The 120,755-nt window shown below is 41.2% G+C and overlaps 1 protein-coding gene across 1 annotated transcript; it reads right to left on the bottom strand.

Moving 5' to 3' along the window:
• Positions 1-57,747: 57,747 nt before the first annotated feature.
• Positions 57,748-120,400, bottom strand: LOC126234767 (ER membrane protein complex subunit 5). The gene is made up of 3 exons (XM_049943515.1): positions 120,222-120,400; positions 83,693-83,745; positions 57,748-58,783 (listed from the first exon to the last, which is right to left on the bottom strand). Exons 1-3 carry the CDS (start codon positions 120,298-120,300, stop codon positions 58,559-58,561), a joined length of 357 nt encoding a protein of 118 aa, XP_049799472.1. The 5' UTR covers positions 120,301-120,400; the 3' UTR covers positions 57,748-58,558.
• Between the last annotated feature and the right edge of the window lie 355 nt (positions 120,401-120,755).

The following is a 120,755-nucleotide window of genomic DNA, read 5'->3' as shown; positions in this document are numbered from 1 at the left end:
AATTCTGACATAGCATCTTAGAATACATTAGGTTGTCACCAATTTCATCCCATGGCTCATAAGTCAAGACCAGAAAGACCTTCGTCTTGTAATCTGTGAAGAGATTTCAGATTGCACAAATGAGAATGAGATGTTTGTTAAGAGAGACAGCCATGCTGGTAGTTGACTTTGAAGGATTAGTTCATCATGAATTTGTGCCACAGGCACAAACTGTTAATCTGTTGGGAAGTGTTGCACCGCCTGTGAGAAGGAGACAGTTCATGGCTCTTGCATTGTGATAATGCACCCGCACGTTCATCCCTGTTGGTGCATGACAGTTGAACAAAAAACTAAATCACTGTGTTGCCTCAACCTCGGTATGCTCCAGACCTGCCCCCTGCAGACTATCTTTTATTCCCAGTGTTGGAATCCCCATTGAAAGGATGAAGATTTGCAATGATAGACGAAATAAAAGAAAATTTGCAGATGGTGCTTCGCATGATCCAGCAAGAGGTGTACCAAAACTGCTTCCGGAAGGGGAAATGGCATTGGGAGTGGCATATCAATTCTAGAGGAGGGTATTTCAAAGGAGCCCATGCATAGTAAGTAATAGGTTAGTGTACAAAAATTTTGTGGACAAAGTTCCGGAATTTTTTGAACAGACCTTGTATTTATTTATTGAATTGAAGACAAAGCTTATTTTTTTCCGTGACACTAACTACTCACGTATGCAAACAAATGATTCAAGACATGTGCTGTCAAATGAACGAAAGCAAAACAACATCAGATCCATATAGTGGCAGTTGCCGAACTCTTGGACAGCAGTGGTGGAAGGTGCATGAGGCCAATATGTTACATGGTGTATTACTTTATTAACTGGCCAGTAAAGCGTTTGACAGGCCAGCATAGTAGTGGCAGCATGTGTGTGCAAGTTTTGGGTTGGTTGGTTGTTTCGGAGAAGGAGACCAGACAGCGAGGTCATCGGTCTCAGGAAGGACGGGGAAGGAAGTCGGCCGTGCCCTTTGAAAGGAACCATCCCGGCATTTGCCTGGAGTGATTTAGGGACATCACGGAAAACCTAAATCAGGATGGCCGGACGCGGGATTGAACCGTCGTCCTCCCGAATGCGAGTCCAGTGTCTAACCACTGCGCCACCTCGCTCGGTGTGCAAGTTTTCTTTGCCTCTGGAAATGGGGTTATAATCCAACCCTTATAACAGTAAATGCAAATGAAAAGCTTCTGATAAATGGCTGGTGAGATCTTTGTACAATGAGTACTGGATCTTAAAATTGCTTAAATTGAAATCACAATCCAGTTTATTTGATTTTCTGACATCCTTATTTCATGATTAGTTGGCTGTTTAACTCAATTACATTTCCGATGTTATGTTCTTCAACATGCCATAATGGTACGAAGTTCATGTACACCTACTTTTCAGAGGTGTGCTTTGCCTTTTTTGATGGAAATGAATTTTCAGGAAGCAATGGTTTCAACAGAGTTTTCTAATTTTTCTCACAGACTGCAGTATCATAGAATAGATTTAGTAATCCTCTTTGTCGTCTCTTTATTTCTCTTGATTTTGGTCTGCTAGCAAGCAGGTACTGCAGCCTATGTAACAACATGTGCATGAATTCACATGATTCACATTACCTAAGTTAGATTTAGCTTTAGTTAAATGAAGAAATGTTTCCATTACCACTCCAATTATGTATGAACAAGAAAACGCTTGTAGCAAACTTGTAGGTATTTATTGGTAAGAATGCTGAAATAAATCTACAGCAAGCATTTTTGATGAGAACAATAGAGGATGGGCACATGACAACAATGTCTTTATATGTGTACTAGGAAGTTGTTTTGGTCTTCAGCCCAGTGATGGTTTGATGCAGCTCTCCATGCTACTCTGTCCTGTGCAAGCATCTTCATCTCCAAATAAGTGCTGCGACCTACATGCTTCTGAATCTTCTTGCTGCATTCATCCTCCCCTCTGATTTTTACCCCCCCCCCCCCCTTCCCTGCACTTCCCTCTATACTAAATTGATGTTCCCCTTGATGTCTCAGAATGTGTCCTACCAATTGATCCCTTCTTACAGTCAGGTTCTGCCACAAATTTCTTTTCTCCCCAGTTCAATTCAGTACCTCTGCGTTAGTTATGTCATTTATCCATCTAATCTTCAACATTCTTCAGTAGCACTGCATTTCAAAGGCTTCTATTCTTTTCTTGTCTAGACTGTTTATTGTCCATGTTTCACTTCTGTACATGGCTACTCTCCTGACAAACACCTTCAGAGAAGACTTCCTAACACTTAAATCTATATTTGATTTTAACAAATTTTTCTTCTGCGGAAACGCTTTTGTTGTCATTGTCATAGCCAGTTTACATTTCATATCATCTCTACTTTGGCCAACATTATTTATTTTACTGCCTAAATAGCAAAACTCACCTACTACTGTACGTATCTCATTTCCTAATCTAGTTCCCTCAGCATCAGCTGATTTAATTTGACTACATTCCATTATCCATGTTTTGCATTTGTTGATGTTCATCTTATATGCTCCTTTCAAGACACTGTTCATTCCATTCTACTGCTCCTCCAAGCCCTTTGCTGGCTGACAGAATTACAATGTGATCGGCAAAACTGAAAAGTTTTTATTTATTCTCCCTGAACTTCGATTCCTTCTCCAGATTTTTCTTTGGTTTCCTCTACTGCTTACCCAATGCACAGATTGAATAATGTTTGGGATAAGCTACTCAGTCTCTTCTCAACCAGTGCTCCCCTTTCATGTCCTTCAATCTATATAACAGCTGTTGGTTTCTGAAGAAGTTGTAAATAGCCTTTCGCTCACTATATTTTACCCCTGCTACCTTCAGAATTCCAAAGGGAGCATTCTAGTAAACATTGTTGAAATCTTTCTCTAAGTCCGCAAATTCTATAAACATAGGTTTGCCTTTCCTGAACCTACCTTTAAGAGATGTAGTAGCGTCAGTATTGCCTTGCAAATTCCTGCATTTCTCCAGAATCCAAACTGATCTTCCCCGAGGTCAGCTTCTGCCACCTTTTCCATTTTATTATATGTAGAAAGTCGCAAACACCCACTAAAATGTGTCATCAGTCAGTTCTAAAGATTCTGATTAAAAAAAGACAGCTTTGAAGTAGGTGAGAGTGGATATTTGAAACATAACTGCCAAAGAAGAATGCATAAAATAATGGAAAGTCATCCACTTGCCCCTGTTGCAAACCGATGAATGGTGCATAGAAACACACAACAGAGAATGGTATTCACACTATCTTTTGAACTCTTGCTGTTTCTCTAGTAAAAGTACACCCAAAAAAATGCTTGCGTGATTGCATGTATTTATAGCCTCAGAATGTCTTACACGGTACGAGATGAAACATAAGGCTCTTAGGCCATGGCATGAAGTTCATAAAACCATGAATACTGGCCATGATAGTATGTAACGTAATTTCTTTATCTTTTGGGTAGTGAGGTTCTTTGCATATGACCAATATTTTCTGTAAACCTGAAGCAGGAGTTTGCAGGCTTTATATTATAAGATACTGCAACAGATTTGCTCCATATTGAGTCATAAGACAATGGATTTTTTTTTTCTCTATTTTGAACTGAAGTGCGTAAGTTTTATAGTGTTGGTCACAAAGCACTTGTTATACAGTGGAGCTACTGGACTTGGAAAACAACTGAAAACAGCTAGTGGCTGTGTGTAAACAGTGCCGACACAAATTCATTATACGTGCTCTTTCAGGTTTTCTCAGAGTGACTGATTAGTGCTGCTGTTAATGTGTTGTACATGTTTAGTTTCTCAAAACTAAAATTTTGTAATTATACATACCTATTGTAAAATTATGTATTCCCAAAATATTAATTTACTTTTGTTTTAAAATACAGGATGTCCTGGTTAAACATATATGGTATAAAATGTAATAACTAAAAACATAATTAAGAGATTTATTGATGGTTTTCTTCTACAAGTATGGTAATTCAAAATGTTTTGTGTTTTTGCTTGTGGCAGTTGTTATCATGTCTGAATGCGCATAACTGCTCTGTTCACATAAGCGTATGTCAGTAGACATGGACTCCACAGTGGAAGGTGTTCTGTGCCCTATTTAGTTACAATGGTATGTTGTCTTTTTCTGTGCGAGTATGAACAGCGGCCCACGGACGATGTTCCCACTCAACGTAACAATCAAAAAATGGAACAAGTGGCTTCGGAAAACTGGGAGTTTGCTTTTGATGTGGGACCACTGTGCCAGAGATTACTGTTGAATTAAACCATACGTCCTTCCAGTGGAGCCCTCATAAGTCAATCTGACAAGCAAGTAGGCAGTTATAGTTACCTTGTTTGGCAGTACATTATGTCTTACATTCTCCCATAAAAAGTTGTGTCTAAGAGAATATAACTGCAGCTTCATCACAAAATCAAACCTGAGGACAGGTTCTAATGGAAGGCATTTGAGAAGACAATTCTGGCAAAAATGGATGAAAACAGGTTTATCAAGAATCAAGTGTACCGGACACCTGTTTGTGATATGCCAGATCTGTACCTTCGCATTCAAGCAACTATCACAAATGTTACATCAGCGATGCTGCAAAACATGAGAGAAGTGGAATACAGTGCAGATGTCTATCGCAAAACAAATGGTGCACATATTGAGGTGTATGTAAGAAAAAACATTTTAAGTTACCATACTAGTAGAAATAGACTGTCAATAAATATCTCAATTACATTTTATATTATTATATTCTTAATCTGAATACCCTGTATTTTTCTGTTCTTTTGTGTCATATTTATTTTTGTATTGTGTGTGAGCCATGGTTTTGTTGAGACTCATGAAAGATAAATACATTACCAGAACAAAATTGTAGGCCTGGAAAAAACAACAACGATTTTAATCTGATGAAGACATACGTCACCTGGAGGATAGTAAATGGGCTGGTTCTGACATCATTCATTGACAGATAGCATACTGGCATAGCTACCATAACGCCATCTCTGTCTACCCTTTAATAGGGAATGCTCACAGCCAGAAGGCTTTTATGTGGTGCAAACGTGAAGTAAGCTGGCAACCATGACACAGAGATGCACTCTTGCTTCCTACAGCCAACTGAGCGAGTTTGAAAGGGATCAAATTGTGGCTTTCCGACTGGTGGGACTGCTCATTTGGAGAACTGCCACACAATTTGGATGTGCTGAATCAGTTGTGCAACAGTGCTGGTGTCAGTGGTCACGTGAACATTCTGACATCCGTAAATGAGGTTCTGGATGTCCAGCCAGCACAGACGCCTGCCAGGATCATAATGGCTGTAGTGGTAGATTGTACAGCAGCCACAGAAAAGGTAAGAGGGCCTGTGAGCTCAAACACGTCAGCATGAACTGTTGCAAACTGTTTATTAGCAGTTGAACTATGGACATGCATGGCTTAACTGGTCACTTGGAAGATGGAATGGTGCGGTGTGGTCTCCAGCGATGAAAGCAGTGTCTGTCTGCATGCAAGTGATGGTTGGTTGTGCGTACGACGTAGATCTGATGAACACTTTCTCATAGAATGCATTCATTCAAGACACAATGGCCCCACATCAGGCCTTCTGGTCTGGGATGCAATAACAAATGTTCACCTAAGGTGTTTCAGAAGTGGACACCAACTAGCAATTGGCACATGCAGAAGGTTGTTAGACCCATTCTTGTAACATAAAGGTTCACCCACACACTGCACATGAACCTCAATGTTCTCTGCAAGATGTGCAACAACTTCCCGAGGCAGCATTATCTCCGTACTTGTCTCCAGTTGAGTATGTGTGTGTGTGTGTGTGGGGGGGGGGGGGGGGGATGAGAAGTGACTCTTGTGAGTCATCAACCAACAACTCTTACAGAACTGGCATAATGTGTCCTAGGACAGCATTTGCAATCTGTACAGTTGGCTGGATGCCCCGAGTCAGCATCCGCATTGCCGCCCATGGAGGCTGTACTAATGTGTGTTTCAGCAGGGTTCGATACCTGGTACCTCACAACAGCTTGTGCTATTGATATGCAAAATGTAGTCATTTCATGTACTCTATATGCACCGTTGCAACAACAAATTCTCTAAAAGGGTGTACTAATTTTTTTCTGAAAGTGTATTATGTTGGTTCTGTGTGTCCTTTTATTTATTTATTTAAAGTTTTTGTACTAACATAGTTGTGGTTAAGAGTTGTTGCGAAGCCAACATATTTCAAGTGTCACAACAGACAGACATTCAAATGAAGCTGCATTTGTGAATTATCTTTCAAAGTGTGCATACAAAAATTCTTATCTTGTATGTGAAACTGGAACTGTATTTCAGATAATGAACTTCGTGGAGCAGATTAGCAATTTGATGCTGTGCATACTAAATTGGTGCACTAGGATCCATCTGTGAGGAGAAGGAGGAAACACTGCCAGGGTACTTTTCAAATAACCATCCTGGCATTTGCCCAACGCAGTTTAGAGAAACTACAGGAAACCTAAAACTGGATGATCAGACATGGATTTGAACCACCGTCATCCCAAATATGAGTTCAGCGTCGAAACCACTGTACCACTTCACTTCATTCCACACTTGCAAGTGTGGAAATGCGTCCAAAATGACTAGAACAGAAGACTGTATATGAGTAGTTTTCTCACACTCTGAAGATACGTACATTTTGCGTACTAGTTGATCCTCCAAATTATTGTGTAACAATGAGTATTTCTCACCAGTTTCAGCACTAATCCATATGGCTACTAACAAGATAGACAGTGTCTCATTCTCATTCTGTAAGACAAATACCTGAACGTTATTTTGATGTGTGAGTGAACAGCAGTATCTGGGTGTAGTGTCAAGATTTATGTGATGATCAGTACTGTGGAAATCATCCTGGAGACTTCTGCAACTTCAGTTTCTATGTTGGTATATCAATTACAAAAAGTTACTTGCACTTAGCAATACATGGTGTATATTATTCTTTCATTAATTGACACATTGTGTTCTGTAAACTAAATCAGGAAGAAAATCGTTGCAGATGTGGAATGAGTCAAGTTATATAGCAGCAGGTACTGTAAAAGTATCCACTGCTGGGAACTTCTCCAAAACTACTCTCATAGATTATTACGGAGATTAACACTTCTTACACTTAAATTCCTGTGCGTTAACTCCATAATGTATTTGCAGTTGATATTTAGAGTGAAATTCACAATCACAATACTAGAAGTAACAATAATTTCCTTATAGACTATGCATCCCTGTCTAGGGTTCAGAATAATTTAGGAGTAAAAGAGACCACTCACCAAATAGTGCAAGCATTGACTTGTCGACAGGCACACACAAAAGAAAGAAAAACTTGTTAGGTTTTTGAATAAATCCTTTCTTGAGTTAGAGTACAAACTCACACACAAACAGGTATGCCTGTGTGATTACATCCAGTTGGGTGCACAATGCAGGGATTGCAGTTCAGCAAGTGGACTGATCGAGTGGTGGTTGTTGTGTGGGTAGAGGGTGAGAGAGGTGGGAGGCAGGAAGAGGGGTTGGTAGTGAGTTGCTACTGGCTCCAAGGAAATCAGCTGATTTGCTGGCTACAAATATGTGAGGGAGATTTGGCAGGTGCATGGGCTAGGCGTGTGACGCATGGTGGGGAGTGGCACATCTACATCTACGTGATTACTCTGCTGTTCACAATAAAGTGCCTGGCAGAGGGTTCAATGAACCACCTTCAAGCTGTCTCTACCGTCCACTCTCGAACGGCACGTGGGAAAAACAAGCACTTAAATTTTTCTGTGCGAGCCCTAATTTCTCTTATTTTATCGTGATGATCATTTCTCCCTATGTAGGTGGGTGCCAACAGAATGTTTTCGCAATTGGAGGAGAAAACTGGTGATTGAAATTTCATGAGAAGATCCTGTCGCAAAGAAAAACACCTTTGTTTTGATGATTGCAACTCTAATTTACGTATCATGTCTATGACACTATCTCCCCTATTTCGCTAATACAAAACGAGGTGCCCTTCTTTGTACTTTTTCGATGTCATCCGTCAGTCCCACCTGATGCGGATCCCACACCACACAGCAATACTCCAAAATAGGGCGGACAAGCGTGATGTAAGCAGTCTCTTTAGGAGACCTGTTGCACCTTCTAAGTGTTCTGCCAATGAATCGCAGTTTTTGGTTTCTCTACCAACAATATTATCTATGTGATCATTCCAATTTAGGTTATCTGTAATTGTAATCCCTAAGTATTTAGCCGATTTCTTTTAGTACTCATTTGAATAACTTCACACTTTTCTTTATTCAGGGTCAATTGCCACTTTTTGCACCATACAGATATCTTATCTAAATCATTTTGCAAGTCTTTTTGATCATCTGATGACTTCACAAGACAGTAAATGACAGCATCTTCTGCAAACAATCTAAGACAGCTACTCAGATTGTCTCCTGTCATTAATATAGGTCAGGAACAATAGAGGGCCTATAACACTTCCTTGGGGAACGCTGGATATTTCTTATGTTTTACTCGATGACTTTCCGTCTATTACTATGAACTGTGACCTTTCTGACAGGAAATCACGAATCCAGTCACACAACTGAGGCGATACTCCGTAGGCACGCAGTTTGGTTAGAAGACGCTTGTGAGGAACGGTGTCGAAAGCCTTCTGGAAATCTAAAAATAAGGAATCAATTTGACATCCCCTGTCAATAACACTTATTACTTCATGAGTATAAAGAACTAGTTTTGTTTCACAAGAACATTATTTTCTGAATCCATGCTGACTATATGTCAATAAATCGTTTTCTTCAAGGTACTTCATAATGTTCGAATACAGTATATGTTCCAAAACTGCAAATTGACGTTAGTGATATAGGCCTGTAATTCATCACATTACTCCTACTTCCCTTTTTGAGTATTGGTGTGACTTGAGCAGTTTTCCAGTCTTTAGGTACGAATCTTTCTGTGAGTGAGTGGTGAAGAAGACACGAATTGGCAGGAGGTGACAAGATGGTGGAAGGGGAAACTGTTGGGTGGAAGGTGTGGGGACATTGTGTTACCAGAGGTTGGGACCAGGACAATTACAGGAGCAAATGATATGTTGCAAGGATAACTCCCCATGTGTGTAGTTCAGAGAAGCTGGCAATGGAGGGAAGGATCCGGATGACCCGGATTGTAAAGCAGTAATTGAAATTTAGCATTTCGTGCTTAGCTGCATGTTGTGCCACTTAATGGTCGAGTTTGTTCTTTTGTGGCAGGGGACAGAGAGTGGTAGTGGCATATGGATGGACTAGGATGTTGTGTAGGTTGGTGGGCAACAAAAGGTCATTTCAGGTAGTTGGAAGGACCTTGCATAGGACATCCCTTATTTAAGGGAATAGATCATCAAAGCCATGGCTAAGGACATAACTCAGTTGTTCCAGTCCATGAGTGGTATTGGGGGACAAGGGTGCACTACTTTGTAGCTGATTCTTGATGGTGGTGGAATGATTACAGCTTGTGAAGACATGGCGTGGGAAATACGATTGTGGACTAGGTTTGAAGGTAGTGCCTGTTTGTGAAGGCCCACATGCAGTCTTCTTCATACTGTGCAAGGGAATTTCTCATGACTGCAGTGCTGTCCGTTGGTGGCCAGGCTGTAGAGGAAGGATTTCTTCCTGTGGAAGGGATGACAGCTATTGAATGCAGGTACTGTTGGTGGTTACTGGGTTTAATGTGGACAGAGCCATCAGAGAGGTGGAGGGCAACATCCAGGAAGGTGGCACACTGGATTGAGGAGGGCCAGGTGGACTGGATGGAAGAAGAGGTGTTGAGGTTGTGGAAAAATGAAGATACGATATCTTGGCACAAAGTCCAGATCACGAAGACATCATCAATGAGAGCCCGAACCAGACAATGGGTTTGGGGTTTTGGGAGGTTAAGAAGGTTTCCTCTAGACAACTGATAAAAGGGTTGGCATAGCAAGGTGTGATGTGGGTGCCCATGGCTGTATTGCAGATTCGTTTGTATACCTTTCCCTTAAAGCAGAAGCAGTAATCTGTCAGGATATAGCTGGTAAAGACTATGGGGAATGAGCTAGTAGGTTTGGAGTCTGAAGGACATTGGGAGAGGTAGCGTTCAATAGTGGCAAGGCCATGGGCATTAGGGATTTTGGTGTATAGGGAAGTGGCATTAACATTGACAAGTTGGGATCCAAGGTGGTAAAGGGATGGAGAGTCAGTCAAGAAAGTGGTTAGTATCTTTGATGTGAGGGGCTAGGTTTTGGGCAGTTGGTTGGAGGCATTGGTCAACAAGAGTGGAAATTCTTACAGTAGGAGCCACAATAACCTGCTACAGGATTTGTGGGTCTTCGGGAACACATAGGTGGGTGTGTGGGTTGTAGGGGTGAAGATGGATATGGACTCAGGTGAGAGGTTCAGGGATGGGCCAAAGGATTTCAGCAGACATTGGAGGTTTTGCTGGACTTCTGCATTTTTGTATGTGTATTTGCACTCTAGCTCAAGAAAAGATTTATTCTGAAAGCTAGCATGTTTTCCTTCTCTTCTGTGAGTACCTGTCAAAACAACTCTTGTGTTTAGTGAGTGGTCTCCTCTATTCCTACATTATTTACATTCCATCAGAACTTCCCTACTATATTTAGGGTTCAGAATAGATTTTTATATTCTGTTGCCAAAATCTCTAATAAGATGCCAGCAGAAATTATGAAGGTAACTAGAAATCTCCAGATATTCAAAGATAATAGAGTACCTTACTAGCCACTCCTGTAGTTTATTACGAATTTCAACTCTATAAATTCAGGTCAACACTAATGATCATACTACATGTTTTTAACTTTTCTAATGTATAAATTGCTGTATAAATCAGTTTAATTACATAAATGCTTCGGATGAAGTAATAAATAAAAACAGTACCATCACAACCAGAGAATATTTTTGTGATTTCATTTGGATTGGTGTAATTGGTACATACTGATCTAATAGACCTTTTCTCCCTTTCTTGTTTTTCGTTTTCAGCTACTATTAAGAAGAGTCCATTGACTATACTGGCTGATGATTTACATTTAATATAATCTATTTCATTATGGATTTTAATACAGCTTACTTTATGAAGTTTTCTCTTGCAATTTTGAATCTTTCTTCACATTTTTTGATTAGTGAAAAATTGTGTGTTATTGTTTGTAATGGACCTTTAAATCTTGATTAGACCTAACCATCTACATTAAGTGCAACTCAAATGTTACTAAATTGTGCAGATACATGTGTATGTCAAAATTTTAGCAGGCTTGTACAATATGGACTTTCATGGAATTTCCAGCTTGGTGATTTTAGTTGAAAGCCCACGTGACTAAAGTCACCAGGAAAATTTAGTATTTATAATATCTCTTAAAAAGTTGAGAAAATCGCACTGCGTAAAATTCTGCTATCTAAGATTGCAGCCAGACCTTTACAGCATCTTTCTTTGTTGGAGTCAAAGCACTGTGAGCCATGACTCATTTTCATGTGCTTGATGTGGAAATCTCTTGGACCAAGTCTATGGTGTAGGGTGGAGGTTCGAAAATGTTTGATTTGCTCTAAAGAAACAATTCATGTGTTTGCGGCTGAGCATTCTAGCACAAAAACACAACACTGTTAACCAAGAAACCACACTGCTCATTTTGAAGGCCTCTTGCCAGTTTTCATAATATGCCACTGTAGGCTTCATAACTGATTGTTCTTCCATATTGCAAAAATATTGCTAAGTAAAATTCCTTTAGTGCCCCAAAAATTGGTCGCTGTGACCTTTCTGGCTGGCTGCAAATTTAAATAATCACACCCCATTAACTTCTATGTTGTCTCCATGTTAATAAAGGAACCAATGTCTCACCACTGATTAAGACTCTATTCAGTAGGATTTGTTCATCCATATTGTAATGAAAAACAAAGCTCAGAGAAGCACTTATCCATTGAGCTCTGTTGTTCTTAGAAAGGAGTTTTGAACTGATCCAACATACAACTTTTGGTACCCTAATTATCTGGTCATGATCTCCTGCAAAACAAATCTGCAGATAGTTGTCCTGACAGTTGAAATGTGAGAGAACGCCAGATCACATGAACTTTTTTGTCAAATATGCTGCACCACTTTGTCGATGACTAGGCAGATGGCAACTTCTGTCATTATCAATATTCATCCTCCACTGTCAAATCGAACCATACCATTGACACTCAACACATTCAGTCTGTGCACAGGAACAATTTTTCAATAAATGTCAACAGCTTTCAGGTTTTATGCATATAAATACAGTATTACAGGATAAAATTTTGCATTTGGCATGATTTTCATTTGAAATCGCTATTATAGGCATATGAGAGGTGATGCGTGTTTATCACTATAACAGCTCTAAACACACTAATCTACTGAATAAAGTGAGTGTAGTGACTGTTCCATTCCTGTAACTACTTACCATGATATGTGAAAACAGAGGTTGGTGTGGTGTAACATATTACTTTAGTAAAGTGACTGACCAATGATAGCAACAGTCAAAAGTATTTTTAATTAGTTAAGTAGTTTAGAAATGCAAACAGAAAGTTTTCTTAATCTTTGCTCCAGATGGTTGCTGTGCATCTGCAAGGTGGGATGACGATACATTTTCTACATGTTGTGATACCTGCAGGCTTGGCAGTTATTCCAGGCTGTGACATCCCAGTTTGCAGAGGTGTGGCATGCCAATATATGAAAGGGTGTCCCAAGACAATGGTGCTGACATTGTGGAAGGCATATGATGCTTATTTATCTGTCATAACAACAAAAACAATCAATTATGAAAAAAAAATATATTTAATTGGATAGATAAAAAATCTACTCACCAAGCAGCAGCAAAACACACACATAAAAGATGGCTGTAATTGGCAGGCTTTCAGGGCCAGTGGTTCTGGGTTGAAGGGGAAGGAAGAGTGGTGAAGGGAAAGGACTAGAGAGATCTAGGAAAAGGGATAGATTTCGGGAAAGTCATCCAGGACTGCAGGTCAGGGGAGATTTACCACACAGGGTGAGAAGGAAAGACCGATTGTTAGGGATTGCATCGCATGAGATTTGAAAACCTGAGACCTTAAAGGTGGAAGCCAAGGTAATATACAGACAGAGATTACTGCTTAAACATCATGCATGAGTTAATAAGACTGAAAAGCTAAGTGCATTGTACGTAACAGAGGTGGGCAGTGAAAAATAGATGCGAAAGACAATGAAAGATGCAGAAAACTAAAATGGAGTGAAGCAAATTATAGGTAACAATGAAGAAATGCTGAGACTAAAGAAATTAACGTAAATTAAGGCCAGGTGTATGGTGAGAACCAAGGACATGTTGTAGTGCTAGTTCCCACCTGCGGAGTTCTCAGAAACTGCTGCCTGGGGGAAGAATCCAGATGACGCATGTGGCGAAACAGGTGCTGAGGCCATGGATGTCATGTTGTAGAGCATGCTCTGCAACAGGATATTGTGAGTTGCCAGTATACGCCCTCTGCCTATGCCCATTTATCCTAACTGATAATTTGGTGGTATTCATGCCAATGTAGAAGGCCAAACAATGTTTACATAACACCTGGTATATGACGTGTCGTATGCTAGCTGTTATGTAAACACTGTTTGGCCTTTTACATTGACATGACTACCACTAAATTATCAATTAATGTGAATCGGCATAGGCAGAGAGTGTATAATGGCAACTCGCAATATCCTGTTGCAGAGCATGCTCTAAAACATGACATCCATGACCTCAATGCCTGTTTCACCACATGTGCCATCTGGATTCTTCCCCCAGACACCAGTTTCTCAGAACTCCGCAGGTGGGAACTAACGCTACATGTCCTTGGTTCTCACCATCCACCTGGCCTTAATTTATGTTAATTTCTTCCGTCTCAGCATTTCTTCACTGTAACTACTCTTTGCTTCACTCCATTTTAGTTTTCTACAGCTTTCATTATCTTTCGCATCTATTTTTTACCGCCCACACCTCCCATCTCTGTTACATAAAATGCACTTAGCTTTTCACTCTTATTAACTCATGCAAGATGTTTAAGCAGTAATTTCTGTTTGATATTACCCTGGCTACCACTTTTAAGGTCTCAGGTTTTCAAATCTTGTCCAATGCAGTTCCCAACAATCAGTCTTTCCTGCTCACCCCGTATGGTAAGTATCCCCTGACTCATCAGTTCTGGGTGACTTTCCCGGAATCTACCCCTTTTCATAGACCTCTTCAGTCATTTTCCTTCACCCTTCTTCCTTCCAAAAAATGGCTCTGAGCACTATGGGACTTAACATCTATGGTCATCAGTCCCCTAGAACTTAGAACTACTTAAACCTAACTAACCTAAGGACAGCACACAACACCCAGCCATCACGAGGCAGAGAAAATCCCTGACCCCGCCGGGAATCGAACCCGGGAACCCGGGCGTGGGAAGCGAGAACGCTACCGCACGACCACGAGATGCGGGCTCCTTCTTCCTTCCCCTTCAACCCTTCTGCCTGAAGAATACTCTACTGGTTCCAAAAGCTTGCCAATTACAACAGTCTTTTAAATGTGTGTTCTTCTTTCGCTTGATGAGTATATTTTTTATCTATCCAATTAAATAATTATTTATCTGTCGAATTCATATAGAGCTGTCATTCCTAACTGTCAGACACAGTGCACATAATGTCACATCTAATGTATTTTGAATTATTGATTCATATATGTTACCAGCATTGTGTGAAATCCCAGTATTGTATAAAATGTTTGATGGTTTTAGACAAACTATGAAATGTAAGTTTTTTGTGAAAATGTTACATACTCTTCCTAGACTTTCTATACAATTCCTTGGCATTATACAGAATGACCAGTTCCATTTATGAAGTGTGTTTAAAGGGCACAAGATGAGAAGCCTCTATTAATTAATGCTCATTTGAAACTGAAAGAACGAAACTATGAAATAAAGCATAGGATATTCTTATCGGAAAACAGTGAAAGCAGAACTGAGATTGAAATACTTGTTACAATAAGTTCTCCCTTTTCTTCTTCATGATGATTTTGGCAATTTGATCTTTTACATACATTTCATGACTTAAAGAAGAATGCGAACAGAATATCGTTAGCAGTAAAACACAAAGAAAGCCTGGCATGATGTACTTGTTGCAGCAGGGAGGCTACACTGACATTTGAATTGAATTTGCTTTTCCACACAAAGGGACCTCATATTTTGGCATTTTGTGTTGCATTGCACATATCCTTGGGCGCTTCCTGTGGACTGAGAAGTAGCTGCAGACCGGAGACGTATTTCACCGTCATGAATGTCTTCATTTCTTAAGTTCTTTGGACATATGGTGAATTCTGATCTTGTGTACGGCAACTTCAACATTCCTTCTGCAGTTCCAAGTCAGTAAAAGCCAATTTCCATCACATTCATAACAACTGCCACCAGATTGCTTGAGTCACCCCACCTTTGTCGACATCGGGACTCGCACAGTGGCAGCCAAAGGCACAGGAGGATTTTTTTTTCCCCCAGAACCAATTTTCTTTTTTGGCCTGAATCTCAAGGTTCAATTTTAATTCTGTTTTACTTTGGATAGCTTTTCTCGATATTGAAGCATACACTGCACAAAATGCTAACTCCATACCTTCTACTTCATTGCTGTCATTGTCTTTGGGAGAATGCCCACATGTAGCATGAACTTTTTGACCACACTTGTGACATGTAAGAGTACCAATGCTTTCTTTTAAGCAGACACAATAGATATCACAAAAAGGATTTTCAGTAACCATATAAATGGAAGGCTCTTCAATAACCATGGCTTTCTCTTGTTTTGATTTCCTCCATCATGGATTGCATTCTCATCTATATCTTCTGCAGAGAGCTGTGCCTCTTACATTGATTCATCTCATCTTTCTTTCTGCTAATGTGTTGTTTGTACACTCTCCATTATTTTTTCCAGCTCTTCCTCAGTCTCTACGTCTTGTAAATTGCCATCAGGTAGGGACACATGAAAAAAACCTCCTCTAGCTTTGCTGCCAAACAGATCTTTGTGTGATGACCTGTAAATCCCAGAAGGAAAAGCTCTGTTTTTCATAAGTGGATGAACTACAGTTTGTCACTCAAGCAGCCAGTTTTTTCATCTTGCAGCCAAGCACACAGCATATTTTCAATGTCCTGATTTGCTCTTTCAACAGTTTCCTGACTTTGTGAGTGCCGTGGCTCACCAAAGATGATCTTCAAGGTGGGCCAATACTCCCTTTAGGCTGTTTACCCCATTGTTTGCAAATTCCCTGCTGCTATCAGACTGTAGAATTGGTGGAGCACCAAGCAAAGTATGTTGATGAGTTTGTAGGCTACTTTGTATGCTCTCTTTGATTTCAGAGCCCTAAGAACTACAGACTTAGTGAGATGATATTGGCAGACAATTATAAACTAGTACTCTCTATGAGGATGGGACCAAAAATCGAACAGATCGACCTGACAGTGGGAGCTGCATTCTGAAAGAAATGCTAACTTGATCACACCTTCTTTTTTAAAACCTTTTCGCTTCCTCTGCCAAAGCTTGCAAAGGTGAATGTACACCTGATTATCATGATGTGTAATGTTCTTACACTTGAGTGAAAGTTTTTTGAACATCCTGTCCTGTCCCCCAGGAATAGTAGGCAAATGGGCCTTACGGAGTATGTCAAATAACTCAGAGTCTGCAACATAAAATTGTATAGCGCTCATACTTTATTTAACAGCATAGATTAACTTAGTCTTATTCTCAACCACCATTACATCATAGTGTTTCAGCAGCCAACAGTCCCTTGGTTCGTTCTTCATGGTCATCTTAGTCTTTTTCACATCATTGACTAACTATTGGTAATTGGGTTTGGTTAGGAAAACACAGTTCTTAGCAGCATTGGCTCTTACTTCAGATAATTCATGGCAGAACCATCATTGTATGTCAGCATGGCCTGATTCCTTTGTTGGAACTACACTCCCTTCCAAAATGGTGATACAAGAACAATGAGAAAGATGACAGGAGAACGTCTGTGGAATTTCAACTGGATGTTGTGCACTGGAGTACTATTATGGCAATATCCATGGTATGATAGTTGAACACTGTACAACAATAGGCTGTCTTTGCAACTACTGAACGGACCCAAATGCCACTAGTAGTGGTGGGAAAAAAAAAATGGCAGAATTGGGTGTATTATATTCTATGCAAGCAGACAATTCGGCAAAGTGTACCATGCCTAGGTAATGTATAAAACATCATACTTCAAAGTTCAATTTTAGGTATTCTATACATTAACTAGAGACATTTGTGACAGTCTTCCTTCCCCCCCCCCCCCCCCCCCCCCTATCTGTGACTCAGCATTTCCACTATATGGTGAGCAGCAACTTTCCTTTTCATAATATTGTTACATTCCATCCTGGATAGACCATTGTTTGATTTTTACCTACACATTCTAGAGAATGCCACATTTCACACATTGCCAGTAACATACGAAGTGTGTTCAACATGTATGGAGATTTTATATTTTTGAGAATAAATATTTATTTATTCATCAATATTCATGTTGTCCCCTTCAAAGTAATGCCCCTAAGATACAATAGACTTGTGCCAACATTTCTTCCAATCCTCAAAGCAGTTCTCATAAGCAATTTTTGGTATAGCCTAGAGTACTTCCAGCAATGCAGTTTTTGTTTCCTCAGTCATTGAAAATCTTCATCCTTTCATTGGTCTCTTCAGTTCTGGGAACAGGGAAAGTCGCAGGGAGCCAAATCCAGTGAATGTGGTGGCTGAGACATGATTGTCGTGTTTTTTTTTTTTTGGCCAAAAAATCTCTCACAAGCAATGTTGAATGAGCAACTGCATTGTCGTGATGCAAAACCCATGAATTGATTTTTCACAATTATGGATGTCTTTTGCATATTGCTTTGCACAAACAGCACGTAAAGTAAAGGTAATATCCTTATTGACTGTACGACCTTGAGGCAAAAAAACACTTGACCGAACTTGGCATGCTTTTTTCGCTCTTGGCTCTCCGGGATGCATGCATTGGGATGATTGGGCTTTGGTTTCAACATAATAACCGTAAACCCATGTTTCGTCACCAGTTATGACCCTTTTGAGCAAATCAGGATCACCATTGATGTCATTCAAGACCTCCTGAGTGATGCTCATGCGACAGTTCTTCTGATCAAAATTGAGAAGTTTTGGAACAAACTTTACTGACACATGTCATGCCCAAAACATCCAAAAAAATTGCATGACACGAACCGACCAATATGCCAACATCCTCAGCAACTTCTCTTATGGTAATTTGATGATTTTCCAAAACAATTTTCTTCACAGCTTCAACATTATCATCTGTTGTTGGTGTGCTGGGGTGTCCAGAGTGAGGCTCAACATTGGCACATTCTCAGCCATCGTGGAAGAGCACCTTCTCAGCCATCTTGGAAGAGCTTGTACCACTTGTAAACATTTTTTTTTTACTTACAGCAGACACACCGAATGCCACTGTCAACATTTCAAGTGTTATGGAGGACTTGATTCCATTTCTCATGCAAAATGTGATTTAAATTCTTGGCTCCATTTTTTATAATAATTGAAAATCACCGAGCACACTAAAACACGTCTAACCTTTCTATCTGTCAAAAACAAAGTATGCTGTACACTTGAAACTGTGAACATATGTTTGGGACATGTGTACCAACATAACAAACAAACAAAAAAGATTGATAATTGTATATACGTTGCCCGCGCAGTTTGAAAAGTCATCTTACTTTTTGAGCAGCCCTCGTATACACCCATTGCAACAGAAAGTGCACTATGACTTCAGAAGTGCTTTCTATTATTTTGTAGAAAGTTGAAAATTTATCAAAGTTCCAGGATAGGAATGGCTTCAGCGGTGAATTGTCCATTTTAATGCAATCTGCATGGTTTGTCTGAACATTATTTCAAAATACAACAATGCATATTTAAATATAACAGCACTTGCAATCTGAATACACACATTTCTCAGACTAGCATGTAATGCTTCAATCTGGCGCCCTAGTGCAGCACCCAGAATTAATTCTGTGCTGAGAATCAATGGAATTTGGACAAAAAGTATGCATTCAATGCAAATCCAGAAGAAATTAACAATTCTAAAAAGAAAATTTACAATAAATATTGCTGTTGTCGCTGGCAACGAAGCAACAAAAGAGATTTCACAGTGACATAAATAAGCATTTATATCTAAGAAGATGAAAAAATAAATTGTAAATAAAAAGCCATTGTATAAACTGACAATAACTACATCACAAAAGACTTTTAAAGACTACGAGTCTGGAGGTTGGTGGCCAAAGCTACATAAGGCTACAACAGTTTCATCTGTTCCACAACTATTCCACAGCATCACACAGCAACAGGGTTAGCCATGCACCAACTAAAAGTAACTCAGTTCCCTGAGTGGAATCCAGTTGACATCAGCACTGTTCCCACCATGCTACACAGTCACTTTCAGTGGGCTGTGTTTAATCCAAGAATCTTATTTTTGGTTTGTTTCTGTTGGTGGTTGTGTGTGTGTGTGTGTGTGTGTGTGTGTGTGTGTGTGCACGCGCGCGCCTGCGATAGAAGAGGTTTTTTTTTTTTTTTTTTTTTTTTTTTTTTTTTTTTTTTTTTTTTTACAATAGTGGATAGCAGGAAAAGACTAGTTGCAAACTTGTTATTCCTTTTGCTGTATTCCAATACTTACATGCTAGATGGAGGAGGTGTTGAAGGCTGTTGCTTATTTACATGCTGAACTAGATATGTCGAGTGCTAGGTGCAAATAAGGATGAATTAGAAACAGATGTAAAACATTTCAATACTGACTTAAACGCTCAAGGTGTTGGATTAGATACCACTAAAGAAGTATCGAGCCTCAAGATGTTCAATTCAAAAAATCTCTTGCAAAAACAATGGAACATGAAGGATTTAAAACATATTAAAGATTTCACTGACCAGGAATTTACTGAGGTTCACAAACAAATCTCAGACAAGACAATCAAATTAAACATATTAGAGCAAAATTAAGATTTTGACAGAACTGCAGACTTGGAGGAGTTTGTTAGTGACTTAATTGAATAAAAAGTACAGGAAAAATATGGAATCTCCTGCCAGTACACATAATGCAGCAGTTGAAACAGATAAAACCCAGGGTGAATTACAAAAGCTTTAGGATGAATTAACCAAGAAAAAGGGGGAGCTAATAAACTGGGACTTACTTAAAGAGTTAAAAGGAATTCCATCCAGGAAGTGGACAAAATTGTCCAAGCAAGTAGGTAATTTAAACCAACTACTTATTTTTTTAGCTTGTTTTTCTAAATATCAGCCTAAACATTGGGATGATACCAACAAAATTGACTTTGTCCTTATCCATTTGGAAGTGGAAGCTGCTGAATGGGGAACTGCCCATTTGGAAGAATTCTCTTCTTGAAATGATTTGCAAGACGAGTTTACAAGAAAGTATTGTCTGTCTCAATACATAGGAGAAGTAAGCACTTGAATTACTAGATATTACAATAATAGATGTTTTATTAGAGTACAAGCAATGAACAATGATTCTTGACTATTGTGCCTATGAAACAACAGTCTAAGTGGATTTGGGTTGATGGAACAGCTAAAACAATTAGCAATGTTAAGCAAGCTGTTTCACACACCAATGCATCAAGCCTTTAAGTTAGCCACAGGTACATTGGGATATGGCTTATGTTGAGATTGTTTAAAGGAGAATGATATCCTGAAAAAGGATGTAACACCATTAGGATGTAAGTAGGTCATGATATGTAATTATGTGTATTTAACTATGAAGTGACTGTTCTGTACTAGTTAAGATCTTTGAATTGTCAGTGGAAAAGTGGAAGTTTATGATGTATTTATTATAAATATTTAATAATGTTTAAAAATAATGAAACTTCATAAAATATGTATGCTCGTAAAAGAGAACTGTACTTTGAATACTGGTTCATACTTAGAGAAGTTGAATTATATAAAGGAAAATACGTAGGGAACCCCCTCCACTATGGAAGGCGCTTGGCGCGCAATAAAAGGTGGATCTGTCAGTTAATCTGGGAAGTAAGAGACAGAGCACATTACGCAGTCAGTGGCCAGCAGTTGTACAGTCAATACCTTAGGTGCCAAGTGAGGTATTCGGAAGCCGATTTATGTTGAAATTACCTCAGATGTGGTTTAGGCTGTAATATGGTGCTCTTGTATTATGGAATGGCTCTAAAATTATTAATATGTCGCCAAGAAGAAATTTGAAAAGAGCCTTAAACTGCAAGAGGTGAGACCAGATAGCCGCCACGTGCTTGCCACCATTATTGCGCCACTGCTCCGCCAACTTCAGGAAATCAGGTATGTATTTTAGTATGGACCAGTATGTTTGTGTATGTGTTATTTCAATAATAATTAAAGTGATATTTGATATTGAAGTGATTTTGGATATATTTTTCCCACGTGGAATGTTTCCCTCTATCACATTAGATTCATAAAATATATATATATATATATATATATATATATATATATATATATATATATATATATATTCCTGGAAATTGAAATAAGAACACCGTGAATTCATTGTCCCAGGAAGGGAAAACTTTATTGACACATTCCTGGGGTCAGATACATCACATGATCACACTGACAGAACCACAGGCACATAGACACAGGCAACAGAGCATGCACAATGTCGGCATTAGTACAGTGTATATCCACCTTTCGCAGCAATGCAGGCTGCTATTCTCCCATGGAGACGATCGTAGAGATGCTTGATGTAGTCCTGTGGAACGGCTTGCCATGCCATTTCCACCTGGCGCCTCAGTTGGACCAGCGTTCGTGCTGGACGTGCAGACCGCGTGAGACGACGCTTCATCCAGTCCCAAACATGCTCAATGGGGGACAGATCCGGAGATCTTGCTGGCCAGGGTAGTTGACTTACACCTTCTAGAGCACGTTGGGTGGCACGGGATACATGCGGACGTGCATTGTCCTGTTGGAACAGCAAGTTCCCTTGCCGGTGTAGGAATGGTAGAACGATGGGTTCGATGACGGTTTGGATGTACGGTGCACTATTCAGTGTCCCCTCGACGATCACCAGTGGTGTACGGCCAGTGTAGGAGATCGCTCCCCAAACCATGATGCCGGGTGTTGGCCCTGTGTGCCTCGGTCGTATGCAGTCCTGATGGTGGCGCTCACCTGCACGGCGCCAAACACGCATACGACCATCATTGGCACCAAGGCAGAAGCAACTCTCATCGCTGAAGACGACACGTCTCCATTCGTCCCTCCATTCACGCCTGTCGCGACACCACTGGAGGCGGGCTGCACGATGTTGGGGCGTGAGCGGAAGACGGCCTAACGGTGTGCGGAACCGTAGCCCAGCTTCATGGAGACGGTTGCGAATGGTCCTCGCCGATACCCCAGGAGCAACAGTGTCCCTAATTTGCTGGGAAGTGGCGGTGCGGTCCCCTACGGCACTGCGTAGGATCCTACGGTCTTGGTGTGCATCCGTGCGTCGCTGCGGTCCGGTCCCAGGTCGACGGGCACGTGCACCTTCCGCCGACCACTGGCGACAACATCGATGTACTGTGGAGACCTCACGCCCCACGTGTTGAGCAATTTGGCGGTACGTCCACCCGGCCTCCCGCATGCCCACTATACTCCCTCGCTCAAAGTCCGTCAACTGCACATACGGTTCACGTCCACGCTGTCGCGGCATGCTACCAGTGTTAAAGACTGCGATGGAGCTCCGTATGCCACGGCAAACTGGCTGACACTGACGGCGGCGGTGCACAAATGCTGCGCAGCCAGCGCCATTCGGCGGCCAACACCGCGGGTCCTGGTGGGTCCGCTGTGCCGTGCGTGTGATCATTGCTTGTACAGCCCTCTCGCAGTGTCCGGAGCAAGTATGGTGGGTCTGACACACCGGTGTCAATGTGGTCTTTTTTCCATTTCCAGGAGTGTATATATATATATATATATTACACACACAATTTATCATTCAATTACATAATACTGAAGAACCTGCTTCAATCAAAAGAAATATATCACAAGTCTCCTGTAATACTTGTATGGGTAAATTACAATCTAGAATGTCCACTTTATAATTGATTAACCTGATTATTTATTTATACCAATTTTATGCTGCATGAATTCTCTAATCGTGTAAAAACTATTTTTTAATAAATATTCTTTAAGGAATGCTTTAAATTTAGCATAGTTCCTTTATGCTTTTGATTTCTTTTGGCAATTTATTGTATATCTTGACACCTTGGTAAAACATAGTGATTCGGGTTTTCGTTTTATTCATTCTGTCTAGGTGCAAGCAGTTACTGTTTCTGGTTTGGTGATCATGTATGCAGCTGCTTGCTAAGTATTGCTCAATATTTTTGTGAATAAAAACTGTAGTTTGCAAGATATATTCACTTGGGATAGTCAGAATTAAATTCTTTGAGCTTAATGTTCCTACATTATTGTGCCTAATTAGGCTGGCGACCGTTTATCATTTCATTCACAAAAACTTTCACTACTTTCATGATTTCCTAAATCAAATTCTTTCAGCTTTATATTAATTGGCATAGTAACGAAATTTATGTTCAATACCTTCTGTCCATTAGGTTAACACATCAAAATTCCTTCCGGAGGGTAACACTTGTTAAAGTCGTATTTGGCATAACATACATATACGTATAGGTGTTATAAGAAGAACATACAACTGTTGCTTTTTCCAGTAAAAGCCACAGTAAACATGACATAAACTATATAAAAATACCACACACACACACACACACACACACACACACACACACACACACACACAATTCACATGTCTAGGTTCACACCTCCACAGTCTCTTCGCTACAACTACTACTGAAACAGTCTAAATCGACTGATGTATTAACTCTCCTGGGTGATATTTACCTCTTCTTTCTTGAAGAAAGAGATGTGCCATCTATCTCCATAATAAAGACTGTAGTATACTACAATCATAAGTGATGTCACCATTATATCAGAAGATTGCAGGCTATGGCATATCTAGGTATCATTTTCAGGATGATCAATTTAGAAATGGAAAACACCGCCTCCCTTTCCAGAAGATACATTGTATAAACTTGTACACAAATGTATATACCGGTATATTCTTCTCTGACATGTAAGCAATACATCCACTTAGAATCATGGACATGAAGAGACAGTTAGCTAAAGAGTGAAAAATTTGATATTGGCTTAAGGAAGCCTTAGGATACAGATACATGTTCATCTTTCTTTTTGTACAAATATCTTTTCGATGTGGGCTTGTTTATATTGCATGTTTGCCCCACAGTGTTCCGATACTTATTAAATGACATACTTTATGGCTAAACCAAAATAAGATCTATCACAGCTTCAGATTTTACACAATACCCGAATAAATCCTCTGGCAGACATTAGCTATATATAAAAAGTTCTTCACCAATGTATTTGAAATATTTTCACAAGGTTTTAATGTACTTTCAGACAGATGTTGGCTGTATATTTTTAGATATATATAATACATATTTAATGTATATAGGGGAAAGAAACATGCAGCCTGTGTCTATCCCAAAGTACATTAGAGTATCACGTAAAAATCTGGACTAAATCTGTCAAGAACTTAATATAAAAAAAGAGGAAATGACGTTAGGAAAAATCTCGGAAAGTGCTGGACTGTTTTACTATAAAGTGTTATATGATACTCTACTAGCATTCAGATGGACATATGTGCTGTGTGTGTTTACAATTTTAAACAAAAATTATATACCCAACAGTATGCTGTTTTGTTTTCTTCATTGCAGTAAGCTTGCAGTGGAAAGGAAAATGTTGTATTTACGGCTTATTTACTTCTAAATAGAATACTACTATGGTGTCTGAATCATCTGAAACTTCACAATCCTACCTGCTCACAGATTAAAACTCTGAGAAATTCTGTCACTGAAGCTACTATCCTCACAGATCCAGCAGCTGGAGAGGTCTCTCCCTTATATTAATGATACCAAATGATTTATCCACTCATTTTAAGTGACTTCATTTCCCAATCAAGATTTTGTTTCCAGTAACAATGAACCAGGCTCTAGGTTGGAGTGTGAGCAGAAGAGATCATGAACAGAGAGGGGGAGAAAATGGACAGATATGTATATTTTTTTTGGGGGGGGGGAATGGACGGAAAGAGGAGGGAGCAATTGCAAATCCTTGCCATGTTCACTAGTTTTCTGTAATCTGGCATTTTCTAAAATTCCAAACTGTAATCTGGGATTGGAAGATTATAATATGTACATCATCAAGCATTGGCATTCTTGCTGGAGAGTAAGCTACTACACAGTACAATAATGTGATGGTTCTCCTTCTACAGGAATTTAAGATAGAGATATAATATAAGTTCACTTAACACAGTGCCAGGCACTCATTTAGAATTAAGTAAGAGAACTAATTAAAAGTATAGAAGGAATATTGAAAGCCGACAAATATTTTGGAAACAATATCAAATCCTATGAGCAAGTAACAATAAAGAAGACAGATAAGAAGTGGTTTTCAAATGAAGATACTTTGTTTTGGAGAGTAAATGACAGTTCTTACCAGTAGAAGCTATTTCTTTCTCATCTGGGACAGAAGATCTAATATAGTTTTTGCATAAAGGTTGAACATTTCACTATACAGAAATGTATTAATTAATAATTTAAGTAGAGAAGTGAGGAAAGTTTTTAGAACACATGAATTACGTTAAAAGGTTAAAGACGGTAGTAGTTACTGGACTTATAAAATGTATCGAGTAATATCAAAAGCTCAAAATGGTTTAATAGCAGCAGATTTATTTGGATCTTTACAGAGTATTCTGTAGTTGTTGGCAAGCCAGACACATTGGTTACTGATAACTGAACACAGTTTGTAAGGAATAGTTTTCTATTAATTACCTCAAAACTTGTAAATGTTTAATGAGCAGGGAAAAGGCACGTTACTCAAATACGAATTTTTTTCCCTACAAATTTAATCATATTTTAATTATACAAATACTGGAAGTTAAAATCATCATGTCAAAGTGGATATGGGAAAAAGGGTGAAAAGTATCCTTACATAGTAGTTGAATGAGGGGCTAACAGCCTCGTGAGATTTGAAGGATTTTTAAGTGCCTAGCAGCACAATGTGTTCCAATAATAATAATAATAATAATAATAATAATAATACTCCATAGTTACAAAACAGAGGAACCTACCTCAGTTGTAGTAGTGCAGTCCAAAATGTTTATCCCAAGATAACTCAGATTAAACTGTTTTGCTGAGAAATATTATCCAGAGATAATTTGGATTCCCAAATTTTGCAAGCCCCTGCACCTGCAACCTGGTTGTGATCATGTTATTTCCTCCCGCTGTCACTACTTAGCACCATCATCCCAATTATAATCATTGTAGTTCCTTCTGCTGCTGTTAGTTATCATTTTTTGTGGCTTCACATTTGTTTCAGTTTGTAGCTGCTGGCTTGTGCTTATAAAGTCTTTACGACACTTGGAGTTGAGGGATATATTTCCAACATTAAGAACTGTATCAGTAGAGTTTCCTTAGTCACTGTAACATAACAGTGTACTTTACAAGCATTTTGATGCAGTTTTATAAAATGAATAGTGATCCTTCCAGGAAGCAAGAGCGGTGGGAAGATATCTCTGTTTCGGAATCAGGTGATGGTTCTTTTGAACTTCCACCAAGAGAGGAAGACAGACGTATAGATTGGCCTCAGGTGAGAGTATGACTTCTTATTGATCCAAATACTAATTGTGCTCCCCCAAAACTTCTGTTTACTGCTAATCTTGGCTGTACAATTCATTTTGCCAATGATTAACTCGATATATTTGAACATTTTTGATAGAGATTTGCTGGAAATGACAAATATGTAAACAGCTAAATATATCAGTCAATGTGTTTCAATCACTGGCTGTAATTTTTTTGGACCTGTCATGTGAAAAACTTCAAATTTTCTTTGCTCTAACCATTCTGAAATGTGTTGTTCAGGAGCCTGAACTGCGGATGTACTGGTCATGGCAGGCAAGCATATCAACTCCATTTTTCAATGATGCAATGTCTTACAAGAGGTTTTGCCAAATTAAAAAGTATTTTCATTTTTCTAATAATGAAGTTTATGATGATGCTCCAAATCATTGAAATCCTAAAGTGAACAAAATCTGGCCAGTTTCCCAGTACCTTGAAAATAAATTTAAGGCTTCTTATGTTCTTGAGTGGGACCGTGATGTATGGTCAGTCCTCGACATTCCGCTCCATGCAGATGATGCAGCTGCTACTTCCACTGCTGGGCCCTGAACCCCTGCCCTTCAGCAAAGTTCCTGCTCAGGAAGCCATGATCCACCCTGTGACCAACAGAGTGGAAAAGATGAGGAGTTTCTAGTCCTCCCCACCACCGCCTGCCATGGTGAAAGGCCTTTCCGTGATGGAGAAGTAGCAGCTGCTGTGAGTGCCTGGTCAGTAGCTGGGGGGGGGGGGGGGGGGGTCAATGCACCAAGCCTAGTGAAATCATGGGCTATCTACTGTATATGTTGTTAATACAGTAGCATTTCAGCTCATCAAGACCTTCCTCAATTGTCATCCCCTCCCCTTCTACAAAGCCAAAGCTGAGTGGAGTGAGCCAATCTGAGAATGGTTTCATATCCAATACCCAAAAAGCAAGTGAAACCTGAAGCATTGCAAGAAAATCTTGTTTCATTTGCTGGAAATTTGTGTGTGGAATTTGTTAATTTTGTAAGGCAAATCTAGAGGGGGAAAGAGGACTCACTGGAATTTATGTTGACTCTCTCAGAAAAATTAATGGAGAAGCACAAAGGGATTGTCATTCCTCCTAATCCAGGCAGACCAGGACAAATGCCCCATCCTTTTTGGTTGACAGAAAGACATTTCTCAAAATTCATCAAGCCAACAGAGTAGAAGAGCAATCTGACATGAGTTTGCCCCAAGGAGCTAGATGTGCGTGATAAGCATGACTGGAGAGAAACATGATACTTCTGCCCAGAGAGAGGTTCCCTTGTGTGTCACACCACACTTTATAATGTGTCATACACAAATAGATTTCTAATATCATTCTAGTGTGTGATTCTCATACACATATCTTATCCACCATTTTATTTGTGTACGTATATCAACAGTCTTCATCTTTGTAATAAATAATATGTTTTAAGAAATATTTGCAGAGATTTTTGTTAGCCCGAGTTATCTTAGGACACCACCTTTTGTCCACTCCCACCTAAAATATCTCGTTGTTGTTGTTGTTGTTTTGTCTTCAGTCCTGAGACTGGTTTGATGCAGCTCTGCATGCTACTCTATCCTGTGCAAGCTTCTTCATCTCCCAGTACCTACTGCAGCCTACATCCTTCTGAATCTGCTTAGTGTATTCATCTCTTGGTCTCCCTCTATGATTTTTACCCTCCACGCTGCCCTCCAGTACTAAATTGGTGATCCCTTGATGCCTCAGAACATGTCCTACCAACCGATCCCTTCTTCTAGTCAAGTTGTGCCACAAACTCCTCTTCTCCCCAATTCTATTCAATACCTCCTCATTAGTTATGTGATCTACCCATCTAATCTTCAGCATTCTTCTGTAGCACCACATTTCGAAAGCTTCTATTCTCTTCTTGTCTAAACTGTTTATCATCCATGTGTCACTTCCATACATGGCTACACTCCATACAAATACTTTCAGAAACGACTTCCTGACACTTAAATCAATACTCGATGTTAACAAATTTCTCTTCTTCGGAAACGCTTTTCTTACCATTGCCAGTCTACATTTCATATCCTCTCTACTTCAAAAATCATCAGTTATTTTGGTCCCCAAATAGCAAAACTCCTTTACTACTTTAAGTGTCTCATTTCCTAATCTAATTCCCTCAGCATCACCCGACTTAATTCGACTACATTCCATTATCCTGGTTTTTTGTTGATGTTCATCTTATACCCTCCTTTGAAGACACTGTCCATTCCGTTCAGCTGCTCTTCCAGGTCCTTTGCTGTCTCTGACAGAATTACAATGTCATCGGCGAACCTCAAAGTTTTTATTTCTTCTCCATGGATTTTAATACATACTCCGAACTTTTCTTTTGTTTCCTTTACTGCTTGCTCAATATACAGATTGAATAGCATTGGGGAGAGGCTACAACCCTGTCTCACTCCCTTCCCAACCACTGCTTCCCTTTCACGTCCCTCAACTCGTATAACTGCCATCTGGTTTCTGTACAAATTGTAAATAGCCTTTCGCTCCCTGTATTTTACCCCTGCTACTTTCAGAATTTGAAAGAGATTATTCTAGTTAACATCGTCAAAAGCTTTCTCTAAGTCTACAAATGCTAGAAATGTAGGTTTGCCTTTCCTTAATCTTTCTTCTAAGATAAGTCATAGGGTCAAAGAGAAAACGATTTTTTTTTTTTTTTTAAGAATCTTAATTTATTCATCAACATCAACTCTATCCATTCAAAGCAAATCACCCTCAGATATAATACACTTGTGCCAGCACTTTTTCCAACCATGAAGCATTTGCAGAACTCACTTTTCATTACAGTGTTCAGCTCCTTCAAATATTTGATCAATGGTAGCAAAACGACATCCTTTCAAGGTACTCTCCAACCCCAGGAATAGAAAGAAGTCACAGGGAGCCATATCCGATGAATACAGTGGCTGGGGCAACGTAACAATTTTGTTTTTTGCTTAAAAATCATGAACAATCATGGAGATGTGAGCAGGAGTATTATTGTGGTGCAGTTTCAATGAGTGGTTCCGCCACAATTCTGGTCATTTTCTTTAGATTGCCTCCAGCAAATGGCACATAACTTCCAGGTACCATTCTTTATTGATCATACGATCATACAGCAGGAACTCGTCATGTAGTTCCCACTGTAATCAAAGAAAACAGTGAGAAGAATCTTGATATGTGATCAAACATGGCAAAAATTTTCGGTCTTGGCTGTTCAGGCAGTATCCATTGGGACAATTGGACCTCGGTTACAATGTCATACTCGTGTAACCATGTTTCGTCACCTGTTATAACCTTCTTTAAAAGTTCTGGATCGTTGGCAGCTTTATTCAGCAATTCCTGAGCGATGTCTACACAACACTGTTTTTGTCAAAATTCAACAATTTCAGAACAAACTTTGCAGCTACACATTTCATGCCCAAAACATCAAATTGCTTGGCGTGAGCCAAAGAATATGCCGACATCATCAGCAACCTCTCTGAAGGTGATTGACAATTTTCCAGAATCATATTCTTTACTTCTTGCAGATTGTCATCAGTAATTGATGTTGTAGGGCATCTAGTGTAGCTGCTGTTTTCAGTATCTTCTTGACCTTCTTTGAAACATTCATAACACTCATAAACACGTGTCTTACTCAGATAGTAGATTCACCAAAAGCTACAGTCAATATTTTGAATGCGGTGCTGCACTTTCTTCCCATTTTTCAAGCAAAATTTAATGCACATTCTTTGATCCCTCTTTTTTTAAAAATAAATAAATAAATAAAAGTTTGCTGAGCACTCAAAAACATGTACAATCTTTTTGACTGTCAACAGTAAACTAAATATCCAAAACAACTGAGAATGCTAAAATTCCAAGTACTTTTTGATCACACCTTGTAAACCTAAAAATGAATTTCTGAGGCAATACATTTTCAAAATTAATATACTTGTTTAATAAATGAATAATAAGAATATGAGTGCCTGAGTTTTAGTAGTGTTTATATTGTAGGTAATAATAAGTAAGGGAATATAGTATGCAATGCTACAAAAGATTACTATTTGCACTAACATTGTAACTCCTCTTGCTGATGACAGTGACACAATCAATAAATATATGCTTTGGTAAAACATATGATGTCTATTGAGGAATACAATCAAACATAATAACGATTGTATACATTCAATGAATCATCATGTATGTATATTTTGCAAAAAAAAAAAAAAAAAAAAAAAAATGGTTCAAATGGCTCTGAGCACTATGGGACTTAACATATGTGGTCATCAGTCCCCTAGAACTTAGAACTACTTAAACCTAACTAACCTAAGGACATCACACACACCCATGCCCGAGGCAGGATTCGAACCTGCGACCGTAGCAGTCGCGCGGCTCCGGACTGAGTGCCTAGAACCGCGAGACCACCGCGGCCGGCGTATATTTTGCAAGTATACATCAGTAAATATGTACGGATTCAGTATATTTAATTTATGCTCTGGCAATGTCTGCTGAGGGTTTGTGTTGTTTTCTTATGGGTGATGTTAACAGTAATTGCCAAGTGTTTGTTACATCAGAATTTGTACTGTTTGAATTCCAGTGAATGCTATGGCTGGGTTTGCATAATTTTTGTATGGAAATGTTAGCTTAAATCAGTACAAGTAACAAAGTTAATTGCTTACCCTGACATGCCAAAAGGTTTTAGGATTCAGCATTTCTTCAGCCTCGGCATTTCTTCACAGTAACTATTCTTTTCTTCACTCCCTTTTAGTTGTCTAAATGTTTCATTTTCTGGCCCTGCCTACCTCTTCTCGCATACAACGTACTTAGCTTTCCACTCTTATTAATTGGTGCAGGAAGTCTTGACAGTAATCTCTGTCTTACATATTACCCTGTCTTCCACCTTTAAACTCTCAGGTTTTTAAATCTCTTCCGATGCAATCCCCAACAACCAATATTTCCTTCTCATCCCATCCAGTAAGTCTCCACTGACATATAGTTCTGGGAAACTTTTCAGAACTCTCTCCATCTCCTAAATCTTGCCAGTCCTTGTCCTTCATCTCTCTCCCTTCCTCCACAGTCATTCTGTCAGAAGTAGTCTCTGGCTCCAAAAGCTTGCAAATTTAAATAACTTTATATGCGTGTTCTCCTGCTGCCGCTTGGTGAGTGGATTCTTTATCTATCCAATTGCATTATATGTTCACAGAGTTTAGAATTTGAAAACATAAAAGGATCTAGTTTCTCTATATTTCAGCTTTCTCTTTGTAATAATAATCAGATTACATACTTACAGTATTATCCATATATATTTTATAATAGTGGCAACATCATTCAGCTACGGGTGGGGATACATGATGTTACATACCACTCTGGTAAAGTGATGATGATGTAACAGTTAAAAGTATTTTTATTAGTTAAGTAGTTTACAATCACAAACTATTTGGAAGTTTTGTTATTGTTTGTGCATGTGAACTGATACAAATGGTTGTTACAAGTCGGCAAGATGGGACAACGATAGTTCACTATGCACAGTGTTACCTGCCAGATCAGCAATTATTTAATGAGGCTTCTCAGCTTGGAGAAGCAAGGCACCCCACTGAATAAAAAGGTGTGCCATGTCAAAGTGTTGCCTTATACAAGGCACCACAGTAGCAATGTTCCATATCCAGGAAACATGAGCTCTAAAGTTAACACCTTAAGAGCTAGGAGCTTGTTTAGTAGAAGAGCTCTGTTTCACTGCAGCGAAGATGAATAAGTGCTCATAGCTCTTAAGGTAAAGTGTAAGTTCGATTTTACATTCTTTGATTTTGTTTCCCATGATTCTACACTATGAATTCATAGTCCCTGTGGAAAATCCATAAAATCAATGCAAAAAAATCCCCAATTTTACATTTCTTCCTAGTAAGATTTACTTGATTCTATGTTCTTATTCGATGTCTTGCTCGACTTCATCACATTTTCTTCTTATTGAGATTTGATGTGACAAAGATTTATAAGTGCCACAAAAGAAGACGGATCACACCGTTGGTGCTGGCAGAGTTCATGGAATATTTTGGGCCATTGCAGAGAGGGGAGTTGTGAGTGGCAATGCTGTCGTAACCCACAATCAGTATTGCCAACACAACTTGCAATGTTTAGCTTCACCGTGCAATGTTCTGGGTTGAGTTCATTTCACACTACTTTTTGCAGGAAGGAACTGATGTAATTGTGATGTGGTGCAACCAGGAATGAGGCTATATACACTCCTGGAAATGGAAAAAAGAACACATTGACACCGGTGTGTCAGACCCACCATACTTGCTCCGGACACTGCGAGAGGGCTGTACAAGCAATGATCACACGCACGGCACAGCGGACACACCAGGAACCGCGGTGTTGGCCGTCGAATGGCGCTAGCTGCGCAGCATTTGTGCACCGCCGCCGTCAGTGTCAGCCAGTTTGCTGTGGCATACGGAGCTCCATCGCAGTCTTTAACACTGGTAGCATGCCGCGACAGCGTGGACGTGAACCGTATGTGCAGTTGATGGACTTTGAGCGAGGGCGTATAGTGGGCATGCGGGAGGCCGGGTGGACGTACCGCCGAATTGCTCAACACGTGGGGCGTGAGGTCTCCACAGTACATCGATGTTGTCGCCAGTGGTCGGCGGAAGGTGCACGTGCCCGTCGACCTGGGACCGGACCGCAGCGACGCACGGATGCACGCCAAGACCGTCGCTAGACCATCTTCTTCAGGGTGTGCGGTCTTCACCCTGGTTGGTAGAGTCCCTGCAGGATGTCCCTGCACTGCCTCCATTCATCTCTTTGACGATATGTTGGTAATTCTTCTCTTTTTTTCGTGTCTTCTCGTTGGCCCTTTTCAGGATATATATTGGCTTCTGGGTTGCCCGCGTGTGCGGGCAACGGTGCTTGTCCGTGGACAGGCCGTCTTCAGTGCTCCCGGCGCGGACGGCGTTGGGAGCGTCTTATTTCGACGGCTGTTGAACAGCCGCCGGTGAGGCCATCATCACTGTTTCAGCCACTCTCTGCAGCGTGTCGGCAAGGTGAGTTACCTTGTCGATTGCCGCAGAGAGTGCTGAAATTGCTGCGGCCAGCCCTCCTTCCAGCGCTGCTGTTGTGGCGCCTTGGCTGGCTGCTGCTGTGTGGCGTGGGGCGACAGGCGCGTTGCCGCGCCTTTCGCCTCCCGCCGTTGCGTTGTCTTCTTTGCGCACCTTCCCTTGGATTTGGAAGGCACGCTGGTCGTCAGGTGTGCGTTCGCGCGCACGTTTTCTGACGCGGGTGCGCCAGCTTCGGTTGCCCCCTTCAGTGGAGGCGGAGATAGCAGCGTTGGCTGCCGGCGTCGGCCTTGCGTGTGCCGGCCGCCTCGCCGGTTTTGCGCCTGGGCGCGGACGGCGGAGGGAGCGGTCGGCAGTCGTCGCCTGCTGCCCCTTCTGGCGAGCTATTGCGGCTTTGAAGACTTCGCAGCCGCGGTAGCTCGCTACGTGTGGGCCGCTGCAGTTTGCACACTTGGGAGCGTGCGACCTCGGTAGCGGACACAGTCTGCTGGCATGGGCCCCGGCACACTTCACGCACTTCTCGGGGAAGGAGCAGTGGCGAGCCACATGCCCCATCCCCTGGCAGCGGAAGCATTGCACCAGGCCCCTCTTCTGCTTTAGGTTTTCGACGGTGACCTTGGTATTGGCCACCCTCGTCACCTGGTAGAGCCGCCTGTTTTCTGGTGTATCGGTGGCGATAACCAGAAGTGACGGCGACTCCTTGTGGCTGACGTGCGACTTCACGCGTGTCACGTTGCGCACGCTGAAGTCGAGGTCTGTCAGCTCCTCTCGTAGCAGCTCCGGTTGAGCTGCCATCGGTAGTCCCTTGAAGACTATCTTCAATAGTCGCTCGGGGACGGCGGCGTGTGTGAACCAGTGGAGGCCCTGGTTTGACGCCTCGCTCGTCACCCGGATGTAGTCTTCGGTGTTGGCGACTTGTAGCCGCACGAGGTTCCCTGCCGCAGCTCGCAAGGTGAAGTCGGCAGTCGTCCACTGCCTCACGAGCTGCAGGAACCCTTTATAGTCTTCTGCCACCTCGAAGACTATGGGCGGCGGCCTCCGGTGCGACCGTCCGGTGGTGGGGGCGGCTTCTTCATCATCTTCATCGTTCAGGCGGCCTGCTTGGGCAGCGGCCGTGGGCGCCGACTGCTCGGGGGTAGCCTGCTCGGTCTTCTCTTCGACCGCAAGTGCCTTAAAACGGTTTGCGGTCGATGTGGGCGGCGGTGAGGGCGTCGTCCGTGGTCTGGCCGCACGTCTCGACGTGACGGTCGTCCATGTCGATCCAGCACCGCTATCGTCTGGTAGGGCGCGCCGTCTGCCCCCGTTAGTTGAGACAGCAAGCTGCCTCCTCTTCTTTGGCGTCTTTTTGGCGCCGGTTGCTGCGGTGGTGTAGGACCGCTTGCGCCGCTCGCCCGCCGGGCGTTGCTGCGCGCTGGCCTTTGTTCTCCGCGCCCTCTCGTCGGCCGGTAGTGCGCCGTGCACTACGATATCGTCTTCGCCGGATTCGTCATCCATGTGGTAGTCCGTGGACGGTGGCCGGGTCATCCTAGGCGGCGGGTCAGACGGGGCCGCCGGGGGAGCACGCTCCTCCGGACGGCGGTCTGCCACACCAACATCTCCAGTCGTCTTATTTGGGGGGCCGGATGGGGCCGTCGACCGAGCGGGCTCGGCCGGACGGCGATCCGCCACACCCATAGCTCTGCTCAACGATCCTCGGAACTCCGGGCGTGCCCACGACATCTCTGCGCGCTGCCGGAGCGACGACTGACGGTGCGCGGTGCCACGCCAAGACCGTAGGATCCTACGCAGTGCCGTAGGGGACCGCACCGCCACTTCCCAGCAAATTAGGGACACTGTTGCTCCTGGGGTATCGGCGAGGACCATTCGCAACCGTCTCCATGAAGCTGGGCTACGGTCCCGCACACCGTTAGGCCGTCTTCCGCTCACGCCCCAACATCGTGCAGCCCGCCTCCAGTGGTGTCGCGACAGGCGTGAATGGAGGGACGAATGGAGACGTGTCGTCTTCAGCGATGAGAGTCGCTTCTGCCTTGGTGCCAATGATGGTCGTATGCGTTTTTGGCGCCGTGCAGGTGAGCGCCACAATCAGGACTGCATACGACCGAGGCACACAGGGCCAACACCCGGCATCATGGTGTGGGGAGCGACCTCCTACACTGGCCGTACACCACTGGTGATCGTCGAGGGGACACTGAATAGTGCACCGTACATCCAAACCGTCATCGAACCCATCGTTCTACCATTCCTACACCGGCAAGGGAACTTGCTGTTCCAACAGGACAATGCACGTCCGCATGTATCCCGTGCCACCCAACGTGCTCTAGAAGGTGTAAGTCAACTACCCTGGCCAGCAAGATCTCCGGATCTGTCCCCCATTGAGCATGTTTGGGACTGGATGAAGCGTCGTCTCACGCGGTCTGCACGTCCAGCACGAACGCTGGTCCAACTGAGGCGCCAGGTGGAAATGACATGGCAAGCCGTTCCACAGGACTACATCCAGCATCTCTACGATCGTCTCCATGGGAGAATAGCAGCCTGCATTGCTGCGAAAGGTGGATATACACTATACTAGTGCCGACATTGTGCATGCTCTGTTGCCTGTGTCTATGTGCCTGTGGTTCTGTCAGTGTGATCATGTGATGTATCTGACCCCAGGAATGTGTCAATAAAGTTTCCCCTTCCTGGGACTATGAATTCACGGTGTTCTTATTTCAATTTCCAGGAGTGTATTTGTCAATTGCTATAGCACCAAGTTGATGTTTCCAGATGTGTTAGTGACAGAAGAATCTCGGTTCTAGAAAGAACTCTTCAGGGGTAATGTGTTTGTGGTTGTGCAGCGAGCGAAATATTTGTGACAAGGAAGAATATGTATGCTACTGCTCACTGTTTCACTTGCAGCAATTTAAGCTTTTCTCTTAGGTTCCTGCTTAATCAGACACCCCGGAAATTGTCACATATTCAGAAATAAACAGCGAAGTACTTGTGACAATGAACAATACGATTGCTGCTTGTTTCAATCACAGGAATTAAGCTGTCCTCTTAGGTTTCTGCCTAACCACACACTTGGAAATCACCACACATTTGAAAGTAAACAAGCAAATATTTATTTCATCGTTTGTTCTCTAATCAGACAGAAATGTTAAATAACATCAAATATTGCAGAACACATTGTACTAAATGGCTCTGAGCACTATGGGACTCAACTGCTGTGGTCATAAGTCCCCTAGAACTTAGAACTACTTAAACCTAACTAACCTAAGGACAGCACACAACACCCAGCCATCACGAGGCAGAGAAAATCCCTGACCCCGCCGGGAATCGAACCCGGGAACCCGGGCGTGGGAAGCGAGAACGCTACCGCACGACCACGAGATGCGGGCAACACATTGTACTACAATCATAACAAACTTCCAGAACGTGATGACAGTACTAAACTGAAAAAAATATTAGCATGCAGCGAGTTGCGAACCTATAACCTCTAACTCAGCTAACCATGACATTATCCATTATGTTACGGCTTACTCATCTGCATTTCATACTGTGCATTAGTTGTCATAAAATCTCTTGAAGCTTTACATCACTGATGCTTTATTGATATTTAATGATGAGTATGACATATCTGCGATACACTTTCAATGCACCATTGCTTTGAAACAGCATACCGTGGACATAAATTACACACTACAAAGGAACTGAATGATTGAAATACACACAGTTCACACAGGGGCATTCCTTAGCACTTGCAAAAGTTGATGGTCGAAAGCCCACTAGTGACATCACCATTGCAAAGCGTAGTGTGCAGTCTACTCAACCCAATTAAACTGCCCCCACGTTACATCCTGATGCCTTTCATAGTCCTTCATAGTTTCTGGTTTAATTCACCATATTCATCAATTTTTGCTTTTTCTGGGTAAGCACAAAGGAAAGGTGTCACAAAAATGCATGTTTTGACATACAATTTGTGATCGTAGCTTGGCAGATAGCACGATTACCTTGTACCCAGATATCAATTTCAATTTTTTGATGTGTCTTTACTTGGTGTTACACATCTGTGATTTTTTAAGAACTTATGAAATTCATTGCCATAAATTATTGTATAAACTTTGTACTGTAAATTTCCTTCACTTATACAGATTTTATACAATGTATTGGTGACAATTACAATTTTTAATCATATATGCCAATTCCGTATGTTCTTGTGCGTATTTTGGGTATTTTGATGTTTTCTTAATTCTGCATTTTCCTCAATTTTGCATTTTTTGAAAGAAAAGTCTGGACCATATGAAAATGTAAAATAGGGGTTTCACTTTAGAGCTCATACTTACTAGACTTTGAATGACCGCTCCTAACATATCCATGAATATTGACCATTCCTCCTGTACACACCAACTGTAACATAAGGTGCAATATAACTGTGTTCACAAGAAGTGCTCTCTATTATTTAGTAGAAAGCTGAAAATTTATCAAAGCTTCAAGATTCCAGCATAGGAACAGCTGCAATGGTGACACTAATGCGATCTACATGGTCTGTCTGAATATTATTTCAAGATCATAACTTAAGAATAGCAGAACTTGCATAACTACAAGAAAAATAATTGGCAACTACTGAGATGTAAAAATATTTTGACAATAAACTGAATAATTATGGTATCACGTATCGATATCACCCCATGGACATCAAAGTTGGTAACGGAACTGCAAGTTTCCATCAGACGCTTGTAGTGGTCGTGAGGGATACGATGGAACCAATGGAGCATGCCGCTGGACCTTGGCTTCAGTGGCTCAGTACCATGAGTGTCCTCTGCCACTGCAATACCTGATGGCTGGCAGCAGCCAAATAGCCCACCTGCCCTTGGAGCCACTTCACTACATGACACTATGCAGTTGCTGACTGGTTGCGGCTCCAACACCACTGTTAGTGCACAATTCAGACAGCTTCACCTTCAGTGACATTGAACTTTATTTCTTGCTGCAGTATTAGTAAAGAATTTTCATTCACTTGGAGAAATACAAGTTAAGTAAATCTCCTGTTTACTGTGTTAACTTATTTGCTAATCATTTCTGCTCCTGTCCAACTTTCTTATGACGACAGTTGCCGCAGCACTCTGTAGCCCACCTCTCCTTACCATTGTCTACAAAGTCGTACGCAACAATAATGTCCTGAAGAATTCAATGAAAACACAGCCAAAGTAAGTCATCATATTTGTTGGTACATACAGGGTGAATCACATAAAAGATGCACTGCAAATATTGCAGAAATGGACCACTGCAAATACTGCAGAAATGGACAGTGCTATTGGTGCGCAGTTTTCACAGAATGGACTGGAAGTCAGGAGCTCGCACTGTTATCCAATAAACAGACTGTAATAATAATATTATGAAAAGGGAAGTTGCTACTAACCATACAGCGGAGATGCTGAGTCACAGATAGGCACAACAAAAAGGTAGTCACAAATAAGCTTTCAACCAAGAAGGCCTTTGTCGCACAATACAGAATAGCTGGCATTGGTGGGAAGGATCCATATGGCACAGGCTGTAAACCAGTCACTGAAATGAAGGATATCATGTTTGGTAGTGTGTTCAGCAAAAGAGTGGTCCACTTGTTTCTTGGCCCAGTTTGTCAGTGGCCATTCATGCGGACACACAGCTTGTTGGTTGTCATGCACACACAGAATGCAGCACAGTGGTTGCAGATTAGCTTGTAGATCACATGACTGGTTTCACAGGTAGGCCTGCCTTTGATGGGATAGGTGATGTTTGTGACTAGACTGGAGAAGGTGGTGGTGAGAGAATATATGGGACAGGTCTTGCATCTAGGTCTATTACAGGGATATGAGCCATAAGGTAAGGAGTTGGCAGCAGGGGTTGTATAGGGATGGACGAGTATATTGTGTAAGTTTGGTGGACCGTGGAATACCACTGTGGGAGGGATGGGAAGGATAGTTGGCAGGACATTTCTCATTTCAGGACATAATTATAGGTAGTCACGACCCTGGCAGAGAAGGTAATTCAGTTGCTCCAGTCCTGGGTGGTACCGAGTTATGAGGGGAATGCTCCTCTATGGCCAGTGAGACTTTGGGAAGTGGCGGGGGACTGGAAAGATAAGGCACGGGAGATTTGATTTTGCACATTGTTGGGAGGATAGTTATGGTCTGTGAAGGATTCAGTGAGACCCTCGTTATATTTCGAGAGGTACCACTCGTCACTGCAGATGCAACAACCATGGGTGGCTACGTTGTATGAAAGGGTCTTCTTGGTACGGAACATGTGGCAGCTGTCAAAGTGGAGGTATTGCTAGTGATTATTAGGTTTGATATGGACAGAGATGTTGATGTAGCCATTTTTGAGGTGGAGGTCAACATCTAGGAGGGTGGCTTGTTGGGTTGAGTAGGACCAGGTGAAGCAAATGGGGAGAAGCTGTTGAGGTTCAGGAGAAATGTGGACAGGATGTCCTCACCTTTGATCCAGATCCCAATGATGTCATTAATGAATCTCAACCAAGTGAGGGAGTTAAAATTCTGGGTGTATAGGAAGGATTCCTCTAAATGTCTGTGAATAGGTTGGAGTAGGGTGGTGTCATGCGGGTGCTTATAGCCATACCCCGGATCTGTTTGTAGATAGTGCCTTCAAAGGAGAAGTAATTTGTGGGTGAAGATAAAATTGGTCATGGCGAGTAAGGATGAGGTTTTGCTTTGGAATCCATCGGCCGTTGGAAAAGGTAGTGTTCAATAGCGGTAAGGCCATGGATAGAAGCATCTGTTTTTCGCAAAGCGCGAAATTTTACACATTTTGCTGAAAACGTGAAACTATTTACTTTTAAGCCAAATCACAAAATAATTGATGAAACTTTGCAAAATCTTGTCATTTGAACTTAACTGCGGAAATTCGATTGGATTTATGGTAATACAATCCGGATATTGATTGTACACCATTTCGATATATATAATATATCGAGTATTCTTCCCATAAGAAGAACAAAGAGAAGGCGCTAACAACTACTGGTATAAAAAGGCAAGCTGCACTCACAGAAGTCACTGCAGCGGCAAAATGAGTGAAAATGATAAAGAAGAATTCATTTTATCGACTACTCGAGCTTTCATTGAGGCTAACATTCCGATGGAAAAAGTTGATCATCTGAAGCTGAGAGAATGGATGAACAAATACATACCAGGTTTGTGTAGTAATTAATTTACCGTCTGCTAATCGCAGCAAAGATTAGGTAATCTCGAGAGCCAATAATTTTTGTTGGTCAGAATAGGCCTACATTAAAAATAATTTTTCCTCGAGCACCCTCTTAAAAAAGTCTTATAATTGGGTAATGTGGTGATTTAATTTGTTATATAGCAGTTCTATTGACATTTTTAAGGTGCTGGAGACTTACTCTCAGCTGGAAGACTACGGGAAGGTTACATACCTCGAATCATCAAAGAAGAAGAGGAAAGATTAAAAGGAGCCGCGAAAAACGAAAGAGTTTCAATTCTTTGTGATGAAACCACAGACAGGAAAGGGCAGTGTGTGTTCGAGATTCTGATAAAAGTACTTAGTTGTGGCGATGGTGCAGTTCAGAAATTATTTGTCGGGGGAGTGAAAGTTATTGCAAATGCAAATGCTACAGAATGTGCGCAAGCAATTATGAGTGTAATACAGAAACTTGAAATTCAGTACAGAAATGTAGTTTCTATAACTTCAGATTCAGCCCATTATATGGACAAGTGTATAAATGCAGTTAGGGTTTTACGAGGGCAGTTCAATAAGTAATGCAACACATTTTTTTTCTCGGCCACTTTTGGTTGAAAAAACCGGAAATTTCTTGTGGAATATTTTCAAACATTCCCGCTTCGTCTCGTATAGTTTCATTGACTTCCGACACGTGGCAGCCCTGTACGGAGCTGTTAAAATGGCGCCTGTAACGGATGTGCGTTGCAAACAACGGGCAGTGATCGAGTTTCTTTTGGCGGAAAACCAGGGCATCTCAGATATTCATAGGTGCTTGCAGAATGTCTACGGTGATCTGGCAGTGGACAAAAGCACGGTGAGTTGTTGGGCAAAGCGTGTGTCATCATCGCCGCAAGGTCAAGCAAGACTGTCTGATCTCCCACGTGCGGGCCGGCCGTGCACAGCTGTGACTCCTGCAATGGCGGAGCGTGCGAACACACTCGTTCGAGATGATCAACGGATCACCATCAAACAACTCAGTGCTCAACTTGACATCTCTGTTGGTAGTGCTGTCACAATTGTTCACCAGTTGGGATATTCAAAGGTTTGTTCCCGCTGGGTCCCTCGTTGTCTAACCGAACACCATAAAGAGCAAAGGAGAACCATCTGTGCGGAATTACTTGCTCGTCATGTGGCTGAGGATGACAATTTCTTGTCAAAGATTGTTACAGGCGATGAAACATGGGTTCATCACTTCGAACCTGAAACAAAACGGCAATCAATGGAGTGGCGCCACACCCACTCCCCTACCAAGAAAAAGTTTAAAGCCATACCCTCAGCCGGTAAAGTCCTGGTAACAGTCTTCTGGGATGCTGAAGGGGTTATTCTGTTTGATGTCCTTCCCCATGGTCAAACGATCAACTCTGAAGTGTATTGTGCTACTCTTCAGAAATTGAAGAAACGACTTCAGCGTGTTCGTAGGCACAAAAATCAGAACAAACTTCTCCTTCTTCATGACAACGCAAGACCTCACACAAGTGTTCGCACCCGAGAGGAGCTCACAAAACTTCAGTGGACTGTTCTTCCTCATGCACCCTACAGCCCCGATCTCGCACCGTCGGATTTCCATATGTTTGGCCCAATGAAGGACGCAATCCATGGGACGTACTACGCGGATGATGAAGAAGTTATTGATGCAGTACGATGTTGGCTCCGACATCGACCAGTGGAATGGTACCGTGCAGGCATACAGGCCCTCATTTCAAGGTGGCGTAAGGCCGTAGCATTGAATGGAGATTACGTTGAAAAATAGTGTTGTGTAGCTAAAAGATTGGGGAATAACCTGGTGTATTTCAATGCTGAATAAAACAACCCCTGTTTCAGAAAAAAAATGTGTTGCATTACTTATTGAACTGCCCTCGTAGTTCTGGAGGTTAGTACACACACAATGCTGGGCTCATAAATTAAATTTGGTTGGCGATGTGTGCGCTGCGGTACTTTGTGATTTGAACCATTGTGTCTTGCAGACAAAACACATCTTCCTTAATACTCGAAAGAGAAAGCATACAAACATTCAGTTCTTAGCTCAGAAATATGTAGGTGTACCCACAAAAGCTAAACTTTTCCCTATTCCTGTCATCACCAGGTGGAACTCGTGGTTTGAAAGTGTCGAGTACCTTGGAGCAGATCTCTGTGATATAGTAGAATTTGTTGCAACTGTTGAAGATGAGCGAGTACCTGTCAATTATTTTAAAGCTTTTACTTCTGCTGAAGCAAAAAAAATTCAATGCCTAGCTATTTTTCTTGTTGAGCACTGCTCAAAATGTTACAATTTGCTGCTGACATTAGAGGGCTCCAAGATACCGTTGATTCATCTTCTGTAGTCTAAGCTTTGTGACCTTCCCAAGAGCTTAAAAAGGACAGGTATACACTCGCGCACACACACACACATATCCATCCGCATATATACAGACACAAGCAGACATTTGAAAAGGCAAAGAGTTTGGGCAGAAATGTCAGTCGAGGCGGAAGTACAGAGGCAAAGATGTTGTTGAATGACAGGTGAGGTATAAGCGGCGGCAACTTGAAATTAGCGGAGGTTGAGGCCTGGTGAGTAACAAGAAGAGAGGATATACTGAAGGGCAAGTTCCCATCTCCGGAGTTCTGACAGGTTGGTGTTACTGGGAAGTATCCAGACAACCCGGAAGGTATAACACTGTGCCAAGATGTGCTGGCCGTGCACCAAGGCATGTTTAGCCACAGGGTGATCCTCATTACCAACAAACACTGTCTGCCTGTGTCTATTCATGCAAATGGACAGTTTGGTGCTGGTCATTCCCATGTAGAAAGCTTCACAGTGTAGGCAGGTCAGTTGGTAAATCACGTGGGTGCTTTCACACGTGGCTCTGCCTTTGATCGTGTACACCTTCCGAATTACAGGACTGGAGTAGGTGGTGGTGGGAGGGTGCATGGGACAGGTTTTACACCAGTGGCAGTTACAAGGGTAGGAGCCAGAGGGTAGGGAAGGTGGTTTGGGGATTTCATAGGGATGAACCAAGAGGTTACGAAGGTTAGGTGGGCGGAAAGACACTCTTGGTGGAGTGGGGAGGATTTCATGAAGGATGGATCTCATTTCAGGGCAGGATTTGAGGAAGTTGTATCCCTGCTGGAGAGCCACATTCAGAGTCTGATCCAGTCCCGGAAAGTATCCTGTCACAAGTGGGGCACTTTTGGGGTTCTTCTGTGGGAGGTTCTGTGTTTGAGGGGATGAGGAAGTGGCTCTGGTAATTTGCTTCTGTACCAGGTCGGGAGGGTAGTTGCGGGATGCGAAAGCTGTTTTCAGGTTGTTGGTGTAATGGTTCAGCGATTCCGGACTGGAGCAGATTCGTTTGCCACGAAGACCTAGGCTGCAGGGAAGGGACCGTTTGATGTGGAATGGGTGGCAGCTGTCATAATGGAGGTACTGTTGCTTGTTGGTGGGTTTGATGTGGACGGATGTGTGAAGCTGGCCATTGGACAGATGGAGGTCAACGTCAAGGAAAGTGGCATGGGATTTGGAGTAGGACCAGGTGAATCTGATGGAACCAAAGGAGTTGAGGTTGGAGAGGAAATTGTGGATTTCTTCTTCACTGTGAGTCCAGTTCACGAAGATGTCATCAATAAATCTGTACCAAACTTTGGGTTGGCAGGCCTGGGTAACCAAGAAGGCTTCCTCTAAGCGACCCATAAATAGGTTGGCGTACGAGGGGGCCATCCTGGTACCCACGGGTGTTCCCTTTAATTGTTGGTATGTCTGGCTTTCGAAAGTGAAGAAGTTGTGAGTCAGGATGAAGCTGGCTAAGGTAATGAGGAAAGAGGTTTTTGGTAGGGTGGCAGGTGATCGGCGTGAAAGGAAGTGCTCCATCGCAGCGAGGCCCTGGACGTGCGGAATATTTGTGTATAAGGAAGTGGCATCAATGGTTACAAGGATGGTTTCCGGGGGTAACAAATTGGGTAAGGATTCTAGGCGTTCGAGAAAGTGGTTGGTGTCTTTGATGAAGGATGGGAGACAGCACGTAATGGGCTGAAGGTGTTGATCTACGTAGTCAGAGATACGTTCTGTGGGGGCTTGGTAACCAGCTACAATGGGGCGGCCGGGATGATTGGGTTTGTAAATTTTAGGAAGTAGGTAGAAGGTAGGGGTGCGGGGTGTCGGTGGGGTCAGGAGGTTGATGGAGTCAGGTGAAAGGTTTTGTAGGGGGCCTAAGGTTCTGAGGATTCCTTGAAGCTCTGCCTGGACATCAGGAATAGGATTACCTTGGCAAACTTTGTATGTAGTGTTATCTGAAAGCTGACGCAGTCCCTCAGCCACATACTCCCAACGATGAAGTACCACAGTCGTGGAACCCTTGTCCGCCAGAAGAATGACGATGGATCGGTCAGCCTTCAGATCATGGGTAGCCTGGGCTTCAGCATTGGTGATGTTGGGAGTAGGATTAAGGTTTTTTAAGAAGGATTGAGAGGCAAGGCTGGAAGTGAGAAATTCCTGGAAGGTTTGGAGAGGGTGATTTTGAGGAAGAGGAGATGGGTCCCACAGTGACGGAGGATGGAACTGTTCCATGCAGGGTTCAATTTGGATAGTGTCTTGGGGAGATGGATCATTAGGAATAGGATTAGGATTATTTTTCTTCGTGGCAAAGTGATATTTCCATCAGAGTGTACGAGTGTAGGACAGTAAATCTTTGACGAGAGCTGTTTGGTTGAATCTGGGAGTAGGGCTGAAGGTGAGGCCTTTGGATAGGACAGAGGTTTCGGATTGGGAGAGAGGTTTGGAGGAAAGGTTAACTACTGAATTAGGGTGTTGTGGTTCCAGACTGTGTTGATTAGAATTTTGAGGTTTTGGGGGGAGTGGAGCTGGAAGTGGAAGTGGGAGATTGAGTAGATGGGAGAGACTGGGTCTGTGTGCAATAAGAGGAGGTTGAGGTTTGCTGGAGAGGTTGTGGAGGGTGAGTGAGTTGCCTTTCCGGAGGTGGAAAACCAGGAGATTGGATAGTTTTTTGAGGTGGAGGGTGGCATGCTGTTCTAATTTGCGGTTGGCCTGTAGGAGGCTGCTCTGATCAGCCGGTGTGGATGTGGGAGAGGAAAGATTGAGGACTTTTCGGGCAGTTTGGTTAGAAAATTTAAAACGGGAAATGGATAGGTTAAAGTTAGATATAACAGGACTTAGTGAAGTTCCGTGGCAGGAGGAACAAGACTTCTGGTCAGGTGACTACAGGGTTATAAACACAAAATCAAATAGGGGTAATGCAGGAGTAGGTTTAATAATGAATAGGAAAAGAGGAATGCGAGTAAGCTACTACAAACAGCATAGTGAACGCATTATTGTGGCCAACATAGATACGAAGCCCACGCCTACTACAGTAGTACAAGTTTATATGCCAACTAGCTCTGCAGATGACGAAGAAATTGAAGAAATGTATGATGAAATAAAAGAAATTATTCAGATAGTGAAGGGTGACGAAAATTTAATAGTCATGGGTGACTGGAATTCGGTAGTAGGAAAAGGGAGAGAAGGAAACATAGTAGGTGACTATGGATTGGGGCTAAGAAATGAAAGAGGAAGCCCCCTGGTAGAATTTTGCACAGAGCACAACTTAATCATAGCTAACACTTGGTTCAAGAATCATAAAAGAAGGCTGTATACATGGAAGAAGCCTGTAGATACTGACAGGTTTCAGATAGATTATATAATGGTAAGACAGAGATTTAGGAACCAGGTTTTAAATTGTAAGACATTTCCAGGGGCAGATGTGGACTCTGACCACAATCTATTGGTTATGACCTGTAGATTAAAACTGAAGAAACTGCAAAAAGGTGGGAATTTAAGGAGATGGGAGCTGGATAAACTGACTAAACCAGAGACTGTACAGAGTTTCACAGAGAGCATAAGGGAACAATTGACAGAAATGGGGGAAAGAAATACAGTAGAAGAAGATTGGGTACCTTTGAGGGATGAAGTAGTGAAGGCAGCAGACTATCAAGTAGGTAAAAAGACGAGGGCTAGTAGAAATCCTTGGGTAACAGAAGATATATTGAATTTAATTGATGAAAGGAGAAAATATAAAAATGCAGTAAATGAAGCAGGCAAAAAGGAATACAAACGTCTCAAAAATGAGATCGACAAGAAGTGCAAAGTGGCTAAGCAGGGATGGCTAGAAGACAAATGTAAGGATGTAGAGGCTTATCTCACTAGGGGTAAGATAGATACTGCCTACAGGAAAATTAAAGAGACCTCTGGAGATAAGAGAACCACTTGCATGAACATCAAGAGCTCAGATGGAAACCCAGTTCTAAGTAAAGAAGGGAAAGCATAAAGGTGGAGGGAGTATATAGGGGGTCTATACTTGAGGACAATATTATGGAAATGGAAGAGGATGTAAATGAAGATGAAATGGGAGATACAATACTGCGGGAAGAGTTTGACAGAGCACTGAAAGACCTGAGTCGAAACAAGGCCCCCGGAGTAGACAACATTCCATTAGAACTACTGACGGCCTTGGGAGAGCCAGTCCTGACAAAACTCTACCATCTGGTGAGCAAGATGTATGAAACAGGCGAAATACCCTCAGACTTCAAGAAGAATATAATAATTCCAATACCAAAGAAAGCAGGTGTTGACAGATGTGAAAATTACCGAACTATCAGTTTAATAAATCACAGCTGCAAAATACTAACGCGAATTCTATACAGACGAATGGAAAAACTAATATAAGCCGACCTCGGGGAAGATCAGTTTGGATTCTGTAGAAATGTTGGAACACGTGAGGCAATACTGACCCTACATTTCTAGCATTTGTAGACTTAGAGAAAACTTTTGACAATGTTGACTGGAATACTCTCTTTCAAATTCTGAAGGTGGCAGGGGTAAAATACAGGGAGCGAAAGGCTATTTACAATTTGTACAGAAACCAGATGGCAGTTATAAGAGTCAAGGGACGTGAAAGGGAAGCAGTGGTTGGAAGGGAGTGAGACAGGGCTGTAGTCTCTCCCCGATGTTATTCAATCTGTATATTGAGCAAGCAGTGAAGGAAACAAAACAAAAATTCGGAGTAGGTATTAAAATCCATGGAGAAGAAATAAAAACTTTGAGGTTCGCCGATGACATTGTAATTCTGTCAGAGACAGCCAAGGACTTGGAAGAGCAGTTGAACGGAATGGATAGTGTCTTGAAAGAAGGATATAAGATGAACATCAACAAAAGCAAAACGAGGATAATGGAATGTAGTCGAATTAAGTCGGGTGATGCTGAGGGATTTAGATTAGGAAATGAGACGCTTAAAGTAGTAAAGGAGTTTTGCTATTTGGGGAGCAAAATAACTGATGATGGTCGAAGTAGAGAGGATATAAAATGTAGACTGGCAATGGCAATGAAAGTGTTTCTGAAGAAGAGAAATTTGTTAACATCGAGTACAGATTTAAGTGTCAGGAAGTCATTTCTGAAAGTATTTGTATGGAGTGTAGCCATGTATGGAAGTGAAACATGGACGATATATAGTTTGGACAAGGAGAGAATAGAAGCATTTGAAATGTGGTGCTACAGAAGAATGCTGAAGATTAGGTGGGTATATCACATAACTAATGAGAAAGTACTGAATAGGATTGGGGAGAAGAGAAGTTTGTGGCACAACTTGACTAGAACAAGGGATCGGTTGGTAGGACATGTTCTGAGGCATCAAGGGATCACCAATTTAGTACTGGAGGGCATCGTGGAGGGTAAAAATCGTAGGGGGGAGACCAAGAGATGAATACACTAAGCAGATTCAGAAGGATGTAGGTTGCGGTAGGTACTGGGAGATGAAGAAGCTTGCACAGGATAGAGTAGCATGGAGAGCTGCATCAAACCAGTCTCAGGACTGAAGACCACAACAACAACAACAACAACAACAGGAGTTGACGGGTGTGTTCATTGGCTGAGTTGATGTGTAGGTGAAGGATTAGGTGGGCGAGGGCAATGGATTGTTCAGTTTGGAACTGGTATAGGGACTGATGGAAAGAAGGGTTACAGCCAGAGATGGGAACTTTAAGTGTGAGGCCTTTGGGGGTAATGCCAAATGTCAGACAAGCCTCAGTAAATAAAACATGACAGCGTAATTTGGCTAGGGCGAAGGCATGTTTGCGGAGGTAATGTAAATAAAAGTTAATGGGGTTGTTGTGGGGGTGACATGATATTAGAAGGTGGAAATTGTAACAAGAGGCTGAAATGAAAATGAAAATATATGGGGAGATATAAAGATGAACTAGAAAGCAACTGGAGATCTTGTGTGAAAAAAGTCGAAAAAGTGTTGGTTAAAGCTAAGATTTATTGACATCTTTATGATCTGGACTCACAGTGAAGAAGAACTCCAGAATTTCCTCTCCAACCTCAACTCCTTTGGTTCCATCAGATTCACCTGGTCCTACTCCAAATCCCATGCCACTTTCCTTGACGTTGACCTCCACCTGTCCAATGGCCAGCTTCCCACATCCATCCACATCAAACCCACCAACAAGCAACAGTACCTCCATTATGACAGCTGCCACCCATTCCACATCAAACGGTCCCTTCCCTGCAGCCTAGGTCTTCGTGGCAAACGAATCTGCTCCAGTCCGGAATCGCTGAACCATTACACCAACAACCTGAAAACAGCTTTCGCATCCCGCAACTACCCTCCCGACCTGGTACAGAAGCAAATTACCAGAGCCACTTCCTCATCCCCTCAAACACAGAACCTCCCACAGAAGAACCCCAAAAGTGCCCCACTTGTGACAGGATACTTTCCGGGACTGGATCAGACTCTGAATGTGGCTCTCCAGCAGGGATACAACTTCCTCAAATCCTGCCCTGAAATAAGATCCATCCTTCATGAAATCCTCCCCACTCCACCAAGAGTGTCTTTCCGCCCACCTAACCTTCGTAACCTCTTGGTTCATCCCTATGAAATCCCCAAACCACCTTCCCTACCCTCTGGCTCCTACCCTTGTAACTGCCACTGGTGTAAAACCTGTCCCATGCACCCTCCCACCACCACCTACTCCAGTCCTGTAATTCGGAAGGTGTACACGATCAAAGGCAGAGCCACGTGTGAAAGCACCCACGTGATTTACCAACTGACCTGCCTACACTGTGAAGCTTTCTACATGGGAATGACCAGCACCAAACTGTCCATTTGCATGAATAGACACAGGCAGACAGTGTTTGTTGGTAATGAGGATCACCCTGTGGCTAAACATGCCTTGGTGCACGGCCAGCACATCTTGGCACAGTGTTACACCGTCCGCGTTATCTGGATACTTCCCACTAACACCAACCTGTCAGAACTCCGGAGATGGGAACTTGCCCTTCACTATATCCTCTTTTCCCGTTACCCACCAGGCCTCAACCTCCGCTAATTTCAAGTTGCCGCCACTCATACCTCACCTGTCATTCAACAACATCTTTACCTCTGTACTTCTGCCTCGACTGATATTTCTGCCCAAACTCTTTGCCTTTACAAATGTCTGCTTGTGTCTGTATATGTGTGGATGGATATGTGTGTGTGTGTGTGTGTGTGTGTGTGTGTGTGTGTGTGTGTGTGTGTGCACGCGAGTGTATACCTGTCCTTTTTTCCCCCTAAGGTAAGTCTTTCCGCTCCCAGGATTGGAATGACTCCTTACCCTCTCCCTTAAAACCCACATCCTTTCGTCTTTCCCTCTCCTTCCTTCTTTCCTGATGACAAAGATGGTGTGACTTATCATACGAAAGCGCTGGCAGGTCGATAGACACACAAACAAACACAATCATACACACAAAATTCTAGCTTTCGCAACCAACGGTTTCTTCATCAGGAAAGAGGGAAGGAGAGGGAAAGACGAAAGGATGTGGGTTTTAAGGGAGAGGGTAAGGAGTCATTCCAATCCCGGGAGCGGAAAGACTTACCTTGGGGAAAAAAGGACAGGTATACACTCGCACACACACCCATATCCAACCACACATACACAGACACGAGCAGAATTTTGTGTGTATGATTGTGTTTGTTTGTGTGTCTATCGACCTGCCAGCGCTTTCGTATGGTAAGTCGCACCATCTTTGTTTTTAGATATATTTTTCCTGCATGGAATGTTTCCCTCTATATATATATATATATATATATATATATATATATATATATTCCCCCCCCCCCCCCTCCGAGACAGCCTCAGAAAAACTTCTTAAACTACCAGAGCATATGCAAGTACAATTAACATCACTCTTTCAGTCTGTAGGTAGAGCAAGTCTTGAACCATTTGATGGAGTGTGATACAGGAAAAATTGTCATTTCTTCTATAGGTAAATTGTTTGATTCGAGAAACATAATAAAAGGCAATTTAGACAGTGCTGAAATCTCTCAGCTGATAAAGAAAATTCCCATTATACAAGAACTTCCAACGTCAGAATTTCTTGTACCATACACATTGTTTAGGGATTTAGTAACTAGTTCCTGTAGAGAAGGTAAAGATGTTGATGTGATTGGTATTCTTCTTTCCCTGAAAGCAGAGTATGGACTTGTGGAAGCTGCAGTGAAGGCTTTGTGGATCCCAGTCAGTGATGTTGATAGTGAGAGATCATTTTCTAGAAACTGCAATATAATGTCTGACAGAACAGCTCTGAATCCCAGTAATATGGAAGTCATGGTATTCTTGTCTTTCTCAGACTGACTTGTGTGTTGTGTACATAGACTAGGACAAGATAAATGTTTTCCAAACTTCCATGATTTGGTATTTGTGTTTTAATAAGATTTATAATTTTTATGCTTTTTCAATTTATCTAAAATAAAAGATTTTTCACTGCAAATGTGCCATAAATGTATTTCCTTTACCTTTTACTGCTGAAAAGTGGAAATAAAATTTAGCAAAATTATTGACGAAATGGAAAAAAAACTAGCGAAAAATATACCGAAATAACTTTTTAAAAATGACGAAATCGGGCAAAAATTTTCACCACAAACAGGTGCCTCTAGCCATGGACATTAGGGATGTTAGTGTAAATGGAGGTGGCACCAACAGTGACAAACAGAGCACCGTGTAGTAAAGGGACAGGAACTTTGGAGAGTGGGTGCAGGAAATGGTTGGTATCTCTTATATAGGAGGGTGGGTTCCGGGTAATAGGTTGAAGGTGTTAGCGTACGAGAGCAGAGATTCTCTCAGTGGGGGCACAGTAACCAGCTGTAATGGGATGTCCAGCGTGGTTGGGTTGATGGACTTATGAATCATGTAGAAGGTAGGAGTGTAGGGAGTGGTAGGGGTGAGCAGAGAGATGGGCCCCAGGGAGAGGTTCTGGGATGGGCCTAAGGATCTGAGGAGTGACTGGAGATCCTGCTGGATTTCTGGAATGGGGTCACTGTGCCAAGGTTTGTAGGTGGAAGTATCTGACAGCTGGTGGAGTTCTTCTGCCAGGTAATCCTTGCAGTTCAAAACAACAGTGGTGGAGCCTTTGTCTGCAGGTAGTATTATAAGGTCGGGATCAGTTTTTAGGTGGTGGACTGTGGTTCTTCTAGAGATGTAAGGTTAGTTTACATGTTGAGAGATTTGGGGAATGATAGTGAGGCAAGGTAAGAAGTTAGGAAATTCTAGAAAGCTAACAGGGGGTGATATGATTGGATGGAGGAGTGAAATGAGTCAGGCAGAGTTCAACATTCGTCTTTGTTTGAGTCTGCGTAGCAACTTTCCTTTTCATAATATTGTTACATACCATCCTGAATTTTCGATTTTTGCCTGATGGTTTTTCTTCAATCAATGTATGCAGCAAGATATCGCAACAGATGTTAACCATCTCAGTAATTATTTATCAAACTCTTTGAACAGGTACATGAAGGTGGTAGTGTAACATCTAGACAACATAACAGAAGGAAACAAGTGATGACAGAAAAGGGGCAAATTAATGTTCTTACTGCTGTTGCAGTTGATCCACACATTAGGTCCCGCACAATCCCATGAGGAAATGGCATGAGTCGGGCAAGTGTCTTACACATTCTCCATTGACATGGGTTCCATCCCTATCACATCTCTCTTCATCAACAGCTCCATTGAAACTATCATGAGAATCATGTTAACATCTGCACATGGGCATTAAAACAGGATACTCCAGATATATCATGTTTCTTATTTAGTAATGAAGCCACAATTACCAATCATGACCAGATAAACTGCCGAAACATGCACTATCAGTCTGTTGACAATTCCCGTTGGCCTTATCAAGTGGAACGTCAGTGTCCATGGAGTATAAACATGTAGTGTGGGACAGTGAACCACCAGCTCATAGGCCCATTTTTCATAGACATTACACTGAATGTGCACCAGTATCACAGCCTCCTAACAGACCATCCTTCCATAGATGCTAGAAGACTTTCCTCAGCAGACTCGGAGGAACCTGTGGTACCAACATGATGGCTGTCCAGCCTTTAGTGCACAAAGTTCGTTTCCAAATCATTGGATTGGATGCAGAGGAGCTGTACCTTGGCCATCCCAATCCCTGAATTTGAGGCCTGTAAACTTTTTTCTGTGGGGGAATCTGAAAGAGGCTATTTACAAGGATATACCTACTACACCCAATGATATGCCATAATGAATTACTACAGCCTGCTCAGACATCTCCACTGAAATGCTAGCATGTAAGCAGCAGTTGTTCCATAACAGACTGGAAGTGTGAATTGCCACTGTCGGTGGTCATTTTGAACACAATTGAATAGGGTCAATTGTCTCATTACTGAACAGAATCCACATAACTAGTGTATGCACCTGGGTTGTTCTTCAGAGGGTACTATCACAGGTATTGTATAAGTTTGGGTGTGGGGAATTTTCCAAATATGATATCTCGTAAACAACTGGCATTAGAATCCTGCAACAAACACCACTGACATTCTAATTTACCCCACTTTTAGTCTGTTAATGTCAACAGGCATTGTTCTACTTAAAAAAGTGTACATCTGCACAAAAAATACACTTTCTAAGTAATATTGCAATCTGTTTATTGGCTAACATTATGAGACCCTTACTCCAATCCATTCTGTGAAAACTGAACATCAATAGCACTTTCCTTTCTGCAGTACTTTTGGTGCAAGTTTTAGGTGATTCAGCACATATACAGGGTGATTCAGAAAAATGTTTACAGACTGACACGGCACATCAGGCATACGGCAGGGATCAGTAATCACATAGGAACCAGGAGTAACAAATACCACTAGAGGGCATTATGGTCATGTATGGGCTGGCGTCATTGGAGACTGTTTAACTGGGCCATTTATTCTCTCGGACCAACTTGATAGCCATACATATCTCGTATTCCTGCAAGAGTTCTGCCAGACATGCTGAATGATATTCTCATGTCCATTCATTGTTGCATTTGATTTCAGCATGATGGAACCCCTGCGCATTTCAGCAGACAAGTGAGGGCACATCTGCAGGCAACCTTTCCTGGCCACATTGGACCAGTTGCATGGCCACTACAATCACCCGATCTGTCTCCATTCGATTTTTTTCTTCGGGGGTATCTGAAGGTCCTTGTGTATGAGACACCAGTTATATCACCAGAGGACCTAATGGGCAGCAGGATGTGTTTGAAATATACCAGTTATCTCTGAGAGGGTGCATTGTTCAATGCAGTATCAATGTCAAGTGTTTCTCCATGCATCTGGATAGAACTTTGAGCATCTCCGGTAATGGGCATTCATTTGTAGCATGTGACTAAATAACTGCGATGCCATTTAGTAGACCCAGATGACCTTTGAGATCCCCGGTTCCTATGTGATTGCTGATCCTTGTTGTAAGCTCAATGAGCCATGTCAGTTTGTAAACATTTTTCTCTTTAGAGTAATAGCTGACACTGGATTAGCACAGAACACAAAAAACATTATAAAGGAATCACTCACACACACAGAATCAGAAGAACAGATATTAACTGGAAATTTAAAATAGACACAGATGTACAGTCATGGGTTGGTCTGTCCCTATTACTACTCAACTATGTTCCTGAAAATTGTTTTAGAGATTAGAAAAGAGCAGTTGCATCAACACACCAACTGCAACTTAAACTCCAAGGTGTTGAATTAGACTGTCTAGCTTTTGCAGATGACACAGCATTAACTGCCAAAGACATCACTGATATACATATTTAAAAAATTGTTAAATACTGCAGTAAGAAGTAGATAAACTTCGAGTATGAATTTAATTCAGGGGGAATCTCATGACTGATATAAAAACAGCACCAGGTTAGCACCAAGCGATGACGATGAGGTTCCATACTCCGAGGAGCATAGGGGACAATGCAGGAGACCCGCACTGCTGTACCAGGCAAGGTCCTAGTGTAGGTGGTTTGCCATTGCCTTCCTCCAACCGTAATGCGGATGAATGATGATGATGAAGACGACACAACAACACCCAGTCATCTCGAGGCAGGAAGACCCCACCAGGAATCGGACCCAGGATCCCATGCAAGGGGAAACAAGAACGCTACCGCAAGACCAGAGCACCAAGTATTCCATGTCAAACAGTTTAAACACTTACGTGAATGGATTGCTGTAAATTATAACAAAAAGAAGGCCACAGAATCCTTACTTCACAAAATAGGAACTACATTTCAATTAACAAAAGTACTTTCTTTATAAGTGTAAAATCCGCCATTATACAACAATGACAAAATCAGGAGCACTCTAGGCATCAGACACACACTCTCTAGTACAAATATTAAAACAACAATAATTATAAGTAAAAGAATGTAAAATTATGAAAAAGAAATAAGAGAGGAAATATACCTACCAAAGACAACATAGAAATCTATAGGAACATCCTTAAAAATCACAGTCACAATGTGTACACAATGAATCCAAAATGTGGAGCACACAGAAGGAATAAACCGATACAAGCTAATCCATCAAATTCACACATTCTCAAAAAATAAAAGTAATAGACTCAACTGGTACAAACGAACAGTAAAAGATATTAAGGAACTTTAATCACCAAATTTAAAGGACCAAACAGAAGACATGGATGGAGCACCAGAAACACACACAATCTTTCTGCATGGCAGAATACTGGGATAAATGCAAGGCCATCAAGTGTTTTGCATTGTCTTGTGCGACCCATTTACAATAAAAGAAGAATAATGTTCCTTGTCATAAAACACATCCGTGTCCAAACCTGTATACCACAAAAAAGAGAAATGGAATGAGCCGAGGTACACATTAACATGAGATAAAAACTTAATCTATGTACTGTATCAACAATAAACTATCATTATACCATTTAATAATTCCATGCTTATGCCACTTTAATTTAATCAAGTAAACTGGTAAGAATGATGCTACCTTAAAAAAAGCTGCTGCCTTCTCAGATTTATTATATAGCTGCAGTTTATCTGCTGTTAGTAGCTTAATACTTACTTGATTACAATGGTATCTTTCAAATAAACGATTTTCACATCTATAAATACTGAGTCCCATTTATAGCTTTTTAACAAACACTGCAACTTGTCATGTAATTAACAGATCTTTTGAATCTCTGAATCTAAATATTCATATAATTTATACGAAAAGTGACTAATAAGATAAGTCTTTAATTTTCTTTTGAATAGGTAAATTTCCCAATTTCTTTCTTTATGTTAGACAAGAGCTTGCTGAATATCTTACTACCAGAGCAGAAAACTCCATTCTGAACCCTGGACAAGGAGGCAAAGTTTAGAATGAAAAGTATTTTTGTTTGACTATGTGACTATGTATATCACAGTTCTGTCGAAACGAAAACCATTAAGGATTAAAAATATTCAGAAGTGAGTGTAAGGATTCCACGGTCCTTGAAAAGGTTTCTGAAAGGTAATGTAATGTTTAAAACCTATGATAAATAACCCTTTCATGAAAAGCACATTAGGAAAGTCCACAGAAATTAGTTACCCGGTATCCCATTGCATACATATAACAGTATCTATGAATTGTAACAAACTGGTTTTCAGTGTTTCTGAATTACTGAAGACTAGACAGTTTGCTCACTAACAAAAGGAGAGAGGAGCCAGTTATTAAGAAACAAAAGTTGTGATCAGTACCATATGTTTGCACATGTGCGTGTGTTTTTAGGAGAGCTAGTTTTACATTTATTAACTTCAGTTATTTTGCATTACTGTTGCTTATGAATAAAACAAAACTTGAACATAGCAACCAGACTGTCTTGAAAGATTAATTCAGTTGTGATGGTACTGCCAGTGGAATATTAATTGTAAGAAACTCAGACTTTTACATTAAAGACTACAGAGTTATTCACAAGTACCTCCAAGTAGAAGACTGTGTGAAAACTACAAGACATAGACAAAATAAACACACTTCTCTGGATGCAACACGTCTCCTAGTTTTTAACTCAAATTACAGCTGTTCAGTATGGGCACAATTTATGATGTGGCATAAATCAATGGCATAAGAGCACTTGCATGTAATTCACTCAATTCACTGCTACCTACTTGGTGCTACTTAGTGGTCGATATGCAAGCACAACTAATTCAATATGACAATATGCAGCAGATGACTTGTCTACATGGTATTATATCCCTGCTCCCTGGTGGTGCACTCTGCAACAACACCACAGCTTGTATTATGAATTGAAACTTGGAAAGGTGTACCATTCAATTGCTGGTCAATACTTCCATTCAATAGATGCCCCCGGAAGATAAGATGTGGTTAGGAGTTTTGAATCAAAGTCAGAGATTGTTACGGAATAAAGAAATACTGTATCTTAGTTACAATCAGTTCAGCTGTTGCATACAGATGTATTCAAATCAATAACAATACACATTTTGAATAGTTTCTTTAGGGAAAGAAGGAAAATAATTTTTTGTTTTTACTAGTCTCTTTGTCATATAATACAACATTTTAATTCCAACAGATAAGTAAAATGTTCATAAAACATTATCTCACAGCTCAAATAAGACATCAGCAAACCTCACTGATGTTTGACCTTTTGATAACTATTTGTAGATTCACAATTTTTCTGTGACGCACTTCTTGCCTGGCATATTTTGCTTTATTTCATACAGAGTTTGCTTGTGGAGATGGTGATGACATGAGGTGTGTGTGTGTTTTCCCATTCCTAAACACCTCTCCTAGCATTAAGTAACTCTGAACGCAATCATTTTCATTGCACCATTGCTGCTGTTCCTAAAATGCCTGCTTTCATACTTATTATGAATGCAGGAATACAGATAATGAATAATCTTTTACAACACTATCTTTTCTTTCACTTCCAAAAAGTTTATTTGCAGCATGTTGGTTTCTCTCTGCCTGCAGCAAGATTGCCAGGATTCAAAATCTTATGCTACACACAACTCAATATATGAGAATAACTAATAAAGTATAAACTTCAAAGGTCTACTACATTCATTATAGCAACTCAATAAATGCTATTCAACACTGCAAATTGATGTGCGCTCCTCAATTCAACTTTCTTGAACGTGATGTTAAAATACTCTGAAATCAAATGTTAACTGAATAGTATTGCGAACATATTTAATAAAAAGTTTGTCAGACATTATTCTGCAGATGAAAAAGGAATGGATAATGATTAGTTACTGAAATAGTGAAAGACAAACGTGCAAAACACATATTTTCCTTCACTTTTGAAATATATCCATTTCTAAAATCATGACTGTGGCTCTTCAAGTGCAGATTTTTGTATTGGTGGCACATAATTTGGTGACAAAGCTTTTCCTCTGTGACTAAACACATAAAATGAAGGTATATTTCTCAGAGTTTCCCAAGATTTATTCTCCAGATCAACTGTGGCTCTTATTTCCTTGAAGTCTCCAGCTATATGTAAGACACCATATAATGTCACAAAGAGACTCACAATTCCTTGTATCATTATCTGAAAAAGGACGGAAAAAGTCTGCTGTAATTTAAAATTGTCTACACTTTACATATGTAAATGGAATATAAGGGATTAACATTATATAAGTACACTATAAAATGTCCTATATACAGAGTTTTTTTTACAAGACACCATACTATGATAACAAAACATGGAGAGTTCCTTGCAAAAAAGGCAGCCAAGTTTAATATGAAGTTTAACACAGAATAAAGAATCCAACTGCAATACGAATCTAAAGTTGAAAATTACATCAGAACTAAAATTTATGGAAGTACTTGAAGCATGTTCATTTGTTTATATTATTACTCCAAATCAAATATATATTTCCCAACAGAGGTTTCAAAGTGAAAACTTTGATATCTCCTGAAAAAAATCAGTTAACTTCAGCACCCCTTTGTGGACAAGCATGCAGAGGTGAGGTTTTTAACACTCTTAATAAATCCAATACAAATGTTGTTAAATTATATTTAATACATAAATTAAAACATAGCTAAAAATCACACTCACTCTCTTCTATAAGGGGCATTCAAAAAGAAACGAGCCGGAGGCATAACTACAGAAACCAATACCTGTATGTTAGAAGTATTGACCCTGGCTGTTGAGACACCTGTCCCATTGTGACATAAGGCAGTGAAAGGCTGTCTCATAAAATTCCCGTGGCTGCGATGTTAACCAGTTCTGCACTTACAGCAGGACATTGTTATCCAAGGTGAATCGTTTGCCCCTCAGAGCCTTTTTAAGGGGACTACAAATGGCATAATCACAGGGAGAGAGGCCCGGATTGTATGGAGGTTGGCCGAGAACCTCCCATTTGAATTTTTGCAGGAGTGCCGCAACTGTGTTGGCCCTATGACGCTTGGCATTGTCGTGGAGCAGAATGACCCCATGGGTGAGACTGTCTGGTCATTTTGATTTGATTGCTTGGCAAAGGGTAGTCAAGGTTTGTGAGTAACGCTGGCTATTCACTGTTGTCCCGTGCTGCAGGAAGTGAATCAGAAGGGGGGCATTTTGGTCAAAGAAGAACCTCAGCAAAAGGGACAAACAATTCACTTCGGACAACGTCCAGCTATACGTGCGGAACTGATTAACATCGCAGCCCTGGGAATTTTATGAGACAGCCATTCACTGTCTTGTGTCACAGTGGGACAAGTGTCTCAACAGCCAGGGTCAATACTTCTAACATACACGTACTGGTTTCTGTAATTATGCCTGTGGCTCGTTTCTTTTCGAAAGCCCCTTATATCTTTACTCTCTTACACCAGAATTAAACTGTTTTCCTTGTGGGTCCTGAAGTCCAAGGAGAGAAGGTGGCTAGGGAGTTTAACTGTATGATCAGTGAGAGTCTCATGCTCTAATGCCTCTTGTAGTGGTAAGTTCATAGAGCACACCCTTATCCTTAGTGGCACATAAATGTTTACAGTCACTGTTTTAGACTCTCATACCAAGGGACGGCTGAGAAATAGTATGTGACATTAAAAAACATAATTGTCCCTGTTATGTCTGCGTAAGCAGAAGAAACTAACGAACAAAGTCTGAAAACAATTTATTGGACTGTTCAATTAACCAAAACAAATTCTCCAAGTATAACACCAACACAAAACAGCGATCCGTCTTCAAATCGCAACTACATACAAGAATAATATAGAAAACAACTGAAATAATTTCCTACTAGTCTCCGCCAGAGATTTCTCCGATATACCAAGCCTAATCCAGAGATCAGCGAGAAGATCCAAGCCAGGCTGCCGGGGCGGCAGCTATCCACGTCTGCTGGCAGTCGATGAACTGCCGATGTGCGGGCGAGCTCCGGCCTTTATAGCACTTCGGCGGATGAGTACCTCGGAACTATTTTCCATCACGTGGTTTGACATGTGAAAATAGTTCCGGGATCTGCAGCGACCTCTTCCTTATGTTTATGTGGGCCGGTAGTCGCCCCTGGTGTCTTTGCTGTGGTGTTGTTGTTGTGGCCATTCATCAATATTGCCTGTCGGTTGTATAGTGCTTCCGTGTGCCTGCGAAGCGGGCAACCCGCGGCTGCAGGCTGTCAGTTTGGTTGCTGATACTCTAGGTGCCTTGATGTCTGGTGGAGAAAGCCACAGCAATCCCACACTTGGCATTGTTCTGACATAGTCATAGTCAGCGGAGGGTATAACTCCTTAGTGCGAGAGCATAAGTTTACAAACTGAGTCCTCCAAACACAATCACAGAGGTCTTTGTTGTCCACAAGCCATCTTCACAATGCATTACACCTATAGGGTACTGTATCCCATGATACGGAAAAATAAAAATTTCTTCAGGCAAATCAAAAATTTATTTCTCAACATATTCTTCACTGTTTAATACATTTGTTCCAACACGATTTCCTTTTTTTTCTCTCTCTCTCTTACAATGGAAATTTATTTTGAACTCTGCATAATCTTTCCTTGCAGCAAAGATAATCTCTTCACTAAGTGAAAATCTCATCCTTCTAAGCAATTTTATGAGATTCGGAAAAACTGAATTTATGTGGAGCCAAAACTGGGTAAAAGACTGGGTAGGGAACAGTTCAGTTCTAGATGGTATACAGGTCAAATTGAAGCAGTTGGTTGTGGGTCCACAACTGATTATATTGAGATAGGTAAGAAGTGGTCGAAAATGCATATTTAATTGTGTTAGAGACATACACAGCAACCACCGCATAACAGCAATGTAGCTCATAGTAACTGTTCAAAGTGACGAACGGCAGGCTTGATGTACGCATGGCAATGATGCATGAAGTTCTGCCACACTCTCTCAAATCCCTGGTGTCTGTTGTACAAGGAGACAGGCAGCTTGGACCCTAGCAAGCAGGTCTTCATCCTTTTTTACTGGTGTTTCATGCACCAACATCTTGATGTAACCCCAGAGGAAAAAGTCCAGAGTTGTGAGATTCATTGACTGCCTTGGTCATGAGACAAGATCTCCCCTTCCAATCCAGCGATGAGGGTACATGTCATTTAGGTGCTCGTGGACATAAACACCGAAACTGGCCGATGCACCTTCATGCTGGAAGCACATCCTTTAGTGAACAACAAGGAATACAGTCTCCAAGAACTGTGGCAGCACATCCAACAGAAACACCAAGTAATGTGGATTAGTCAAACAGGGAGGCAGCAAATAAGGTCCTATTAGGTGATCTTGGACAATGTCCGTCCAGGTGAATGACACCTCGCCTGTGAACAATACAAACTGTTACGAAGTTCAGCACTATAGCAGTACAGTGGATAATCCATTGACAGACATGAACGTGTGGTTCAAAATCCCTTGATCCCAGTGCTTGCACATGTTCTTTATGATAGGGGTGTTCCAACAGTACTGTCCATACTATAGCCTTCATGGGTAGCTTGATGGCTGCTTATTTCTGGGTGGCTGAAAACACGATTCAACAACATTTCCTCAAAATCTGGTGTTCTCACATTTTCTTGGCGGGATCCTTGACGGTTCTATGTGGTTGAATGACTCCTCTTGTAAGTTGGTATCCATGGAGATAAATGTCTTCCAATTAGGACAATGTCTGTTTGGAAAACATTCTCTGTGCATTTGTGCCACTTTGTGGCCACCACATCTTGCTGCACCGTACTTCCCAAATGAATGCCTGCCACCTCATGTGACAAGTAACATTGTACTGTACACACCAACACACCATGGACACATCACAAGCTGTCTGATGAGATGGACGGCTGACACTAGGGATAGTGTTGTGCATGCAACAGAGGTTAAAGCACTGGTGTGATGCATGTGGTTATCACATGATGCGTGTGCTGTGATCTAAATTGTGTACAGTATGTCTGTTTCCTGGTCAGGGCTGTACATTGTTTTATAACCCGCTGACTTTTGCAGTATACAACAGACACCCAGAATCTTTGTGAGCGTGCAGTGGAACTGCAAGCACTGTTGCAGTACATCTGCAGACTGGTGGTCGTTGCTTTGAACAATTACTATGTGCTACCTTGTTTCTTGCAGTGTACACTGTTTACATCCATAACACAATAAATACGCATTTCTGACCACTGGTCTCTATCTCAATATAATCGTTTGTGGTCTCACTACCTGCTGTTTTGATTTGACCCAAAAGGTTTGAGACACATGTATTTTTGTCACTGAACCAAAACGCAAGATGTGAGAAAGCAGTGAAAGAACAGTTTTTTGTGCACATGTATTGGAAACTTCTGCTTCAATTCCTATGCCAACAGTTCAATTATTTTGGATAATGAGAGACAGTCACTTTTGTACACTTGCCTATGCAGTCAATCACAATGATATACTTTGAGAAAGAAAGAGAGTTAGTCAACACTTCATTTCATATCAACACAACTGCATTTGCCATTTTTGCTGAAGTTTCATATACATAAATGCATAGTTTTGACTTTAATTGTGTCTCCAAAGTGTAATGGTGGATTCACATTTTTTCTACTGACCCATAAGAATATCAGGGGACTTTGCATTATACTTAAGATCTACATCATGTTTACAAACTCAAAGATGAAAAGTTCTTCCATGTGCATCTGTGATGTCAATCAACAAATATGCCATCCATCACAACCTCAGCTTCTTCATTCAGAATACTGCGTGCATTATTGTGTGATATGCATACTTCCTCAAACATCCACAAGTCTAGATTTGATGATGTTCAAGAGACGTTCCAATCAGAAGTCCAGGTTATGTTTAATCTCTCTCTCTCTCTCTCTCTCTCTCTCTCTCTCTCTCTCTCTCTCTCTCTCTCTCTCTCTCTCTCCCCCCCCCCCCCCCCGCCCCCCTATGTCCCTCTTCTGTTATGCTTCCCAAACATGAGGGACACCATACTGTGGCTGGTTCCTGCACTCTTACTGAAAGAATCTATATCCTACATTTTAAAACCATTACCTGAAGACCATCTATCTAAAAAACTTGAACTACTTTCCTGCACCAGCTCTACACACTTCCTGTACCTTTATTATATAGCAATCATCTTTTTGTTGTTAATGGCAACTTTCTCCGCACCAGCTAAATGTAATACCTGTGGTCCTGCTAGCAGTGAAAACTACTTCACCCAGTGACTGACTGATTCCAACTGTTGCCACTTCCTTCCTACTAATCAAGAGTGAACTACACCCAAAAACTCACTATCCTGGGAACACAAACACCTATTTCAAAATCTTCATAGGTCATCTACAAAACTCTTCTTCATTAACTATAAACTTAAAACTGGTCCAGATTCAGTAATGAAATATTTATGATCTGCATTTAAGTCACACACATCCCACTTCCCCTCCTTATTCTTCCAGAATGTCAACACACTCTCTCCCAGAAAATTCACCGGGTCCTCATCATGCCATCTTCCTGGATGTTGACTTCCAACTTCATAAGAATCTCTGTTCACACGAAAGCCACTAATCCTAACAATGTCATCATTTCAACAGTTCCACACACAAACATCTCTCTCATACAGCCTGACCGCCTATGGCTGCCACATCTTCAGTCATGAGTAGCACTCTTCCAGTATCCCAAAGATCTTGCACAGTCCTGTGCAGGTCAACATTACCTCCCCATATAGTCGAGAAACCCATCTTCCTAGCCTAACACCCCCCCTCCAACTTCATTTTACAGCAGCACTTATGCCCAATATTCTCCATTGTTTGTCAGATATATTCCAGAGTCTGTCTTCTCCTACATTGTTTACCCCCCCCCCCCCCCGCCCCTCCCAATTGCTCCCTCTAAAACTATACCAGTTATTCCATCATGTCTTAGTACATGGAGTCCATAATTACAGATCCAGTTTCAAAATGCTGTAGAAAGAGAATCGCTGCTGAGAATGACATTTAATTTGAACAGCATATTATTGAGTTGTGTGGTTGTTAACTCCACCTGTGGACTGTATAAGTAGCTGGCTCCTTCGAGCTGACCTAAGTTGAGGGATTGCCTCTTCAGTCGTTCTGGGTTTCGGTAACATCTCTGTGGTATTTTGGTTCGATTTGGCCGCATTGAGTTGTGGGCCTTAGTTTCTGCCTGTTCTCTTTGAACCCCTGGAAGCCTGACTTTTCCAAATTGACTGTGGTTTTACAGGCTCACTGTGCTGTTTCGCACTGGACTTTTATTTATCTCCTGTGTGTGTTTACTGAAACTACTTCTCAACCAGTGGTATGGAACCGGCCATTAACACATGCCTTATTGTGTTCTAGTCTAGCTGATGTGAGGGCCACATCTTGTAGAAGACGCCACTGATCTGATGGGGTGGAAGGACACCCACACCTGCGACAACTGAGGGATGGTGGCTCAGCAGTTGGCTCACTGAATCAAGAGTTAAGTGAAGCATTATATGTAGTTAAAGGCTTGCCTTGATGTACCTTGGCCAGGGCTCTCAAATTTGTTCTCCTGCTTTTCTCAAATCATTAAGATTTTAATCATTTTCTTCTTGTTTAACTGAAATTTGTAAGATTTTATTAAGTATGGTGGCAATCATACATGCGAGGGGCATTTGTAAAGTCCATGCAAATATAATAACTACTTACATGTTTGGGGTAAATCTTTTTTATTTTTCGACATTGTCTGCTTTTAGGCTCATACACTTTGTCCAACGCTGTTCTAATTTGTTGATCCCTTCCGAATAATAGGAACTGTCCAAGTCTGCAAAATAGCTATTAGTTGCTGCAATCACCTCCTCGTTTGAATAAAATCTTTGTCCTGCCAGTCATTTCTACAAATTGGGGAACAAATAGAAGTCTGGAAAATTGGGGGGGGGGGGGGATTTGAAAAAGAGTTGGAATCCTATTTCCAATAATTTTGCGACCACAACTGCTGAGGTGTGTGCTGGTGCATTGTCGTGATGGAAAAGGACTGTTTTGCGGTCCAATAGCCAGCATTTTTCTTGCAGCTCGGTTTTCAGACGGTGCAATAATGATGAATAATATGCACCTGTAATAGTTTTATCCCTTCCCAGATGAGGATTATTCCTTGCAAATCCCAAGACAGTCACCATAATCTTTCCGGCTGAAGGAATGGTCTTCACCTTTTTTAGTGCAGATTCTCCCTTGGCAACCCAACCCCTTGTTTAGATTGCTGTTTGGTCTCAGAGTATCGTAATGTATCCATGTTTCATCCACAGTGACGAAACGACACTAAGTCCTGCAGATTCTTCCTGAACAGCCACAAACCATCCTTGCAACACTTCACACGACTCCGTTTTTGGTCAAGCATAAGCAATCGCGGAACCCATCTTGTGGATAGTTTTCTCATGTCCGAATGTTTATGCAAAATATTAGGTACCCATTCATTCGAGATGCCCACAGCACTAGCAATCTCTCGCACCTTAACTCTTCTGTCATCCATCACCATATCATGGCTTTTATCAGTGATTTCTGGAGTCATAACCTCCACAGGGCGTCCAGAACGTTCAGCATCACTTGTGCCCATATGGCCACTCCGAAAATGTTGAAACCACTTATAAACTGTTCTAATCGAAGGTGCTGAGTCACCGTAATGTTTATCACGCTTCTCTTTAGTCTTCTGAGGCGTTTTTCCTTTCATAAAGTAATGTTTAATCACTACACGAAATCCTTTTTCGTCCATTTTTTGACAATCACTCGACTTCCTTGATTTACACAAATGCCAAACACAAAGAAATAGAGCAATATGGCTGAAACATGGTGTGCGTTCTTTCCAAAGATGCTATTAACTAAACATGACCTTGATACACGCCAGTGGTGCCATCTCTCAGACTTTGCATGGACTTTTCAAACGCCCCTTGTAACTGAAGTTTGCTCTGAATGTAAATGTGACCAGTCCCTAAAATAATTGTTTTCTCTTAAATGCTTGGAACCCTTTTAGAAAAAGTGGTTGGTTTAAATTGCTGAAAAGGTGTAAGCTTGATGGTTAACTTTCTCGCAAGAATTGGCTAATTTCATTAAGATTTTAACAGCTTTCTTGTTGTGTTTTTTCCTCTTAAATGCTTGAAACATTTCTTTTTCTTTCTTTCTTTTTTGTTTGAAAAAAAAAACAGGTTGTTGCTTTAAATTATATTTCTTAAAACCCCAGGGAAATTTTTAATTCAACAATCTTGGCATGTTTAAATAAAGTGTTTTACTAAAAGGCAAAAGATATTTTCCCTGAAATTTTCTAGCTGTTCCATGTTCCATTGGCCTTGCTTTTTTTAAAATTGCTACTGTATTCATTTGGCCATGTCAATTGGCAGCAATGTGTGGTTTTTATTGCAGGGGAGGAAGGAGGTGGGAAGGGGAGTGGGGAGAGGCAAACATTTAAGTATCTTTCACCTTGATTGTTTATATAGTGATGTAATAGTTAAGGTAAACTATTGTTACTGGTACATTTGTGACTTTCAGGCCACAGTTCACTATGGAGGTGTAGCATTGCCTAGGGCTCAACTTGTTAAAGAAACTTATGAATCTAACATTAGCTCTCAAATTGTGGAGGGAAGCGTTACCGATCTTGTTGCGCGGGTGAGGGTGGCATTGGATAAGCCACTCATCGTTACCGCAGAAACTGTTGGTGAGGTATGTGATGCCCTGGCACAGTACACTGCTGTGTTGGCCAGTTTAGAGCCGAGCACTGATTTTATTGACAGTGCTCCTCCCATTCGTTAGCAATTCGCTTGCCTTCAGGCACAGCTTCTCCATTGGGAAATTGGGTTAGTGATCTTGGCCGTCTTAAGGCGGATGACGAACAAGTCCAAGTTATCTGACAACAGCAGGGTCAAGCGGCCAAATTTTAAGACGTTGTAAATCAGTTTGCCTTAGAGGATGTAACAAATTCGAGTGGGGACCAGGTTTCTGATACCCAAGTTTGAATAATCCTGTTCGAGCACTTACTTCGCCTCAGTGTTTTGGTATGAGGAATTTCTGTAAATTACCACACCCTATGGGAATTTTATTGAGGGAAATTGATAAATTATCCATTGAGTCCAGGAGTAACATTGAGGAAGTTTTATGGCTTTTGGTTAAATTTGAACATCACACGGATGTGTTAATTTTGCCTCATAATCAGGATCTTTAGTTACTGTACCCGTTAACGAGTGGGACATCGAGTCAAATGTTTGTTGATATTTTGTGCGAGGGAAAAGAGTTGAGGTAGTTACATCAACAGGTGATCAGTTTAAAGCTGTCACTCCATTTGAGCAACAATTTGCAGTCTAACTATTACTGGCGGGTGCAATCAAGTAGTAATGAGACCTTGAGTAAATATATAGAGTGGAACCGAATTGCTGTTTTGACCTTAGAACTACAAGTTCCCGAGGGTCAAATTGTCGATAACATATTGGAAAGGATGGTGCCAGAGAGGATCAATCTCGCATCACCTTTGCTAGTAAACCTACTATCTTTGATCAATTAAGTGCTTCGGATTCAGCATTAGGCACTTAGTTACGCTGATAATCAGTGGATTCAGTCATCTTTTGGTTGCTTGGCAGCCAGTGGCTGTTCCGTGCAATCCAAATTCCACAGTGACCCATAACAGCAATCTAAGGACTGTTTTTGTTACCAGCAAGTAGGAGATTTTGTTCTTGAGTTTCCAGTTCAGTGAAAGTGGGAGAGAGAGAGAGCTCACAGTGTTGGAAGTTGGGAAAGGAACCTATACATTCCTTTCCCAGGTATTGTCATCAGACCGGGGGCGTTGTGCACGAGCCCTTACCCTTTGTGTTTGCTCACTGGAATCATGAGCCAGTCTGCATCCCTGTTGATTCTGGATGCTCAGGATCGCTGTTGGACTATCATTGGTGCCTGGAGTATTGGTCTTTATGTAAGTTTTCTCCTTTATGAGCTTCTTCTTGGAAATGTCAACCTGCTAGCGGCCGTCAGCTGCTTTTAGTGGGTGAGTTTGTGGTTAGTTTGAGTATTGAGAACTTTTCCTGGCCAGTTAAGCTGTTAGTAGTTAAGAATTTGTCTGTTAATTTTGTCCTGGATAACAAATTGGTTTAAGCTCACATAGAATCTCATTGCTGATATGTTCTGTTTTGCCTACTAAGGTGTTATGAATGGAGTCATTTGGAGCCACAACAAAGGGATCACTTGTTATGAGTGTCAATACGTTTCTGAAAGTGCTCACCAATAGGCTTGGCATGACTAATAAAATCCTGTACAAAATCAGGGTGATTGATGATGTTCCAGTTCCGCAATCTCCTGACAGTTTATCAAGTGACCCCCCCCCCCCCCCCCCCTGTCCCCCCTTTTCACCCTCCTCGAGATGAAGAGCCTGTGTGCCCTCATAGATGGTATGTTGTGTGCAGGTGTTATAAGACCCTCTACTTCCTCCTACACATCACCTATGTTCTTGGTACCCAAGGGTAGTAAGGGAGAGTTCTGGCTGGTAGTTGATTAGAGGTTGGTGAAAGAAAAGGTTATACTGGAATCTATACCTTTACGTGATATCATTCTGTAAATGAACAGGTGTTTTCCAGTTTCAATGGGATGGCCAACTATTTCCACAAATATGCAACTAACTTAGCATAATTGAACATCTTGTTTAGGCACTTGTAAACTGCATGTACGAATTTTACAAAATGTGTAACACTGTGCTGTCTGTGATAATGTTATTTATTCTGCTACTGGTTTTGGCCTTAAAACATCACCAACAGCAGCTGTACAACGTACAAAAGTAACTTTGACTTTTGTACATGGTAGAGGTGCTGTCAATGATAGTTTAAGATCGAAACTGGTAGTAGAATAAATAATATTGTCACAGACAGCACAGCTTTGTGCATTTTTAAATTTGCACAACTGGTCACCCCTATTAAAGAATTACACAGGAAAGGAGTTAATTTCTGTTGGAACCAAACTCACCAGGCATCCTTCGAAGCTATTAGGCATGTTGCCAGTAACCCACCCGTCCTGGCTATACCAAAATTCGAGTTTCCCTTTGTGGTCCAAACTGATGCCTCTACTTGTGAAGTAATGGCAGTCCCCCTACGGGAACAGGAAAGGGATCATAGACCAGCGGCCTATGCATCTAAAAGGTTATCTGGCAGCACTTAAGTAGTATGTCTAAGAATGGGAGGTGCTAGTGGTGCTTTTCGCTTTAGAAAAGTTTAGCTTTTATCTTGAGCACCGCAAATTCTTGCTTGAAACTAACAATCAAGCCCTCAGTTGGGTGCTGGCACACCCACGTAAGACAGGTCGTATAGCTTGCTGGGCAGTCTGAATATCAGCTTTCCAATTCAAGGTGCAGCATATCCATGGCACCTACAATCAGGTTGCCGATGTCTTGAGTCAGATGTCTGAGTTTAGGGTTCAGCAGTCTGAAAGTATTCAGTCCAGGGGATTGTGTAGGCAGGATATTATCCGAAGTTCCAGAACTTTTCAGGGACCTCAGGCAAAGACGGACAGTGATCCTAGGATTACAGCCATTAAGGGTAAGCTATTGAATGGTGAACAGGTGGCTGGTCATCTCATCCATAAAGGCCTAGTTTGTCGTGGTTGAGCAAAGTCAGGTGGTTTTAGGATCTGTTTGCCCTATCAGCTCGTCCACCCTGTGTTACGGTACTTTCATCATATGGTGTTTGGGGGTATCTAGGCGTCCACAAAACTATCACTAATATTAGGTGCCATGTGGTTTGGTCTTCCTTATACAAGGATGTTGAGCGGATGGTGAATGACTATGGAGTCTTCAAAAGAGCAAAGCCTAATTCTAGCCCTGCTAAAAGTCTTCTCCAATCCACTAGGAAAACTTATCCCAGCACTCCTGCTTGTGTTGGCGAATAAGGCAGCAGGCCCGCGCACGCAGCCGTTTAAAGGTGATGAGGTGTTCTATTGAGGGATGTCGCTTGTGACGCTGGAGTGCCCACCGACGATCTTTAATCGCCTCGGCGATCGCAGGCGACCACCACGGCACAGTCCTCCGCCGAGGGGACCCAGAAGAACGGGGAATGGCGGATTCTGCGGCAGTAACGATGCTGGTGGTGACTGAGTGAACCACCGCTTTCAATGGCTTCATTAGAAAGAGGCGCAATAGCAGCCATGGAGGAGAACAAGTCCCAGTCAGCCTTATTCATAGCCCATCTGCAAGGGCGCCCAGAAGAGTGATGCTGTGGCAGTGACAGAAAGATCAGAAAGTGGTCACTACCACATAGGTCGTCATGCACACTCCATTGGACAGACAGTAAGAGGCTAGGGCTGCAGATCGAAAGGTCGATGGCTGAGTACGTGCCATGTGCCACACTGAAATACGTGAAGGCACCATCATTTAAAATGGAAAGGTCGAGCTATGTCAATACATGATCAATGGTGGCACCTCGACCCATTGCCACTGACCCACCCCATAGAGGGTTATGGGTGTTGAAGTTGCCGAGTAACAGGAAAGGTGGCTGCAATTGGGCTATCGGCGCAGCCAGGACATGCTGTGGGGCATCACCGTCCGGTGGAAGATAGAGACTGCAGACAGTAACAGCCTGTGCGTCCACACCCGAACAGCGACAGCCTCTAAAGGTGTTTGTAGAGAGACAGACTTGCTGTGAAGAGAGTGAAGGACATAGATGCAGACACCACTAGATATCCTTTCATAAGCTACCCGGTTCTTATAATAACCCCAATAGCCACGGAGGGCGGGGGTTCGCATCGCTGGAAACCAAGTTTCTTGAAGAGCCAATGCAGAAGAAAGGGTGAAGGCTGAGAAGTTGTCGGAGCTCAGCAAGATGGTGGAAGAAACGGCTGCAGTTCCACTGGAGGGTGACATTATCCATGGCTGAGAAAGGTGTGAAGGGACTGGGGAGGCAGACTACGCCGCTGGGTCACTTGTTGCCACCGGTTCAGTACCCGCGCGAGTGACATCCATTGTGTCCGAGGGTCCGGTGAGATCCAGGTCTTCAGCAGACGCCAGAATCTCGATCTCATCCTCAGACACTGAGATTGTAGGAAGCGGTGGGACGGGTGCCATTGCAATGTCGGGATTCTTGGGAACCTTTTTCTTTTTCTGCTTCTCGCGTTGTGCCTTCGGTGGTTCTGGCTGGGAGGGCTTCACTGGGTCAGTCTCAGGGACGGACGACAACCGTGAAGCCAAACAACCAGTGAACGGTGGTTGTTTCAGCCACTTACAGGTGTCTGCTTTTCCGCTGGTCGGAACTTGCGAAGGGAGGTCCCCAAGGGACCCCGTCCTGGCGAGAGGAGCTGAAGAAGTCTTACGCTTCTCTGGCTGGGAAGTGGGAACTGATGTCCCCGATGGTTGGGGGGGGGGGGGGGTGTTGCTCCTGAAGTAGATGGAGCAGGAGCAACAGGGAGTGAAGTGCCCCCCACAATCAAGGGGGCCGGCGGATTCTGACGGAACGTAGAGCCAACCGTATGTCACGACACAGGAGATGGGAGAACCGTTGTTGCAGCAGCGGCGTAGGGTGACGTCATTGGCACAGTATGTAGCCTTTCATATTTTTGCTTGGCCTCAGTGTAGGTCAGGCGGTCCAGGGTCTTATATTCCATGATCCGTCCTTTCTGGAATACCCGGCAGTCCAGCGAGCAGGGGGAATGGTGTTCTCCGCAGTTAACACAGATGGGAGGCGGGGCACATGGAGTATTGGGATGCGAAGGACGTCCACAATCTCGACACGTGATGCCGGAAGTACATCAGGATGACATATGCCCAAACTTCCAGCATTTAAAACACCGCATCGGAGGAGGGATATATGGCTTCACATCACAGCGGTAAACCATCACCTTGACCTTTTTGGGTAAGACATCATCCTCCAAGGCCAAGATGAAGGCACCGGTGGCTACCTGATTATCCCTCGGACCCCGATGGACGCGCCGGACGAAGTGAACACCTCGTTGTTCTAGGTTGGCACATAGTTCATCATCTGACTGCAGAAGAAGATCCCTGTGGAATATAATACCCTGGACCATGTTTAGACTCTTATGGGGCGTGATGGTAACTGAAACATCCCCCAACTTGTCACAAGCGAGCAACCTCCGTGACTGGAGAGAGGATGCTGTTTTGATTAGAACTGAACCAGAGCGCATTTTGGACAAGCCCTCCACCTCCCCAAACTTGTCCTCTATATGCTCCACAAAAAGCTGAGGCTTCGTCGGCATAAATGATTCACCATAAACTCGCATACAGATGAGGAACCAGGGTGAATAATCTGCACTGCCGTCTTTAGCCATGCGTACCCCCCATGGAGTGGCCAGGGAGGAAAATGATCTCGGATCATATTTCTTGCCATTGAGGTTAGACCTCAATCGCTTAGAGACTGCTGGTGGAGGCCCACCAGCGAGAGATGATGTACCACACTTCATAGCGGGTCATCCGCCCTGATGCCACCCACTCCGACCAGGGGCTCTTCCCATGGGCGCCACCCATCCACAACAAAGATCACCTGGCAGGATGGCCTTTGCTGGGAGTCCTGATGCCCCAGAGGGATACCTCGGCATACGTGGGGAGGTAGCAGCTCAGGCATCAGCAGTGCAATCCCTTTGTGGTCAGGTGGCTACCACCAAGAGGGTACATGACGACCCCACCACAACAGACTGGCTACCGTGCTAGATGTCGGGTGTCGAATATCCAGTTATATCACAAGGGCAAAGATGGAAGTGCACAATGGAGGGAATGTATGCTACCCAGAACACATTGCAGCTGATGTGGCCGGAAGCTCGGTGTAAGTCCAACTCCATGACAATATCGTGTGTGCCAGATCTTAGGCAAAATGGATATAGAATGTACCACGTAAGGCGTCCTTCCGCAAATGGTACGCACTAACGAAAAATTTTGAAATGGAGTGGTCAAACCCCTTAGTGGACTATCACATTAAAGGCCAAAACAGTTGAGACTCCTTTTAGTCGCCTCTTACGATAGGCAGGAATACCGCGGGCCTATTCTTACCCCCGAACCCACAGGGGGGTCATATGTTTCAGCTGGAGTCCAGACTCTACATCCATCTTTGTCATTGACATACCCAACAAGATGACCAAAACAGCCTTATCATCAAACTTTGAACAAAAATGTTTGTTTATGTGAACATGGCAACCTGTACAAAAAATTCTGAGGTGATCAAGTTTTCTGGAATACTGAAGAATGGGATACAAATTGCTGGCTGTGACCAATGAGGTCACAAGTTACCAAATATGATGTATTGCACAGATATAATGACATAGATGAACCATGGACCTCGCCATTGGTGGGGAAGCTTGCATGCCTCAGCGATACAGATGGCCGTCTACGTCTACTTCTAGTGTACAGGGATAGTGAGGAAGGTGAGGTATATACAGATTTTCCAAAGTCTTTATTAGCAATTTCTCCAATGTGGTAGGTGCGGAAGTCTGCGGCTGGCGCGCTGCCACGATTGCGTAAGCCAGCATCGAGCGATAGGGTCAAAGGTCAAACTGATAAGAACTTTAACATGGCACATGCTGTTACATACTCTATGGCCGACAGGTTCTAGATGTACGCGCCCCGGTTCTCAGCTACGCTACAGAATACAGGGCTACGCTAGCAATAACTTTATTTATGGAAATATACAGTACAGTCTCCCACAAACTTTATATATTCACAACATCCTTTACCCTTAATCCAAATATATACAGATTCATTAACAGAAACCTTACGTCTACTTCTAGTGTACAGGGATAGTGAGGAAGGTGAGGTATATACAGATTTTCCAAAGTCTTTATTAGCAATTTCTCCAATGTGGTAGGTGCGGAAGGCGATGACATCACGATCGACGAAACTCTCCAGGCCACCAACTGCAGGAACACCAGATCCACCTCTTACGATAGCTACTGTTAGCCATCCATTGCCATGCGAAAATGTATCATTCAAGTCAATACTAAAATTGAGTCTGCAACCACGAAACATACAGGGTCCTTCGACGAGTTCACTGGCAGAAATGTTCTTCAACTTGTTACTCTTCTTGTCAGCAGCCGACGTTGTCATTTCAATGTTCTCGATAGTTTTGTAGACTGTTTGACGGGAACGATCCCTGTACACTAGAAGTAGACGTAAGGTTTCTGTTAATGAATCTGTATATATTTGGATATATTTGGATTCCCGTCAAACAGTCTACAAAACTATCGAGAACATTGAAATGACAACGTCTGCTGCTGACAAGAAGAGTAACAAGTTGAAGAACATTTCTGCCAGTGAACTCGTCGAAGGACCCTGTATGTTTCGTGGTTGCAGACTCAATTTTAGTATTGACTTGAATGATACATTTTCGCATGGCAATGGATGGCTAACAGTAGCTATCGTAAGAGGTGGATCTGGTGTTCCTGCAGTTGGTGGCCTGGAGAGTTTCGTCGATCGTGATGTCATCGCCTTCCGCACCTACCACATTGGAGAAATTGCTAATAAAGACTTTGGAAAATCTGTATATACCTCACCTTCCTCACTATCCCTGTACACTAGAAGTAGACGTAAGGTTTCTGTTAATGAATCTGTATATATTTGGATTAAGGGTAAAGGATGTTGTGAATATATAAAGTTTGTGGGAGACTGTACTGTATATTTCCATAAATAAAGTTATTGCTAGCGTAGCCCTGTATTCTGTAGCGTAGCTGAGAACCGGGGCGCGTACATCTAGAACCTGTCGGCCATAGAGTATGTAACAGCATGTGCCATGTTAAAGTTCTTATCAGTTTGACCTTTGACCCTATCGCTCGATGGTGGCTTACGCAATCGTGGCAGCGCGCCAGCCGCAGACTCCACGCTCTAAGGATACCGTCGACGTTCCCGTCAAACAGTCTACAAAACTATCGAGAACATTGAAATGACAACGTCTGCTGCTGACAAGAAGAGTAACAAGTTGAAGAACATTTCTGCCAGTGAACTCGTCGAAGGACCCTGTATGTTTCGTGGTTGCAGACTCAATTTTAGTATTGACTTGAATGATACATTTTCGCATGGCAATGGATGGCTAACAGTAGCTATCGTAAGAGGTGGATCTGGTGTTCCTGCAGTTGGTGGCCTGGAGAGTTTCGTCGATCGTGATGTCATCGCCTTCCGCACCTACCACATTGGAGAAATTGCTAATAAAGACTTTGGAAAATCTGTATATACCTCACCTTCCTCACCTTCCTAGTGTGACTAGTACGCCCGTCCGGGATAATGCCAAAAATCGAAATTTGGAAAATGCAAATTCTGACAACGCCAATCTGTTGAAATACACTACAATAACATGTCTACCAAATATTATACATATTGACCAAGAATTACCAAACTTATTGAACAACAAAAATTTCAGAGACTAAGTCCCATAGGGAACTCAATGTATAAGAACTTTAACTTTCGTCACTTAATCGCAACGCAACTTTTCTAAGTCCAACATGCAGAAAAATAATGCCTTACAGAAGATACCGTCGACGTTCCCGTCAAACAGTCTACAAAACTATCGAGAACATTGAAATGACAACGTCTGCTGCTGACAAGAAGAGTAACAAGTTGAAGAACATTTCTGCCAGTGAACTCGTCGAAGGACCCTGTATGTTTCGTGGTTGCAGACTCAATTTTAGTATTGACTTGAATGATACATTTTCGCATGCAACCACAATGGAGGGGTATCTGTTGAGAGGCCAGACAAACTTGTGGTTCCTGAAGAGGGGCAGCAGCCTTTTCAGTAGTTGCAGGGGCAACAGTCTGGATGATTGACTGATCTGGCCTTGTAACACTAAACAAAACGGCCTTGCTGTGCTGGTACTGCGAATGGCTGAAAGCAAGGGGAAACTACAGCTGTAATTTTTCCCGAGGGCATGCAGTTTTACTGTATGGTTAAATAATGATGGCATCCTCTTGGGTAAAATATTACGGAGGTAAAATAGTCCCCCATTCGGATCTCTGGGCATGGACTACTCAGGAGGACACTGTTATGAGGAGAAAGAAAACCGGCGTTCTACGGATCGGAGTGTGGAATGTCAGATCCCTTAATCGGGCAGGCAGGTTAGAAAATTTAAAAAGGGAAATGGATAGGTTAACGTTAGATATAGTGGGTATTAGTGAAGTTTGGTGGCAGTAGGAACAAGACTTTTGGTCAGGTGAATACAGGGTTATAAATACAAAATCAAATAGGGGTAAATGCAGGAGTAGGTTTAATAATGAATAAAAAAATAGGAGTGCGGGTAAGCTACTACAAACAGCATAGTGAACGCATTACTGTGGCCAAGATAGATACAAAGCCCATGCCTACCACAGTAGTTCAAGTTTATGTGCCAACTAGCTCTGCAGATCATGAAGAAATTGATGAAATGTATGATGAGATAAAAGAAATTATTCAGGTAGTGAAGGGAGACGAAAATTTAATAGTCATGGGTGCCTGGAATTTGAGAGTGGGAAAAGGGAGAGAAGGAAACATAGTAGTTAAATATGGATTGGGGGTAAGCAATGAAAGAGGAAGCGGTCTGGTAGAATTTTTCACAGAGCATAGCGTATTTACTCGAACCTAAGCCACACTTTTTTTCTGGTTTTTGTAATCCAAAAAAACGCGGCTTAGAATCGACTGCAAAGTAAGCGGAAGTTCTGAAAAATGTTGGTAGGTGCCACCACAACTAACTTCTGCTGTCAAATATATGTAGCACTACACAGGAATGCTTTGCACGCATAAAGATAAATACTGGCGCCAAAACCTCTGCGTCAGTAAACAATTAAAAAAAATGTGGAAGACGAGCTTTTTTCTCCGCCCCGACCATTGCATTTTCATACATTCTCCAACGAAGTAAATACAAATTCTGTATTGTTCATCTTCGAATATCGCAGCATTTCAATGTACTATGAAAAAACGACTGGCAAGACTGGGATGTTTGTCAATATGGCCAACTCTACGTTCTGAATTTTTTCCTACCTGTGAGAAGAGATGGTTGCTAATAGGAACTTTTATTAATTGTGAATCACATGCAGTATTCTCTTCACCATAAGAATAATACGAATACAAACATTTTGCCATGTATTCTTTCGTGTTTGCTGCTATCTCATTTAAATCCTGTCTGCCTAATAAACTACGAAACTAGAGTGAGACAACTGCAAAGGCGGAAAAATATACATATCATATCATGTTTATATTTGTATTATTCTTATGCCTAATAGTGATACAGTCAGAAATGAAGCACGGTAATTGACTAGATTTTTAAATCTAAGATGACTCTAATTTCTGCGCAGAATGTAATGTACTAAAGAGGCGTCTGCAAAGATTTTTAAACAGAGAAAAATTTTCGCTAAACTCTCGTTCAGAACATCATCTATCAAAACGCAGTCTATTATTTGGTTCTTGTCGACTATTATCAAAGAAAGCAGCAGTGTAAGTAACAACAAATAGCAGTCTCTTGCCATTGTTTCGCTAATGAGACGATTCCTCTCTTTAAAAAAAAAAAATTGTAAGCTGCGGTAACGCGCACAAAAGCAAGCCACGTCACGAGCGGCGAGACAGGCTTAACAATGCATGACACACTACAGTAATGCATTTTCAGCTTAGAGTCACTTAAATACCTATAAGAAGGAGAACGGCATTTATGAGATCAAAGAAAAATAAGCAATCAATTCAAACCAGGTGAAGCACGTGAAAAAGGAAGGGTACCCGTATAAATACGGACGGAGCGCCTGACGCATAGCAATGGCTACCTGGTAAAGCTTAACTGTTAAGCTTACGACTCGAACCACACTACTGTAGCTGTATCGTCATTCATTCGACCTAAATTGTGTCTCATATTACAATGGACCAACTGTGTTTCAATTTGGAGATGTGGCCTAAAACTTTTCCCTCCCCTTGAATTTCGAGTCTCAAATTTCAGGTGCGGCTTAGATTCAGGAAAATTTTTTTCCTTGATTTCGAGTCTCATTTTTCAGTTTCAGCTTTAATTCGAGTAAGGCTTGGATTCGAGTAAATACTGTAAATTAATCATCGCTAACACTTGGTTCAAGAATCATGAAAGAAGGTTGCATACATGGAAGAACCCTGGACATACTAAAAGGTATCAGACAGATCATATAATGGTAAGACAGATTTAGGAACCAGGTTTTAAATTGTAAGACATTTCCGGGGGCAGATGTGGACTCCGACCACAATCTATTGGTTATGAACTGTAGATTAAAATTGAAGAAACTGCAAAAAGGTGGGAATTTAAGGAGATGGGACCTTGCTAAACTGACTAAACCAGAAGTTGTAGAGAGTTTCAGGGAGAGCATAAGGGAACAATTGACAGGACTGGGGGAAAGATATACAGTAGAAGAAGAATGGGTAGCTCTGAGGGATGAAGTAGAAAGGCAGCAGACGATCAAGTAGGTAAAACGTTGAGGGCTGGTAGAAATCCTTGCGTAACAGAAGAAATATTGAATGTAACTGATGAAAGTAGAAAATATAAAAATGCAGTAAATGAAGCAGGCAAAAAGGAATACAAACGTCTCAAAAATGAGATCAACAAGAAGTGCAAAATGGCTAAGCAGGGATGTAGAGGCTTATCTCACTAGGGGTAAGATATACTGCCTACAGGAAAATTAAAGAGACCTTTGGAGAAAAGAGAACCACTTGTATGAACATCAAGAGCTCAGATGGAAACCCAGTCCTAAGCAAAGAAGGGAAAGCAGAAAGGTGGAAGGAGTATATAGAGGGTCTATACAAGGGCGATGTACTTGAGGACAATATTATGGAAATGGAAGAGGATGTAAATGAAGATGAAATGGGAGATACAATACTGCAGGAAGAGTTTGACAGAGCACTGAAAGACCTGAGTCGAAACAAGGCCCCCGGAGTAGACAACATTCCATTAGAACTACTGACGGCCTTGGGAGAGCCAGTCCTGACAAAACTCTACCATCTGGTGAGCAAGATGTATGAAACAGGCGAAATACCCTCAGACTTCAAGAAGAATATAATAATTCCAATACCAAAGAAAGCAGGTGTTGACAGATGTGAAAATTACCGAACTATCAGTTTAATAAGTCACAGCTGCAAAATACTAACGCAAATTCTTTACAGACGAATGGAAAAACTAATATAAGCCGACCTCGGGGAAGATCAGTTTGGATTCCGTAGAAATGTTGGAACACGTGAGGCAATACTGACCTTACGCCTTATCTTAGAAGAAAGATTAAGGAAAGACAAACCTAAGTTTCTAGCATTTGTAGACTTAGAGAAAGCTTTTGACAATGTGGACTGGAATACTCTCTTTCAAATTCTAAAGGAAGCAAGGGTAAAATACACGGAGCGAAAGACTATTTACAATTTGTAAAGAAACCAGATGGCAGTTATAAGAGTCGAGGGGCATGAAAGGGAAGCAGTGGTTGGGAAGGGAGAGAGACAGGGTTGTAGCCTCTCCCCAATGTTATTCAATCTGAATATTGAGCAAGCAGTAAAGGAAACAAAAGAAAAATTCAGAGTAGGTGTTAAAATCCATGGAGAAGAAATAAAAACTTTGAGGTTCGCCGATGACATTGTAATTCTGTCAGAGACAGCAAAGGACTTAGAAGAGCATTTGAATGGAATGGACAGTGTCTTGAAAGGAGGATATAAGATGAACATCAACAAAAGCAAAACGAGGATAATGGAATGTAGTCGAATTAAGTTGGGTGATGCTGAGGGAATTAGATTAGGAAATGAGACGCTTAAAGTAGTAAATGAGTTTTGCTATTTGGGGCGCAAAATAACTGATGGTTGAAGTAGAGAGGATATAAAATGTAGACTGGCAATGGCAAGGAAAGCGTTTCTGAAGAAGAGGAATTTGTTAACATTGAGTATAGATTTAAGTGTCAGGAAGTCGTTTCTGAAAGTATTTGTATGGAGTGTAGCCATGTATGGAAGTGAAACATGGACAATAAATAGTTTGGACAGGAAGAGAATAGAAGCTTTCGAAATGTGATGCTACAGAAGAATTCTGAAGATTAGATGGGTAGATCACGTAACTAATGAGGAGGTATTGAATAGAATAGGGGAGAAGAGGAGTTTGTGGCACAACTTGACAAGAAGAAGGGACCGGTTGGTAGGTCATGTTTTCAGGCATCAAGGGATTACAAATTTAGCATTGGAGGGCAGCATGGAGGTTAAAAATCGTAGAGGGAGACCAAGAGATGAATACATTAAGCAGATTCAGAAGGATTTAGGTTGCAGTAAGTACTGGGAGATGAAGAAGCTTGCACAGGATAGAGTAGCACGGAGAGCTGCATCAAACCAGTCTCAGGACTGAAGACCACAACAACAACAACACCACAAATGAATGTTCAGAAACAAAGGAATGCAGGACAGAGAACACAGATGGTGGACATACATCACATACATCCAAATTTTAAATACAATTTTAGATACACCTCTTTTTTGAATCCTAGTATCCTATTCTTCAGTTGACCTATGTAGTTCAACTGAAGAATAGGATACTTACTAGTGCTAGTGCCAATGCAAAAACCAATAAATGTAACACTGATGTCCTGTGTCTCAGTTGAACTACAAATGTAATACCCCAAGCAGGACATAATTTGTTTCACCTTCATTAGCACTAGTATCCTATTCTTCAGTTGACTGACGTGGATCAGCTGAAGATTTTACAACTGTCGCTTTTTTTGCCTCTACTAAATTATGACAAGTGATATAAAACTGTACACAATTTCTAGCCCCATCTTCCAAAAAACACAGTCATGAAATTTGTCTGGAACCAAAGACCTTCCAGTTCGATTTAAAATATAGACTGCTGTATTGCAAGCTTCTGCCCATAATCCTCTTTGAAGTTTGCTTGTGTTCAGCATTGAACATGCAGCTTCAACAGTTCTATTTTCACTTTCAGTCAAACAACTTTGTTCAGGAGTATAGGGTGGAGGAATCAGTAATTCTGTTCCCTTATCTATGAGCAATTCCTTAACTCTGTTGCTAGTATATTCTTTACCTCTATCACATCAGAACTGTTTTACAGCATGGCCTTTGGATTCACGAGCTTCTTTTCAAAATTGTTAAGCACACTGTATACTTCGTTTTTGTGCTTCAAAAAGAAAATTCAGTGAAATTTACTGAAATTGTCTGTAAAACTTATATAATATCAAGCACCTCCAAATGATTCTATACTCTTTGATCCATTGATATCTACATGGATTAATTCACCAGCAGCTGTGGAGTGATTTGCTCATTGTCTGAATGGTAGTCTACGTCTATGAATCTTTCCTAATGCACAACCATCACAAAATTCATCCTTACAACCTTCTGCAATTATGTTAAGTTTCTTCGAGATGTTCTTGATGTCTTGTTTATTCTGATGACCAACTCTTTCATGGTACATTTGTAATGTTTCAGATGATGTCACTAAGTTCACTCGATTACCTTTTCCTGGCCAAACAACACACTTCCAACACATACAGCTCATTTTTCACATAGTCTGTCATGACGATGCTGTCAATGGCTCTTTCCTGAATCCTAACACTTTTGCTGCCAAATGTTATATTGTAGCTGTTACAAGCAGCTGCTCTGGCTGAGAAGAAATGAGCACTTGCATCTGGGACATATGAAACATTTTCCATTCTAGCATTGTACCATTTATTTTTTTGTCTCATTTCGATAAAGACTGTGCCTTGATCACATGCACACATTTTACCTTGCTTTCCTAACAAAACCACTTCAGGAACATCAAATTCACTGCACAAAATGAAGTACTGATTATTCCAAGTGATATGCTTCATAGCACTGCTATCAAAATACCATTTATTTACGTCAATGCAATTTCTACTACGCAAACCCATGGCGCATGAAATAAATACAGTGTTACAACTCACCTTCTGTTCTCACTGCATGCATCAAGAGCATCCAGTGGACACCCCGCCACCCACCCCTCTGCCCAGTGACCTAGTAGTTCACATTAACTGCATGGAAATTTTTGTTCTGTTCGCTCTTCCATCATCTTCTTCCGTGTGTTAGAAATGAACAAATGCAATTATGCCTGTTGCATTTTGTTCATGCAATTCAATGATACAAAGTTTTTTGATAAGTAAGTAGAAACTCTGATTTTCCGCTGGCATTGTCTCCCAGAGATGTTTAAAATTATCATATTCCTTTCCGAGCATAAATAAAATTCAACCATTTAATATTCTTTTAGACAATTTGTTCTCTTCATGTTTCATTAAATCATTTAGATCTACAAATAAATTCTGCAGCTTAGTTACATGTGTGCTTCTCTTTCATTGCGTTTGATCCAAAAACAGTTTTCAATTAACATGTTCAAACATTGAATGCTGCTATGTTAAAATCGGGCATATAGTTTATTCCATATTTCTTTAGCATTTTTGTACATCTACACCAGTTCACCAACTGGTTTGCTTAGCACACTTGCCACAAGACTTGCTGCTTTCGCATCATTCTTTTGCCGTTCTGCATATGCTGCCTTCTGTTCAATAGTAGAATCCTGAGGCAACACAACAGGTTTGCACATACCAGTAACACTCTGAGTCCATATGAATGGAGCACCATAGACATGTGCCACTTACATTTTGCCCATTTGCTTCAAGTTTATCAATATTCACTTTATCACCTCCAATTGTAGCCATGTTCTTACTGAACAAATAGTTTTAACAAAAAATTCTTCTGTCAGCACACACTGGATTGAATCAGTTTTTTTTTCTAAAAAGAACTATTTTGTTCTTTAGACGTGGTCTGGGCCCATAACCTGTTGTAAATTATAAGGTCTGAACAACACAGTTTTAGTTATGAATGGCACGTTTTTTTTTCTTTTCTTTTTTTTCTTCTTCTTTAGGATAGAGCTTTACTTTGTAACTGCAATGAACATTATATAAAAACAAAAATATTTCATAACATATCTAGGAATAACACTTCACAGTGAATGCTAAAACTTTTTCCTTTCATCACAACATTAATAAATGTGTACATGTCACTTTCAATTTATCCAGTAAAACATGCTGTTTAGACTTAACCTTAGTGTTTCTAAAATCACAAAAAACAATGTGTTAACATACTGACACTCAGGAGGAATCTTTAAAGTACTTGTATTTGCTAATTAAGTTCGATTACATAAAACTTACATCAAATGGCAAGGTGACAAACTCCTGCTCAGTGATTCGAAGGTATGAACGATCTGAAACAAAGTGCAAAGAATACTTATCATTACAAGGTTTTTTTTTTTTATTTCATATACTACAGCTTATCAGAAGCAATACAGAATATTAAACAGAGATATCATATTTCTTATAATAAATATCTAATTATAAATTCTAATGCATTACATTCTCTCCTTCACGACAACACCACTGCATCCTTCTTGTTCTATAATACAAAGAGAAAAAAAAGAAGAACATTAAGTATAGTTCACGATACCACACGAAAACAGATGATTACACACACAGCCATCCACTTAACAACAGGATGTTTACCTGTAGTGCTACAAGTAGTGATAATATGTCATGGAGTGCACTCTGCAAAGCTATGTCATAATACATAGTGACAGCTAGCATCCGTAAAGTCTAATTAGAAATTTTCAAGATAGTTACATTACTGAAGATGTGCTAATTTGGAGACATACCACGCACATATACACAATAAAGTTCTGATAGAATGTAAATACACTCCTGGAAATGGAAAAAAGAACACATTGACACCGGTGTGTCAGACCCACCATACTTGCTCCGGACACTGCGAGAGGGCTGTACAAGCAATGATCACACGCACGGTACAGCGGACACACCAGGAACCGCGGTGTTGGCCGTCGAATGGCGCTAGCTGCGCAGCATTTGTGCACCGCCGCCGTCAGTGTCAGCCAGTTTGCCGTGGCATACAGAGCTCCATCGCAGTCTTTAACACTGGTAGCATGCCGCGACAGCGTGGACGTGAACCGTATGTGCAGTTGACGGACTTTGAGCGAGGGCGTATAGTGGGCATGCGGGAGGCCGGGTGGACGTACCGCCGAATTGCTCAACACGTGGGGCATGAGGTCTCCACGGTACATCGATGTTGTCGCCAGTGGTCGGCGGAAGGTGCACGTGCCCGTCGACCTGGGACCGGACCGCAGCGACGCACGGATGCACGCCAAGACCGTAGGATCCTACGCAGTGCCGTAGGGGACCGCACCGCCACTTCCCAGCAAATTAGGGACACTGTTGCTCCTGGGGTATCGGCGAGGACCATTCGCAACCGTCTCCATGAAGCTGGGCTACGGTCCCGCACACCGTTAGGCCGTCTTCCGCTCACGCCCCAACATCGTGCAGCCCGCCTCCAGTGGTGTCGCGACAGGCGTGAATGGAGGGACGAATGGAGACGTGTCGTCTTCAGCGATGAGAGTCGCTTCTGCCTTGGTGCCAATGATGGTCGTATGCGTGTTTGGCGCCGTGCAGGTGAGCGCCACAATCAGGACTGCATACGACCGAGGCACACAGGGCCAACACCCGGCATCATGGTGTGGGGAGCGATCTCCTACACTGGCCGTACACCACTGGTGATCGTCGAGGGGACACTGAATAGTGCACGGTACATCCAAACCGTCATCGAACCCATCGTTCTACCATTCCTAGACCGGCAAGGGAACTTGCTGTTCCAACAGGACAATGCACGTCCGCATGTATCCCGTGCCACCCAACGTGCTCTAGAAGGTGTAAGTCAACTACCCTGGCCAGCAAGATCTCCGGATCTGTCCCCCATTGAGCATGTTTGGGACTGGATGAAGCGTCGTCTCACGCGGTCTGCACGTCCAGCACGAACGCTGGTCCAACTGAGGCGCCAGGTGGAAATGGCATGGCAAGCCGTTCCACAGGACTACATCCAGCATCTCTACGATCGTCTCCATGGAAGAATAGCAGCCTGCATTGCTGCGAAAGGTGGATATACACTGTACTAGTGCCGACATTGTGCATGCTCTGTTGCCTGTGTCTATGTGCCTGTGGTTCTGTCAGTGTGATCATGTGATGTATCTGACCCCAGGAATGTGTCAATAAAGTTTACCCTTCCTGGGACAATGAATTCACGGTGTTCTTATTTCAATTTCCAGGAGTGTATTTTAGGAGTAAAGAAGACCCCTCATTAAAAAGCAGAGGTGTTGAGTTGTCGACACACACATTCTCTCTCTCTCTCTCTCTTTCTCTCTCTCTCTCTCTCTATCTCCCCACAGCAGGTGGACTGGTTTGGGTGGGGGTTGCATTGGGTGGGATGGATGGGGGGGGGGGGGGGACAAAGTGGGGGCAGCCTGTTTACCAAGAGAGAGGGGTGCCAGGAGCCTGGGCTAAGCAAGTGATGTGTTGGTATCAGAGCCAATGCTGAAGCTGATGTCAGGATGCGAATTGGGAGATGGTGACAGGCTGGAGGAAGGGGAAATAGTTTAGTGTAGCATTTGGGAACAATGGGTTACTGAGGATTAAGGCTTGGATGGTTACAGGAGCAAAGGATGTGTTGTAATTATAGTTCTCATCTATGTTATTCAGATGAGCTGGTAGTGGAGGGAAGGACACAAATGGCCTGGGTTGTGAAGCACCTATTAAAATTAAGCATGTTGTGTTCAGGTGCATAGGTGTCACCAGATGGTCAACTTTGTTATTGGCAACAGTTTGGTGGTGGCCATTCATTCTGGTGGACAGTTGGTTAGTAGTCACACTGACATAAAAAGCCGTGCAATGTTTTTAGCAGAGTTGGTATCTGACACGGCTACTTCCACAGTTGGCCTGGCCTATGATGGGGTAGGATAAGCCCCTGACAAGCCTGGAGTAGGAAGTGCAGGGTGGGTGGATTGGGCAGATCTTGTACCTGTGTCTCCCATAAGGATATGATCCCTGTGGCAAATGGATGAGAGTGGAAGTGGCATAGGGATGGAATAGGATGTTGTGTAGGTTAATGGGCAACAGAACACCGCTTATGGAGGGGTGGGAAGGATCTTGGATAGAATGTCCCTCATTTCAGGGCATATATAATCAAAGCTCTGGCTCAAATATGACTCAGTTGCTCCAGTCAAGAGTCACAATGGGTGATACGGGGAATGTGGTGCTTTGTAGCCAATTCTGGGGGATGGTGGGAGGATTAGGAGTGTGTGAGAAAATGGCACAGGAAATTTGTTTGCGGATTAGGTTTGGGAGGGTGGTGCCTGTAAGTGAAGGCTTCATGTGATTTTCATCATATTAGGCAAGGAAGTTCTCATTACTAAAGACATGCTATCCACAGGTGGTCAGGCTTTATGGGAGGGATTTTTGGGTGTGGAAGGCATGGCAGCTGTCAAAATACAGGTAATGTTGGTGGTTAGTGGGTTTAACGTGGACAAACCTCCACCACTCTGATGGCTCCATCCACACCAATGTCCACGTTAAACCCACTAACCACCAACAGTACCTGCATTTTGACGGCTGCCATCCCTTCCACATCAGAACATCCCTTCATACAGCTTGGCCACCCATGGATGACATACCCGCTGTGTAGAGAACTACCTTGCCCCGTATCTGAAGGTTTCACAAAGGCTTCCACAGATGGACATTATCCTCTAAACCTAGCCCGCAAACAGATTTCCTATGCCATATCCTCAAACATCCCTAATCTTCCCATCACCCACAATAATCAGCTACAAAGGAGCATCTGCCTAGTCTCCCAATACTGTCCTGGATTTGAACAACTGAACCATATCCTTCATCAAAGCTTTGATTATGTATCATCATGCCCTGAAATGAGGGGTATCCTAACCAAGATCCTTCCCAACCCTCCTAACTCCTAAAGTGGTCTTCTGGCACTCACCCAACCCACACAACATCCTAGTCCATCCCTATACCAATCCAACTCCCAGCCCCTTGCCATAAGGGATCATATCCCTGTGGAAGACCTGGTGTAAGACTCTGCCAATCCTCCCATCCAGCATTTCCTACTCCAGTCATGACATGGGCTACCCCACTAGAGGTTGCGCCACCTGTGAAAGCAGCCATGCCATAAACTGGTTCTAATGCAAACAACATACAGCTTTCTATGTTGGTATGAATACCAATCAGCTGTCCACCAATATGAATAGCCACTGCCAAACTGTTTCAAATAACAAAAGCTGACCACCCAGTGGAACAACATGCAGCTGAACATAACATGCTAAATTTCAATGGCTGCTTCACAACCCAGATCATACGGATTCTTAGCTCCACCATCAGCTTCTCTGAACTACACAGATCTTAGTTATCTTTGCAACACATCCTTCATTCCCATAACTATCTTCGCATTAATCTCCAGTAACCCACATCCTCCACCCATCATACTATCAACCCCTCCCAATTCACATTCCCATATCACCTTTAGTGTGCACCAATCCCCATTGGCTCTGAAACCCACGCATCACAAGCCTAGCCTGTGCACCTGCCACTCCACCATCCCGCATTTCGATTTCTCTCTCCCTTTATCCACCCTAACCGACACAATCCCACCTACTAAAATTGTGCATCCAAATGGCGCCATGCAGGGCACAGGCATGTATATGCATGCATGCGTCTCCTTTTTCTGTGTATTTGTACTCTAGTTCAAGTAAGGATTACTCCAAAAAGTAGCAAGTGTTCATTATTTTCATCCTTTCAATGAGTGATTTCGTTTAGTACTGAAATATTTACAGAGAGAATAAAGGTTTGTTAATGCTGTTTTCACAAAAAATTATGTTCCACGAAAATTGTTTTATTTTAAATGCTATGTATGGCACGGGAAAAGTGTCTAATAACCTCTCTTTTTTTTTCCTTTTTGAGCTGTAAAGGATTTATTTTCGTGTCTGTTTTCAAGTTAAGTCAAATTTGCAATTTCTCATGGGCATTTGGTGAATCTGAAGTTCAAGGTGAATTTATTCTGAGCAAATCTTTCAATTAAGAAAGTTAAGTGGAGCATACTCAAATGAAGAGAGTATTTTCCATGTTTGACGATTATTATTGCATAAAGAGATCCAGAGCTTACAAGGAGCTTGTTCATAGAGTGTACCTACAGTAAATATTTCAAATTATGCTGACAGAATCATCTTTCAACAATTCTATTAAAATATAGCTTCCTGCTAAACCATAAGGTGATAGTGATAAACACGGACTAAAATCTACAAAGGAATACTCTATGGGTTTTGTGATTCTTTGTGTAACATCATTGACACATTACAGAACCTATATTATATCACATGATAGAAATGACCTATTGCACCAGTTTTGACTGCCTTTTCAGATAAGTTAACTTTGCCACATTAACTTTCAAATTTGCTGAGACATGTAAGTCAATCATAATTTTCTTGAGTGCAGCATTAAGGATTCATTGGCTCTGATTCTAATCAACTGAATTAAATCTAGTACCATATTGCATACCTTCACATAATTATAGTATGTTTGTTTAGGCACACAACAATGAGGTTTTTAATCTTATCTCACTGGACATATTGATAGATGATGGCTAACTATTGATATGCTACACTCCACCTACATCTGGCAGGGCCGTTGTGAATGGGAAACCATACAGCATCTCTGGTCCGTAGGTAAGCAAGCCCACTAGCCAGCCAATTTAAGATCAAGGGGCTGCTGGCCCAGTTTCACTTCTGTCTGCAAGCCATGCTAGCTATACAAGCCTGCCAACTGTTTAATGATTTCCTAGAGGACACTGACATTTACCAGAAGCTGTTAACACTATGTTACCAGACAAGTCACATCAGTGCCTGAAATGGGAGAGGGCAATATTGCTATCCAGCAGCCTCGGTTGTATTACGTGCAGGAACAGGCCCCATTTTTGGAACCTTCAGTTACTGCTTTTGGACATTTATGCTTTGTTAGCAGAATATATTTCTACTAAAATGCATAAGGTTGCAGCTCCACCAGAATTTTTGTAACAGCATAAATTAGACTTGGTAAGCTATGCAGCAGAGCTTCAAAGTAGGAATTAGAAGTGTAAATTTGTGTGCACTTTTGGCAAAAAGTTTAAATGGAGATGTCAATTGTTCTCTCACTTGTAATAGAGGTGTGTATTGGGCAGATCCATAGTTACGAGAGGTATTGCATATAATTTGTGCTTCATTTTTGGTTACTGTCAAGCAGTCTTGACTGCTTCACTTCACTTCGCACCACTGAGACCTCTCCCACTAGCCGAAAAGTCAAAGAAAATCTTAGTCTTATAAAAACATTTGGCCTTTACCAGTATAAGAGGTTACTATCCTGGATCACAAGTGCACCTGTTATTTTCCAAGGAATGTTTGGAATAGCTTATAGCATATATACCCCCATTTTGACAACTACCTTGATGACATCCTGGTTATAGGCAGTACAAACAAAGAATATCTACACAATCCAAGTCAGGTTTTCACAGGTATGTCTGGAAAGCATCTCAAGTGTAATTTTTCTAAATGTTGATTTTTTTCAATCTTCTGTCACTTATCTACAACATGTCCTTAGTAAAGAAGTGTTCTAGCCCACAGAGGGCTATGTCAAGGAGATCAAAGATATGCTTTCCCAGACCTGTGAGGATATCCAGATGTTTCTTGGGAAGATTACCTATTATGCCAGTCTTGTAGAAGATTCCATAGCTTATCTTTTGAATTAGTTGCAGTGAAAGTGCTTTCAGTTTCTCAGCTGGCATTTCAAACTTCGGAAACTTGCCTACAGTCTGCCCATTGTTTAATAATGTATCAGCCTCAGTTACAAATGGATGCCTCTCATCATGGCATCAGAGCCATCCCAGCCCGTCAGTTTCAAAATGCCTACAGCATTTGTTTCCAAATACAGCTGAAGACCCTGACGAGATGGAGCTGCTGAATAATAGTCAGATGTTGGATAATCTGACTGTGAATAGAATCATGGCCCAGGGCCATATCATGAGATGAAGCAACAGTTTGAACCAATCCCCAGAATGCTTCATTCTCCAGGCTGTCCCAGGAGGATCGGTCAATATTCAGGGATATGACAGGAACCACACCTTAAGAGCTATGAGCAGTTTTTCATCTTTGCTACTATGAAACACATCTGTTCTAATGAACTAGTGTTCATAGCTCTTAAGGTATGCTTTTTGGAGCTTATGCTTACTACGCTTTTTTGCTTCAAATGACGACTCCCGTCACATCTCTGAACACTGGACAATTATACTGGAGACCCAGTATAATTCAGCATGCCAAGGTGAAAAGGAGAGTGAGACTCGTTTTCACTTACACATCTGGAAGGCAGCCGCATAAGAAGAGGACATCACCTCGAAGAAAGATACCTGGCACTGTTCTGGATTTTTGGCTGCCCAGAAGACTACATTGTTTGGCCCACACCTGGGATGAGGAGGCATACATTCTCTGGAAGGAGGCATAGTGCTCCCATCATCCCTTGTTATTGTATTCAATTAGATGGCAAGCCTTAGCATGAAGTTGCTTAAAAGTGGTAAGGTTGGTTTACAAAGGATTTCACTTGAAATGTAGGCCTCTGTGATTATCTTGAACAGCTATTGCAATGTTTCTGGTCCACCATGGCACTGGTTGGTGATGGAAGGGACCTGTAGAAAGTAGCCATCTTAGGTTGTTTGCAAATGATGCTGTCATTTATTGTCCAGTAAACTCATCAGAAGATCAAAGCAAACTGAAAAATGATTTAGAAAAGATACCTGTGTGGTGCAAAAAATTGGCAATTGATCCTAAGTAATGAAAAGTGTGCAGTCACCCACATGAATGCTAAAAGGAATCCATTAAACTTCGGTTACACGGTAAATCAGTCAAATCTAAAAGCCATAAATTCAACTAAATACCTAGCAATTACAGTTATGAATAATTTAAATTGGAAAGAACACACACAAAATGTTGTGGGGAGGGCAAGTCAGAGACTGCATTTTACTGACAGAGCACTTAGAAAATGTAACAGGTCTGCTAAAGAGACTGCCTACACTACACTTGTCTGTCCTCTTTTGGAGTACTGCTGTGCATTCTGGGATCCTTACCAGACAGGGTTAATGGCATACACCGAGAAAGTTCAAAGAAGAGCAGCATGTTTTGCATTATCGCGAAACAGGGGAGAGAGTGCCACACTGACATGATGCAGAATTTGGGGTGGACATCATTAAAAAACGGCATTTTTTGTTGTGGCGGAATCTTCCCATGAAATTTCAATCATGAACTTTGTCCTCCAAATGCGAAAATATTTTCTTGACACCAACTTATATAGGGAGAAATGATCATCATAATGAAATAAGGTAAATAAGAGCTCACAAGGAAAGAGATAGGTGTTCGTTTTTGCCACACACTGTTCGATATTGGAATAATAGAGAATTATTGTGCAGGTGTTTTGATGAACCCTCTGCCAGGTACTTAAGTGTGATTTGCACAGTATCAATGTACATGTAGAAAGAGGAATAGCAGGTCCACTGACATAGGTGATTGTGTCAAGAGTCATCATGCAATCTGACGGAGAGAGGGAGAGAGAGTGTAAAGGTAACAGCAGAGGTGTACAACTGCCAGTTGGCTTCAAAGCATCTACTGTGGTAGTCAGCCAATCTGGCAGTGGCAAGGAAGAAAGAGGCCCACATCACCAGAGAGTGGTCACTGTCACAAACTGCGCCATGTAGTGAGCACTGTAGAGGAGCTATGAGATTAAGGAAAGAGACTGTTAGGTCAATAGCTGAAAATGTGCCTTGGCTGACACTGAAATGGGTAGGGGTATTAGGGGTATCATCATTGAGGAGACACAGAGCATGGTCAGTAAGAAGCCGATAAATTGGAAGGCCAGTGATACTCCCCCCCCCCCTTCCCTCCGACAGGGAGTGGTGCACACTTAAGTACCCAAGTAGCAGAAAAAGAGAGAGAGGGGGGGAGGGGGGAGGGAGTTGTTGGGCTAAGGTGGTCAGCACAGTGTAAGTAAGTGGCCTGCTTGGAGAAAATAGTGACTGCTGAAGTCATTTGCATCTGCACCCCTATTGTTTCCAAGGGGAATCCACTCACTGATGACATCTGTGTGAACCAATTTATATACTCCTGCAAATGTCCTCTTGGGGCCAACACAGTTCTGACAGAATTTCTGATAACTATAGAATACTGATGACTGGTCATCACTGAAGCACATTTCTTGTAGAAAAACACAAATTGCAGAAGAGGAAAAATTAAGGTGCTGTAGTTATGGCATGTGACAGTAATATCCATTATAGTTTCACTGAATGATAACATTATACGTGTCAAGGTTAGGTGTGAAGGACCAGTCATGCCCCAGGATCAGTGCCTGTAACCGATGGGAATGGAACCACGTAAATAAGCATTGGTTCAAAGTCTGACTGCATCGACGGAGGCTGGGGGTGGGGGCTGGATGTGGCCCCTCCACTGTCACCAGAGTAGCCTTGTCCTGATTCTAATTCTCCTCCTCCTCGTCCTCCACAGCCTTTGGCGATTGGGATTCTTGTGAGGGCCCATCCATGGTGAGTGTGGGGATGGATGAAGAGCAGGCAGCCTTGACAACACAGTCCACAGCTCCTTCGGCCATCGGCTGGTGTCAGTCCTCGGGTCCAGGGAGAGGTTGGCCCCAAGAGGGAGCGGTCACTGGTACACACTGGAGGAGGAAGCTGCTTCTGCGGCTTGGTACGGGAGATGGTTCCCCAAGATGGAGCCATGGGAACATGAGAGAGGGGTGTGAGAGATGTGATTTGGAAAAGAAATTCAGGTAATGGGGATGATGGACCCTGTGAGTTTCAAATAATACTAGTTCAGAAATGTAAACTTTTTTTCTGCATCTGGTTTGTAAATGGGTGGATTTATCTAATTTTGGGGTGCTGAATACACTGGTAAAATCAGTTTTTCTCTATGATGTCACATTTCCTAGATAAACAGCAAAATAAAAAATGGTAACAGCGAAAACTGACACAATTAAGTCAAACAAAAATACACATTCAGAACGTTTGAAATCAATACTATTTTGTATGTACATACGGGCATGATGTCAATAAAAGGTCCAAATTAGTTCAGAAGATATTTACACCTTTAATCGTCTTTGGTTTTTGAAAAATGTGATGACAGAGCTCTTCTTTTGTTTGCAGTTTCATCACTCTCCCTAACAAGACCCCAGAAGTAGTCACCCATCATCAAAGGTTTCTAATAACCATGGTAACAGTGTTCCATGGTAAGAATGTCTTGGTGAAAGCATACAACATGCTCATCACTTACGGCTCCCAAATTTTCCAGGAAGAAATCAAGGTGAGAATGCAAAAAGTGTATTTTAAGTGACATTCTACACCCCATGTTCTTATAGTTGTCCAACAGATCATTCACAATGGTTACATAGTTTTTGTCTTTTCTATTACCCAAAAAGCCATTTCACAATTGCTCTAAAAGAAGACCAAGCAGCTAATTGGATATCTGGGAGTTTGGTATCAAAGGTTGGATTTTTCAGCAATTTTCTTATTAGTGGTCCAACAAATATACCTTCTTTCAGCTTTGCCTCACTTAACTTGGAAAACTTTTCTTTTAAGTGATTGAAGACCTTACCTTCTTTATCCAGAGCTTTTACGAAGTTTTTGATAAGGCCCAACTTGATATGAACGGGAGACAAAATGATTTTATCGGGCTCAACCAGTGGGGTATTGTTCACATTTATGTTTCCAGGAACATATGACTTCCTTGTAGGCGATTCTTTGACTGTACGGTGGTTCTTGGTGTCATGGGTGCCCAAAGGCAAAAAAAGTAGCAGTATTTCGTGAATCCAGTCTGTAAACCTGTAAGGAGTGCAACAACTTTTAAATCACAGCAAAGCTGCCACTCGTGATCCTTATATTTGATTCTCTGTAGCAGCAAAGACATGATTTCATAAGTTTCTTCCATGTCTACTGTGTAAGCCAAAGGTACCGATGGAAATTCATTGCCATTATGCAGTAGTACTGCTTTCAAGCTGGTTTTACTGGAGTCAACAAATAGTCACCACTCCTGAGGATTATGTTGTGCACCTAGCTGCATCATCAGACCATTGACATCTCTACATACACACACAGAATTCTGCATATCGAAATTTTTGTCCCTGGAGCTAGAAGGTTCCATTGTTGCAGTCTCGACCCCAAGAGTTCAGCTTGCCGTTTCAAAAGTTTTAGATCGCAAACCAAATTTGATTAAAGAGCTGAGGAGAAGTGTCATGATACTGAGGGCAGTACTCTTCTATATGTTCAACACTTTCTGATTCACTTGACATGGTGTCTGGTTCTGTGGCTTTCAAGTTACAGACAGGAACAGGCAACCCCTCATCATGGGGCACAGGCAAATGCACTGAAGATATATTTGGATACTTTATTTTATGTCTAGTTTTGCCTGACTGTCCCGAAATATTTTTAAGACAGACATAACAGTCTGAATAATGGTCTTTAGGCTCACACCACACCATCGGAACAGCAAATGGCATGGCTCGGCGTTTTCCTTTCAATCACTTGGTTAAGGTTGTAGTACAGGTTACACAGGCAATATGAGGTGCAAAATTTTTATATTCATCACCAACAGGACAATCAAAATACAATTTATATGCCTTATTAACCAAATCAGTGGTTGTTTTTCCTTGGGCTTTTGGAGTGAATTTCCCACACACACAACAAAAGTTGTCAGGGTGGTTTAGACAGCAATGAAATTTACTAGTTGCCATTTTTCTTAGTGTAAGTTTTAAACACAAAAAGTTTGCACTATCTTTCACAGGAAACACTCTCTGAGGATTTCTTTCGCACCACTGGATTACCACACCAACCATTTACAGACGATTTGTAGATCTTCTAGCTCTCCTCTGCAAATCATAAACAAACATTAAGCATCAAAACAGAAGAACAGCAAAACGCAAAATACTGAATATGAAAAATAAAAAAAAAACCTTAAACACTCTAAAATGGTTATGTGCTAGAACATTTTGAAAGGTATATTCGGATTCTACACACCAGAATACATACTAGTTGATGTATCACATCCCAGATGCAAAATGGCTGTTGACTAGTGTAATTGGTCATCATTTGAGCACGATGTAACTGTTCACATTTTCCTCGTGCCTCAGAATATGACAGGCAGTTCAATCAATTTATATTCCTGTATTTTCTTTTCTTTCTTGAAGACTGGACAAAATGATGAATGTCGGTGATGACTATCTGTGTAACTGACACAATGACTGTCTGTGTAACTGACACACACAAAGGTGGTTATTCACAAGAGCTACCTTAGTGGAGAGATCGTCCACAGTGTCCACATCATGCCTGTATATCATGTCCAACAGGACATTTCCTTCAAACACCAAGATAAAGGTGCCTGTATCTGGTCCATTATCCTTGGAACTTTTTTGGATGTGTCGAGCAACATGTATGCCACTCGAGATTAGCCCATAGTTCATCGTCTGTCTGGTGCATAAGGCTTCTGAAAGATGATTCCATGGACCATACTCAAAATTTTGTGTTGGGCAATGGTCACTGGTATGTCACCTAGATGGCTACATGCCTGAAGATCTGTAGATTGTGCAGCAGAGGTGGCTTTAATCAATAGTGATCCATAGTATATTTTTCCCAAAGACTCAGCTTCTCCACCTTTATCTTCAATACGTTCCACAAAAAATAACAACTTTGTCACAGTCAAGGTACTCCAGCAGTTTGAGTACATACTTAGTATTGGATAAATTGCTACGCTCCCAAGTATCTGCCTTGTCCCTCTTTCTATAGGGTAGCCAGGGTAGGGAAAGCAGTGGTGTCATAAGAGTCTGCAATGAAATGTCTAGACCTATCTGATGAGTGGCCAGGATCAGATGATCAATGTTTTAGTGTAATTTGATACATTTCTGTACAAAACATCTGGTGGGGAGCTAGTGCTCAGGCACCAGAAGTGTGATCCCTGTGTTGTCGGGGGCTCATCTGAAAGGGTACAACCCCCAAATGATAAGTTTTTTAAAGTATTTTTGATAGAATTTGATGTCAATATCCCCATAAAGAAATACAAAATACCTGAAAAAGGCTTCAAAATTAAAAGTAAACAAAATCCATGGTATACTGAACAGCTGAGAAATTTCAAAAATCACGAGTTATATTGTTGTACAACATATTTAACAGTCTGAAGACTGACAATGCCAGATTAGCCTATGTTGATGCAGGAATGAGTATAAAAAAGCCATCACTGAAGGGGAAAAAACAAAACAAAAAACACACACACAAAATTGCAGCAGTATTAAGAATTCCACCAATAGTTGCACAGCCACATGGAAACTAATAAACAAAGTTGTAAAAGATGCAAGAAACAAAAATATTAATATCTGTCCCCAAAAATTCAAATATTTTTTATTAAATCAGTTGAAGACATGGGAAATGCTGTTATAAACCCAATATCAATTCATTAGTTTCACTTTCAAAATAATTTATATTCCCAGCTTTCTCGAAAGTATTGATTGAATGATTAACTGACAGGGTTTATGGGACCAAATGGCGAGGTCAGCAGTCCCACAATTCCAAAGTGAGTTACAGAAGAAAGATTGTCTGCTAAAAGTGGACACATCAACCCAGGGGAGTCAAATTATAAATAATGATCATTGATCACACACAGTAAAGGCATAAAAGGTGAGACCAAATCTAAAAACTGGAAAAAAAGGGGGCAGTCATGGGGTCACGGGCCAAGAAGAAGTCCCAACCACAACCAACCTGCCCCTGCTCCAAGACTAAAGTAGAACCTTATATCTGGAAATAAAAACCACTTTCACGGAGGATACTGAGGACCAGTTCAAGCATCCGTGGATTGTCTAATTTTAAATTTAAGGTATCGGGAAGACCATACTTAACAAAAAGGGCCGAAAGAAGGGGACATTCCACCAATATGTGAGATATCGTCAGTCTGGCTCCACAATCACATTGTGGGGGTGGGTCATTACGTAAGAGGAAACAATGGGTGAGCCGAGTGTGACCATTGTGTAAACAGCATAAAACAGTGGACTCCTTCTGAGAGGAGCGGAAGGAAGAACACCAAACTGCAGCAGACTTCTTGATTGTGCGGAGTTTATTACTATGAGCAGTAGCGCTCCAGATGGCATCCCAATTTAGGGCAAAGAGAGATTTGACATTTGATGTAGATCCACATGCCCGCAACTGGAATCATGAAAGGTAATTGGGGGGGTGGGGGGGGTGGGGGTAAGTATCTGCTTCTCAAACCAAACAGTCAGCCAATTCATTCCCTAGCATGCCTACATGCCTTGGGACCCAGAGAAAGGTGACTGACTGAACAGGAGGCATGCGCTAGGGCAGAGAGATCGTGGATAGCAGACACCAAAGGGTGGCAAGAGTAGCATCGGGCAATAGCCTACAGGCTGCTCATGGAGTCTGAACAAATTAAAACAATGTGGAGGGAGGCCCGAGAAACAAAAAGGAGGGCCCTGGTTAGAAGCTCTGCTGTGAACACACTACATGATCCTGGCAATAAATGGAGTTTGAAGCCAGTAGGAAATGTGAAAGCATATCCCACCTTATCGACTGTCTTAGAACCATCAGTGTAAAAGATGGTGGCACCCTGGAGCTCTGCAAGGATGGCTCATACAACACGCCAGTAAACCATAGGACTGACTGAGATCTTAGGACCCTGGAACAGATCGGTCCTAATCTGTGGTCTAGGCACCATCCAAGGGGCGCGGGGGTGGGGGTGGGGGGTGGGGTTATGGGAGGAAAGACACGGGGTGCAGTTCAGTGCGTGAAGATGGAGATCCTGACAGAGGGAAGTGAGACACATATCAATCAGAAATCCCACCCACGGGCGGGTGCTAGGAGGGAGACAACCCTCATTGGCACAGAGCACAGGGTACACAGGATGGTCAGAGAATTGGTGAATGGTGATTGCGTAAGAAACAAGGAATTGGATCCGTCTGATGTGTATAGGGGGAATCCCTGCTTCTGTGAGGAGACTATCAACAGGGCTAGTGCAAAAGGCACAAACAGCCAGATGCACCCCACAATGATGGACAGGGTGGAGGAGTTTCAAAGTGGAAGGAGCTGCTGAACCATAAACCTGACTACCATAATCTAGTCTGTACAAGACCAGAGCACGGTAAATATGGAGAAGAGTGAAACAGTCTGCACCCCAAGATGTGTGGGCCAGGAGGCGGAGAGCATTAAGCTTCCACATACATGTAGTCTTTAGGTGGCGAATGTGGGGCAGCCACGTCAGCTTGTTCTCAAAAATAAGGCCCCAGAAACAGGACTGTGCTACAACATCAAGGACCTGGTTGCCTAAATAAAGTTATGGGTCGGGGTGTACTGTGGGTCGACGACAGAAATGCATAACCCATATTTTGGAGGGAGATAACGAGAAGCCATGGGCGGTGACGCACACAGAGGCCCGGCGGATGGCACCTTGGAGCTGGCGCTCAGCAGATGCTACCGAGTAAGAGCAGCACCAGATGCAAAAATCTTCAACGTACAATGCCAGGGTAACCAGAAGCCCAACAGAGGTCACAAGCCCATTGATGGCAATGAGGAAAAGTGTGACACTTAGCACAGAAACCTGTGGGATACCATTCTCCTGAATCTGAGGGGTGCTGAGTGAAGTGCCAACTCTAACCCGGAAGATCCAGTGGGATAAAAACTTGCACATAAAAATCAGAAGGGGACCCCAGAAGCGCCAGTCATGGAGGATAACTAAAACGTGATGGTGCCAAGCCATGTCACACACCTTATGTTGGTCAAAGAAGACCACAACAAGGTGTTGGCGATGAGTAAAAGCCTGTTCAATGGCTGATTCCATGAGTAAATTGTCAGTTGGAGATCGCCCTGTCCGGAAGCCACACTGATACAGGGAAAAAGGCCCCGAGATTCGAGTACCCAACATAATCTGAAGCTGATCATCCTTTCAAGCAGTTTACAAATTACATTTGTCAGGCTAACTTGGTGGTAGCTGTCTAGAGACATTGGTTTTTTCCTGGGCTTAAGGTCAGGGATAATTACACTGTCTGGCCATTATGACGGAAAAGCACCTTTGAGTCAAATATGGTTGAAGATTTGATAACCTGTTGCCTCTGGGGTATGTCCAAGTGTTGGATCATATGGTTGTGGATGAAATCCAGGCCTGAAGTGTCGAAATCATAGTGTGGTTCCAATGTTTCCTATGGTTGTGCATCATATTAATTCTCCTGCCGCCAATCGCATCAAGCAATGTGCTGGTTTAGCTCTTGTTTGTGAAAGGATCCACTATATCGCCATCAATTAGATTTTGTTTCTAAGGAATTATTTCAGCTTCATTTAATGATGGCGTCTAATGTTTCTGAATTTTCTTGGGATTGGATGGACTGTGCCTCTTGGTCGCAGTCTTACTGGGAATTTCAATCTGTAACTGCTCGTCATTCGGTGAAGTTTGAACGTTTCCTTGGCTCAGTGTCTAATTCTAATTCTCGACATTCTGTGATCAATCTCTTGATCACACGGAGAAAACGTTTGACAATGCAGCTTTGTCTGTGCTGGGGAAAGGTTCGAACTTTGCACCGACGCCTAAGACTTTGTCGGTCACTGATTTTAGTAGTTCTTATCGAACAGGCTGTTTATAAACTACCTTCCGAAGCTGCGGAAGAGGTTAGGGGGGAAGCTTGTTGTGTGCTGACTGGGGCCCGTCCATCCAAGTGTAACATTATAGCAGCTGAGGTGGCTGCTTTACATTCACTTAGAATGGATCCTGATATTGTTATTTTACCTGCGGACAAGGGAAACGCCACCGTTTTGTTGAACAAGCACGATTACATTCAAAAGATGCAGTGTCTACTTTCTGATTCGGCATATCGCAAAATCGGTGCTGACCCTACTAAGTGTTTTGAGAGAAAGACAAATAACCTCCTGAAGAAAAGTTCTTTGTCACAGGAGACTATCAAGAGTCTTAATTCTTATTGTGCTGTACCACCTAGATTACATGGCCTCCCTAAGGTCCATAAAGAGGCTGTCCCGTTGAGGCCTATTGTTTCTAATATTGGTGCTCCGACATATTGTGTAGCTAAACATCTTGCTAGTTTGTTGCGCCCACTAGTAGGTAGGTTTGAACACCACATAAAGAACTCTGCAGATTTCTTACGTCGATTGCAGGGACTGCGTTTGAATGATTCTGATATTTTAGTCAGTTTTGATGTGGTTTCTCTTCTCACTCGCGTTCCTCTCTCTGATTCGTTGCAGCTAATTGAGGTTAAGTTTGGTGTCGAGTTAACAAATTAGTTTCGACATGTGCTGACCTTCACTTACTTTTTATTCAATGGTCAGTACTACGAACAGACTGATGGAGTTGCAATGGGAAGCCCATTGTCACCTATTGTGGCCAATTTGTTTATGGAGGACTTTGAGGAACGTGCATTGAAGTCAGCGACCCTGAAACCTGCGTGTTTTTTCAGATATGTAGACGATACTTTTGTTGTTTGGCCTCATGGTAGTGAGAATTTAAACCGTTTTGGAACATCTGAATCCAATCCACCCGAATATTCAGTTCACTATGGAGATGGAAAAGAATGGATGCCTTCCCTTTCTTGATGTGTTGGTCAAAAGGAAGACCGATGGTACATTGGTACATTCTGTTTATAGGAAGCCTACCCACACTGACTTGTATCTGTGAGCTGACAGTTGTCACCATCCAGCTCAGCGTGAAGGAGTACTTCGCACCTTGGTTCACAGGGCCCACATTATCTCAGATCCTGAAAGTTTGGCAGCTGAGCTATAACATCTCGAAGTCACCTTTCATCAGAATGGTTATAGTGAGAGGCAGCTCAAAAGTGTGTTGCGCCATCAGCCTTCTGTGCAATGGGTGAGTGACGATAGCAACGAAGTGGCACCTAAGTCTACGTCCTTTTTGCCTTATGCAGGAAGCGTTTCCAACAGGATTGGCCATATTTTGCGGAAATATGATGGGAAATGTGTTTTTCGACCACCTTCTAAGATTAAGGCCCTGTTGGCATCCGTAAAAGATGATCTTGGTTTGCGTAAGGCTGGGGTCTATCGTATTCCTTGCAGTTGTGGCATGTCATATATTGGTCAGACCATCAGGACTGTGGAAGACCGGTGTATTGAACATAAGTGTCACACACGCTTACAAGAGACGAGCAAATCTGCTATTGCAGAACATTGCCTTGACACCGGTCATCCTACGGAATACAACAACATGGAGATTCTGGCTTGCACGTCCAGCTATTGGGATAGTGTTATTAAGGAAGCTGTTGAAATCAGACTATCAAGCAAGCTTATTAACAGAGATAGTGGATTTTGTTTAAATGCTGCTTGGAATCCGGCTATGTCTCTCATCAAAAAACAGAGGGACAGAATTACTGCTACCTCACTTGTTGATTAATAGTAACTATCAATATTTCTGATGTTGGTTATCTTTGTTTGTGTTGACACATGTTCTGTGTGTGGTGTCTTCCTTGTTTCTCCTCTGTGAACCGAGGTATTAAATTTGCTTGCACATTTCTTCTTCCCTGCATTTGTGCCTTGAGAATGGCAGTGTGTGCTCCTGTCGAAATATTGGCGGTTTTCGGCGAAGTCAACCGGCAGCAAACCCATAAGTTATTTGTACAGCTGTAATTTTTCCCGAGGGCATGCAGCTTTACTGTATGGTTAAATGATGATGGCATCTTCTCAGGTAAAATATTCTGGATGTAAAATACACACCCAGTTGGATCTCCGGGCAGAGGACGTCATTATCAGGAGAAAGAAAAGTGGCATTCTACAGATCGGAGTGTGGAATGTCAGATCCCTTAAACCAACAGGTAGGTTAGAAAATTTAAAAAGGGAAATGGATAGGTTAAAGTTAGATTTAGTGAAAATCAGTGAAGTTCAGCGGCAGGAGAAACAAGACTTCTGGTCAGGTGAATACAGGTTTATAAATACAAAATTAAATAAGGGTAAAGCTCGAGTAGCTTTAATAATGGAAGAAAAAAATTGGAGTGCAAGGAAGCTACTATGAACAGCATAGTGAACACATTATTGTTGCCAAGATAGACATGAAGCCCACACCACCCACTGTAGCACAAGTTTATATGCCAATTAGCTCCGCAGATGAAGAGATTGATGAAATGTATGATGAGATACAAGAAATTATTCAGATAGTGAAGGGAGGCGAAAATTTAATAGTCATGGGGAACTGGAATTTGATAGTAGGAAAAGGAAGAGAAGGGGATAAGGAATGAAAGAGGAAATCACCTGGTAGAATTTTGCACAGAGTGTAACTTAATCATATCTAACACTTGGTTCAAGAATCATGAAAGAAGGTTGTATACGTGGAAGAGGCCTGGAGACTCTGGAAGGTTTCAGATAGATTATATAATGATAAGACAGAGATTTAGGAACCAGGTTTTTAAACTGTAAGACATTTCCAGGGACAGGTGTGGACTCTGACCACTATCTACTGGTTATGAACTGTAGATTAAAATTGAAGAAACTGCAAAAAGGAGGGAATTTAAGGAGATGGGACCTGGATAAACTCAAAGAACCAGAGCTTGTAGAGAGTTACAGAAAGAGCTTTAGGTAATGATTGACAAGAATGGGGGAAAGAAAAAGAATGGGTAGCTTTGAGAGATGAAATAGTGAAGGCAGCAGAGGATCAAGTAGTTAAAAAGACGAGTGATAGTAGAAATCCTTGGGTAACAGAAGAAATACTGAATTTAATTGATGAAAGGAGAAAATATAAAAATGCAGTAAATGAAGCAGGTCAAAAGGAATACAAACATCTCAAAAATGAGATTGACAGGATGTGAAAAATGGCTAAGCAGGGATGGCTAGAGAACAAATGTAAGGATGTAGAGGCATATATCACTAGGGGTACGATAGATACAGCCTACACGAAAATTATAGAGACCTTTGGAGAGAAGAGAAACACTTGTATGAATATCAAGAGCTCAAATGGAAAACCGGTTCAAAGCAAAGAAGGCAAAGCAGAAAGGTGGAAGGAGTATATAGAGGCTCTATATAAGGGCGATGTGCTTGAGGAGAGTATTAGGGAAATGGAAGAGGACGTAGATGAAGATGAAAAGGGAGATATGATACTGCGTGAAGAATTTGACAAGGCACTGAAAGACCTAAGTCTAAACAAGGCCCCGGCAGTAGCCAACATTCCATTAGAGCTACTGATAGCCTTGGGAGAGTCAGCCCTGACAAAACTCTACCATCTGGTGAGCAAGATGTACGAGACATGCGAAATACCCTCAGACTTCAAGAATATAATAATTCCAATTCCAAAGAAAGCAGGTGTTGACAGATGTGGAAATTACCATACTATCAGTTTAATAAGTCACGGCTGCAAAATACTAACACGAATTCTTTACAGACGAATGGAATAACTAGTAGAAGCCGACCTCGGGGGAGATCAGCTGGGCTAGAACACTTGAGGCAATACTGACCCTACGACTAATCTTAGAACATAGATTAAGGTGAGGTAAACCTACATTTCTGGCATTTGGAGACTTAGAGAAAGCTTTTTACAATGTTGACTGGAATACTCTCTTCCAAATTTTGAGGGTGGCAGGAGTCAAATACAGGGAGTGAAAGGCTATTTACAATTTGTTCAGAAACCAGATGGCAGTTATAAGAGTCAAGAGGCATGAAAGGGAAGCAGTGATTGGGAAGGGAGTGAGACAGGGTTGTAGCCTAACCTCGATTTTATTCAATCTGTATATTGAGCAAGCAGTAAAGGAAACAAAAGAAAAATTCGGAGTAAGAATTAAAATCCATGGAGAAGAGATAAAACTTTGAGGTTTGCCAATGACATTGTAATTCTGTCAGAGGCAGCGAAGGACCTGTAAGAGCAGTGGAACAGAATGGACAGTGTCTTGAAAGGAGGACATAAGATGGACATCAACAAAAGCAAAACGAAGATAATGGAATGTGGTCGAATTAAATCCGATGATGCTGAGGGAATTAGATTAGGAAATGAGACACTAAAAGTAGTAGATGAGTTTTGCTATTTGGGGAGCAAAATAACTGGTGATGTTGGAAGTAGAGAGGATATAAAATGTAGACTGGCAATGGCAAGGAAAGTGTTTCTGAAGAAGAGAAATATGCTAACATCAAATATAGACTTAAGTGTCAGGAAGCCGTTTCTGAAAGTATTTGTATGGAGTGCAGCCATGTATGGAAGTGAAACATTGACAATAAACAGTTTAGACAAGAAGAGAACATAAGCTTTCGAAATGTGGTGCTAGAGAAGAGTGCTGGAGATTAGATCGGTAGATAATGTAACTAATGAGAAGATAATGAACAGAATTGGGGAGAAGAGGAATTTATGGTACAATTGATGGAATTTGTGGCACAACTTAACTAGAAGAAGGGATCAGTTGGTAGGACATGTTCTGAGGCATCAAGGGATCACCAGTTTAGTATTGGAGGGCAGCATGGTGGGTAAAAATTGTAGAGGGAGACCAAGAGATGAATACACTAGGCAGATTCAGAAGGATGCAGGTTGCAGTAGGTACATGGAGAGGATAGAGTAGCATGGAGAGCTGCACCAAACCAGTCTCTGGACTGGAGACCACAACACAAACAACACACAACACACGAAGCAACAGATGCATTTATACTCCATCCCATCACTTAACAGCTTGAAATCACTTAACAGCTATGAACTCAGGGGGCAAAAATTATCTAATAAGCTTCCACAAGCTCTACAAAATTTACCAGAATGAGCATTCAACAAACACTACACGACTAGTTAGTAGCCCACTTATTTTATGACATAAAGGAATTTAGCAACTCGCCCATTTAGGATCAGACAGACGTAACTACATTTTTGCCGCTTTTGAGTTGTTGGTACCATAAGGTACAAGAAATCAAGGCCTACATTACAATCAAACAAGCATAACTCTATCTTATGTGGTTTCCATTTTAGTTGTTAACGTATATACATTTTACAAAAAAAAGTAAGAATCAAACAGACGGAAGAGCTGATCCGTCTTTAGACCACTGGACGCAGTGTTAATTTGTGAAACAGAACAGCTCTTACGTTTCTCTGATCCTAACAGAACTGTTAGAAGTTGCTTTTCCTGCTACTTCTCTTTAGAAGCATTGTCGCTGTCGCTGTGTGACAACAATGAAATGCTACTTCCTGGAAAGAAAGATAAATATTGTTTCAGTTGTGAATGGGTTTACAAGAAAGTAGGAGCGCTATGAAATCCAGAGGAAGAAGGATGGTTCAAATGTGCCTCAAGAAGGAACAGAATTTAATGGAATCTTATTAGAAACTGTTTCTTAGTGTATATATTTCGGTAGTAAGTACTATAATAATAATAATAGTAATTATTATTATTGTTATTACAGCTGTTGTCATTATTATTATTATTATTGCTATTACTGCTGTTGTCATTATTATTATTATTATTATTATTATTATTATTATTATTATTATTGTTATTATTATTATTGATAATATTCATAACTGAGGAAAAACGTGATGTGGAGATGGTCAGGACATTCATTGGTTCAGATACAGATGATGATCCTTCTTATGAACTGGACAACACTAAAGATTCTGGCGAGTAGCCACATAATTACTAGACACTATACCAATTCCAGTTAATTTCCTTTTCCCATCCTCTGAATACCAGTCATGTTATTGTTACAGACAGCAGTACTGAACATGGAACATCTCTTGTAAAGAATGTCACAAAAACTGATGAGGATGCAACTAATGCACAAATAAATCATCACCATCAGGAAGGGGAGACTGCAGATGACAATACTGGTACTGAGAATAGTAACAAAACAAAAAAAATGAAAAAGGGTAGCGGTTAAAGAGGAATGGAAAAGAAATCAAAGAAAAATCAATCGACAGCATGGTAGGGCGTATATTTCTACGAAGAATTCCGAAGTTCTGCAAGAAATGTGAAACCAAAAGATTGCTCTAAATGTCCACGACAGTGCACCAGTAAGTTTACTAAGCAAGACAGACAAAATATCCGTAGAGCCTATTGGGGTCTTGGGTCAGTTGAGCTACAAAGGCAGTACCTAAATAAGTTAGTGGAACAAGAAGAGAAATGAAGTGTGAGGACAAAATTGGATAACTCACGGAGGAAGAGGACCAAGAAATTCTATCTAATAAAGGGATCTGATAAGATTCAAGTGTGTATGCAGTTTTTTCTCAAGACATTTGACATTTTTGAAACCTTTGTAAGAAATACTATTAAAAAAAGAGAGATGAACATCATGTAATTGAGAAAGAGCAAAGAGGATGTCATGAGCCAGGTATAAAGAGATCCGAAGAAAGTAAAGAGGCTATAAGGAAACACAGTGTTTTCCTGCCCTTCCTTCTCATTACAAGAGGAACGAGTGTACAGCAGATTATTTACCTGCTGATGAGTATTAAGATAATGTATGAATTACATCGGGAACAACACTATGAGGAAGGACAGATAGTCAAGAAATTATGGCTGTATAGGGAGATATTCACAAAGGAATTTAATCTGAAATTCCACCGGCGATGAAAAGATATGTGTGATAAATGTTTAAAGTTTTCACACCTTTCGACTGAGAAAAAGGAAGGCAAAGATTTTAAAAGGGATCAGGAAGAGCATCTGAAAAGGAAAGAAATGACACGGGAATTTAAGAACATTAAGAAAGAAAGTGCCAGAAAAGGCGAATCTTTGCTAGCTGAATTTGACTTACAAGTTGTGCTTTGCTGCCCTGAAGTGAATGCAAAGGCAGTATTCTATAAAAGAATGCTCTCCGTGTGCAAACTCACAGTTCTTAATGTAGGAGACAACAAAACCGACTGCTAAATGTGGAACGAGACAACAGCAAAAAGGGGGTCCATAGAGGTGGCTTCATATTTGCGGTATTTTTTGAAAAATCATGCATAAGGATAACCGATAAACTTGTTTACTGATACATGTGGGGACCAGAACAGGAATGCCAACAAGAGCACTATGTTTTTGCATGCAGTAAATACAATGGACATTCCAACTATCGACCAATGCTTTTTTGAGCCAGGACCCACACAAATGGAAGTAGACTCAGTGCATGCGAGCATCAAAAGATAAAGTAAACATGTGGATGTTTTCAATCCCATTGGCTGGTATACAACTGTAAAAATGATTTCCAACAAGTACAGAGTAACAGAAATGGACAACACTCAAATTTTAGATTTCAACCGGCTTCAGAAGAAAATATTCAGAGTAGGAAAACTGCTGAGAATGGAGAAACTGTAAAATGGCTTAAGATTCTTTGGGTGCAATATAGTTAAGATCAGTCTGACATGTTTTTCAAGCATTCCAACGATGATCTTGACTTTCAAGTTTTGCACACCAAGAAAAGACCTGCCTACGAAATTCTTCGAATTCAGGACCTGAAGACAATACTCTGTGCCTAGCATATGAGAGTCCTCTCTGCACAAGTAAAGAAAAGAAAAAAGATCTTTTAGATTTATGTAACAAGGGTATTATACCTCCCAGGTATCACACATTATATCAAGGACTCAATGCTGCTAATGATTCAGAAAATGAGGAAAACATGGAGGAATCACAGGAATAGACTTCGTGTTTATTTTCTGGTTTTGCCTCCTTTATTATTGTTGCTAGTTCATCACCCTAGCTATTTCATGTAAACCACTAATTTTGGTTCATTTAAATGTCTGTGTTGTATTATTTTTGAAACAGCATTCCATGAACAGAAAAACAGGTCTGAGGGAACACTGTGTTTTGTTAAAATGATTTTTCTTATGTTTGTTATGTGAAGATTAGAAAACAAGAATATCATTTCTGTTACCTGTAAATTGTTATTGTTGTGGTCTTCAGTCCTGAGACTGGTTTGATGCAGCTCTCCATGCTACTCTATCCTGTGCAAGCTTCTTCATCTCCCAGTACCTGCTGCAACCTGCATCCTTCTGAATCTGCTTAGTGTATTCATCTCTTGGTCTCCCTCTATGATTTTTACCCACCACGCTGCCCTCCAATGCTAAATTTGTGATTCCTTGATGCCTCAGAACATGTCCTACCAACCAATTCTGCCTTCTAGCCAAGTTGTACCACAAACTCCTCTTCTCCCCAATTCTGTTCAATACTTCTTCATTAGTTATGTGATCTACCCATCTAATCTTCATCATTCTTCTGTAGCACCACATTTTGAAAGCTTCTATTCTCTTCTTGTCCAAACTATTTATCGTTCATGTTTCACTTCCATACATGGCCACACTCCACACAAATACTTTCAGAAACGACTTCCTGACACTTAAATCTATACTCGATGTTAACAAATTTATCTCCTTCAGAAACGCTTTCCTTGCCATTGCCAGTCTACATTTTATATCCTCTCTACTTCAACCATCAGTTATTTTGCGCCCCAAATAGCAAAACTCATTTACTACTTTAAGCGTCTCATTTCCTAATCTAATTCCCTCAGCATCACCCAACTTAATTCGACTACATTCCATTATCCTCGTTTTGCTTTTGTTGATGTTCATCTTATATCCTCCTTTCAAGACACTGTCCATTCCATTCAAATGCTCTTCTAAGTCCTTTGCTGTCTCTGACAGAATTACAATGTCATCGGCGAACCTCAAAGTTTTTATTTCTTCTCCATGGATTTTAATACCTACTCTGAATTTTTCTTTTGTTTCCTTTACTGCTTGCTCAATATTCAGATTGAATAACATCGGGGAGAGGCTACAACCCTGTCTCACTCCCTTCCCAACCACTGCTCCCCTTTCATGCCCCTCGACTCTTATAACTGCCATCTGGTTTCTTTACAAATTGTAAATAGTCTTTCGCTCCGTGTATTTTACCCTTGCTTCCTTTAGAATTTGAAAGAGAGTATTCCAGTCCACATTGTCAAAAACTTTCTCTAAGTCTACAAATGCTAGAAACATAGGTTTGCCTTTCCTTAATCTATTTTCTAAGATAAGTCATAGGGCCAGTATTGCCACACGTGTTCCAACATTTCTACGGAATCCAAATTATTCATTGTAATTCAATGAAACTGCAGAAAAATAATGCAAAGTGAAAATAATAATGGCTTTTATGTATTCCCCATCATAAACTGTTGATAAACATCCTGGAAAACAGTTCTCTTGCCTATAGTTCTCATAGAAAGCACTGACACACATTCCCATAACTCGTTCCGCGTGAACTGTATTTATAAATACATTAATAACACAACTGCAGTAATCTTTAATATCATATTATCGCTTAAAGCTGCATATTATTTGTTTGTCATTTATATGTCATACAGCACCAGCCATTTATAAGTTAAGGATCGGACAAATGTAACTGCATGCATAATTTCATTAAATATTTCATTAGTGTCAATCGAGTCACTAAAATATGTAATACCTAGTAGAAAACAACAGTCAATGAAGTATACTTCTTATTTACCATCGGAAGGTTTGTGAAAAGCTATTAGAAAATACTCAGTTTTTCAGACAAAACTTTTAAATCGAATTATCTCAAAACACTGTTTTTGTAGTTATGTTTCTTTGATCCTAAATGGGTGAACTGTAACATGAAACTGTAATGTTAATAACTAGCTTGTTGCTTCTTTCAATTATCAACTGTATTATGTTATGTGTGTGACGTCTATCACCCCTAATGTCTTTGGGTCAGGCTCGGTACATTATAGTGACAGTCAGAGATGGTCAAGACGACCTGCCTTGCTCACACAGTTTTAATGAAGCTCGCAAAATGGAACAATGGTCCTATACCGCTTGAACCTGAGACTTGGATATTTTTGTGACCAGCTAGGGTGTGGCGAGCTGGGAATTGAGAATTTTATGGTTCCCCTAAATGTGTCAGGGCTGCACTACAAGTCAGAGGCTGCTACCTGAGTGGCTGACTGTGTAGAGTGCAGAACTTTTCTTTTTTCTTTTTTACTATGTGCCTCTCCATACAATTTAGCTGTAGGAGACCCCAAAACATTAGTGTAAGACCAGATAAACTCTCCCCCCCCCCCCACCCCCACCCACAAAGAGATGAAAGAATTAAAAATTCAGTGATCAACTGCCAAATCTTTCACAACACAGGCCCAGAATGTGAAGCAATTCTAAAAAACAATTGAAGTCATGCAGTACTAGATACAGAAATTTACCTAAAACTTGAATTTGACAGCTGTGAGATATTTATGGTAAGCCTAAGTCTATCTCAAAAAAATAGGCTAACTGTAAATTGAGGTGATGTATTTATTGCAATAGGAAAAAAACTCAGATCCACAAAGACGCAAAACTGAAGCAGCATGTGACGCTAATTAGCTAAGACTCATTATCAAGGATGGATATAAACTTACACATAATTGGGTCCTACTGACCACTGGACTCAACCCAGATGTAATCAAAAACTTTTGAGAAACTTGCAACTCACTAATTTATATGTCCCCAAATCATACTGACATCAATGGAGAACACTTTAATCATCCAACGAATTACAGTTTTGTAACTGGTGGGTATGACAACATCCTCTGAAAATTACCTGGAATATATAGTTTGGAAGCTGGCTCATAATGGAATTATGTTATATATTTGGTAACAAAAATATGTAATCTCTTTGATGATGTCCTTGTTGAAACTGCTACCACTGATCATAACACAGTTGCTATAACAGTGATTACTGAAGTACAAAAGGCACTTACAACCAATGTAAAGATTTACGCGTTCAATAACCTACATAAAGAGGTAGTCTTATCACATTTCAAAGATAACTTGAAACATTTATCTTATGCCAGGACAATTTAAACGAATGCTGGCTTAAGTTTACAAGGGTAGTTGATGAAGGAGTGGACAGATATGTACCGATTAGCCTGTGACTAACAGAACTCCCCATGGTATACAGTCATGGTAAAGAAACTTCCAAGGAAACAATGACTACCACTTAATAAATGTAAAACAAAACATATAGCTGTAGATAGGGGCACGCTGAATGAAATGCCAAGTCACTGTTAAGAGAGGAAAGATATTTCACAAAACACAAAGCAATTCTGGTCGTATGTAAAGACTGTCAATGGCACCAAAATTAATATACAGGCGCATATGGATGACACAGGAACCAAAACTGACTAAACTAATGAAAAAACACAATAGTTCAAATTAGTTTTTGTTCCTGGCATAGTCCATATCAATTCAGGCAGGCTAGGAAAAGATCTTACCTTCATAGTTTCGGATATTATCGAATTCAGCATATGTTAAAATGAAGGTCTACGTAAAGAACACTTATTTTTTTGTTTTTTCCAAAAAAAATTCTGCTCCGAAATACAGCCCTCCAAAGATGACACTGCGCATACCATTTTAAAGATGCGAATTTTGGAAAAAATTTTAAAAATCTTAATCTCTGGAACAGTTCTTTTTTTAAAAAAAAATTTGAAAGGTAATTGCTTTGTGATTACAAAGAAATCCTCCATTTGGGCTTATCTGCCAAAGTTCTTTTGCTATATGGTTCCAAACTTTTTTAATTTTTTTATTTTTGTATTAGTACCACACAGTTCTACATACCCTGAAAAGAAGAGCTTCCACTTTTATGTTGAATAGGTTATAAAACAATTGAAATTTTTGCCAGAAATAAAACCTGTTTTATTACCACATTATCAAATAACAGGCTCATAAAAATCAAAACTTAGACTTATTTAACATAATTTTAGTTTCGAAAGATGAGTACGAGACTCATTTTCCAAGCATTTTAAATGGTTTCAAAATGTATGTGAAAAGTCCAAAGACTTAAAGGTTTCAATTTATACAACTCCTGTCAATGAACTAAAATTGCGTTCCACTGCTTCAGTATCTTCTGCTGATATAGAGTGATGCCTTCCTGCTGATCCAATAGGAACTGGAGCACTTACAATCTTCATAACATCGTGAACAGGAAGTGAGGACATATTGCATTGTTGCTGCCCTTCAGCTGGAAATCTACATCCAGCAGCTGGTCCATGTGGTAGCATAAAGTTCACTACAATTTTGTTTAACTCATAACTGGTGTCTATAATCTCTGCAATCCACCAATCACAGTCATACACAAACACCAAAAACATCCCCCATCTCAGGTTGTTAATCTGAATATTATCCTGCTGTTTCTGAGGTGTTGGCCAAACAAATGAAATTTCTTCTTGCTTGCTCTTGAAAGTGCGTGCAAAAGGAGTTCGCCCATCACTTTGAGTCCAAAAATGTGTCTTCTGAATTCCTTTCACAGTAGTTCATTTGGACTATTCTTTTTTTCTGCTCACGGAATTCTTCGATTACCTCTATGGACAAAAGAATGAGGAAAGTGGATGTATAAGATTTCATGACTCTCGTAAAATTCTCAGCATTTTGAATCACAGCTGTATTCATGTACCTCTTCACTTTCACAATTTTTTGACCTTCAACTGTTACAGTTATAGTGTCTTTTTTTGTTGGCACTCTGGCGAGAACAGTCCCACTTACCTTCCAGATAAAATGACTACTATTTGAACTAGAGCTACTTCTACAGGATGACCATAATAGGGATTTGGTCTTCCAAAGACTCCTTCTACAGTTCTCACATTTCTTGATTTGTCTACCATGTACTTTGATACTGATTGAATGTGGTTCAAAATTGTTTTCTTTGAAAATGTCTCTGGAATAATGGTTAAAACTTGCACCTTTTCACTGTAGAATGTAGAATATTGAACAGCTGAAGTGATATTTGTGAAAAATTCCTTGCAAGAAGTGCACGAGTGCTTTGGTTCATTTTCTTCTGAAGATAGAATTTCTGCTTTGAAGAGTGTGGTCAGTTTTGCTGTAGTGTATTCATCCATAGCTTTAGTAATTTCTCTGCACTTTCTTGATGCATAGAGCTTATGACTTGACTTCACTCACCACAGTTTCTTAACAGGGCTAATACCTACCTACATAATTGACTGATTCAGGGTATTTAATTCTTCCTCTATTGATGCAAAATCTGCATCATCTGCACCATGGGAGGCTTCACCTTGTTCAGATACCATCATTGTTGTTCTTCTGTCAAAACATTTAGAACACAAAAAGCCATCACTGGAAACATCTTCACTTTGAAACTGAGTCTTCATATGAGAACATTTATACCCAACCTGAACAAAGTCTGTTTTTTGTTTGTCTTATATATCACTCTTTTATGGATATGAACTCTCCTGTGGCCCAATTCAGATGACATTTCAAACAGTCCTTTTCACAAAACACACTGCAACTGTGTTAACTGGCAAATTCCTCAGAAAAACACAGAACTCACTGGATGGTCTCCGATTTCTTTAAGGCCTCTTCAGTAAACAAATTAGCACTGAACAACTAAAATACAGAAACCTGCAAAGAACAACCACAACAAAGAAACTAGAACAAAGGGTAAGAAATATCTGCACCCTTGAAAATGAAAAGAAATAACTGTAATGAAGAAAGCAATAAGAAATAATGCAACAAAGCCTATAGAAATAAACACTGTAACAAAGAAATTAGTAAGACACAACTTCAGTGGAGACATTCATCAGACTTGAAAGTTAAAGAAAAGGGATTTTTTAAAATAAAACCTGTCCAACTTAAAAGCTCTCTTTCACAGAGAATATAGTACTACATGCTACTAATCAACATGTTGTTGTTGTTGTTGTCTTCAGTCCTGAGACTGGTTTGATGCAGCTCTCCATGCTACTCTATCCTGTGCAAGCTTTTTCATCTCCCAGTACCTACTGCAACCTACATCCTTCTGAATCTGCTTAGTGTATTCATCTCTTGGTCTCCCTCTATGATTTTTACCCTCCACGCTGCCCTCCAATGCTAAATTTGTGATCCCTTGATGCCTCAAAACATGTCCTACCAACCGATCCCTTCTTCTAGTCAAGTTGTGCCACAAACGCTTCTTCTCCCCAATCCTATTCAATACCTCCTCATTAGTTACGTGACCTACCCACCTTATCTTCAGCATTCTTCTGTAGCACCACATTTCGAAAGCTTCTATTCTCTTCTTGTCCAAACTGGTTATCGTCCATGTTTCACTTCCATACATGGCTACACTCCATACAAATACTTTCAGAAACGACTTCCTGACACTTAAATCTATACTCGATGTTAACAAATTTCTCTTCTTCAGAAACGATTTCCTTGCCATTGCCAGTCTACATTTTATATCCTCTCTACTTCGACCATCATCAGTTATTTTGCTCCCTAAATAGCAAAACTCCTTTACTACTTTAAGTGTCTCATTTCCTAATCTAATCCCCTCAGCATCACCCGATTTAATTTGACTACATTCCATTATCCTCGTTTTGCTTTGGTTGATGTTCATCTTATATCCTCCTTTCAAGACACTGTCCATTCCGTTCAACTGCTCTTCCAAGTCCTTTGCTGTCTCTGACAGAATTACAATGTCATCGGCGAACCTCAAAGTTTTTACTTCTTCTCCAAGGATTTTAATACCTACTCCGAATTTTTCTTTTGTTTCCTTTACTGCTTGCTCAATATACAGATTGAATAACATCGGAGAGAGGCTACAACCCTGTCTCACTCCTTTCCCAACCACTGCTTCCCTTTCATGCCCCTCGACTCTTATAACTGCCATCTGGTTTCTGTACAAATTGTAAATAGCCTTTCCCTCCATGTATTTTACCCCTGCCACCTTCAGAATTTGAAAGAGGGTATTCCAGTCAACATTGTCAAAAGCTTTCTCTAAGTCTACAAATGCTAGAAACGTAGGTTTGCCTTTTCTTAATCTTTCTTCTAAGATAAGTCGTAAGGTTAGTATTGCCTCACGTGTTCCAACATTTCTACGGAATCCAAACTGATCTTCCCCGAGGTCCGCTTCTACCAGTTTTTCCATTCGTCTGTAAAGAATTCGTGTTAGTATTTTGCAGCTGTACTTATTAAACTGATAGTTCGGTAATTTTCACATCTGTCAACACCTGCTTTCTTTGGGATTGGAATTATTATATTCTTCTTGAAGTCTGTGGGTATTTCGCCTGTCTCATACATCTTGCTCACCAGATGGTAGAGTTTTGTCATGACTGGCTCTCCCAAGGCCATCAGTAGTTCTAATGGAATGTTGTCTACTCCCGGGGCCTTGTTTCGACTCAGGTCTTTCAGTGCTCTGTCAAACTCTTCACGCAGTATCTTATCTCCCATTTCATCTTCATCTACATCCTCTTCCATTTCCATAATATTGTCCTCAAGTACATTGCCCTTGTATAAACCCTCTATATACTCCTTCCACCTTTCCGCCTTCCCTTCTTTGCTTAGAATTGGGTTGCCATCTGAGCTCCTGATATTCATACAAGTGGTTCTCTTCTCTCCAAAGGTCTCTCTAATTTTCCTGTAGGCAGTATCTATCTTACCCCTAGTGAGACAAGCCTCTACATTCTTACATTTGTCCTCTAGCCATCTCTGCTTAGCCATTTTGCACTTCCTGTCAATCTCATTTTTGAGACGTTTGTATTCCTTTTTGGCTGCTTCATTTACTGCATTTTTATATTTTCTCCTTTCATCAATTAAATTCAATATTTCTTCTGTTACCCAAGGATTTCTACTAGCCCTCGTCTTTTTACCTACTTGATCCTCTGCTGCCTTCACTACTTCATCCCTCAGAGCTACCCATTCTTCTTCTACTGTATTTCTTTCCTCCATTCCTGTCAATTGTTCCCTTTTGCTCTCCCTGAAACTCTCTACAACCTCTGGTTCTTTCAGTTTATCCAGGTCCCATCTCCTTAAATTCCCACCTTTTTGCAGTTTCTTCACTTTCAATCTGCAGTTCATAACCAATAGATTGTGGTCAGAATCCACATCTGCCCCTGGAAATGTCTTACAATTTAAAACCTGGTTCCTAAATCTCTGTCTTACCATTATATAATCTATCTGATACCTTTTAGTATCTCCAGGATTCTTCCAGGTATACAACCTTCCTTTATGATTCTTGAACCAAGTGTTAGCTATGATTAAGTTATGCTCTGTGCAAAATTCTACAAGGCGGCTTCCTCTTCCATTTCTTCCCCCCAATCCATATTCACCTACTATGTTTCCTTTTCTCCCTTTTCCTACTGACAAATTCCAGTCACCCATGACTATTAAATTTTCGTCTCCCTTCACTACCTGAATAATTTCTTTTATCTCGTCATACATTTCATCAATTTCTTCATCATCTGCAGAGCTAGTTGGCATATAAACTTGTACTACTGTAGTAGGCATGGGATTTGTGTCTATCTTGGTCATAATAATGTGTTCACTATGCTGTTTGTAGTAGCTAACCCGCACTCCTATTTTTTTATTCATTATTAAACCTACTCCTGCATTACCCCTATTTGATTTTGTATTTATAACCCTGTAATCACCTGACCAAAAGTCTTGTTCCTCCTGCCACCGAACTTCACTAACTCCCACTATATCTAACTTTAACCTATCCATTTCCCTTTTTAAATTTTCTAACCTACCTGCCCGATTAAGGGATCTGACATTCCACGCTCCGATCCGTAGAATGCCAGTTTTCTTTCTCCTGATAACGACGTCCTCTTAAACTTAAACTTAAAAGCTCTCTTTCACAGAGAATATAGTACTACATGCTACTAATCAACATAAAAAATCTAATTTTTCTGGATCATTGGTATTTTTGGAAAAAAAAAATTTCTGTAAATTATAAAAAAAAATTCAAAAAGTGACAGTAAAAGAACTTTGACAGATATGTCCAAATGGAGGATACCATTGTAATTATAAAGCAATTATCCTTCAAAGAAAAAAAAACTCCAACAAAATATCTACAACTGTTACAGAGATACAGCATCATTTTAAATTTTTTTACAAATCTCGGATCTTCAAAATGGTGTTCGCAGTGTCATCTTTGGAGACCTGCATCTAGGTGCAAGGTTTTTTTTTTTTTTTTTTTTTTTTTTTGAGAAAATAAAAAAAAAGTCTTTCTTACTTGCTCCTAAATTTTAACATATGCTAAATTCAATAACCTGAGACTATGAAGGTAACCCCTTTGCCAGAAGTGAGATGGATTACACCTCCTTTATAACAGTGAAGAAGAAGTGCCCAAGTTAAATACTAAAACAAGTGCAAAAATAGGTAAATATGTAGGCCTAACATAGATTTTAGTGCCAGTAGTGTTGAGAAACAGTTTGAATTGCTAAAATTAAACAAGGCTCCAGCGAGCAAAGAAATCTTCATCAGATTCTACACATAAACTGTGCTTACAAAAATGGTAGCAAAAGTGAACCATAAAGCAATGTGTTATAGGTTCTTGGAACATAATCTGAGCTCAAACATAATTAGGTATTTTGAACAGAATGACACTCTTCATGCCAGCCAACAAGAATTCTGAAAACCTGAATCATATGAAACCCAAATTCCTCACAGGACATTCTGAAAGCCATGTATCAAGGCAATAAGCAAGATTCAGTATTTCTTTAGTTCCAAAAAGCATTTCATTTAATACTACTCCAAAAGCTATTACCAAAAGTACAGTCATATAGGGCCAAGAGTACAATCATATCGGGTATCAAGCAAAACTATGACGGGTTTAAGGATGTTTTGGGTGGAGCACAAACCATGTAACCTTGCATGTGTAGACATCAACAAAAGTATAAGTAATTTCTGGTGTGCCTAAAGTGTTTTGGGACCCTTCTAACTGTGTTGTATATTAATTACCTGGAATTTTCCATGACAAAGTGCTATCTAAGAAAAGCTGCATAAATATCCAAGTAGATCTTGAACAATTTCAAATGGGACAAAGACTGATAACTTGCTTTAAACGTTGGGAAATGTAAAACTGTGTGTTTCATAAAACAGAAAATTTGAATCCAACAATTACAATGCCGAGGAATCACAACTGGCATTAATTTCTGATCTTAATACCTGATTATAAGAACTTGCAGGGATATGAAATGCAATGATCTCATTAGCTCAATCATAGATAAAGCAGATGGCAGGATTCACTTCATTGAGAGGATTCTAGAAAAATGCACTTTACTAAGAAGACAGCAATACACTAATGCATCTGGTCTTACGATATTGCTCAGGAGTGTGGGACTCTCATCAAATAGACGTAACAAGGGATATGGAATGTATTCAAAGGGCAGCACAAGTGGTCACAGTTTTCTCTAGCTTATGAGAGCGGATCACTGAAATGCTGAAACTTGATATTCCACAAAAGCCTGCATATAAAGTTTCAAGAACAAGTATTAAGTGAACAACTTTAGAATATACTTCAGCTCCCTATGCATTGCTTGTATAGGGACTGTGAAGACAAGATTAGGCTAATTACATCCACACAGTGGCATTTAAGCAGATATTCCTCCCTTGCTCCTTACGTGAAAGGAGGAAAACCTAAGTACACTCTGTCATGCACTTCACAGCAATTTGCTGAGTATGTAAGTAGATGTAGACTCTTTTAGGGATGGAGACACACTCATGACCATACAAAAGCCACATTACTTTTACCTTCATTTTATAGATGGTGTTACACAGTGATTACCTGTGGTCAAACTAGTAACGAGTTAGAGCTTTTCAATAAAAAATACGCTAAGTCATCTGGAGTGTGCAGAAAATCCTTTGCACAGTATACATAAAGGCTAGTGACACTGTTAGCAAACTTCATAGCTAATAGTCAGATTTTACTTCCATGGCAGAATCACATAGGCCTAGCTATATTTAACAGAGTGCCAATGCAGACAAGTTTACGACAGAGCAAACATCACATGTATTTTTTTAAGGGAGTATGGCTGGATGAACTGTTAAGGTGGGGAAAATACGCACAACAGTTAAACAAAAAATACGTCAGTATCTACTCAGTACTTGCACACAGCATGTTATGGTATGGCATAGCATAGCGTTTTGAGGGAATACCAGTCTGCCTACTTCAAAAGACAGCTATTACAAAAATTGGAGGATCATACTTAGAGAATCAAGTAAGTATTTCTTCAAGGAATTTAAAATGAGGAAGTCTAACACCTAAATACACTTGTGAAAGTATATGTTTTCTGAAGATACATCAGGAATGCTCAGTGTTAAACAGTCAAGTCTATAGCTATGAAGCAAGAAATAGGGGCGATTTTCATAGGCCTAGTGCAATACATAGGCCTGCAAGAGTCATGTATTGAAAAAGTACCCTTTATCAAACAATAATCCTATTTAGTGCATTACCAACGATATGGTGATCGGAATTCCACACATTCAAAACAAAGAACTCGAGCAAAACGTAAATAATCAGCAGCATTTATAGCACTGTGAATACGTGAATCATCAGCACTAAAAGTGCGGCAGCTTATTTTCTTTGTTAAGCTAATTGAAGAACTCATTTTTTAAAATTATAGTTGTATTTGGCCACCCTCGAAAAACTTCTTTTACTTTGCTAATTTGTGATCTCAACTGTGATGCGTCTCGCTTAATGTTGTTTATACGCCTACGAATATTTTATCAGGTAACATAAAATATAGTTATAAAATTGCTTCGTGTACTATTTTATCAAGCAACAGTAACATAAAATTATAAAGTTACTTCGCGCAATATCTGCTACAACAGATCCTACATCAATATATATTATAAGATACAACGCTGCTAATAAATCGAATTGAACTGATCTGAAACGACTCAAGTCAAAATCCAGAAACTATCTAAGGTATTATTATTTTATTTACAAGCAACAAGGTCAAAATTTTACAATTTACGAAATACTCTCCTGAAAATAAAACAATAATGGCCCATCAAAACATTATTTAAATTCCTGTCGCTTTCGCAGTAATATAATCAATGAAGAACTTCAAATAATGCAGATGTAGATTCCTACTCACGTTGTGCAGCAGAGTACGCCGCATGTAATAACGATAACAATCCAAACGAAAGAATTAATTTGTGTGTTAATGATGCCATATTGTAATATCACTTCCAACTCTCCCCGATATTGTAACCTTAGACCTTACTATTATGTGTACACTACACAACTTTTGCAGACGACAACATAAACAATGATCTTCCACGGTAGGCAACATTGAAAAGCCAAAACTTACAGCGATTTGATTTGAGGGAAAAATAATTTTATTCATTTATTTACCTTTGTATTTGGCTTTCGACGCTGTAGCACAAAAAGCAATCTAAATTTTCAGTACAAAATGCGTATTATACGTGGCTTAAATATTAAAAATGGATTTAAGTTAATGTAATGTATACAATAAATCATGCGAGGTTTAAAAATATTTGGAAAGCATTGAAACTATTTGTGTCAGCTATCTGTCAGGAAACGTTTTATTCTTATTAGCTGTAATCGTCTAATCAATGCGTTTGAGATACAGTAGGCCTGCTGCACACCGCACACAGCAGAGCAGAGG

The sequence above is a fragment of the Schistocerca nitens genome, chromosome 2 (assembly GCF_023898315.1).
Source record: "Schistocerca nitens isolate TAMUIC-IGC-003100 chromosome 2, iqSchNite1.1, whole genome shotgun sequence".
In the NCBI taxonomy this organism is placed as follows: Eukaryota; Metazoa; Arthropoda; class Insecta; order Orthoptera; family Acrididae; genus Schistocerca; species Schistocerca nitens.
This window is presented reverse-complemented; position numbering and strand designations above follow the sequence as displayed.

Coding starts and splice junctions, on each gene's coding strand:
- LOC126234767 (XM_049943515.1), bottom strand. CDS start 120,300: ATGGCATCATTAACACACAAATTAATTCTTTCGTTTGGATTGTTATCG. Junction 83,746..120,221: donor GGCGTACTCTGCTGCACAAC/GTGAGTAGGAAT, acceptor ACTTTGTTTCAG/ATCGTTCATACCTTCGAATC. Junction 58,784..83,692: donor TTGTCACCTTGCCATTTGAT/GTAAGTTTTATG, acceptor GTCCTTTTTCAG/ATAATGATACAAGGAATTGT.